Below are 144179 nucleotides of genomic sequence, written 5' to 3' on the forward strand. Positions count from 1 at the left end.
ATTGTGCGCTTTGTTTATCAAAAACGACTCAAATATTTCGCGCGCCACTACATTGCTGCCACGGCCAAGTATCTTAATCTCATTTAGTCGCGGCCGGCACTTGCAATCTCGACAATGTTCGGTTAAGTTTGTAGTACATTCCTTATCCCCTAACGTGCGCACATGCTCCCCAGCTCGATCATTAACGCATCTCCCTGTTTGGCCAATGTAGGCCTTTCCACATGTTAGTGGAATTTCATAAACAATGCCTTTAGCTCATTTTACATAGGGCTTACCATGCTTCTTAGTGCAAATTCCCGGCCTACTTCTCTCTTTCGCCGTGAGCGAGCAGAGTCGGCCTAGCTTAACAGGTGCAGAAAACACCGCAGGCACACCAAACCTGTTGGCCACCTTCTTCAAGTTGTGTGCCACTTTATGCACGTAAGGTACAACTAATGGTTTTGTACCCTCCTTTGGGGCCCTTTTGTGCACTTTTCCTTTCATTTTCTGCAGGAGAGTTTCACTCACTGCCGTCAAGATCGTGCAGGGGTAGCCCGCATTGTCCAAACGGGACACTTGTGCCAAGAAACTATCGCCCATTTTGTGCGGACATGACCTTATGAGGGCAGACTCAAGACACATAGCAGCAATACCTCTTTTGACCGTCTTCGACTGTGCAGACCCGTACGGCATAAGATCTTTTGCAACTCTGGATGATACATTCAACACAAATGCTTATCTGAAAGAATCATTTTCATGTCCCAAAACTGCACACTGTTATGATCTGGTGTCTCATGCGTAAAAGTTAGACCTCTACCGTGTAGCTTAAGAGCATCTAAAATCTCATTCGTCACATCAAGGTAGTCAATGTTATCTTGTTCTTTTAGAAGAATTAAAAAGTCATCCACATATCTAAAAACTTTTAAAACCATAGTGCTGTCAAGGACATTTTTCAGGGTACAGTCAATAAAAGACAGAAAAATGTTACACAGTACCGGGGCAACACACGAATCTATACAAATACCGCGACGTTGCAGGTAGAACCCATTGTCAAATGTAATGAACGTGCTATTAAGATAAAATTCAAGTAGAGTTATAAAATTATCTACAGTCATCCCTGTTGCGTTTTGAAAGGGAACATCCCCGTTCTCTTCCACACAAAATCTAACAGCTTCAAGTAGTTCAGCATGAGGTATGGAATAAAAGAGGTCCTGGACATCTACAGAAAACATGAATCCAACATTCTGGCTTTTCTCCAAATAGCCACTAACATCCTGTGAATTTCTAGTAGTAAATGGGTCAAACACATCTAGCTGCTGTAAATGTTTCTGCAGAAACAAACTGACCTGGTTCTGCCATGAGCCTTTCTCGCTCACAACTGTCCTAAAGGGCACATCCGCTTTATGTGTCTTTGCCAAGAAAAATACCTGCAACGAGTTGCCGACACATTTGTTTATACCTTTCGCTATCTGCACCAGACCTAAATCATTGCACAACTTCACAGCCTTACTCTTAACTCTAGTTACACTCCTTTTAAGTGACCTAAAGTTTTTTCTGATTGCCTGGTCTGCCTTTTCTTTAAACACACCTTCAGGTATAATGACAAATCCACCATCTTTATCAGCCTGCAATAAACGCAAGTCGTTATCTCTAAAAAAGTTCACCACTTCTTTCGTGGCCTGCTTCTTCCTTGTTGACGGTAGCTTGTGAATAGTCTTTGCTAAGCAGTCCACCCCTTCCAAAAGACACCGCTCTTGACTTTCGCTTTCAGCTTTCTTGGCAATTCTTCTATTCAGTGCCAGAAGTTCATGAGCTTGTACGGCAGGCTCTTCGCTATACTTGGGTCCTTTCTTGAGAACGCTCATTACAGACTCTGGAACTTGAACGTCTCCGAGCACAGTCACAGACCCTTTTCCTCGAACGTCACTCCGCATCTCCGTCAGCTTCAACAGTTGTTTAATTCTGACGTTCCACATGGCCTCCGTATGTTGCGAAGCATTTCGCCTGTGGACGCGCAGCACATGTTCTCCTAGCCTAGACGGGTGCTGAGCCAAGCACACAATGCGCAGCCAGTCTTGACACAGGCGAACCTGTCTCCACAACCTATATCTGAGTAATCTACACACTCGCTTACGGTGACCAACCGACGGTTTAATAACCCCAAAAAGGGCACTCGCTTCATGCGGGGTGATCCCTTTCCTGAGGCAGTAAGAGATGGATCTTGCACGAATAGAATTGGCGATGATCAAGCTGACCAAGGTATCCGCTTGAGGGTACGACGATGGTGGTGAAACACAGAAAGATGGGCCCGCTGTAGTAGAAATGAACCTCAACAAGAGTTGTTGTCGGGCTAGTGAAACTCTCCTGCAGAAAATGAAAGGAAAAGTGCACAAAAGGGCCCCAAAGGAGGGTACAAAACCATTAGTTGTACCTTACGTGCATAAAGTGGCACACAACTTGAAGAAGGTGGCCAACAGGTTTGGTGTGCCTGCGGTGTTTTCTGCACCTGTTAAGCTAGGCCGACTCTGCTCGCTCACGGCGAAAGAGAGAAGTAGGCCGGGCATTTGCACTAAGAAGCATGGTAAGCCCTATGTAAAATGCGCTAAAGGCATTGTTTATGAAATTCCACTAACATGTGGAAAGGCCTACACTGGCCAAACAGGGAGATGCGTTAATGATCGAGCTGGGGAGCCTGTGCGCACGTTAGGGGATAAGGAATGTACTACAAACTTAACCGAACATTGTCGAGATTGCAAGTGCCGGCCGCGACTAAATGAGATTAAGATACTTGGCCGTGGCAGCAACGTAATGGCGCGCGAAATATTTGTGTCGTTTTTGATAAACAAAGCGCACAATTGTGTCAATGATACGTCTATCGCCTTATATAAAAGCGAGTCTGCCTTGTTGAATTGTTTTGTAGGGTATGACGGTGGTTCGCGTTTATCAGGCATGTTGTGGTTTTTCCCGCTGCGCATGCGCTTATATGTTTTATATTTAGAGGTTAAACTTCTGAATAAACTAGTTGTTAATTTGCGCTCGTCCTGTCGTTGCCTGTTTTTTGTGTTGTCTTTTTTGCGCATAGCCTTAATGGCATTGCAGTCGTGCCCCGTTAATATGACCCCTGTTAATATGGACGACCCGAATTATGGACAGTTTTTCTGGGGACGAAACTTTTTCAATGTATTTATGCCTCGTTAATATGGAAACTCGCTGTCTGGAAAATGGTCAGGGGAAGAATGTACACAGCCCACTTGAGCCCATGTATGTTTGTCTCGTTAATATGGACAGTTCTTGAAAAAAAAAGCACAGGAGTCCAAGCACAAATGAAAGAAGGGCGCGCCGCCCGCGAACCTACGCGATAGCCGATACGGCCGGATGCTTGAACGAGTCCTGTGGGGTTGGAAAGAACAAAAGCGGGCGCGTCGCCGTTTTAGGGAGGGGGAGGGGGCATCGCAGGAGCAAACCGATGGCCAGCTAAGTAAGAAAGACCCCGACAGGAGGGAGCCGGGAGATTTCTGGGTGCAGCGGAAGCGCCGCAACGAGAGGCCGCAGTCGGGAAAACAGCAGCAGGTGGTTGCAATAAATTCTACTGGACGTGAACAGCTAGAGAGGCCAGTAAAGGCGTTGGAAAGAAATGACAGGAAGAAAGACAAGCGCCTAACGTGGCGGCAGGAGCTGAAGTTTTTCTTTCCCAAATCACAATGTGTGTTCCACGAAGCCGTTAACGCTTTTCGGTCAGAGTTAAGACACACTCACGACGTAGAGCGACAAAAAAAAAAAATGCGACGAGCACGCAACTGGGACCGGGACTGCCGTCCTGGACGCGCTTCCCTCTCATGCTCCTGGTTTTCGTCATTGTTTCGCTGCCGAACTGCCACATTTTGCGCCGTCGGCGTCGCATTGAGTCAACGACGCGGCTTTGACAACGTCTGAGCTCTTCGTAGTCGGCTAGCCGTCGTTCTAAACTGTACTTCAGCTTGCAGTGTTTGTTTCATAGCGACACATACAAACGGCGCGGGAAAGGGCTGTTCGATAGCACTCAGCAGCCTGCCAACTTGACTCCCTCGCTTCCTTACTTAAACAGTACAAGGCAGCAAAAAAGAATCAGAAAAACGGAAAGGCAGGGACGTTTACTAGGCGAAAAGGGTGCAAAGAATCAGGAGCCTGTAACCCTAAACTTTAATCTGACTTTTGGCATGGCGGGAGTTAAACGCAAAAGAATGGAGCTGAACGTAGGCGCGAAGCGGGGCATCTGTGAATACAAGCGGCAAAAGCCATCTCAGTCAGTCAATCCAAGCCGTGAGGGACTGGACCCAAGTTCAACTAGGCAACAGCCTCGGCAGGTCGACGGTAGCATCGATACTACAGGACTCCGATAAATGGCTCAACGTCGGCATCGCAGCGTCAGCCACAGTTTCAGCGCCTAGCACAGTTCGAAGAAATTGAGTCAGCCTTGTTAATGTGGTTCGGGTATGTGCGCGTGAATGGTGCTGTCGTGAGCGACGAAATGCTTCAAACGAAGGCTCGCTGCCTCGGCAACATTATGGGTACGTACCGTTCCTTCTCCTCCGTCTTGGTAGGCTTTAGCTGTGATGACTTACGGAATATTTTGTTCAGTAAAACAAGGTGATGTTTACTGAGAAAAAATATTCTGCGCTCTGTCTAGGCGTGACTGACTTCAGCTACTCAAGAGGATGGCTGACAAGGTTTAAGAACCGACATGGCATTTCGAGTCGACGGATTTATGGAGAAGGGGGCAGCATCGACAGCTCGGCTGTTTCCTTGTCTCAAGAAAATCTCAAGCATCTACTTGAGGCTATCTCCTGGATGATATCTACAACTTTGACGAAACCGGCTTCTTCTACAAGCTCGGTCCATCCGCAACTCTTGCTCGCGGCCCTGCAACAGGAAAAAAGCGCAGTAAGGAGCGAATTACGGTAGGCCTCATGTGCAATGCGAGTGGGACGGACAAAGTGAAGCCAATTGTAGTGGCAAAATCAAAAAGACCCCGATGCTTTGGAAAAACATTCTTCCCATCTATATACTGTACATTTAAGCAAATAGAAAATCATGGATGACTTCAAATATTAGAAGGTTTCTGCAAACATTTGACTAAAAACTAAAGCTAAGCGGTCGCAAAGTGGTTATTCTCGTTGATAATGCCGGCTGCCAAACTATCTCCCCTGAAGAGTTCAAAAATATCAACTTCATCTTTCTCCCACCAGACATGACTGCTAAGATTCAGCCACTTGATGCCGGCATAATTAGAGCAACAAAAACCCACTACCGAGCTGCCTTGGTCCGACACTACCTTCGTTGTGCCGAGAAACAGGAGCCGCCGACAGTAGATCTTTAAGCTCGCGCGGGATGCCGTAAGTGAAACGACCATCACTAACTGCTGGCGCCACACTGGTATTTTACCGCATCAGGAGTCGGACCCAGAAAGGTGTAGTTCGAATGATGACATTCCCCTGGCAAGGCTTCGAGAATCACTAAAAGAGGCAGGTGCAGCTGACCCAGAGAGCGCCGCAGAACAACTCCTCGCCGCGGATGACGAAGCGGACGTGGAGGAGCAGCTCAGTGACGAGGTCATTTTGGAAGTGGCGGCGAGTATAGAACCGGACACTGATTCATCAGCCAATGAAGAGTTGCTGCTCGAGAGTACGACCAACAGAAATCCTACCATTATGCGTGTCATAGTGCGTGAGTCGCTTCATGTCTTTACTGCAATTTTTTTAGGACAACGATGACAGGGATAATGCACTCAAAATTGCCGGTGTTCTGTCTAATTTTGAATCCAGTGCACACCGGTATGCACAAAAGCAGTCATTAATTACACATTTGTTTCTCAATAAAATCCTTTTAGTTTTTATTTATGACTCGTTATTATGGATGACTCGCTTTATGGACAGTTTTGGTCGGAAACCAAAGTGTCCATATTAACGAGGCACGACTGTACATGATTCAAGCCAACTAGCCCGACAACAACTCTTGTTGACACGCTAATTTGCATCTAATTTTGACCAGTAGCCGAAATATACGAGACTATGTTCAATAAAGTATATGCCGATGCATCTTATTTGGCGTGACATGGTAAGAGAGCTGACAGTATTGTCCAGCTAGCATATGCCATATATTGGCCAACGTTTGTAGTGTAATGGCTAACGCTTCTTGATATAGCCACCCTTATGAAATGGCAACGCCAATACCGGTGATAATTAAGGTATGCCAGTGTATATCTGACATAGGAGTGCCATTTTAATAGAGATGACAGTATAGCCCAACACGTCATATATTGACCAACGTTAGCTGACTGCCGGCTAAGGCTAAAGCTGTCCGTTATAACCCCCTTATGAAATGGCAACGCCTGCACCGGTGATACGCCGGATATCCAGGCCCATCATAGTCATCCTCATATAACACAACATAGATATTGTGAGAGCATCGAATATAGTGTTATAATAGATAGGAACGACCACTAATGCTTACTAACGGAATACTCAGGACCAGTGTTGGACGTGTTATAGAATGGTATAACCAATGCTATCGATAGGATAGCAGCACTGGGCTTACATTGGCCTGATCTTTGCCAGCTCAATGACAATATTGGCCCAGGCTCTTGTGCTGCCTGGGGCGTACCTGATGTCGTGACATCTGGTGGAGGTGCTGGATGCGGCCCGTGCACAATACGCCCTCGGAGAACCGTGATCACATCCCTCGCACATCATACCAGTGCATCGCGCCATTTGCCAGCTCCTCGGCCTCGATCCTGAGTTCTGTCTGCTACCGGACAACGCTTCAAGCTTACCGTGCAGGGAGTCCCAGTAGCGACTAAGGTTGTGCTGCACCTAAGTTAAGTTAAGATCCAGAAGACTGGATTGAGATCTATGAATCAGTCGCGTTTCTGAACACAAGGAATGACAGTGACAAGGTCCGCTACGTATACTTCGCTTTTGAGGGCGCTGCGCGGATATGGTTCGAAAACATGGAAGAGTCGCTAACCATCTGGGGCATGTTCAAGACCGGACTGCTCAACACCTTCACAACCTTGGCACGCAAGGAGAGTGCCTTCAAACGCGCCAGCAGCATCCAAATGAATGCGTCGCCGTCTTCGTGGAGGGAATGAAGCGGCGATGCCGACGCGCTGATACATGCATGTCCGAAGAAAAGAAGGTGGGCTTTTTGATGAGAGGTATCAAGGAACTTTTAATCAGCCTTGTGCGCAATAGCGCACAAGGCTGCAGCGGTGCAGCGGTGGCGTAGAGGTAGAACATCCGCCTCGCATGCAAGAAGACCGTGGTTCGTATCCCGGTGCAGCGCAATTCACCACCGGATTAAAAAAAAAATTCCGCGTGTCGATGGAATCACATAAATAGGTTGGGGTGCGACCTGATGCCGGTGAACACCTCCGGTAACTCATTCCATCACCAGAACAGGAATTGGCCATCCTGGTGTAGTAACTGGCCACAACCTTCCATGATTAGTCCTACAAAACACCGATCCCCAGTCACCAGCGGCTGCGGAGCAACTGACCACAGCGGCGGTCAGATCTGTGACGCAGCGGGGGGTGCTAAGAATCTCTGGATCTCTGGACAGGCCGCAGTTGGAAACTGACCCTGGCAACGTTTTATGCTAGAACACTCGCTAGTGAAGCTAGTTTAGCAGTGCTGTTAGAGGAACTAGAGGATTTGAAATTGGATATCATCGGGCTTAGTGAGGTTAGGAGGCCGAATGAGGCATATGCTGTACTGAAGGATGGGCATATACTATGTTATCGAGGTTTACTGGAGAAGCTAAGTATATAGCTGGTAATATATACGAATTCTATTGAATTAATAAGAGGATGGCAGGCCTCGTAATTAAGCTTAATAAGCGATATAAACTGAAGGTTGTAGAGGCCTCCGCCCTACATGTAGTCATGATGACTAGGCAGTTGAAAACTTCTATTAAGATGTAGAATTGGCAATGAGGAAAACAAAGACGCAGTATACAGAACTAATAGGCGACTTCAATGCCAAAGTAGGGAAAGATCAGGCAGGAGACAAGGCAGTGGGTAGTTATGGCAATGGTTCTAGGAATAGCAGGGGGAGTTACTAGTTGAGTATGCAGAGCGCAATACCTTAAGAATCATGAACACCTTCTTCAGCAAACGGAAGAACCGGAAGTGGACATGAAAAAGCCCTAACGGGGAGACTAAAAATAAAACTAACTTCGTAATGTGTGCAGGACGTAGAGGTAATCGGGAAGGTGCGATGCAGTGACCACACGATGCTAAGGTCTCATATTAGTCTAAATCAGAAAAGGAAATGAAACAGATTAGTAAGAAAGAAGTTCATCAATGAATTGGCAGTTAGGGGGAGGGCAGAAGAATTCAGGATCTCGCTACAGAATATATATTTAGCTCTAACCGAGGATGGCGACATTAGCCTAGGAGCAATGAACAATAATTTCAGAGATATCATTACTTAGTGCGCTGTGGAAATAGGCAGCTGGTGAGTTAGAGAGGATATCGGTAAGCTGTCTAAGGAGATGAATGATTTGATTAACAAACGCCAAAGTATGAAAGTTTGCAATCCAACAGACCAGATAGGATTGGCAGAGATATCAAAGCTAATCAATCAGCTTAAAATGACCGATATAAGAAAGTATAACATGGGAAACATTGAGCGTGCTGTAAAGAACGGGGCAAGCCTTAAAGCAATCAAGAAGGAACTGGGCATAAGCAAAATCAGATGTATGCGTTAAGGGGCAAGGCGGGCAATTTTATCGCGAATAATGACAAGATAGTCAAAATAGCCGAAGAGTTCTATGCTATACTCTACAACAGCCAAAGAAGTAACGAAAATAATGAGATTGGCGGTAAGGAAATGCAGTCAGACGTTCCGCCAGTGATGAAGGACAAAGTTAAGAAAGCATTAGAAACTATGAAAAAGTGGAAAACAGCTGGCGAGAATCAGGTAACAATAGATTTGTTGAAAGACGGGGGAATATCGTGCTAGAAAAACTGGCCACCATGTACATGCAGTGCCTGGTGTCATCGACGCTACCGGAACCATGGAAGAAGGCAAACATTATGTTAATTGATAAGAAAGGGGACGCTAAGGACTTGAAAATTTACAGACCAATCAGCTTATTGCATGTTACGTATTTACCAAAGTAATCGCTAATTGAATCAGGGCAACTTTAGACTGCAATAAAGCAAAACATCAAGCAGGTTTTCGGATAGGATACTCTACCATCGATCGTATCCATCCATAAACCAGTTGATAGAAAAATGCTCAGAATATAATTAGCCCTTATACACAGCATTCATTGATTAAGAAAAAGCATTTGACTCAGTAGACGCCTCGGCTGTCATGCAGGAATGGTGAAATCAGGGTATAGACGAGCAGTGCCTGAAAGTGCTGGACTATATATATAGAGGGTGCACAGCAACCATAGTTCTGCATAAAGAAAGTAACAAAATTCCTATAAAGAAAGGGGATAGCAAAGAGACACGATCTCCCCAGTACTATTCACAGCTTGCTTAGAGGAACTATTCAGACTTGGAATGGGAGCAGTTAGCGATAAGGGTACATGGAGAATACCTCAGCAATCTGCGATTTGCTGATGACATTGCATTGCTAACTCAGGGGATGAATTGCAAAGAATGATTGATGACCTAGACAGGAAAAGTTTAAAGGTAGGCTGGAAAATATATATATACACCGAAGCGGTGGCCTTGTGGTAGAGCATCCGCCTCGCAATCGGGAGGTACCGGGTTCAATCCCTGGTGCCGCCGGTTACCCACCGGTTTTTAAATGGGTACAAGCTTTCCCCCGGCCTGGTGCTCGGCTCTTCTGGGGTGAAATGCTTGGGAAAAGGGGTCACGGCCCGAATAGTTGCGCCGATGTGGCAGTGATTCGTTCCGCCATCGGACAACAATAAGTCCGCCTTGCGCGGCAACAGCCCATTATGTGGCCCTTTTTTTTTTCTTGAACCAACATTTTTGGTTCATGGCCCCTTTACCCAAGCATTTCACCCCAGAAGAGCCGAGCACCAGGCCGGGGGAAATCTTGTACCCATTGGAAACCGGTGGGTACCCGGCGGTACTGGGGATCGAACACCGTACCTCCCGAATGCGAGGCGGATGCTCTACCACAAGGCCACCGCTTCGGTTAGTATGTGGCCCTTTTTAACAACTGTTGTATACAACAGTTGCATCTTGCCTGTACTCACCTATGGGGCTGAAACGTGGAGGCTAACCAACAGAGTTCTACTTAAGTTGAGGACAACCCAGAGGGCTATGGAACGAAAAATGGTAGGGTTAACATTAAGAGATAGAAAGCGTGCAGAGTGGGTCAGAGAAATAACTCAAGTTAACGACATTCTAGTGGAAATTAAGAAGAAGAAATGGACATGGGCAGGACATGTAGTGCGAAGAGAGGATAACCGATGGTCGCTGAGGGTAACAAACTGGATTCCAAGGGAAGGAAAGCGTAGCAGGGGGCGGCAGAAAGTTAGGTGGGCGGATGAGATTAAGAAGTTCGCAGGGGTCAAGTGGATGCAGCTAGCACAGAACCGGGTTAAGTGGAGAGATATGGGAGAGGCCTTCGCCCTGCAGTGGGTATAATCAGGCTGATGATGATGATGATGATGATGATTGAAAATCAATATGCAGAAGACTAAGGAAATGTTCAAAGTTTAGGTAAAGAACAGCACTTTACGTTAGCTGGCGAAGCACTGAAAGTAGCAGGCGAATATGTCTACTTAGGACAGGTAGTAACCGCAGATCCGGACCATGAAAGGGAAATAACAAGGAGAATAAGACTGGGAGGGAGTGCATTTAGCAAGCACTCCCAAATTATGACTAGCAGCTTACCTGTATCGCTCAAGAGGAAAGTATACAACAGTTACATCTTACCTGCACTTACCTATGGGGCTGAAACGTGGAGGCTAGCAAAGAGGGTTCTACTTAAGTTGAGGACAACACAAAGGGTTATGGACAGCCAAATGGTGAGGATAACGTTAAGAGATAGGAAGCGTGCAGCATGGGTCAGAGAAATAATTATAGTCACTGAGATTCTAGTGGAAATCAAAAAGAAGAAATGTGCATGGGCAGGACATATAGTGCGAAGTAAGGATAATCGATCGTCGCTTAAAGGACCACTGTCCACCCTCCGGTCGAAAATATTTTCTTCCCCGGTGACTGTGAGACTTCGCCCCAGAACGCAAGGCCGCAAAATGTTTTTGAAAAGAGTAGCTAATAACGCAGTTACAGCGACCCCAATCACCAGATTCTGTCGTGTTCCTCTCCTTCCATTCCCTCGCAAAGGTTTTTCACTCTTCTACCCGGTCGTCTAGCCTCCGCAGGACAAATTCCCCTTCCTCCTCCGCGTGTGGCGGGAGGTGGGGTGTGGCACTCCGCCTGCGCGAAAAAAAAAAAAAGAAAACGAGCGAGGGAGCGCGCGCCTCTGGATTCAGTCGGGCCGTGGCGAGGGAAAAGCGCGCAGCGAGCCGCAGACACCCATCCTTCACCCTGAGACAGCGAGACGGACCAATAGACGTCGTTCGCGAGAAGTACGTCATTACTGTGGCTCGACGGGCCAGCACAGGAAACGGGGAAGCTGGCTTCCTGAAGGAGAGCATGAGAGCGCTTTGATTTGTATTTTCGTTGCTTTGCGGCGCGCGTGTCACTGTAGCATTTTGCACAGACTATCTCCGGTACCTGATTGAAACACTGGGCTCCTTCGCCTAAAAGGTCCTTCTCTGGACAGTGGCCCTTTAAGGCAACAAACTGGATTCCAAGGGAAGGAAAGCGTAGCAGGGGGCGGCAGAAAATTAGGAGGGCGGATGAGGTTAAGAAGTTCGCAGGCGTCAAGTGGATGCAGCTAGCACAGGACCGGGTTAATTGGAGGAATATGGGTGTCATGAAATCGGCGCGCATTTTTTTTTTAAGCCAGCGCTGCGCGAGGCCCGCGCGGCGTCGCATGGAAGGATCTACGTTGTTCCAGATAATAATAATAATAATAATAATAATAATAATAATAATAATAATAATAATAATAATAATAATAATAATAATAATACCTTTATTTACCTTTTAAAGCCTCCGCGCGCGTAGCTTTGTACGCGTCGCCGTCACCCTGTTTCTCATCACCCGGCGATGACGGTGATTCATCAGTCCGGAAAATGCCAGACGTCTCCAGAAAATTGTACGGGACCTAGGCAATGACGACGCGCGGCTCTCCGGAAGGAACAGGTGGCGCTCTAACCAGCTAAGGTAAGTGTGCGTGCGCGCTAGCCTTGGCGCGTCTTGACAGACGCGGCGCGCCCTATTTGTGGAGGCCGCTTGTGATTGCGGTGTGTTCTCAAGAGCTTCGGCTGGACTCCCGGGGATCACCGGCTGCTGGCAAGCCCACGAACCTGCGAGGGAGCTGCGCTCGTCTTGCATGGCGGCCACATCGTGAATCTTAAGGCGTCGGACTGCAACAGTGCCCGGTGAACAATTTGGTGTTGTTTATTTGACTCTCTTGTGTCTGATCTGTGTTGTAAATCCTTTGTATTATTGAATACCTGTGTAGTTGCATGCTTAGCGTTTGTTTCTGTGAACCTCTCGTCTGTGCATTTTTAGTGTTCGTGTGTATTCCTCTGTATCCTCTCTTGCTGTGTATAAAGTTTGTTTTGTTTGTTACTTGCTGATTGATCTTTAATATTTCAGGTCCTTAGCGTCCCCTGTGTTATGAATTAAGATAATGTTTGCGTATTCCAAGATTCCGGTACAGTCGATGACACCAGGCACTGCGTATACAGAGTGGTCAGTTTTACTAGCGCAATATCCCCTCCTGTCCTTCAACAAATCTACAGTTACCCGATCCTCTCCAGCTGTTTTCCCCCTTTTCAAAGTTCTTAACGCTTTGCTAACCTCGTCCTTCGTCAATCGCGGAACGTATGATTGCTTTTTCTCTACTGCCAATTTCATTATTGTCCTGGCTAGTTTGGCTACTGTAGAGATCAGTATAGAACTCCTCGGCTATTTTGACTATCTTTTCCATATTAGTGATGACGTTGCCCGCGTTGTCCCTTATCGCATACATCTGGTTTATGCCTATGCCCAGTTTCTTCTTTACCGCTTTAAGGCTTCTCCCGTTCTTTACAGCATGCTCAATTTTCTCCATGGTATACTTCCCTATATCGGCCACCTTGCGCATATTGATTAGCTTTGATATCTCGGCCAATTCAATCTGGTCTGTTGGATTGGAAGCTTTCATACTCTGGCGTTTTATCAAATCTTTCGTCCCTTTAGACAGCTTACAGGTATCTTCTCCCATCCTACCGCCTACTTCTGCAGCGCACTCAGCATATGATATCTCTGAAATTATTGTTCATTGCTTATAGGCAATGACGTCATCGTCGGTTAGAGAAAAATATCGATTCTGTAGCGAAATCCTGAACTCTTCTGCCCTCCTCCCCCCCACTAGCTCGTTGATGGAGTTCTTTCTTAATAATCTGTTTCGTCACCTCTTCAGATTTAGACAAATTCAGGACCTTGCACTTGCATAACACGTGCATCCTACCGGTACTTAACAGAAACATAGAGGTTAGTGAAAAGGGTTCTACGTAAGTTGATAACAACAAATAGGGCTATGGAACGGAAAATGATTGGGGTAACGTTAAGAAATAGAAAGCGTGCTGAATGAGTCAGAGAAATAACTCACGTTACTGACATTCTAGTCAAAATTAAGAAGGCAAAATGTACATAGGCAGTGTATGTAGCCCGAAAAGAGGATAACCGATGGCCTCTAAAAATAACGAATTGGATTCCAAGGGAAGGAAAGCATAGGGGGCGACAGAAAGTTAGATGGGTGGATAAGGTTAAGAAGTACACTGGGATCAGTCGATGCAGCTAGGACAGGACCAGATTAATGAGAGGAAAATGGAAGAGGCCTTCGCCCTGCAGTGGGTGTAGTCCTTCTGATTAAGATGATGATTTATAAAGAAAAAGTGCCCAATTATTCCGAGAGTCAAAGAAGCTTATCTGTAATAACGAGCCCAATTTATTCTACCCAGTTATATTACCTTTAGCGTATTGTCCTGACTTTGATATATTTGACTCTGAAAGTAACTGCAACATGAATCGAAGTATAAGTTTTAATTGGGCTTACGTACAGTTGCTTTACGAACTGTAAGCAAACACCAGCGTCTTTCCGCTTGTTTCTATGGGTGAGCATATGCGGAAAACTTAAGGATCATATATTCTTATGCCGAAGGCTTCATTGTTAGCGTGCAAGGTTCTGCTGTAGTTGTTTAGCCAAGGAAAATTGCGCTTGGACCAAAATAGGCGCATAATAAAAAATTACAGATATTTTAGGGAAACTTTCCTAAATGCTTTCACTGCAACCGGTGTAGTTACGTACTAAGCGCGTCTCGCTTGTTACACCTCATGCCAAGTAAATCAGCGAAGCCGTGGAACCTCCTTTCATGTTGCAAAATGTCGCTTATAATTGTGATTGTAAACTGTAGTTGCGATAAAAACAACTGGGGAAAATCTCTGTCCAGAAATTCAAGATAAAACACTTTGACGCTCATTGAACTTATTTGATGGGCAATAATAATACGTAAACATGATATTGTTTGGGCTGAGTAGCACAGCAGTACCACTAGCAACAGTTACAATATCTTAAAAACAACCGGCGAAAATCTCCCTCACAGTTTTCTTGAGCGTTCAAGAGGTCTGCGAAAAATATGGTTTAACAGAGCTTACTTTCGGTAAGATGCCTTCAAGCAGCGTTGGTGACATTTTAAAGGGGCAGCGGTCGTCATAGCAGCTGCCGCATACAGCATTTTTACTGTCGCACAGCAAAAGGTCGGTTAGTGTCGCCAAGAAATTAGCACATAACAAGCAAGCCTGAAAAACAAATGGCACTCCAGTTTTCAGCTTCTGCAAAGTAAACAGTTTCCAATTTTCGACGTGGCACAATCACATCGAGTTCTGCGTGGTAGCATCAACAGCAATAAGCGTCCGCAACTAAGTGAACAGCACGATTTAGGTAGCGAACTTACGTTTAGATATGGGCATTATCGTTTCAATGAAGCTAATTAGATTCGAGGTGCGCGTGTGCTACCATAAGGCGGTTGGGTAATTTCTGACACAAGCGCATATAGTTATAAGTAGGGGACGAATGAATCCTGGCTCATTAATAATTTTCATTTACTAATGAAAAATAATCAATCAGTCGATACACGGGGTCATTTAGGAGGCAGGATGATCAAACGGACATGAAATAAGAAAGACAAAGACCATTTAAAGTGTTCTTGGGTAAATCACTCCCCTTAGCACTTTGAAACAGCTATGCAAGTGTAGCGGGTAGGTGTGTGCGTTCGTACCGGCGCACGTGTGTGTGTGTGTGTGTGTGTGTGTGTGTGTGTGTGTGTGTGTGTGTGTGTGTGTGTGTGTGTGTGTGTGTGTGTGTGTGTGTGTGTGTGTGTGTGTGTGTGTGTGTGTGTGTGTGTGTGTGCGCGTGTGCGTGTGCGTGCGTGCGTGCGTGCGTGCGTGCGTGCGCGTGCGTGTGCCCTTCGTCATCAGCAATGCCACTTCAGCGTTTTCTCGCTGCTCCCTGTTGGCTATGGGCATTCGCTCAACTTCAAATATTCGGTTTGGTTTCCAATCAAATATTCAGATCCTGGGGAGAACGTTCTATGTCGGCGGATCTTTACTTGTCACAATAGAGCATCTTTTAGCGCATTTCTTGGAGCCGGATAACAATGAGTGCGACGTGCCATCGTTATCTTCGACTACAATTTGTGATCTTCAAACCTACATTCCTGTGTGCAACAGATTGCTCGATTGTAAACGGATACATAGGTGTGCATTCTGCGGCTCATTTCCCTGCTGTAAGTAGTCAAATTCGAAATTTTTCTGAACGCCTGTCCTTGACAGTGAAAGGTGCGCCTCTATGGAGTTTTACGTACTGCAACTAATTTATGCGAAAGCATTATTTCGCTTTGTTTACAAATTTCTGTCCGCAGAACGTGTCCGCCAAATCGTGTCCGCAGCATTTGTAAGTAATTGAGAATTGATAGAGGCAAATGAATGATGTCAATCGATAGAGGCTGACGTAATATTGCGTCCAGAGAAATAATTACGTTAAGAAGTCAATTAGGTAACAATTTATGTAACTGGTTCACAGGAAAGGGAAGTCGCAGTACTGTTCACACTTCTCCTGTGGACAGGAGAAGGGAAGAACGGAAGGTGGAAGCGAAAGCGGAAAGAGAGAAATGGGTTCCGTAGTGGAGACGCCAAGGATGTGACGTCACGCAACCGGAAGTAGAGCCAAAAAGAGCAGTGAAGGGTTTGGCGCGCAATTTAAATGTACCAAAGACTAAAATGTGTAAACAAGAAGAGAATTAAGCAACTAGAAGCAACCAGAAGCAACCAACAGCAGCATCCGTGCTTTCGCATTACTCCAATACAGATTCTGTTGTGCTCTTTTATTTTTGAGTATTGTCCCGTGCCAACTATACTGTGCGTGACAACGTTACCTCAAGACATAGGTTGCGATCCCCCCAAAAGGTAGACAGACTCTCTCTGCTGTGGCCTCAACCAACTGCACGTCTAAAATGACTCCATTCTATCATTATTAAAGGAGCGAAATCGCAACATTGGTATAGGTGTTTTGAAGCGAAAGCTTCACTACCCGTGTCAGACCGCAGCTTTCTGTGGCTTCACATAGCCTAGTTCTGCGCATGCGCATGACGTCACAGCCAATGTCAGCTGCGCAGCGCTCGCCATGTTCTGCCAGCGTTGCCTAGCAACGCTTAAGAGGTGTGCGACTCCTCCTCATTGAAAAAGATTAGTATCCACGGGGAACTGAACCTCATTACCTTGGATGCCCAGCCGAGCGCTTTACCACTGTGCCACGCCCCTGATCGTCACACGCTCTTCACAATTCCGCTTGTCCAACGCGAGCCGACGGCTTGGCGCCAGATTTAAATGTCATCATCATCATCAGCCTGACTATACTCACTCCAGGGTTAAGGCTTCTCCCATATTTCTCCAGTTAACTCGGTTCAGTGCTAGCTGCATCCACTTGACCCCTGCGAATTTCTTAACCTCATCCCCCCACCTAACTTTCTGCCGCCCCCTGGTACGATTTCCTTCTCTTGGAATCCAGTTTGTTACCCTAAGCGACCATCGGTTATCCTCTCTTCGCACTACATGTCCTGCCCATGCCCATTTCTTCTTCATTTCCACTAGAATGTGAGTAACTAGAGTTATTTCTCTGACCCACTCTGCACGCTTCCTATCTCCTAATGTTACCCCTACCATTTTTCGTTCCATAGCCCTCTGGGTTGTCCTCAACTTAAGTAGAACTCTCTTCGTTAGCCTCCACGTTTCAGCCACATAGGTGAGTACAGGTAAGATGCAACTGCTTTATACTTTCCTCTTGAGCGATACCGATAAGCTGCTAGTCATATTCTGCGAGTGTTTGCCAAATGCGCTCCATCCCAATCTTATCTTCTTGTAATGTCCTTTGCATGGTCCTGCTCTGCGGTTACTACTCGTCCTAAGTAGACATATTCGCTTGCTACTTCCAGTGCTTCGCTACCTAACTTAAACTGCTGTTCCTTCCCGAGTCCGTTGAACATTACCTTAGTCTTCTGCATATTGATTTTCAATCCTACGTCTCTACTTTTCCTGTCTAGGCCACCAATCATTCTTTGCAGTTCATCTCCCGAGTTACTTAGCAAGGCAATGTCATCAGCAAATCGCAGATTACTGAGGTATTCTCCATCTACCCTTATCCCAAACTGCTCCCATTCAAAGTCTCTGAATAATTCCTCTAAGGAAGCTGTGAATAGTACTGGGGAGATTGTGTCTCCTTGCCTAAAACCTTTCTTTATGGGAATTTTGCTACTGTATTTATGCAGAGCTATGGTTGCTGTGCAGCCACTATATATATCTTCCAGCACTTTCACGTACGGCTCGTCTACCCCCTGATTTCACAGTGCCTTCATCACCGCCGAGGTTCTACTGCGTCAAATGCTTTTTCATAACCAATTAATGCTATGTATAAGGGCTGGTTATATTTCTGGTATTTTTCTCTCACCTGGTTTATGGTGGATATGATTGGCAGTAGGATACTATTTCCGAAAACCTGCTTCATCGTTTGCTTGATTGCAGTCTAAGGTTGTCCTGATTCTATTAGCGATTACCGTAGTAAAAACTTCATACGTAAAAGACAGTACGCTGATTGATCTGTAATATTTCAGGTCCTTAGCGTTCCCTTTCTTATGAATGAGGATAAGACTTGAATGTATCAAATACTAAAATAGTGAAGTTAGTCAATTAGTATGACGTCGAGATGTATTAAATACTAAATAGTTTATTAAATCAATCAATTAAGCTGACGTCACGCAACCTGATGTGGAGCCAAAAAAGGCCATAGGAAGAGATTGGTGCGCAATTTGAGAGCACCAACTAAAATAGTTAATTAAATAAGTCGATTGGGGTGACTACAAGGATGTGATGACACGCAACCTGAAGTAGAGCCGGAAAAAAAAGGCACAGGAACTGATTGGCGCGCATTTTGAAAGTGCCAAAAACTAAAATGGGCAAACAAGAAGTGAAGTAATGTGGCGTAGAGAATGTGACGTCACGCTAGCGGAAGTAGAGCCGAAAAAGGACATAAGAAGAGATTGGCGCACAATTTGAATGTACCAAAGACTAGAAATGGCAAACAAGAACTGAATTAAGCAACTAGAAGCAACGACAAGCACCTAACAGCAGTATCCGCGCTTTAGCGTTACTCCATATTCTGCAGTGCTCTTTAATTGTTTTTTTTTTTTTTGGAATGGTGTGCAATACACTAATGTACATAGATCACGACACAGAAGCAACTTACAACAGGTAAATATTTAAAAATTAAATTCTTTTTCTCACCTAGTTACGGTTCAGCTTTCAGCACTTTGATCACACGAGCGGTAACTCAAACAGAAATAATCGCTTATTCATTTTGTTTGATTTCAGCTTTGCTCAGACTTGCACAAGCACTCGCGCGAACTAGAATACAAAATCGCGACACATGCTGCAGATTTTATGCCTCAGATGACCTCAACACATGGCGTCACAGCCGGTTTTCGACGGTTGAAACCGAAATCAAAACTGCACGTGAGAAAAAGTGAATTATATATTGTTGCGAAAGCGGAATGACTGAAGGATTGAAGAGAAGTCAGCACTTATTCATATCTTTTTGTGTACAGCTTCACTTTTTTCATTGACAAAGAGATTAAATATAAAAAATAAAAAGCCGCATTTAGACTTCTCCAGCTGCAGCTTTGAGGACTGGAAGCAAAACAATGTAAGCAGTAACGGATAGTGGTACAACGCCTATTTGGATCGTCCCGATACAATAGGAAAGAACACTGTTCCTGCGCTTGCAGACGGCACTCTAGACACTTCTCAATTTTAATTCAAGCCCTAACAAAGGTTATAGCAGGTGTGCAGATAGCGCGTTATATTGCGTCTGCACAGACCCGCTCCGCGTAAAACCCTGAACCTGGGCTGCACAGAAACGAACGCCCCCCGGGGAAGCTGTTTGTTGAAACAAAACTTTGAACTTTGGGCAAAAATCATCTCCTTTCTAAAGGTGACTGGCATCCGTGACAGGGTGGAAATTTATGCCAGCGCTGTGTGAAATTCGAAATAATCAGGCATCTGAAAGCAGCTGTACCGACAGAAAAAGTAAATGTTTTATTTCTGTCAGATAAGGACCTCTTATCAAATCACGTCCAAAGCCAGCGAACTGATCCAATCATTACGATTATTACGAGCAGTATGTTGCTGCGCTATAACGCCCTTTTATTCGCTTTACCATGCTAGCTGATCGCCTTTCAGATCATTGTTTTAAAGGACGCGGGTAAATGCTGAATTTTGCTCAGAGCATGACGACATCGAAGACATTTAATTATGAGTAGATATATAAGGTCTTGTCGCACTCTAGTTCAGTATCCTCTCCCACAAGTCAGAAGAGATGCGTGTTTCAATCTTTGCAGCTGCGATGAATTTACTTTTCCTAAAATATCTAAGTGTATGTGGTCAGTCAGTCATTACGTACAAAGTTAACGTCACAGACTCAGGTGAGCACTAAATCAAACTCTAATACGCCTCTAAATGCTCAGTCAGATTATACAGCAAGGATTCTGCTTAGAGCGTACTGTTATTTTTTTTTTTTTCAAAGCATATTTGTCGCAATGCTTTTGCATCGTGGCCAACACTATAAATTACCACTACAGATGAACATGTACCTTCTAAATACGTTATGGTTCGAAATTTGCTGTAAATAATAGTAAGACAGCATTGTTGGTCAAATATTTTTATGATTATAGGCATAAAATGTTTTAAATGGAAGTGTTTGCTACCGTTAAACCGTAATGGTAATGTAATTTCAGCTAACTTCGTTTCCTCCTTTCTTTTAAAACTCGCTAAAATACTATTGGAAGTGGTTTTTATACAAGTAAGCAAGGGAAGTGAACGAAAACAATTGAAATTCAGTGGCGTGTTTCGCATTATGAATAAAATTTATTTCTGATGTTATTAGAAAATGATCGACACCATAAGGAACCTGTTTGTATTGGGGACATTGAATTAGTGTGCCTTTTGCGCGGTATCGAACAGAATGCCTCAACAATTTATAATTTATAAGTCTTGTGAACCGAGTGATGTTAGGCAGATAATAAAAACTTATTATGAATCGCTTTGGTAGCAGGCTTACAAGTTCGAAATGCTTGAGAAAAGCACGTATTTGGACACAGCGCTTTCAGAACACTGTACGGGGTCAGTACGCCTGTCTAAAGGGGTTGATCGGTGTGCGCGGAACAAAGGAAGTGAAATTTTGGCCCAAATACTATAGAACCCGGCACAATGATGTCGTCAGGGAAAATAGCGTACCTATGTTCATTCGGTGTCGCACCAGCTTTGTCGCTATAGTCGAGTACCTACTTGAAACGTTTACTTTTTGTGTGAAAGGGTGGTGTTCAGGTATCTAGACAGGCGTGTTTATGGCTAAACAATCATTCGTTGTACTGTTTAGCGAAGCCTCCTTCGAGCGGAAATATCGTCTTGTCATTCTGGAAGAAACATTTCCTCTGGCCGTCGTAAGCGGCTTTGCTTACAATCGTAGCTTTATGAGCATGCCGTGAAGAACTGTCTGGACATCACTATTAGATTGATATTCAGAGATTATTATTCCATGCATGTTAAAAAAAAGGTCTCATTTTCGTAATAAAACTTTATGATGTAACTGCTGACTAAAGAGGGATGTCACAGTAAGAGATATTTATGATTTGACTTTACTGTCCTTCATTATATTCAACCAAATAAATGAGGAGATTATGCTCATTCAAGCATAAAACATTATATTAATTAAGGTAATGAAAAAGTCCTGGTGCCAACTGATATGAGCTAATGTGGACGAACGTCTCACAAATCAATTATTATTTATTCAGTGCACCTCATACATACTATAAGTTGACAGAAGCTAAAGAAATAAGTGGCTATCCTAAATAAGTTGTCCCTGTCGCATTGGAACATGCGCCGAAATGATCGCACGAGCATGTCGTGGATTTGTTCATTTTATTTCACATTAGAAATACTCTTGTAGAGTGTTTAGATCCATGCTTTAGAGCTGCAATCACTATCGCGATTGAAAATATCTCCACAAGTTGTTATCAGGAGGAACAAGCCAATTAGAAAATATTTGAAGCACTTGTAGGCTGCAGTTAATATATGCACTGTAAACGGCGTCGTAAGCCATAGGTTAGAAGCATTGTGCCGGAAATTATGAAAACATGTTGAAAAATAGTATTAATGCATATCCTCACTAATTCGTTTTTGCGGGGTCATGAAAATCGGATTTGGTAGTGTCAGCAGTGAGTGAGTAACGGATTTATGCATCCCATAGGGGAAACGGGCAAGGGGATAATGACGGAGTTCCTACGCTGGATAGGCCTCCGCTACATTGTGAACCCAATTCAGGATCTGGTCCCGAAGATTAGGCTCTGTGCCGCGCAGAATTGAAGCATGTATAGTCTCTCAGGCTTACGTTGTGTGGGCTACGCTCACGGCGCTGGACTTCACAGATACGGGAGTGATACAGGTGCACTAAACGTAAAACGGAGCATGCAAGTGGTGGTCGAATTGGTTAAAACTCCATGCCAGCGCGTTCCTTTAGTAGATGCGCTACAGAGGGCGACAGTGCGTCGGCGCATCCGATTCACCCATCTCGATCTTATGCTCTTCGCCAAATCATCCTCCACAGCGAAGGGTGAATTACGGCGACCAAGCAAGTTGAAACTGGTGACATTATTGACGAAGCAGAATGCACCATGCTGCCGAGTAGCGCCGCCGAGGCTCCTTAGTAGCGCGGCTTAGCACCGACCTCCGGTAAATCAAGCACCCTAACATAGATGTGGGTTAGACGGTCATGCCGACGCACCCTTGTTCGCTTCCACGCATCTGCTGATAAACTGCGCTGGCATGGAGTTGTGGCCACTTCGGCCTCCTCGCGCGTCCTCTGTTTTATGTTGTTGCACCTCCACGTGCACAGTCAACCTTAAGAGCACGTATTCCTGGCAATTAACTATGAGACGGAGTTGTTGGGTGGTGGTGGTGAAAACTTTTATTTGTCCGCAAGAGGCGACACCGGAGCTCCGGCACCACTCGCAGGCGTCCAGGGAGCCCGATGCCACCCCAAGAGGCAGGGGCTAGTAGACAAAGCGGTTCGCCGCTTCGGTTGCCAGTCGGACAATGTTGGCCTGTGTCGCCGGGTCTTCGCTATGAAGCGCGGTCTCCCATGCTTCTGCGTCCTTGAATAAATTGTAGCCCGGGGAGTGGCTGCACTCCCAGAGGATATGTTTTAAAGTTCCTATATCACTGCAGAATCTGCAGAATTGGTCCTCCGGATTTCCAGTTTGCGTGAGGTATCTCCATCTGGGAGACATGTGGTTCTTGGCTTGCAGGCGGCGCCAGGTGACTGCCTCTGTGGATGTGAGGGACCTATCTGGGGGTGGATATTTCCGCCGTCCTAACTTGTAGTGCTCAATGACTTCGTTGTAGGTCGCGAGCATCTCGACTTTAAAGTTAGGTTGAGGCCGGCGTCCACCCCCCCCCCCCCCCCCCCCCCCCCGGATAATGAGCGCTCGGGCAAGGGCGTTGGCCGCTTCGTTCCCTGGTATGTTGGTGTGAGCGGGGGCCCAAGTTAGGGTGATCCCTCTGTCTATGTTGTTTTTCGATAATATGTTCAACGCGTAGTGTGATATTTTGCGTTTGCAGAAATTCCTTATTGCTGATTTGCTGTCACTGATAATCACCTTCGCGTTCGTACTAACGCACGCTAGGGCGATCGCCGCTTCCACCGCTGCCGTGGCGTCTACTCCGCTTGTATATATCTTGCCTTGCTCTATTCCCGACCCGTCGACTAACACCGAGACAGAGTTCCCGTCATCGTCAAAAGCGGCGTCTGTGTAGGCAACCGTCTCGGGTGGCATTCTGCTTAGTTTTGTTACCAAGTGTTTGGCTCTGTGCTGGCGTCTTTCCTGATCGCGTTGTGGGTGCATGTTCTTGGGTATCGGTGAGATCGTGAGGGCTTTCCTAATTTTGGACTCAATGTGGAACGTCTGGTGTTTAGTGCCTCTGTTCCCTTGTAGTCCTACCCAGCTTAGAATTTGTTGCCCTGTCTCAGTTAAACTTAGGCGTTCGAGTTGCGCCGTTCTCGTTGCTTCCGCTAACTCTTCCCATGTGTTATGCACCCCCATTCCCTCTAGTGCCAGGGTTGAGGTCGAGATTGGGAGTCCCAGTGCTCGTTTCGTGCATTTCCTTGTTATGGCGTCCAACTTGTTTTTGTCTGCTTTTTTGATGTTAAAGAATGGAGTTGAGTAGCAGATCCGACTCAAGATAAAGGCCTGGACCAGCCTCAACTTGTTCTTCTCCTTTAGCCCTCTACCTCTGGCCGAGATTCTTCTAATGATGCCAACCACTTGGTTTGCATGCGCGTCTAGCTTAGCTATAGTCGTGGATTGTTTCCTGTTTTGCTTATGAGCATGCCCAGAATTCGGATCTCATCTACTTGCACAATTTCTTTCCCGTTCAATTCTATCGAGATTCTGGGAGGAGATGCGCTGGCTGTCCTCGTCCGAGGCCTGATGATTAGTAGTTCCGACTTCGTCGGGGAGCAGCTCAGCACCTTATTTTTGGCATGGCGGTCTATGATGTCGGCTGCCCGCTGGAGCCTTAAATCGATAGACGCATCGCTGCCCTCATTGAGCCAAACATTGACGTCGTCTGCGTAGACTCTCGTTTTTAGCCCTTCGATGGTTCCTAATTTGCGCGGGAGGTCTTTCATAACTAGATTAAATAGGAAGGGGGATAAGATGGCACTTTGTGGGGTGCCCCTGTTTCCTAATTTAATCTCTTCCGAGCCGAGGCTCTGCATATGCAGAGTTGCTGTTCTGTCTTTGAGAAATGATTTGACGTAATCAAAGGTCCTCTTCCATTCGCTAATATCTGACAGGCCGTCAAGGATTGCCGAGTGGCTGACATTATCAAACGCTTTGGTTAAGTCTATGCCCAATATTGCTCTTGTATCTTTGGTTTTTTGTTTGTCTATTATATCGTGTTTGAGCCTTAGCATGATATCTTGAGGGCTAAGGTGTGGTCTGAAACCTACCATCTCGTGGGGCCAGATGCTGTTTTCTTCCGCGAATCGAGTTAGTCGCGTCTGAATTACCTTCTCCATTAATTTGCCTAGACACGAGGTCAGTGAAATTGGCCTGAGATTTTCTATACCCGGGATTTTGCCCTTCTTATGGATTAAAATTATGTTGGCATGTTTCCAGGGTTTAGGAACGTCCCCGGATTCCCAAACTTTGTTAAAATATGCTGTAAGGTGAACTATAGAGTTGTCGTCTAAGTTCCTAAGCATGCCGTAGGTTATCTTGTCTGGCCCAGGTGCTGTGTTTCTTTTGAGGTCAAAGAGCGCGGCTCTGACCTCTGCTACTAGAATGGGTTCGTCCAGTAGCGGATTCTCCACCCCCTGATATTCTTTATCCACTGCCGGGAATGCGGGGCCTATATATATGTCTTTAAGTCGGTCGATGAGCTGTTCATCGGTTCCGTCAAATTTGTATCTGGCCTTGATTTGCTCAATGTTGGCGTGGGTTTTGGTGTTGGTAGGGTCTATGAGGTGACGCAGCATCCGCCACGTGTTGGGATGGCTCATATTCTTCTCTAGCTCGTCGCATTTTCGATCCCACCTTTTCTCTTCTAGTTTGAATGCGTAGCTCTCTATTTCTCTATTTTACTCGGCTATTTTCTTCCTGAGCTGCCTGTTCCATTTCTCGCGCTTTAGCTTATTCTCGAGAATTGTTTTTCGGTTCCACATATTTACAAGTTTGTTGTCTAATCGGAATGGGAGGTCATCTCCCTCTATTGTTTCGGTGGCCTGTTTTACGTGTGAGACAGCGGTTGACGTCCACTCTATTATGTTTCCGATTTCGCCTGTCTGCTGTTGATCTGATATCCCTGAATTTGTCCCAGTCAGTTGCGGTGGCCTGTTTTGAATTATGTATGGGCACCCCTAGTTTCCTATCAATTTGGATTTCGATTATAAAGTGATCGCTGCCAAGATTTTCGCCCGTGTTCTTCCACGACGTTTTGCCCGTCCTGTGTCCTAGTGTTAGGTCCGGTGATGTGTCACGCTAGCCTAGGCAAGGAATGAGTGACCGCGAGCCGTGAATCCCAAACCAAGACTCATCGTTATTTTTCCTGTTTGCCGCTAGGCGCGTCCGTGATGCACCTTCTGTTTCCTCGCGCGACACGCGCATCTATCGGCGCAGCGCGCGCATGTAAGTCGCTACAGTCTTTTGCGCAAAAGGCAAGTCGACTTCTATATTTCCCTTTCTTTCGTTTTAGATGTTCATTAGGCCTACAGTAGAAGAGCAAGTGTTGATTTTTGATGCCACACTACTAATCCTTATGTTGATAGCCTATAGCGGCAGCAGTGCCCTCTCGGTCTCGCCTGGCTAAGTAATCCGGCCTCTGCGAGCATCCTTTCCGACCGATATCTTCGAGGAAACACACAAGCAACGTGGCGGGTGCTTTCCGTCGTTATAACCGCGTTAAGGTATGGTTCATCCTCCGCCATGTTTTCAACACCAAGAACCACCATGCGGCTTTTCTGCTTCTCGACAGAAGTACTCGGGGGACAGTTATCCTTTAATTGCCTACAAAAATAACAAGCAATGTCCAAATTGAATATTTTTTGTTTTTCTTAAATGCAAGTCAGCAGTCTGCTACTGGCTGCGCTTACGATTCACGAAGGAAGTAGCTTGCGAGCCCGTGCATTGGGAGGCGTTTAGTAAGGGGCAGTCGCTTATATATAGCGGCCACTGTGGAGCTATTAAGGAACCTATTTTTTCTCAGTTCTGTATATGCCTTCATTCGCGTAACCTTATCATGCAACGTGTGTAGCAATGAGCCCTTGGATTCAAGCTAGGATACCTCATGTAAGGATTTGGATGTTATCAAGAGAAAAACATTATCGCTAACAGTTCATAGCCCAGACTTTTCATTGACCATCTGAATTAGCCATGCTTAAAAAAAACTGGTATTTGTGAACTTTGCTTGTGCCGTTATGGTTTCATGTTCAACAATATGACGGTACACCCAAGAGTAAAACACGATCACTATGAGTATAAGGAGACCAGCATGTTGCTTACGGCTCAGCAGTAGCTTGACTAGTTTTTTTTGGTACTGGGATTTACACCTTTTGAGCATATCAAGAGCACTAAGAGGAGACCTAAGAAACATACAAGGAATGAATACAGACGGATAACCTATGCGTCCACCTCCGTTTTTCAATTGAGGCGAAAAAAACTAGCTGTGGCTGAGCTCTGGTTAAGCCTGAGTGATTGCGAAAACAATACCTCCTTGGCTGCGCTTGGCTCTGCTGGTGGTTTGGCATGGCTTCGCCTTTATGCAACTAAAGGATTTACTCTGGACACAACATGGTTTTTACTGTTTGTTTATTCCAATGAACACGCTTTGGTGGTCCATAACGTAGTGACTCTTGGTCTGAACACTGGTAATTACATAGTCGTTCGAATGTCTATACATCACCAAGTCTAGACTGCTACCCCATTGGGCAGTACTCTCGCTCTGCACTACTCATAGACAATTCTTCGGCATTCAGAGAGTTCATGAAACTACTCTCGCTCACTGAACTTGTAGAACGCCGACGGGCTCGCCATTCTGCGGCATAGGCTTGCGCCTTTCTTCATCTGTCTCCTGGGCACGGTGCCGGCGTTTGCGCGCAGCACGTCGCTCCAACGACGCCTTGTACAACTCCTCAGACATGACTAAGCGGAGCGCGCCTGCGGCGCCCCGTTTATCCTCTCATAGCGAGAGCCCTCACGCGGCGGGCCGAGGAGGCCGCCACGTGGTAGCATGGCTGGTCTCGAGGGAGAGAGCGCGCACTCTTTCTTACGGCCTTCTCAATCGCCGCGGGAACAATGGGAACTTTTCTCCTTGAGTTACGCTCTCCGCCACCGCAAGGGGCGCGACCTGCTCACTGTTCGCTCCGCGTCTGCTTCAGCGGCGGCGGGTGGCTTTTGCCTGGTTTCGCGCTGTCGCTCGCTAGTTTCGTGGTGAGTGCAGCACCGAAATTAAAGAGCACAGAAGGTAGATGCTGCAGCGGCATGTCAACGTACCACACGTGAACGGATATAAAAAACACTGTCGTTCAGCAAACGTTCGACAAGCATGGTATACATTGCGGCATATGGTAGCTACTTTTGTCCATTTTAATCCGAATTTTCCCCAAGCCTGTACAAGAATAGGAACAAAAAGAAAACTGAATGAGCAGTGATCACATCGAAGTTTCTTCAAGGCTAACATGACAGCAACTCGTCTGCAACAGCAAAACCGTCTTTCAGCGCTAGATGCGAAACCATTCATGTAGCACCGAAGATGAAAATAATTTCATAAAAATGAAATGTATATTGCAAAATGCTTGCATGATATAAAGTATTAGTATAACAGTCAAAGTAAACGTTTTAGGGTTGAGTTTTAAACGTTATTACAATTCATATATTAGGCAATGTGTGGTATTATAAAACTTATTTTAATTTTGCAAATAAACATTGTTTTAATGAAATTTTTACATGATATTATGCTTAATATGAAAACAAAAATGGTTTGATATTCATGACATCACTTGTGCTCGACGTGGTAAAAAAGGCCAATAAATGATGAAGGTGATACTCGATGCAGTGACTTACAAATGAGTTCACCTGCTATATCGAAAGTATGCAAGAAACTTCTAAACCGTTAAAGAAGGACACTCTCACTGAAGACTCATTTCAAGCCTTATATAGCGACCCATTGAGGCTCTCTTCGGGAAAGTAAGGTTAATGTGCGGAAGGGAATGACATATGCTAGATGCGAGGGCCGTAACAGCTAGCGGCACATGACTACATTGTCAAGACGGACGTTTCATCTGAGAGCAAAATCAAGGCACTGAAGGAAGTGATGGCATCTCCTACCATTCCATTTCCCAGTGTCACGTATTCCGGTTCACCTTACGTCGCTGGATATATCGTTTAGTTAATCAACTTCGGGTGTGACGCTTACGCTATTTTTCTTGAAACTAGCGAAAGAAGCAGCCCCATGTAGTACGCTCTTGTACGAGGACAATGTTCTAGTGGACTGCATTATCCGAAACCAGAGCTTGTTGCCCTATTGGACAAGGTTTTTTTTTTTTCGAAAAAGCTGCCGTGCACCTACTACACACAAATGTTCTCGAAGTACTTAAGATCCTGATTCAGTCAGCATTTCAGAACTCAACACTGAGTTGCCCGAAAGGAATTGACAACAGCTATGTTATTAGGTCCGCTTCTTTGATATTTGAAAAATTTTTCAGAATCATTCTTCTCAATTAATTATACCAGGAAAGTGACAGAGAAGACCGAGAGGCCAACTCCTTATGTGTACAAGCCGTGCAGGAAGATTTTGAGCCTGAATTGTCCAGACGCAAGTCGCATTTTGATGAATTGATGAATATATAGTGCAATGTGTAACTTTGAAGGACAATTTGTTTATTTTTTGCCGCTCTTTTCGATTCTGCTTAACTGTTTATGCCCATTTCCTTGATTAAAAGTAGTCGCGAGACTACATATACATCTTCGGTCTTTCAACCGACTGATATGTTTTGAACGAAGCTAGAACAGCCCACTAGACAAGTGAAATTTTTGCTATATGAGTAAATTTTTGTTCTTTACTCTGAATCTGAGACGCGCCATGAATTTTTGCCTGTGCCTCTTCTGGTCTAAACGAAGACGGTAGCGATTGACAGAATCTCCGCAACAGTTCACCATGCACTCACGTCAGGTCGCGCTACACCTGCTTAAAACATTCAAAGGCAGATTGCATAGCCTGCTAAATTTATTTTTGTACAAAACTTAGGGGTAAAAAATGTTGAAGTGTACCCGAAGCTTCATTCGACCGTGCACGCCGCACTGACGAAGGAGCGCGCGCGGGAGCGGATTGTTGACTGTATTTTATTCGTCGTACACGATAAATCTTCGATGTTGATGACGGACTTTGTATAAACCATAAGGGGCGAAATGTCAGGACCTGCCGGTTGCAACTGACACGGGCGAAGCTGAAAGCGAGCACGCGTTTCCCTTGCGCGTGAACGGCTGTAGCGGAGGAGCAGCAGTGGGGCGGTGGCGACCCCACCGAGGCGCGGCGGGCGGTGGAAACAGACCCCATTGGAGAGGCCGTAAGAGAAGAGAAGCGCTCTCTCCCTCGAGACCGGCCGTGGTGGTAGCTGCCGCGCCGAGCGAAGGAACGACTACGGCCGAAGAGACGAGTTTTGGCCCCTGCTCTCCTCTGGTCGTGACGTCACGCTGTCACGTGGCGCGCCGGAGCGTAGAAACGACCTCCACCGACGGCAGAAAAGTGCTAGCAGTATTGCTTTCGCAATAAAACAAGGCGCCCTTGTACTGTGCGATATCAGTGCACGTTAAAGACCCCCAGGTGGTCGAAATTTCCCGAGTCCACCACTGCGGCGTCTCTTATAGCCTGCGATCGCTTTGGGATGTTAAACCCCACAAACCAAACCAAACTAATTCTTCAGCAACAAAGGGAACGCACACAAAGCAGGCAATGCCGCTAATGCAAAAGTAACGTACCAAAGCAGGAAAGTGCAGTTATTTATTGTAAAATTGAATGGTGACCTCAGCTACACTTTCGAACGAGTGTGGTGCACCCCAAAGACGCCACAGCTAGGCCACGGGGCTGCTAGCGAGAAGTAGCCAACCGTAGCTGACCGAAATCGACCGGCTACCGGAAAAGTGGCGGCTCATCCAAGCGTTCCGCCTCGTCTCGGCTTTTCTCGCGCATGCCAACAAGACTTATGTCCAGTTACCCGGAAGGCTTAAAATTCACATGACTCCGCTGTCCCGCCGCACTTATATCCCTTTTGGCCGAAAACCAGAGTGCTGGGCTTGATGTCATGTTTGGAGGACATAACGGTTATATTCCACATAAAGTGCTGCCGAACTCAAGTAATCATTCGTGATGCGCCATCCCGTGCGCCCATTGCACATCTAGCCACAGGGTCGAGGAAACTGACACGTGACAATAAACCTTTTTGGAATATCAGAGATGCTGTGCACATTAGGCATTACTTCTACCTTCCTCTGCTTGCATTTTAACCGTTTTTACAACACGCTAGCGTTTCAATTGTGGTCAAGGATATAAATAATAAATCAGCATTGGCCTTAAGAAGGGAGGGCGGCTAACCAATTTGGTGAAGGCTACCAATTTGAGCATTATATTTATCAGAATGTCCATAATATTTTACATAATACCCGAACAGCAGTGCGTTTTTTGAAATAGACACTAGGCCCAAGAGAAGTGATCAGGATCAACAAAAATAAATTTCAAGACTAAGGCTCAGAAATAAAAGTTGATAAAAAAGATGAACGGTATAATTTAAACAAGTAACGGTAGATGTGGAGGCGTAACAATTTGCTGACCATTTCTCCGAAGGTATTTTGACTGTTATTATTTAAAATTTTACAAATTGAGAGACGCTTCTAAACGCCCAAACAACGCGATTATTCATTAGTACTACGGGAAAGGGTATACTGAAGCTAAAACGACCTCTAAGAGAACTGGAGAGTTTTCCTCCTAAAGTGACATTGCACCAATTCCTAAAAGTAATATTGCCCGAAATAATAATATATCAAGCGGTACACAGGACGATGTAAATTTCTAAGATAGGGGTGCCAGCGAACGGACATTGGAACGCATCCAGAGATGTTTAAAAATCTGCCGTAGACTAACCAATTTGCTTCTGCCATACAATGCACCTCCCTCGCCGCAGGAATGGCGGTACATAGGATGTCCCTCCAACGTCAGAATGGCGCTTTGGAAAGTCTTATTCTGGAGATACTATAGTTGAAGCAGCCAGAGGACATAATCTAGAGGAATCTCCTTAACGATCCTCCGCTCGACGTAAGATGCTGGTTTTTTCTACGCGGATATTCTCAGAACACCCCGTGGTGCTATCTACGTGACTTCTCATAGCGTATAGGTAATTCCACGCTGCCTTAGAGAACTCGTGTGGTGCATTTTGCTTCTCAGTGTCACCTAGAATGAGCATTCTTGCTCGAAAGTACAATGTTTCCGTGCATAGAAAGCTGTATTTTATTCAAAGAATTGATACTTTGTTGTTCGTGGACAGGAGCATTTTGGAAAGTCAAGGATGGTTAATCGCTAATTTACCTGCAGTGTGCAGAAATAAAAATTAGCAATCAATGGTGTCATAACCATTATGATGAGCTTTGTTGCGCCCTTTTGGAAAAGGATTTAGGGCAGAGGGCTTTCATTGCACCCTTAACGACTATCGCTGATTACGCCTTGTACGACATGTTGCGCGGGCGCCTATATATTCTTGGTTAAATATCAAGAATGAATATTTAAGCCGCTTTCGGCCCTCCGGTGCCCTAGAATGATAGGGTTTTGAAAACAAAAACGAAGTTGATTCAATGTATTATGCAAACTAACGTCCTCTAAAAAATCAATTTTGTTAACGTCGTGCATGAGAAACCAGAACTCACCTACGCCATGGCAATACGCTACACGCTAGCTTGTAGTTTAAGATTATTTGAAAAATGCCACCACAATATTTGCAAGCATTTTGTTGAAGAGCGTTATCAATGGTTCCATGGGCTTGGTTTCTCTTTATACGAGCAAAGCATTCTTGTGGGACCTCCGTTGCTCTGGATCGTCGGAAGCTTCTCGGCGGTGGCGATATATCGTCGCCCTACACTGGCCGGGTCTCACTTCCTGGGCCATCGCCGGGTGTATGAGCACGCTCCTACAGGAGCCTAACTTTACGCGCCTGCGCTGGGGCTTGTTGGGGTGTCATATGCCAAAAGCACGTACGGCAAGATGGTGTGCCAGGTGCTGTGTTCAGCGTCGACGTACATGGCCGTCATGTCTGCGATCGGATTGTACACAGTTGTTCGTCGATGGCTTGCATGACTGTATTCCAGGATGGCTTGTTTCAACTCTGCCGTAAACGCCATTCCCCTGCCAGTGATGAGCACTTCTGCGGCGCCGTGTCAGAAGAAGAAAATTTGTTCCTCAAAACATTTGGCCATTTCTGCCGCGGTACCATTGGGTAATGCTTTTTCTACGGCGTAAGGGGTAAGGTAGTCGGTGGCCACGATGATGAACTTGTTACCCATATATGAGGATGGAAAGGGGCTGAGGAGATTCATCGCAAACTGTAGAAAGGGCAGGGTTGGGGGCAGAATGGGGTTCAGAAGTCCCACCGGTCTGATCGGCGGCGTCTTGCGTCGGTGGCACTCACGACACGTCTTCCCATAATGGGAAACTTCGGCAGGCAGTTACGGCCAGTAGTATTTCTGGATTCGATGCAACGTGTGCGCAAACCGAGACGGCCTGCTGTGGGCTCACCGAGCAACGCCTGCAGAATTTCCTGCCTGAGGCTTTTAGGTAGAAAAAGAAGCGGCGTGGACCTGTTCGGTGCGACGTTCGTCACGAGGAGGCCATTGCTTAACGCGAACGATGATAAAGGACGTATGAACACAGCAGGAGGGGAAGCGGTCTCTTCTTCTAAGTAATCGACTATCACTTTCAGCTCAGGGTCTGATCGCTGTTCTGTGAAACTGCTGGCCCTGACTGATCCTAAAAAGGCGTCTTCGTCGTCTTTTGTAGGTGGCGTATCAACTTAGGCTCGTGACAAGCAGTCTGCATTGGAATGCTTGCGGCCTGACTTAGACGACTGTGATGTCGAATTCTTGAAGACATAGGCTACATCGGTCAAGGCGCTGGAGGGATCTTTCAAATTTGCCACCCAGCAGAGCGCGTGGGGATAGCTTACCACCTTCAACGGTCGGCCGTACAAGTACGGATGGAACTTTGAAGTGGCCCAGATGATGGCGACGCACTCCTTCTCGGTCGTCGAGGAATTGGCTACGGCTTTCGAGAAGGACCTGCTAGTGTAAGCGATTATGTTCTCCTGTCGACAATTCTTCTTCTGAGTGAGAACGGAACCTAGGCCCAGAATGCTGGCGTTGGTATGTATATCAGTCTCAGCATTGTTATCAAAGTGGCCTAGCACAAGAGGGGACTGTAGGCGGCGCTTAATTTCCTCGATGGCTACCGCTTGCGGTGCACCCCATTGAAATGTCACATCTGCCTTTGTAAGCTGCGTCAAAGGGTTGGCGAGGCTCGAAATGGCCTTGAAGAATCATCAGTAATACGCACACTGTCCGAGGGATCAGCGCAATGCTTTCGTGTCATCGGTTTGTGGAAATTGTTAGATCGCAGCTGTTTTCTGTCGGTCGAGCCGAAATCTCTCCACGCTGAAGATATGACCCAGAAAGATCTCTTCGTAGGCGAAATGACACATCTCTACTTTCAACGTTAAACTCGAGGACTTGATTGCGTCAAGTACTATTCTAAGCCTTCTCAGATGGGCTTCAATGTTCGAAGAGAATACGACAACATCGTCTAAGTACCCTAGACGAATTTTCCACTTGGAGCCAGTCAGCATTGTATCCATTACTCGCTGCAAAGTCGCTGGTGCAGAGCAGAGACCGAATGGCATTACCTTGAACTCGAAGAGGCCATCTGGCGTGATAAACGTGGTCTTCTCGCGCTCCTTTCGTCGACCTCAATTTGCCAGTACCCGCTCTTCAAGTCTATCGACGAGAACTACTTAGCATTACAGAGCCGGCCCAGTGTGTCATCGATGCGGGAAAGCGGGTAGACACCCTTCTTCGTTATGCTATTCAAGCGGCGGTAATCAACGCAGAAGCGAAGTGTGCCGTCTTTCGTCTTCACCAAAACGACTGGTGCCGCCCAGGGTCTGTTTGATGGCTGGATCACGTCATCACGTAGCATTGGAGAAGTTGATCGCGTATGGCCTGGCGTTCTCGGGGCGATACACGGTAGGGGCTGACGTAGCGGTCAAGCGTGTTCGTCCGTGTGATGCGATGTTTTGTCAAATGAGATGGCCAGACCTTCGACCCCGAAGAAAAGTACTCGCTGTAGCTTTCAAGACGAGTGCGAATCCGGTCTTGTCTGTCTCGGGGAAGCGCTGGGTTGATGTCGAAATTGGGCTGCTTGAATCGGCTCACTGCATCTTCTTCAAGTTGATTGGGTAGGGCGAAGATTTCTCGGGTGTCCGCAACATCGCCAAAGAAATCAATCGTCATGTCCTTGTTTAGGTGCCGGTATTCTTCGGTGAAGTTCGTGACGAGCACTTCAGCTTGTCCATGACGGAAATGGGCGACGCCTCTTGCGACTCCTAGTCCACGCTCGAAAAAGAACTGGGTGTTTCTTTCGACGACACCTTCAGCAGTTTTGATGTTGATGGTAACCACGGAAACGGCAATGCTTTATCGGGGCGGTATAGTCAATACTTCGCCGAGGATGTATAGAGCGACGTGTTGAGTCGAAGTCATCGTGGAAGGTATGGCTTCTTCCATGGAGAGCTTGATGAGCTTTGAGTGGATCTCTATGATCGCCCGATGCTCATTCAGAAACTCTATACCCAAACTCACATTACCGGAGCACTGCTGCAAGACCACGAAGCCCGTAGGGTAAGTGCACCCATTCACTGTCACTCTTGCGGTCCGGACGGCGTAACAAGTTTATCAACAGCGGTGCGGATTAGCGGGCCATCCCAAGTGGTCGTCACTTTCTTGAGCTGGGCAGCGAAAGTTCCACTGATAACAAAATAGTTGGCTCTGGTGTCAACCAAGGCGGTTGTTAAATCTTTAGCGTAGCTCTTCTTACCGAGCCAGCGAGGAGGAAGAAGAGGAGAAGGAAGCGCGAGTTCGTGAGCGACGTAGAAACCTTCTAGGTACTATAGCGAGGACGTGGTCAGGCCGCCGTCTTGAGCTAAAGCGAACGCATTAATCTTTCTATAGACCTCCTTCACTCCGGCTACGTCACGAAAATGCGGTGGCGCTGTCGTCGTTAGTGACTTTCGCGTGGTAGGCAAAAACACGCTTCTGTCGCTTTGCCTACCGTGATTGTGCGATGGCTTGCTGCTGCCGGGGAATGCAGAGCACCATGCCGACTAATCGCGTCGCTATGACATGTGTTGAAAGACAAACAAGAGGAAGTTTAGTAAGCTTGTATAGGTTTCTTGCCGACAATGGTCGCCGTAAACAGTTGTGGGCCGCCGCGGTGAAGCGCCAAGGCTGGATACCGACGCCTGCTCATCGAATATGTGGCAAATACTTCGTCACGGCTAAGCTGAAACTTATTCACCTTTACGCCAGAGCGGTCTATCGGATCAAAGGTCGCGAATATCTCGAGTTTGGCCTTTTTACGACGCGTGATGGGATCTTCGCACTGTTTTAGTGCTGGTGCGGGCGCAGGTGCGCAGGTAACATATGTACCTGCGCGTTTCTTTGTTGGAGCATGCGTAGATGTTTTACCTTTGTAAACTGTTCCTCAAGCCCGTTTTTTCGCTTTGTATGTAAGCGCAGTGAGCTGCTACGCAAGTGATCTGTGTAGCACTCCTCGATCCGTGATGTACCATATTGCATGGCTAAACTTCGCCGCGTTCACTCCAAATTATTTTAATCTACTTCCTGATGAAGATTGCCACTTCACGTTGACAGCTACTGATTTGGATTGGAGCTGCATTTTGTATTTATGCCGAGCGCTTTTATTTGTATTCACAGCGGCTGATTGTGAATGCGAGTTGTGGGGTTTATCCTACATTGAAACGCGGTCACAGTGGCCGAGACCGAACTGGGCCGCCCTAACTACGGAATCACGGGTGAAGGTAAAAACGGCCCCAGAAAAGAGTTCCTCAGAAGATACAGTCCCGAAAAAAAGGTCCCTGAAATATATAGCCCCGGAATAATCGTCCAGAAAGGTCCTATCAGGAAGCGGCCCCTAGGAAAAAATGTCACCGAAGAAATTGGCTGAAAATCTGCCCAGAACTCACTCCGCGAAAAATTGAACATCTTATTGGACGCCTTTTTTTTTTTTTTTTTTTTTTTTTTAGAATAGATGCAACTATTGTTTGGGCAGTATGCCCTCTGGGTGCTTTACAGGTTTACAGGAACTGGAGAAGGCTTGGCGAGAAAGCATTGCAAATAAAAAAAAAACGAAAAAAAAAACAACCCCACCACTATAACATCCAGCGAGTATTATACAGTGCATAGTTCCCAGTTTCCAAACTGGGAAATATCGCTCTTTAATATAGGTCTAATCACCCGGCTAATATTACACATTCGAGAGACGTGTTCGCCCTCGACAGCACAAATTTCGGCGCCATAACGTTTTTTTTTTTTTTCTTTGCGAACACACGGCATCAGTGCCATGTTTTGCAAATTTCAAGTGGACGGGTAGAAAAAAGCACTGTAGCATACATTATGACCGCTAGACACAAGGAAACTCAGTCTACGTTTTTAGTAAACAGAACTACAGAACGTAAAAAAAAAAAATAAAACGGCGGGGTTCAAAATATACATAATGTTCGCTAAAACAATAAACACAATGTAAGATAAAAACAGTGAAAGTTGATTACAATGAGCGTAATTCATCGCTGATAAGCCAAGCACCAGGCAAGGGGAAAGCTCGACTTTGCAGTACGTTTCATTGCATCTGTTTGGAGAGGTTTTATCCGGGGCCATTTGTTCCTGGGACGTTTTTACCGGAACCCACGGAACCACAGTGGCCGCTGCAGCTCGTAATTGTAATGCAAGCTAACAGCGCGACTACCCGTAATAAAATTGCTACCTTTATCGACGACAGCCGCCCACGAACAAAGCAAATATAACAGATGCGCAGCGTTCTGATCTCAACCAATAACGCAATGATAAGCAAACCGTGCGGTGTCAAGGCTACCGTTGCCACGCTGACCTAAATCATCTTAACCGTACAGCCGCTCGACGCTAGCGAGGTGCTTCGTGCTTACCAAGAACGCTCATTTGCCGCTCGGTGTGAAGAATCCTCCAATTATGCTATGATGCTTCGAGCGGACTATTCGTACGCGGTACGAGCGCTACTTATGAGCGAGAAAAATCGCCGTCAGCTTACTCGACTCAAAGTAGTTGTAAGCATCCGAAGCTTTGTAATTCTCGATGCGTTCCATGCATAATTTTCTGGGAGAAAACAGAAAATAGATGCCAACGTCGCTCATTTTCCTCGGCTGGCAGCAACGCTTCTCTTGTGCGCCTTGAACCCAATCCCCATCGGTACGGCGTGCGGGTCCGTACGCTGCATGCCGTGTACGTAGAGTTTTTCAGTGTATCGCTTCAGTTCTCATCGCTGAGGCTCACGAAATACTAGCACATGGTCACTTCGTCTGCCTAGAAGGCGCCTGCAAATCACAATAACACTGCCTTGACAAGCTCGGCCACAGTGCCCCGGCTAGCCACTGTACACCGGCCGCGGTCGTGCCTTTTGCCTACCGTGGGATCGCTGACGAGATCAGCGCCACCTCGATCGCCTTGTTTGTTTACAAACATGAAGGAGGTCTATACAACATCCCAAACCTCTGTCTTTGCGTGCGCGCTCGTGGCCCATTTTTAAACATTTTGGTGCCCAAACCTGGGTGGGGGGGGGGGGGGGGCCTTGCCAGGACCTCACTAGGAGCATCGAGTGCTGCTTCCGCATGGATAGGCTGACATCTAGACCTTGACCTACACAGCGACATTGAATATACCTTCATAAAGTTGCTACCACAACACCGTAACAGCAAGGGCACCTATATACTCAATATATATAGTCGCCCCAAACAGCGCCGCGCAGCCTTTGACGCTATCTTTATCAAAGCACTAAGAGAAGCTCACACAGCTCCCCTAGCTATAGTCGGCGACTTTAACGCTTCTAGCCCATTATGGGGATATCCAAAGGAAGACACTAAAGGCAGGAAACTAGCTTCCGCCATCGCTGACATGGCACTCACCTTACTTACTGACCCGCAGCATCCGACTCGAGTCGGTACCAGCATAACTCGGGATACCTCCCCCGACCTGACGCTCGTCCGCAACGCCCGCAACTATGAGTGGCTCAATACGGGAGAGACCTTAGGCAGCGATCACTACATGCTGCAGACCATCTTTGAAAGCAACAAGCACAGCAAACCTCGTGGGCAAGCCAGAATGACAGACTGGGAGAAATTCAGGAAGGATACTAAACTAGTTACATCGGAACAAATAACTAGTTACGAAGAGTGGGCGGCATCTATTCTCGACCTTAAAGAAAACCTCACAAAAACCCTTGCCACCACGGAGGACCACCCAGCTGTTGACAACCATCTTCTACACCTTTGGGAAGCTAGGCGTAGTCTCATAAAACGGTGGAAGAAACAAAGGCACAATCGAAAACTCAGAATTCGAATAGCGAAGCTAACTACTCAAGCAGACCAATACGCATGGGACCTCGCTCGCACCAATTGGCTAAAAAGGTGCGAATCCCTCAAAGGTCGCCTAGACAGCAAGACTACGTGGAACCTTCTCCGATGCCTAATTGATCCACCGAAATCGAAGAGTGAACAACGTAGAAATTTGCATCGAGCCTTACACAACTTTCAAGGCACGGATGATGAACTCATGGATGAACTCACGCGTCGCTATATCTGCACTTCGAGAGACGCAGAACCCTCAAATCCAGAATACCGGGGGGAACCGAACGAAGACCTAGATAAAGACTTCACTTTAGAAGAAATCATAGCAGCACTAGCAGATATGCGCCGAGGTACAGCCCCGGGACAAGACAAAATTACGGTCGGACTTCTAACCAACCTCGGCACGGAGGCACTGCAGCAACTTACGGATTACGTTAACGAATGCTGGCGCATCGGCACCATTCCACAGGCATGGAAAACAGCCAATGTACACTTTATCCCCAAACCCGGCAAGAAAATCAGCATTGAAAACCTACGCCCCATATCCCTCACGTCGTGCGCAGGCAAACTCATGGAAAAGGCAGTCCACGCACGTCTCTCCAACTATCTAGAGAACAACGAGCTACTGCCACACACGATGTTTGGATTCAGAGCACATCTGTCCACCCATGATGTGCTTCTGCAACTCAAACGCGAAGTCATTGATCCAGCACGCAGAAACAGTGACCGAGCACTTCTATCCCTCGACCTCAAAGGAGCGTTTGACAATGTCAAACATTCCACAATCCTCCAAAATCTCCAGACCACCAACTGTGGCCAGCGAGTCTACTCATACATCTATGATTTCCTTAAAGACAGAACAGTCAACATCAGCATCGGCACTAAACAAACAAAGCAAGTGAAGATGGGCACGAGAGGCACTCCGCAAGGGGCAGTATTATCCCCACTTCTGTTCAATATTGCACTCCGCAATCTTCCACCTCTTCTAAATCAGATACAGGGCATACGACACGCCCTGTACGCTGACGATATAACCATCTGGACAACTAGGGGTAGTATGGGAATGATGGAAGAAACACTACAAACAGCGGCAACAACAGTTCAGAATTATGCACGAGCGTGTGGACTAACCTGCTCTCCCGAAAAATGTGAACTCCTAGTCTTCCGCCAGCACAAAAATCAGGCCACGATCGACATCCACGTTGACAACTCACCCATAAAGGAAGTTCAGACCGTTAAGATACTGGGTCTATGCATCAATAACAAGGGCAACAACCACCTCGCCATCCAGAAACTCCGCCTCGTGAGCGAGCAAGTCGGCAGGATGATCGCCAGAATAACGACGCGGAAATCAGGGATGCGCGAAGAAGATACTCTCCGACTGGTGCAGGCCTTCGTCGTGAGCCGCATCGTCTATGCGGCACCCTACCTTCGTCTCAAGAAGTTTGACATCAAGAACCTCGACGTCATAATCAGAACAGCCTACAAGAAGGCCCTGGGCCTCCCTCTTACGACATCGACGGACCGGCTTTTACGACTGGGCGTCCACAACACGGTAGACGAGCTGATTGAGGCACACCTCACGGCGCAGGTGGTACGACTCTCCACGACTCTGACTGGCCGACAAGTCTTGAACGATTTGAACATCAATTGCCCCGAACAGCTAGACCCTAAAAGCGACATCCCAGCCTCATGGAGAGGACAATTCAAGGGAACTCCATTACCGAGGAATATGCACCCCGACTTTCACCAGCCAAGAAGACAAGCACGAGCGGAAGCTATAAAAAGGCACTACGGCGGGCGCGAGGGCGTGTTCTATGTCGATGCTGCGGGTCCTGAACAGGGAATGGCGGCCGTTGCGGTAGTACACCAAGATAAAACAGTGGATGGACTAATATTACACAGCCATGACACACTGGCCGCGGAGGAAGTGGCAATTGCCCTAGCTGCGACACACACTACCTCAGAATACATTCTTACAGATTCACAGACAGCATATCGCAATTACCTCAGGGGCAGGATTGCACCGCTAGCAGCTAAAATCCTGCAAGATAGTTACACCCGTGGCTACCAACCCATGGATAAACACTTAGTATGGGTACCAGGTCACCAGGGCATCCCAGGGAACGAGAGCGCACACGCCTCAGCCCGAGCATTTCTCCCCCGGGCACCCAATACGGATCTCGTGGAACCTCCTATCCCATTGCTAACTTACACCGAAATACTTCAGCACTTAAGATTATCTCGCCGGGTCTACCCTCCACCGGCAAAGACACTAGACAAAGGGGAGGAGATACACCTCCGCAAGCTACAGACCAACACTTTTAACAATCCACGCAGACTACACGCAATAGATCCAGAGTCATTTGACTCACAATGCAAATTCTGCGGGGAGAAGGCGGACCTATACCATATGGTGTGGGCATGCCAGCGAAATCAGACTGTCACTATTAATAACCAGCCAACGCAGGAGGGGTGGGAGGCAGCTCTGACCAGCTCGGACGCAAGGGTTCAAAAAGAACTCATCGGAAGAGCGCGGACAGCAGCCTACGCCAATGGGGTTCCGGACTGAGGACTCCAACCGCCGCTACAACCTCCTAATCATTTTCATTAAAATATTTTTACCACCACTAAGCGGGTGGCTGGACGGGCTGAGAACACCCGACTTATCTGTAGCGGGATGTGCTTTTGTAGCACAGACGCGAAATGAGAAGCACCGCCGCTCAGCGTACCAAAAACCACCAGGCTTTATTGAACTTAAATATATAGCCGGGGAAGCAGTTTTGTCACCTAGCGGAACTCGCATACACTACATCCCCCATTGTTTAAGAAGGAACAGTATGCACAACACAAGACCTCACAAGTCTAGTCGTTTCGGCCTCCGGATCAGTCTTCCAAACCGCGACACACGAATGGCTGAAGTAGGTTGTGACTTGGGTGAAGCAGACAACGTCGAGGTGGTGGGCCCTGCAGTAGTAGACTCGCTACCGGATGGCTTCGTTTCGGGCAGCTCTCCTCTGGCGCCAGGTTCGGCAAGGCCGTCGGACCCTGAGGAGTTGATCACTGAGACGAGGTGCAGATTATTACGTTGTAGGACACCCTTCGGTGTCTCCACGACGTACAACCGTGGACGCTGGGTTGGTTCCAGAAGCATCGCAGGGCTATTTACATCCCGCACTCAGACTTGCTCAGCAGTCTAATAATAATAATAATAATAATAATAATAATAATAATAATAATAATAATAATAATAATAATAATAATTGGTTCACAGGAAGGGAAACGCGCAGTATCTGTCACACGTGTCTGTGGACACCTGAACCGCGCCGTGAGGGAATGGATGAAGGTGAGAGGGGCAGTGGAAAGAGAGAAAGAGGAGCCATAGGGGAGGGCAACGGAGTAATTTCGACCACCTGGGGTAGGGTGCCTCGATGCGCGCCCGCTCTCCGCTGAGGGTGGCGCCACTCTTAGAAGGGGTCGTCGCCGCCAAAACCGGTTATCGGGAGGCGCCGCCGCCCACGCTAGACATGGAAAGCGACATCCTTCACAGTCTCTGCAGAATTGCTGGGTGCTGCGTTCCCCAGTGCACTAACAGTACTAAACATGACCGGAGAATGTTTCTTTTCCGAGCCCAAAAACGGCCTCTTTTATGGACTGTGAAAATGAAGCGGGACAACTGGCAGCCGACGAACTACCCTTGTATATGCAGCGTAAGTACCAGACTTCTCTGCAGTGCTAAATTAATTTTCGGGCTTATGTAAGCTTGTCTATGCGACTGTTTCTGATTACCAGACATACCATTTTGTGTACCTTTCGGAGGCGCCATATCATGCTTTTGCAGCCTTTTGATATTTGATCGCTGTAAACAGACGTAATCTTTTAGAGCTCGAGAGCGATATGGATCCTGCAACGCATTTACACCTTCATTAATACACTTAGTATTACAAATTAAGGCTCAGGCTGGTAAAAATATTACGATCTTTCTCAGCCAAGAAGCTTGAACAGGAGTTCATCGCGCCTAGTTCACAAAAAGCCTCGCAGCCCGCTTAATTTTGAAAGGCGCATCTGGCAGCGAGAAAATTATGTGACCCTCGGAGCGGAGAATATAGCATGCGATGCATTAGGCTTTGTTTCTCTACGTTGCGTCGCACTGATATATTTTGTACTTTTGTTCTTCGCGAAAACTATGCTATACAAGACATTTATTATCCTATCCTATGTCACGCAAGTAGCGCACTGAAATGAAAAAATAAATTAATGTGAAGTACATCTTTATTTTCTGCTTGCGTGCGGAGGTCAACCTATATGCATGTCAGTGTGCGTTTGTGTAATTTTCTTGATTTATCGTAATTTAATCTTATTTTTCAGGGAATAATGCATTTATAATAGCAACAAAAATTTTTCGCACAGGCTCACTTTGATGAATCCTGTTTTGGACAAAATAAGGCAGACTGATGAAAGAAACTGAAGCAAAATGCTTTACCAACGAATTTCCCATTCAGGGGAAGGTATTTCCCATTTGATTCACTGCCTAATTACATACATTCGTTACCAAAAATGTGGGGGTCGCCCGGGAACATTTCAGTGGCATTTGAGCCACAGGCCCGGCATGGGTCACTTATTTCGTCTTTAACAGGTTATGTGTACATGTGTATGTATCAATGCTGCTCCTCACGCTCTTATCAGAAGCATTCCTCTTATTCAATTCTACTGTCGATCGGCTAACACAACAACCTTCATCTCAAACACTCACTTAACCCATTACCACTTGAAAGGCAGAATCGGTCACCTTCTTTAATTAATACAAATGAAATTACCCAGGCGACATTGTAGTTAATAAAGAGAGCGGGGAACAAGTCAAGTATTTATGTGCATCTTTTGGCCTCTACGCTTAGATTATTTTGCGGGAAAAAAAATATTGCCAAGACACTGGTGATGCCTTCTTTTCGCTCTGTTCTTTGCCTTGATTTTGCATATTACATGATTCCTGTTTTTCCTTTGCTTTGTGCTCAATTTGATCATTGGTTTGTACATCTTTCTGCTTCCAGTTGATCCAAAGAAGCGAAAGCCACCTAGAGACAGAACGCAGCATATTTGTGCATGAAGGCAATAAATAATTGTCCTTGCGTGCGCCTGAATCTTTATTTTGACTTCATAGTGTATGCATGACACAATTTGCCATCATTGCAAAATAGTGAATATGCAGCTTGAATATGCAGCTGTTCATTTCGCGGACTTCACTTTCCGCTATATCCACACACAAGCGCTATGATAGAAAGTTGACGGCGCTGGTATGACAACGACGCCGCCGTGATCACATATCGCAAAACAAAGATAACCGCCACATTTTCGTCTCGAAATAGCGAGTACATCACCGAATTTTTACTCTTACTTTTCATCTAGACTCTAAAGGGAATGATCATCAAAGGCAAAGTTCAATTCAAGGTACCACTGATAAAGGGGCTTCCTCCATCTAGGCGCATCATGCAGCAAACGCGCGCCTCGTGACCAGCGGATGCCAGCAAATGGTGGTCGCGCTAGCAGACGACGCGGTTGTCCTCGCCCTAAATGGAGAGCCGGCGCGCATCGAGGCACCCTAACCTGGGGATCTTTAACGTGCGCTGACATCGCACAGCACGCGGACGCCACTTCGTTTCGCCTAACGCAGCTGCCGTGGCCGGGTTCGAACCCGGGTACTCCGGCACAGTAGTCGGGCGTCTTACCACTGCACCACCCCGGCGGGGCTCAGCAGTCTGAAGATGTTGTACTTGGGCTGCATGTCTCCGGTTAAAGTCTTGTACCTGCATCATCCGATTAACTCGATCTCGCAGGTTAAAATAATTCGACGAGGACCAGCCTGGCTCAAGTTGCTGTGCTATCTTGGGAACTCTCGCCTGTAGGCGCCTGCCCATGAGAAGCTATGCAGAGCTCACACCATGGATACGAGAAGTGTCCTTTGGACTGCTGAAAACGTTGGCTGCTGGTGACATGCCTGAAGCCATAAGCCTGTGCAAAGGCAGACAAGTCATTGGATTCAAACTGTGGACCGTTGTCGCTGCGGGCAACGTTTGGAATGCCGTGGTGTGTAAAGACGCTCCTAATGGATGTTGTAGAACGCAGAGTGATGAGTTCTGGGAAGCGTGACCTGTAGTCGACCAGCAGCACAATCTTGACCATTCAAATGGAAAAGGTCTATTCCTACCTCCTGCCAGGGAAGATGGAGTCGGCGAAAGCAACATCGGTTCTGCGCGTTGAACGCGTGTTTCAGCGCACTTGGCGCAGTTAGAGATGAGCGTTTTGATAAATCTGTTTATTCCAGGCCACCATACTGACTCTTGAGCTTTAGCTTTGCAGTGGTTAATACCTTGATGCCTGTCATGAATGAGGCCAAGCATGGAACGCTAAGAGTCAAAGGTACAACAATTAGGGCTCCCTTCACAAAAAGCCCTTCACAAACATTTAGGTCCCCCTGATGCTGCCAGTACTTCTTAAGTGAAGAGGCAGCCTTGACTGTCTGAGCAAGCCTTTAGTGAAGTTTCAAGCAGAAGCTTAGTTGCACTCACCATCAGAAGTTCTCGACGTGTAGAGACGAGGTCTGGGAGTGAGCGAAGAATCCCTTCCACAAAGAGCTCAATGTGATCAGCTTGCCTTAGCAGTGAGCCATCCACTGGTGGCCGTGACAGCGCGTCAGCAGTGGCTAACAACTTGCCGGGTACAAAGAGTACTTGGTACTGGAAGCGCATCAGCTTCAGTCGAAAACGCTGTATCCGTGGCGTCATTAAGTCAATATCCATGGACCCCATGAGTACCAGAAGTGGCTGGTGATCAGTCTAAAGGAAGAAATTTAGTCCACGGATGTATTCCTCAAAACGAAGCACTTGCTCCCAAAGCTTCCTTTTCAGTCTGGCTGTAGCGGTGCTCCGTTGATTTGAGTGAACTCGACGCGAAGGCAACTGGAAGACGCTCAGCTGAAGGCTGCTCTTGTAGTAATGCGGCACCAAGACCAAAGAAGGTAGCATCAGCTGATACTGTGGTCTTGTACGCATTGTTGTATCGAGCAATGCGAAGGTCCGAGCAGAGCAGTTCCTTGAGCTTGGTAAAGGCGGACTGTTGACTATGGGTTCAAGTCCACTCAGACTCCTTCAGCAGCAAACCTCGGATCGGTGCTGTCGTTTCCGATGCGTGAGGCAAAAAGCGTCCGACGTGGTTAATACCCAGAAGTCTACGGACACCTGTGACGTCTTGCGGTGCCGGCATATCTTTTATTGCAGCGACTTTGTTTGCATCAGCAGAGATTTCATCAGCGCTAACAATGCACCCAGGTACTTGACGCTGCTGGCTGCGAAAGTGCACTTCTTGTGACCCCCGCTTTTGTTAACAAAATGAGAACTTCCTGCAGTAGACGGTCGTGCTCTGCACGCGTCTTGCCAAATACAAGAATATCGTCGATGATGTTCACAACTCCCGACTGGCCTTCCAGGATACAGGACATCTGTCGCTGGAAGTACTCCGCTGCAGTCGCGATCCCAAACTGGCGCCGGAGAAAACAGTAACACCCGAATGGAGTTATGAACGTTGTGTACTCTTGGGACTCGGGAGACAGCTTGACCTGGTGGAAGCTCGATGTGGTATCCAACTTTGAGAAACAGTGGCATCCCCAGCAGACCAAGGCATTTTCCGACCGTGGGGAACTAATGGCGTTCCCACAAAATGACTGTTGAGGCGGGCTAGATCCATGCAAAGCCTGAGGCCGCTGGCAGCCTTCGGAACCACAACCAGTCTAGCGCAACAGTCCGTAGGTGTGTTGATGCGACGAATAACGCCATCCCCTTCCATCTTGTCCGGCTCCTGCCTGACCGCGCCCCGAAAACGTAGCGGTAGGCGCCTGAGAACGCTTAATGAGAACGGCGTAGCATCTGGTTTCAGTCGGATAGTGTAGGCCCTGGAAGCGTTCCAAGTCCTTCAAAAAGACTAACTTCGAGACGAAACAGCCCGGACGCTACTGGGACTTCTGAAACGTGGTCTAGATACTTGCAGACAACCAGGGCTTGTATCGCCGAAAACCCTAGCAGAGGAGCTGTGTGTGCTGCCAAAACGTAAAGACGCTGTTTGACAGACTTGCCGTGCCACGTCAAAGTAGCATTACAAGTTCCGAGAACTGGCCGCACATTGTTACTGGGTCCCTTTAGCTCGCCCTTTGGGTCCTGAAGCTTGGCAGGAATGCCAGGAAAGATGTTCGGAACTACTGACAATTTGACGCCGGTGTCCACCTTTAACGACAGCCGCGTCCTTCGACGAGCACCTCAATGAACTTCGCGTTCTGGCGGCTGTCTTCGGCAACGGCGGATAGCTCCACTCAACTAGCCGAAGGTTTCCGCATCTGTTTCCCGCCTTTCTTTTTCTTTATGCAGATGACTTCAAAGTGACCACTCTTGCCGCAGAAATTGCAGGAAGCACAGCAAGCTGGGCAGTTCGAACGCGGATGCGACACACGGGCCATTCAGAGTTGCTTTGTAACTGCTCTGAAAAATAAATGAATTGAATTGAATAATAGGCAAGGATGGGTATTCTTATCAACCGAGGATAGCTTCCCTTTTCGCATGTGCGTTGCGTCGACTGCTCGCAAAGGCAGTTCTACTGTGTCATGAATTCTGCGTTGGTTATCTGCGTCTTCGTGCTGACGTGATTGAGTTAATGCGTCTTGCAAACTTCGGGCTTCGACAAAGTAGGTCTGAAAGCTTGCTGTCCAATGACCCGACGACGAAATGGTCGCGCACAAGCGTATCTTCAGTAGCTCATGACGAGTAGTTGCAGCGCATTACCATGGTACGAAGTGCGGTAAAAAATGAATTAATGGTCTCAACCAGTTGCAGCGTCCGGCGATGAAAACGGGCAGACTCGTACAAGTCGTTGAGCGGGTGGACGAAATGGTCTGTGAATGCAGTCTTGACAGCTGCTACATCATTGGTGTCGGCCTCTGCCAGCGTTGGTGATTCAAGAACCGTTCTTGCTTACGGCTCCATGTATCATACATGGAATGAACCTGAACTTCCTGTGCAGCCGTAGACAGTCCCGTCGCACTACAGAAGTCCTCGAACTGCAGTAGCCATGTCGGCCAAGTACCTGGACTGTCAAAGTCGAACGGCGGCTGTGGGCGAAGCACTGCCTCTAGTGAGGCGGCAGCGTCGTTCATGATGAAGAGCCGAAGAGCGCCGTGTCAATGGTTTCGAGATCCTACTTCTGACACCATGCAGCGGGATGTACTTCTGTAAGAACGAATGTCAAACGAGACGCACCGCCGCTCAGCAGGCCAAAGACCATCAGGCTTTATTGAACACAAATATATAGCTGGTGAATCAGCGGTGCCATCTAGCGGAGCTCACAAACACCACATTATCAACGAGCATGGCTTCTGAGATCACCTCCGCGCGCACGTTTGATCTCGGAGGCCATGTTGACGAGGCAAGTGCTCTTCTGTCATCCTATTTGACGACGCTTAGCCAACTGACTTGCCTCTACGAACGACTGAAGGCCAACAATGAAGAGTTGAAGATCAGCGACAAGCTCGAAGAGCACATCGGTGATGACGCTTGCTTTGAAGCAGAGTACGCGACGGTCATCGAGTATGAAGACAGCGTGACGCGCACGCTGACAGACCTTCTGAGTCGTCGCAGTAATTTGACGTACACCATACCTCGCATTCCGACGCAGCGGCTCGAGTCACAGCTCCCTCTTCCGAAACACCCCGTGTCAAGCTGCCGAGGCTCACTACAACACTTTTCTCTAGGGACCTGAGCCGCTGTTTTGAGAGCAGTTTGACCACGTTATTCATCGTAACGATAGTCTCACTGTGACAGACACATTTCATGCAACTTTTCATGAGAGGTGACGCGGCTTCAGCCGTCGCGAGCCTTCCGACAACCGCGGCGTGCTACATGGGCGCCATTTCTATGCTTAGGAACGTTTCAGCGATAAGCACGCTTGGAGCAAGAGTACTTCTCCAGACCTAGAAAGATGCTACTCATATGTTCTCCAACCGACACCATGGTCTCCGAAAGCTCTACGAGGAAGTACTTAGCAACGTCAGAGGGTTGGAGTTCTTGGTCGTGAGCAGGACATCGTTTTCCGCGATGCTTTGCAGCATCCTCCTAAGGACGCTCCCGCGTGCTCTCGTCATCCCGTACCACCGTTTACTTGCTACTGATGTGGCAGCCGAAGTCTACGATACCGCAGCAAATGGATCGGAGCTCGATCGCTTGCTGGCGGTTCTGGCAATTAAAGTCGAGAGCTTGGAGAAGACCGACTACAAAGCCCGTGGGGACCCGGTAATACAGTCAGAGACCTGGACGCAATACCATGACACAAAATGGAAGATAGCGCCTGCGCAAAGACCGACGTCATCCGTTATTCATGCTCAATCTTCAAAGATTGACGAGGCCTGTGTTTATGCCATTCAATCGACCATTTGACTTCGTCATACCGTGCTGACCTGCTGCTTCCAGACAAGAAGCTCCCCTCAGAGCGTGCGATACTTTTGTTGCACGACCAAAGGGAACCGTGCACGAGACTGCCGTCGCAGGATTACACGTTCCAACTGTGGGGGTCGACACGCCACTAGCATGTGCAATGCGAGCGCGATGGGGAGGCTCCGTAAAGGAGAGAATAGAATGATCACAGACGCAACCGTATCCCTTGGATCGTCCTCGCGTATTTGTCTGCATACGCTCCGTGCCTGGGCAGTGAGTTCCGCCACCTGCTGCTATGTTCGAGGCATCTTCGATGGAGGCAGTCAGCGCACGCTTATTACAGAGTCGTTGGCAACGCAGCTGCAAGCGAAGTACGTGGAATCCGTAAAGATGGCCCTAATACATTTGCAAACATTTCTGACTAAGCGGCAAAGAAAAGACGCATTGTAGAGCTGAATTCAAAGAGCCAGTTTGCGAATGATGAGATTACTCTGCGTGCTTCCTCACATATGCAAGGACATCGAGGAGACGCCCACGGATTCTTCTTTTGTGGCGTCACTTAAGCAGCGTGGCCGACATATTGCAGACGAATTGTCATGCTATGACGTTGGCAACCGCAGTGGGATCAGCGTCGGAATTGGGTCAGACAATATGTGGACTGTCTTGACGGGGCAGGTCCGTAGATACGACACGGTGGTGTCACTCAACGCTTTGGAGGCCAACCTACGGTGGACCTTTCAAGGTGTGACATCACAAGTCACTTGCCTGCCTACACTACTGAGAACATCTACCAACCAAGGGAGCGTTAGAATCAAACATTTGAACTACAGAAGGCATTATGTGCCTAGGCCTTAGGTAGCAGGAAAGTCCCCAAAAATCACCTGATAACAGAAGACTTGATGTTGCCGGCCGAACTTGTACACATCATCGCGGAGCTCTACACTGCCGGCGTCCGCATTGAGCACCAGCTGGAAGCTGAGATGATAGAACTCATTCGCCACTTCACGCGGATGGCATGCCACTGGTGAGTCAGTCAAGATTTTAAGCATTTCTCGCGATGTGGCAGTCTAGCAGCGAGCTGTATTGGATGTCCATCGAGGGGCAGCCGGAGCTGGGCACAAGAGTGAATGTGAGCAGCCTGGTGCCTGGATACATGTGCCAGGAGTATAATGAAAGCTTTTGGATAAATCCTACTACCGAAGGACTATAGGCAACGGGTGTTCGCTAGGAGCCGCCGCCATCGTCTAGCAAGCCAGCGTCACCCTGCGAGCAGCGATGAGAATATTGCAGGCTCGCTCCTCCAAATACATTATAACCGACTCGCCAGGGGCTTGTCGGAACGTCCAGGAAGGGTAAACTGCTCCCCTAGCTTACCGCATATACCAAAATTGTTGTCGAGATTCGGATCCCACGTACCGATCTCTCGTTTGTGCTCCAGCTCGCCAAGGTCTCCAAGGGAATGAGGCAACCGACGCCGCCGCCGGCGCTCTCTCTCTCCGGGCATTTCCCACGGGACCCGACGCGGACCAGGATTTTGATTTCAGCCCAGTTTACAAATTTAAAGAAATATCTGAATATTACAAATCTACTCAGAAAACTCTTCCCACCCCGTGCAAAGGGCTGGGGAAGGCTAGCGAGCGGGTGCTCCTGCGCCTGCTCACCAATACAATATTGTGCCCGGCTACTCTAAAACATTTTGATCCGCAATTCTACGGGCTCTGCTTGCACTGTGGGGAGGTATTCGACACCTACCACATGGTGTGGGCCTACCAGAAAAAAACCCATCTTGCCCCCTATCCCCAACCCCACCCGAGAGAACTGGGAGGCGACCCTGTCCGGCTGCTGCACCCTAGAGGCCCAGAAGGTCTTAACACAGCGCGCCAGGGCTGCGGCAAACGCCAATGGAGTGCCTGTCTAGGCATCCCACCTAGTGTATATACCTCTATGTAATATAATAAACGTTTTCACCACCGTCACCGGCGCAGCGGGTGTAGGAGGCTGGGCAGCGTAGCGCGAAACCGAAGGCATCGCAAAATGAGGCGGGCGGCGAAATGGCTTTTCCAGCGGAGATTATGCCTTAGGTTTTGTAATTATCACTTCTTTTATTTTGCAGAGGAAATTTAAATGTGAGGCGCGCTGATTTGAACCAGACGCGTTTAAAACGCGAATGAAGTGATGTTTGGCTCCTCTGGAAATTAACACAGCAAATTGCACGCCTCCGACGATCAGCGCATAGCCGCACTTCCTCTTAAAAACACCTGTATTAAATTTGTTCGCAGTTCTTGCTGCATTTAAAGGGTTTTCGCATGGATATCGGCCAGCGCCGCAACGTTTACGTTGGTCATCGTTTGACGATGCGGCATAATTTCGATGTCTCAACGTTGCGATACCCGAGTTCCCTATGCAGGTCCAAGTAGCACGGCAGCATGGGTCATCACTGCTGCTTCTTGCACTGGAGCCATTGCAGCCGCTCCTTCAGGAACGCCCAGTGCCTGTCGGACTTCCTCAAGGATGACATCCGTGAGCGGCCTTACTTGCGGCTGTGTTGGCGATAGGAGGAGTCGGAGCAGCTCTTCTCGAACGACCTCAAGAATTATCTCGAGGAGATGATTACCGCATGCAGCTTCGGTGTCGCGGTTTGCAGAGAAGGCTTGAAGAGGCCGGTTGTACTGTCGAGTTCGGGCATCAAGGGAATTTGCTCTATTGAGGATGCTTGTTCGAATTCAGCCACGGTTTAGGGTGGGTTTCCCACGATGCACGCGAAAAGGGATTCTTTAACTGTGCACATTAAACAGTGAACTTTCTTTTCTACGGTCATTTCCGGGCCTGCGCGTTGAAATAGGCGCTTTATTTCCTCTAAATAAGCGAGGAATTACTCATTCAGGAGCTGAATTCTTGATTGGAGGAGGGCATAAGCTCTTTCTTTTCGGACAGAACTGGCAAATGCATCAAAAACTCCGCTTTGAATGTCTTTCAATCCTTTAAAGTCCTTTAAAGAAGTCTCGGGACTTACGAACAAAAGAGAGAGGCCTTCGCCCTGCAGTGTGTATAGTCAGGCTGATGATGATGAGAATGATTGCCTTCGAATTCTCGTTTTGAAGCAGCCGGAAGGAAGCGCTAGAAAATTAGCCGAATTAAAAGCGTAGACGACTGAGTTCTTGTGGCAGCGAGTGCGCGGTAGCCCATGTGACAAGGCATAGAAATTGAGAGATGTCACAGTTCAGGGTGACGCTGTCATTTCTCCTGAAATAAGTAGTATTTGAGAAAAAGGAGCGAAATTTGCGTACCAGCCCCACGGGCAAAGGGAAACATTGATCTCGTTTGTGCGTCAAATGGCAGCAAGAACCACGAATAAATAACAGCAATTATTGAAGATGGCATGGCCTGCCTGTCACCTCGTCAATAGAAAACCGCCGTCTGGTAATGTAACTAGTTATCTACACCGACGGAACCTAGTTGCTGTGTAATGCGGTAAAGGCGGCATTGCCATCTTACCTGTTGGCATGTGCGACGAAAATGTACTTTCCGTCTTTTATAAGAACTTTTGTCAAAGTCAAGTTTGAGCTGAAGCGGTGTCGACGTGCTGCAATTCTTCTACTGGAAAAACTAGGCCATGAAACCTTGAAACAAGCAATGCACAAGACAAAAAACGAATGTCTAGAAGTATTTTGTACCTCTAGAACACATAAACCTGAATGCCCTTTCTGAGGCATAGTTTCCGTGAACGGCACATGGTAAAAGCTCGTGAACTCTTGCCTGCAACGAAACTTTAAGGCCTTGAAGATAGAAAATCCCCTCATCCAATATTCGAAGTACCAATAAAATAGTCGACAATTTCAAACAAAATTTCTGCCATGAAAAGGGAGGCTTTTCCGCTGACATAGAAAACCTTTTTATTCAGTCCCTCATTAAGATCTGATCATGGGTCTCCGCTAATCGGTCTGAATGCGGAGAAGTAGCCTTCCAAAACAGCGCGGAAAGCAGGAGCGATTCTTTCTTTCTTTTTGGCAATAGTATTGCGTCAACAGCTCAGAAGACAGAGAGAAGGGGCATTTGCATAGGTATTTTCCTGTTGCACCCGTGCTGTGTGACATATTATTATCTAAGGTTGACAGACGCATTCAAGCCAATATTCCAGTTGTTAAATTGCTCAGATACGTTGATGAGTTATTCATACTTTTCAGCATGCCATGCAAGAGAAGGTGATATTGTCAACGAAGTGCTGAGAATTTTTTTCAAGCATGGTGAAGGTTTAAAGTCCACATGGGAATCATCTACAGGTGGTCTCATTAAGGGTTTAGGTATTCACCTGGATTTTCCCGGCGTTAATGTGTGCTGCATGTACTATCCACGAATCAGAACGAGTCTAGTGATTTTACACCGCGCACTGCAAGGTTGCTATGCGAATTATCGTGTCTGCCTGTCTTCACGGAGCCGCAACAAATTACTGTAGCCACCGCATGGCTGTCAGCATAAAAGAGCAATTCAGGCGTCTATAACGGGCAGGTTTCTCGCCAGAAGCAATAGTAGCAGTGTGTTAAATCAACTTGCAAAAGCAATACGTCTAATCCGACGTGTCAGCCGCTGCCCTCAAATTTGCCAAGACATCCACCAGCTTGTGGCGCGCATCCCACAATCAATACGCATTGAGTGGGTCCCACGGGATCTGCTGCCTTCCCAAAGTGAAGCTGATTTAGCAACCCGCCTCGTGATCCAAGACGCATCAATCCCACGGCTCCTCGAAGTGGACGACGCTAACCTCCTTTTGTCAAGAAAGGAAAACCTCCGGCGCCGCACACGTGCACGTATCCCTCCGTGTGCGATATCCCTTCTCGCGGTCTCACCCGTGCAGAGGAGGTTGCGCTTAGGAGGATCCGGGTCGGTGTTGCCCTTACACCAGCTGTCACTAGGACGTGGGCATACTTCCAACACTTATATCCCCGCCCAGGGTGCCCGATCTGTAAAAACGAAGATGTTGAGGCCGACATCCACCACTTGCTGTGGGACTGCCCAGCACTCAAACCAACACGAATCCGGCACCTGAGCTAAGCTGGCTTTTCAGCAACCAATCCTGCCTCATATGTCACTTGGACGCACAGACCTCATGATCGCTCACTTCTGGACTTCATAAAATCAGCCAAACTTTTTCCATTCATTTAATCATTTATTCACCCTCTATCTAATACTCCACTGATTTCCTGAGGCAATAAATATCGACTTAAAAAAATTGCAAAAGCTAAAAGCTTTAAAGAATCAATCCACAAAGCAGGAAAGCGGAAAAACAGAGCGAAAGCAAGACTCCTGTACCGGTGATACCTATACTTCCATAGCTTTTCGCATAAAGATATAAACAGGTACCACGTTATGTCGTCAAGATGGTTTTCTCTGCCCCGTGCAAACTTTCAAAAGTCTTTACTAAAAAGGAGAAAAAGCAAGAGGAATGCACGAATTAAATCAAAATTATTTGGCGGAATGCAAGCCGATCATTGTGTAGAGGATCCCTATAAGTTGCAGGCTTCATTACATCGGGCAGACTGGAAAATGCTTCAATCAGAAGGCCAAAACACAAACAATGCACACATTGCAAGAAATGTTGCCGACCTTTGCAAAGCATGTAAAACCGAAAAAATAACAGATTCTCATAGATAGCACAGGTTTCGTAGGATCGGCATGGAGGCGTACTTTATAAGAAAGGCCGGGCAGGAGTGCGCCAGCACACCTTCTATCAATTTAATTGAGAGCGCTTGATTTTCTGGATTGCCGTCTGTCATCATCATCATCAGCTTGACTATACCCACTGCAGAACGAAGGCCTCTCCCATATTTCTCCACTTTACCCGGGTTTGTGCTAGCTGCATCCACTTGACCCAAGCGAATTTCTTAACCTCATCCGCCCACCTAACTTTCTGCCACTCACTGCTACACTTTCCTTCCCTTGGAATCCAGTTTATCACCCTAAGCGACCATCGGTTATCCTCTCTTTGCACCCTCTCTTTGCACTACATGTCCTGCCCATGCCCATTTCGTCTTCTTAGTTTCCACTAGAATGTCGGTAACCTGACTTATTTCTCTAACCCACTCTGCACGCTTCCTATCTCTTAATGTTACCCCTACTATTTTTCGTTCCATAGCCCTCTGGGTTGTCCTCAACGTAAGTAGAACTCTCTTGGTTAGCCTCCACGTTTCAGCTTCATAGGTGAGGACAGGTAAGATGCAACTCTTATATACTTTCCTCTTTAGCGATACCGGTAAGCTACTAGTCATGATCTGTGAGTGCTTGCCAAATGCGCTCCATCCCAATCTTATTCTTCTTGTTATTTCTTTTTCATGGTCCGGATCTGCGGTTACTACCTGTCCTAAGTAGACATATTCGCCTAATACTTCCAGTACTTCGCTGCGTAATGTAAACTGCTGTTCCTTTACGAGGCTGTTGAACATTACCGTAGTCTTCTGCATATTGATTTTCAAGCCTACCTTTCTACATTTCCTGTCTAGGTCACCAATAATTATTTGCAGTTCATCCCATGAGTTGCTTAGCAAGGCAATGTCATCAGCAAATCGCAGATTACTGAGGTATTCTCCATCTACCCTTATCCCTAACTGCTCCCATTCCAAGTCTCTGACTACTTCCTCTAAGCAAGCTGTGAATAGTACTGGGGAGATTGTGTCTCCTTGCCTAACACCTTTCTCTATGGGAATTTTGTTACTTTCTTTATGCAGAACTATGGTTGCTGTGCAGTCACTATATATATCTTCCAGCACTTTCACGTATGGCTCGTCTACCCCCTGATTTCGCAATGCCTGCATCACCGCCGAGGTTTAAACTAAGTCAAATGCTTTTTCGTAATCAATGAATGCTATGTATAAGGGCTGGTGATATTCCGAGCATTTTTCTCTCACCTGAGTGATGGTATGGATATGATCGATAGTGGAGTACCGTTTCCGAAAACCTGCTTCATCCTTTGCTTGATTGCAGTCTAAGGTTGTCCTGATTCTATTAGCGATTACCTTAGTAAATGCCTTATACGTAACAGGCAGTAAGCTGATTGGTCTGTAATTTTTAAGGTCCTTTGAGTCCCCTTTCTTATGAATGAGGATAATGTTTGCATTTTTCCATGGTTGCGGTACCGTCGATGACACCAGGCACTGTGTATACAGGGTGGCCAGGTTTTCTAACACGACATCCCCCGCGTCCTTCAGCAAATCTGCAGTTATCTGTTCCTCTCCAGCTGATTTCCCCCTTTTAATAGTTTCTAATGCTTTCTTGTCCTCGTCCTTTGTAACTGGTGGAACGTCTGACTGTTTTTCCCTACCGCCAATCTCCTTACGGTCCTGACTATCTTATCTGTATAGAACTCCTCGGCTACTTTGACTGTCTTATCCATATTCGTGATGACGTTGCCCTCCTTGTCCCTTATCGCATACATATGGTTTTCGCCTTTGCCCAATGTCTTCTTTACCGCTTTAAGGCTTCCCCCGTTCTTTACAGCATGCTCAATTTTCTCCATGTTGTATTTCCTTATATCGGCCACCTTGCGCTTATTGATTAGCTTTATCTCGGCCAATTCAATCTGGTCTGTTGGATTGGAAGGTTTCATACTCTCGCGTTTCTTAATCAAATCTTTCGTCTCCTTAGACAGCTTACCGGTATCCTTTCTAACTATCCTACCGCCTAATTCTACCGCACTCTCCGTAACGATATCTCTGAAATTATTGTTCATTGCTTCCAGGGTAATGCCGCCATCTTCGGTTAGAGCTGAATATCTATTCTGTAGCGAGATCCTGAACTCTTCTGCCCTCCCCCTCACCGCTAATTCGTTGATGAGTTTCTTTTTTACTAATTTGTAGCGTTCCTTCTTCAGATTTAGGCTAAGTCGAGACCTCACCATCCTGTGGTCACTGCATCGCACTTTCCCGATTACCTCTACATCTTGCATAATGGCGGGAGTTGAACACATTATGAAGTCAATTTCATTTTTAGTCTCCCCGTTAGGACTTTTCCATGTCCATTTCCGGTTCTTCCGTTTGCTGAAGAAGGTATTCGTGATTCTCAAGTTCTTGCGCTCTGTAAACTCAACTAGTAAGTCTCCCCTGCTATTACTAGAACCACTGCCTGGTCTCCTGCCTGCTTTTTTCCTACCTTGGCATTGAGGTCGCCCATTAGGACAGTATACTGCGTCTTTACTTTTCGCATTGCCGATTCTACATCTTCGTAGAAGCTTTCAACTGCCTGGTCATCATAACTATATGCAAGTGCATAGGCCTGTACAACGTTCAGTTTATATCGCTTATTAGGCCTAATAACGATGCTTGCCACCCTCTCATTATTACTATAGAATTGAGCTATATTATCCACTATATACTTATTGATAAGGAAATCTACTCCTAGTTGTCGCCTCTCTGGTAAATCTCGATAACACAGCACATGCCCATCATTCGGTACAGTATATGCCTCATTCGGCCTCCTAACCTCACTAAGGCCTATGACATCCCATTTCATGCCCTCTAGTTCCTCTAACAGCACTGCTAAACTAGCTTCACTAGCTAGGGTGCTAGCGTTAAACGTTGCCAGGGTCAGTTTCCAATGGCGGCCTGTCCAGCGGAGCTAGAAGCTCTTAGCGTCACAGGTCTGACCGCCGCCGTGGTCAGTCGTTCCGCAGCCACTGGTGACTGAGGGCCGGGGTTTTATGGAGCTTATCATAGGAGTTTGCGGCCAATTACCCCACCAGGGTGGCCAACTCCTGTTCTGGTGAGGGAGTGCGTTGCCGTAGGTGTTCACCGGCATCAGGTCGCGCCCCAAACCGGTTTATGCAATTCCATCGACACGCGGATTTGTTTTTTCTTTTTTTAATTCTGGTGGAGAATTGCGCAGCACCGGGATTTGAACCCCGGTCCTCTTGCATGCGAGGCGGATGTTCTACCGCTACGCCACCGCTGCCTTCTGTAGTTAATCTCTTAACTTGCTTTCCACAAGCACTTGTTTCTTGTAAGTAATCCGGAACGAGATAACGTCTACTATATATGCTTTTATTCCTTTGCGTTTTCTTGTAGCTTTTACGCTTCTTGACATTCTTACTCTTCATGATTCTTTTTCCATACGCGCATTCTTATTTTACCTGTTTCATCTGACACGGTTGGTTTTTGTATAGAGAGTAGTACACATCAGTTTTTAGATTTTTTTGTTTCTTTTTTATTTTCTTATCCCTTTTTAAATATTTCGTTTTTTCTTGTTTTTATTTTTTTCCAGTCTCTTTTATGTTTTTACTTCTTGAATTCTTTCTAATCTTTTAATTGGTTTCCTATTCTTTCCTTAAGATGCATATATATTTATATCGTCTTCTTTGACACGGTATAATCTTATACCTCTTGTTTTTAATACAGTTGGCTCTCAATAATGTTGTCTTGCTTTCTTCGCATGGTTCGCAACAGATTTTGTCAACTTGTGCTCTTCACCCCATTTTCTCAAATCATGGAGCCTTGTACACTTCTGTTATATTTCCTTATATATCTTACCTGTTTCTTTTTTTTTCTCGGCATAGCTTACATCTTATGATTGTTTTAGCGTAAGAACCTTGCACACTCCTTTCATCTTTCTTCTTTTTATTTCATATTTTTTTCGGTTTGTTTGCTTGCATTTACCCGTGCTAATTGCTGAGTTTTGTTATTGCTTTGACAACATTTAGGACTAAGGCCTTTTAAAAGGGATTTATTTAACAGGGGTTGGTCTCCTTTTTGTTTCTTACACCCGACACTGTGGATTCAGATTCTATTTCCTTTTTCTTGATTGTAATCTTCTGTGAGCGTGCTCATCGACGGATAGTTTCAACGGCTCCTTTATATTCGACGTGATGTTTTTCCAAAATAAAGTTGCAAGTTAGCGCCTGTCTCGTCCACATATGTGTCATCCTTGTCTATATTTGCGCTATGTTTTCAACGAATGGGTGCTCAGGTAAGGGAAGAAAAATGGGCGCCAAATTATGCCAACACATTCATGACCTAACGTTTTAAAAACGTTGTTTCGATTACGTATTCATAATGCGGGCCTAAACAGAGAACGAACTCATTCAGTTTATCAGCTCATTTAAAAAGCTACATCTAATTATTCTTTCACTCACAATTCCTCAACTGAACACATACACTTACCATATATTTTAATTCGAGTTGAAGGATAGACATTCTACACTAACGCTTATGAAAAAGAAGACAGTGAAAGACACGGTTGGCAGCCACGCCAATGCAAGCTTCAGTCCCTAATGACAGGCCATCAGATTGAAACGAATTTGTGCACGATCGTCCGATATTTATGAAAATACTAATCGCAAGCGAGAAATTCTAGACAATCAGTGCTACCCGTCTCTATCATTAATGATGCCATTAAAACGGCGGAACTACCTATTCAGAATCACGTCCTTGAGGAATCCCAGCCAGAAGCATATCATTGGAATCTCATACTAACCTTCACATGCAACCTCCAGACTATTATCAAAATCTTAACAGAACACATCAAGTAGGAGGAGAAGGAGGAAGAGGAATGGCAGGGATAATAACCAGCAGAACAAATCGGTTTGGTATCATGTACTAGGGAAAGGGGGTAAGTGGATATAAAAGTGATGAGTAAGAAAGGGATGGGTGAATATCGTAGAAGAAATCGGGCGGCTCTCCACAATTTTCTCATCGGTGCTCCAGGCAAGATGCATCAAACCAAAACGTTTACAAACCGATTTAGAACCGTCAACAAACCGAAATCTGTGGAACGTGCACCACGCGGAAAAAGTGATCCCAGATTCTCAATCACATATAAGCCACAGCACTCGTCAAAAGCACCCATTCAGATTCCGAACATATCTCAGAAAATTGGAATTGCAATTCATTCCAGCTACGTTGTTTACATGCTCGAGGATGGCGACACCCTAATACAATTCATAGGCCAGACAGTCAATTCCTTCCGACTGAGATATAATAAGCACGACTTAAATGTACAATCCCTCCCGAACCAGCCAGGGTCAAGACACCTGCACGAGAACGACCACTGGTCAGATAATCGTAAGGAAACAATATAGCAGAGCGGCTTCAAAAACAATCGTGAATGCGACAAGAGATCATAATGTATTTATAAGTTTAACAGTGTAAAAAGAAGCATAAACTGAAGCCGCAGAATTCTGTCTGTTCTGCCAAGATCAGAGACCTGTTAAAGTTCCAACTCTATCACAGAAATCAGCACTGAATATAGCCGTGTTTACATGAATGTGGCAACTAGCACGTCGCATCGCATCGCACCCGATTCGTGGCGCATCATGTAAACAGGCGTAATGCGCTAGGAAAGCGCATCGCATCAATGAGTCATGCAGGACTGGACTGAGAGGTGGAAGGGGACTTTTTCCATGCATGCAAACCTGGTCGCATTGCTTTAAGAGCAAGATGGCGGTTTCCGGCAAAGCGGCGGCCGCTCGCCTCAGCACCAATTCGTCGTTGCCGCTCCACTGTATCTCGCAGTCTCTGTAAACGAACTTTGAGCGAAGTTTTTTCTTTGTCTGAAGATGCCCGCACACTTCTGGAAACAAAATGCCTCAAATATACAGATACCTTCTGGAATCGGACTAAGCTTAGCGACTAAGCTTTGTTTGGGCGCCAGAGTCAGAGAGCGCTGGATATTCCAAATAGATTCGCAGGTTACATAAACAAAGGTGACGAAGCATTTAATTTTTCTTGATACGCTAATTATATTATTTATTACAACTTTCCTCTTACTCTGGTGTAAATGAAATAATTTCTATTTGGAGACTTTACTACCTGGTGCCACTGTTGCTTTCAGTATGTGACATCGCTCACCGAGCTAGAGATGGTGTGCTACATGTAAACGCTGTCGCATCGCTTTACCGTGAGGCATTACGAAATGCGATGCGCTACTGTTGCCTTCATGTAAACACTTCGTATGTAACCGGAGCTACTACTGGACTTTGCATGCCATTCTTGGCAGTTATCTCCATCTCCTATTCAATTCGTCTTCTGGCCTCGCGAAGCGTGCATACATGCCTTTTTTACGATTTTTCCTTTCTGGCTACTCCTAAATCTGAGGTCTCTTAGGCGTAACGCCATTGTGTACTTCTGTCCCTTCTTCCTTTGTCCCCCCTGCGCCTCCGGGACCGGTGAGAAGTGACAACGCATTCTTCCACTAAGGTAGCAGAGTGACCGCGCATGCTGCCGACCACTTGAGCTCAGCACGACAGGCCTGTTAATCAGCGGCCACCCGTCCATAGTAAAAGATGGATCGCAGCTGGACATTGCACTTTCCTGCTGCTTACACGGTCTGCGCAATCTGTATTTCCCTTACAGCTCCCATTCTTTTTCTTAACCATGGTTACTTATTTTTCCTTATTTCGTTTTTTTTCCTCTTAATTTACTACACTCCTTTCTCTTTTCGCTCGCCCAACCCCTACATACGCGGAAGCAGCAGAGGAAACAAACATTCCTGAACAAGATAAGTCTTCGGTGTAAATTTCCATTGAAATAATTTCTTATAAGGTCGCTGCCGAAATAATTATTGTCTAAGAAGTAGAAAGCATCTCTAAAATTGCTATGACTAGTAAGGTAAAAATATGCTTATATTTATTTTCAGGGACATGTCATTTCAACGGAACAGAGTATCCTGAAGGCGAGAATACCACGGAAAAGCCATGCATGCTAACATATTGCGATCCGAGCGGAGGGGATCTAACAGTTGTGAAGTAAGTTTGCATCGAACGACACAACTTCAAAACATTATAGATGTAAATTATGTTTGGTTTGTTTTGCGAGTTTTACGTCCCAAAGCGACTCAGCCTATGAGACACTCGTAGTGGAGGGCACCGGAAATTTTTACCTCCTGGTGTTCTTTAATGAGCACAGACATCGCACAGCACACGAGTGCCTCGGTTTTCGCCTCCATCATAAAGTGTCCAATGAGGCCGTGATTCGAACCCGCATCCTTGAACGCAGTAGTCGAGCGCCCTAACCACTGCGCTACCACGGCAGGGAAGATGATAATTATACTCTGCATTTCGTTTCATCTACGGTCCTTCAGGCTGTCTGCAGTGTAAATTAAAAAAGGACGAATTCCCCTTTCTTGAGCATTATGGGCTGTGCTGAACGTCTGTCGAGAAACGTAATGAAATTGTTGCGTACGGCGAATGTAATTTAAACTTATCACATTTTATTCCACATTTCGCCAAAATTCGCCCCGCTTTCACGCACCTATGGTCGTAGCAGAATAATACAGCACCAAACCCTGCTTTTACTCATCCTGGAACACACGTTCTGAACAAAGGGATTAATCCAGTTTTGAGGTTCCTTTCTCACCGAAAAGAGAGCTGTTGAGAGAACAACGTTATAATCATACGGCTTTCTAAGTTTAAAATAATTTTTCAGAGCGAATAAAATTCTGATTTCTTTTTTTCATTGACCACCGAGCTAAATATTGAAACATGAACCTTGTAGTTGTTGACAGTCGCGGCCTTAATGTCTTTCTATCTTAATATTATTCCCAAACCAGGCAAGAAACTAGATACAGCCAATTTGCGCTCAATATCGCTCACTTCCTGCGCAGGCAAGCTCATGGAGCATGTGATCCTAAACAGACTGCAGGAGTACGCAGAGGACAAAGAGATCTTGCCAACAACTATGCTAGGCTTCAGAGCTAATTTACCTACACAGGATGTCATGATTCAGCTCCAAGTCGACGTCGTAGACACTGGGAAATGCACGGGCACCAAAGCAGTGCTAGGGCTAGACCTTGCCAAGGTCTTCGATAACGTGGCACACGACGCCATTCTCGAGAACCTCTCAGACATTAACTCAGGAGAAAAAACCTTCCGATACATTCGCTCATTTCTCAGCCATAGGTCCGCGATAATTAAAATAGGTGAAATAGAGTCATTACCTTTTCGGCTAGGGGGTGGAGGGACACCGCAAGGATCAGTACTGTCACCATTTCTCTTCAATCTCTCCCTCATAAAGCTTCCACCCCGACTGGAAGCCATTCCCGGGCTGAGACATACATTCTACGCAGATGACATCACACTCTGGACCACCAACGGGAATGACGGTCAGATAGAGGAAACGTTGCAACGCGCGGTAGACACTATCGCAGAGCTCGCAGGTCATTCAGGCCTATTATGCGCACGCCCAAAATCAGAGCTACTGGTCATCATACCCAAATCCAGGGGTAACGGATCCAGGAGCCAAGCGCCCCCAACTCCGCTTAACGTGTGCGTGGGGGGGACTTCCAATCAAGGAGGTGCAGTCAATAAGGATCTTAGGGCTGTATCTACAAGCTAACAGGAAAAACAAAGAAACCCTGCAAAAGCTGAAAACATCAGTTAATATGTCAATTAGGCTAATCAGAAGAACTGCCAACCGTAGGAGAGGAGTCAACGAAAAAGACCTCTTTAGGATAGCGCAAGCATTTGTCCTGAACAGGATGGTGTATGCGCTACCATACCTAAAACTAGGTGCGGCGGAGAAAGGCAAAGCCGAGACAATAATTAGGCAAGCACACAAAGTAGCCCTGGGGCTGACCTAAACATCGACAGAAAGACTCATGGGACTGGGAATACATAAAACACTAGAGGAGCTCAAGGAGGCTCACCTCTCAATGCAAAAAGAACGGCTTTAGCGCACAAAGGCAGGCAGAGCCATACTAGAGCGCCTAGGTATAGGCGTGGAACTTCCACCCGAGGACCCGAAAACACAGCTACCCAAACTCCTTCGCAAGCGACTGACGATCAAACCACTACCAAAGAATATGCACCCTTCTTACCACGAAGGAAGGAGGAAAGCTAGGGCAATAGCTCTACACGAAAAATACGCAACGAGCGAAGGAGCTGTCTATGTTGACGCGGCAGAATACGCAACAAGAGGAGCGTTCGCACTGGCGGTGGAGGACGTGCACGGGCGGCTGCAGGCATCAAGGTCGGTAGTGACAAAATCTTCGGAAACCGCGGAAGGGGCAGCTGTGGCACTAGCCATAGCTATAGCACCGAAGCGGATACAATCTTCTCCGATTCTAAATTTGCGGTCCGTAGCTTTGCGGGGGGCAGAATCTCAACTGCAGCACAGAAAATACTGAAACTGACCAGGCAACCATACAGAGAAATTGAGGTGATATGGGTGCCGGCTCACTCGGGGCATCCGGGAAATGAGGCGGCCCACAACATGGCTCGAGGTTTCGTCAACCGAGTCGGTGGGTCCTTCGTATCCATGGGTTACTCCAAGGAGGGGCTGGCATCTTTTCACGATATCACAGGTCATTACAGATTGGAACGGCACAAATTTCCACCACCTGACAAAACGTTGGATACGGCACAGGAGACCGCTTGGAGGAGACTCCAGACGAGATCCTTTCTTAGCCCTTACCTATTAGCGAATATGTACCCGGATGACTAACCCCGTGTGCAGGATCTGTGGTGAAACAGCCACGTATGATCACATACTATGGCAATGTAAAAAGAACCTCCACCGGACGATCTAGCACAAATTCCTTCTCTTGAATGATGGGAGGCCGTTTTGGTCAGCTCGGACCCGGGCATTCAAGCCTTGGCCACCGAGTGGGCCACTAAGGTCGCCGCCAGCCATGGACTGGAGGCCATCTAGAGCGGACCGTCTGCATCTGCAATCTGACGAAATAAATGTTTTCCAATCCAAAAATAATATTTTTTATATGCACATTTTTATGTACTTACGATTACTAGCAAGTACGTCTTACTAAACAGCTATTTCATAGAGCGTTTGGTCCAGTAGAATATGATATAGTAATTAGATGTGACAATTCTTGTCATGTGAAGAGTACGGCGATGAAAACGCTATTGCACAGAGGTTTGCGTGACTAGATCTAGTGAAAACAATTACAAGGGTTCAACGCTGCTGAACCACTCATTGAGCGAAAGCATTAGCTGCGGGTGACCGAGCGTTCTTCTTCTTCTCTTTTTCTTCTTCTCCAGCCCATATAAAGGCCCGCTTTAACTAACCCATATGAACGTGCCTTAGTTGCCTATAGGGGTAACGTGAATGCCATGGTCCTATGAGGCTGGTTCTGACATAACCGTCCCATGTGAAACGAGAGACCCAAGTTGGCAGCTTCTGCCATCCCGTGTGTCACGTGGGGCGTGATGTCACAGCGTCACGTGGATAAGACATAACTGCGGCCGGGGCACGCGCTAGCACCTTGGTGCACCTCCTTGTGAGCTAGCACCATGCCTGAATCACGCGAAGGCTTGAAAGTGCGAGTAGTATTGCTTTAGAAATAAAAAACATCGTCAGCAGTCTGGAGATTACAGTGCAGAAAGTCGAAAGCTTGAGTGTCACTGCTGCACACGGTGCATTGCGTTTTCTCTCAGTTTCTTAGAATAAAAGGTAGTGCATAAGGACGAGGACGGAGGAAGGGACACAAACACGAAGTCTACTATCAACTGGTTTTATCTTCCGCAGTAGTTAACAATATATAGGCTTACAAATCGCATGCGCACATGACCGTTGGGAAACGGCAGCCTTCTCAACAGAAACGGAAATCTACTGACATATCTAATAATCACTGAAAGGCCGGTAACAAGATAATCAGCCGAGAAAGGGCCTAAAAACCACCACCGAAGAAGCCTAAAGAAAAAACGAGCACGCGTGAGCATTTCTTACGGATAGCTCTCCAGTACGGCGCGCTCGGAGGAGTATAAATTAATTGAAGCTTCGCTAATACAGTGATTCGCTTTTTTGTGAGTGTGAAAAGCCTCCTGCAAAACTATGGCGCTTTTTGTGCATGAGCTTCTGCCCAGAAGCTTTGCCTCATTAAGGCGAGGCTCGCACTTGCACGTAAGAACGTGCGAAACCAAATTCGCGAAACCATCTTTTTGTTCTATGTTTAGGGCATGCTCTCTTCAACAGTCATTAAGGCATCGCCCCGTCTGCCCTATGTAACATCTTCCACAGGACACGGGAATTGAGTAAACCACTCCCAATACACATTTTACGAAGGCTTCTTTACGTCGCTTCTTGCAACCGCGCTCACAATCCCCGCTTTGCGGGGGCACAGCTTGGCCAAATTATTTGGAGCGGAGAAAATAAGCGGCACATTTGCCTGCTGGCCACTTTCTTGAGGTTATGAGATCCTTGTGAACGTAAGACATCACCTCCCTAGCGCGTTGAGTGGAGCGCTATCCGTAAGAAATGCTCGCGCGTGCTCGTTTTTTCTTTACTCTTCTTCGGTGGTGGTTTTGAGGCCCTTTCTCGGCTGATTATCTTGTTACCGGCCTTTCAGCGATTATTAGATATGTCAGTAGATTTCCTTTTGCTGCGGTTGCCCAATTGTCATGTGCGCATGCGATGTGTAGGCCTATATATTGTTAACTACTGCGAAAAATAAAACCAGTTGATAGTAGACTTCGTGCTTGTGTCCCTTCCTGAGTCCTCGTCCTTATGCGCTACCTTTTATTCTAAGAAATGGATCACCAACTAGCCCAGCAACAAGTTTTACTGAATTATTATCATCACTACTGTTATCATTTCATTATCACTGATTGCAGCATCATTGTCATCGCTACTGTCTTCCTTACAATGCAAATATACTTGGATTGCAAAACATATATTTCGTCAAGAAAAGGTAGAATGTAGATAGATGATCCGTGGTAGATGGCTATCAGTCTTTTACTAAGAGCGACCTGAGTAGCCCATTCAATGACTTGCGTTTGAACTCCCAGGTCCAACCTCACGAACACAGCCTACCATTGCTCGATCCTTGGAAAAGGCAGCAAAGAGCATATGTTGTCAAGCCAAACACTTAGACAGAATTATTGAATTAATAAGGGTCCCAGACTGATGATAGACACGAAGTATTATGATGTGCTTGGCAGGATCGCGGGTGTGGAGAAAGACAAAGACATTATTCCAAGTTGTTGCGTTCCTAGATGTGTCCCTTATTTTTTCGGTGTTTCATATTTCACCTTCCTTCTCATTTTCCTAGCAATCATTCTATTTTTATTTTTAGATTTAATTATACATATAACAAAATATCTCTGTGCCCTATTTTTGGCCATTCCCCCGTGTGGGTATGAGCCATCAATTTAGATGAGTATATCAACAACAACGTTGTCGCATTAAGGCTTCAATCGGCCTCTGGCCGAGGTACTTTCTCAGGCTCCTACCAGCAATAATGACTACCGTATTGTTTTGCGCCGTCTCCCAACTAATAAGCTGGTCGCTGACTCCGTGTTTCTATCCGTGCGGACCTTGCCGAGCGCCCGTGACCTTGCCGAGACTTCAGAGACTCCCTTCGGAATGTTGCGGAACTCAAGGAAATTAGTTCAATCAGCCAATTTCTAATGCCCCATGTATGAGTGGTCACTTGCAAATCAGCACAGTCGAAAGAGAAGCTGGTTGCATGCGATGATTTCATGGTGAAGGGCCTTCGCTATGTTGTCGTAGGCCCAGAAACAAAAGTGATGAAATTGAAGCATCTCTGGCTTCCCGAGCGCTTTAGAGACGCCTTCATACGTGAGGCACTTCAAGCCCAGGGAAAGGTGACTTTTAGTTCGATATAAAACTTTAAAGTGGTGGAAATATAAGAGTTAAGAATGCTGAATCGAGATGTTGTGTCTGGCTGAAGAAGTCGGCGTTGGCGACGTCTCACGTTTTATTACTGGGAAGACCGCTGCTGTACTTTCGATAGAACCATGCGGGTCGCATTCGTAGGCGCTGCAGTACGCCGCGCTGTGAGGACTGACGGCGCTTCGGTCACACAGCAGAAGAATGCGTCGACACTCACGCGAGCAAGCTGCGGTATCTTGTGCGTCCCTCCGACGACGCTCTGCAAGAGAATACAATGAACTCCACGAAAGTTTCTGACGCGACTGATGTCCTCTCAGCCACTATTGTGGACACCCCTTCCACAGCTAACACATCGGTTGTTTCCTAGGGTTGCTCCAAGGAGAGTGCGGATCAAGTTGAAGAATGTGAAACGCTGCCTCGATACGAAACCCTGAATTCGGTGGACGTCGTGGAAACTACAACCAGCTCTATCCTCCCAAAGATGCTCCTCCGGTACTCCAGCGCCTGAGGTTACTCTACCTAAACGGAAACCGTCGCTCCTGTTGTCTGTTCAAAAGCATCTTCAAAAGGGCCGGGCGCATTGCGCATCTGACTCAAGTGACGATTGTGATCCGCTAAGCGTGAAGCATCGCCGCCGCTTGTGCACGTCAAAATGCAAGGGCAAGTGCCAAGCTTGCGTTCCCGCAGTCGTGGCGGAGGTCTGAAGCGACATTGCTGGACAGTAAAATGAAGGTCTTGTCAATAATTGTGTGGTCACATTGACGGCCTCTGAAGAGCTAGTGTTAGAAACGCTGAATCTACTGGGCCTTAGGTCTCTCCAGAAGCAGGTGCAACTTCGCTGACTTTTCAGCAGCACACGGATTGATTTTGTTGCCATCAAGAAAATGAAAATTAGAAGTGAGGAGACAAAGAGAGTACCAGGGCTCTTTTTGTCTGATTACAAAGTTATTGTCGGCGGATCGCTTCTGGGTTTTCGGAAAGGCTCTCCCTTATTTTGCGTTATCTTACTATACCGACTCTGAAGGGCGGCTAGTAAGGTCTGATTCTTTTTGCTCATAGACGTCGTGAAGACAGATCAATATTTATTCGTTGAATAGTGCAGCCGATCATGTCGATGTATTTGAAGGCACGGCTGCTCTCCTGGAGTGTGATAGGAATGTTGTGCTAATGGGAGGCTTGTGTACGCCACCTGAATGATCGTACCGTGCTTAGTGCACACATAGGCAGAAGTGGTGAAGTATTGTATGATATAGATGACGCAGCACTCATTGGTACAGGGGCTTTATGTCCTGCAACATTACTATTCATGCCTATTCAGGGGAGATACCACGCGCGCCTACACAAGATTTATGCTTCTTTCTCGTTGGTTTCTTTTGTTCTGTTGTGTGAAACTGTATCCATTTCATTTTAAGATCTTTGTATGGAGGTTGCTCCTCTCGGGAGAACCTACTGTTTAAAATATAGACCAGTGCGATAGATTTTACAGCTAAATGTTTCGCTTATAGATGACCAGGAGTTTACAGTTCGAATACGCCCGCAAATGCAATCATGTTTGACAGGTGGTATACCTTTTGTTGCTTGGTTAGAGTTGGTTAGAGCGCTCGCATGAGGTCCGAGATATGGTAGTGCGATTCCCAGTGGAAAGAGGACTTTTCTTTTTCTGATGACTTCATCAGGGTGATTGACTGCAGTTTTAAAAAGTTTTAACGACTGAAGGACAAGGATAAGCGATTAAAGGCCTTAAAAAGAAACGTTCCCCTGAAGCAAAAATCTAAGCCCGCATACCGCTGTAGTATACAATTTTGAAATACTTGAACATGACGCACTGCACAAGAATGCGAAATATACTAATTAAATGACGTCCGCTGCCACTGAAGAAGCATAATAATAATATTAATAATAATATATATCACGTTAGTAACGAAACCATCCCGTAATATTTCTTTAAGGCGGGACAGTGCTCAAAGACCTCTCTAATAAAACATTTGAGGAATACACTACGTGAACATAATGGTATCATGTGTCTAAGATAAGGATAAATACAAAATGCGGGCTAAGCATCTTTTTTGCATTCGTTTGCAGTGATAAGGATTAGAATATAATTGCCATGTTAAATATTTGAATTATTTGAAATATTTGAAGTGAATTTGAATTTGAACTTGAAATTGATTGAAATATTATTACGGGGATGTACTTAATGTAACAGCACTGCGATGGGCTGAACTCGACGCTAACACTTCAGTAGCCGTGCAGTGTCCACTCTGTCAGCGTCGTCCTCTTTCTCAACGCTTTGTCGTGCCCGTGTTCCTCGGTCGTCGTCTTCGTCAGTGAGCACATCACTTTGGTCCCGCGTTTCCCAGTAACACTACCCCCCCCCCCCCCCCCGGCAAAAGGCAACGTCCCGGTGCGTATTAGGCGTGCGATGTGGAGGGGGAGTAATATGGCTTTAGGCGGGCGACATGTACGATTGCGGAAGCGGGTGTAGCAGTCGGTGACTTTGGGTGGAGCGGTGAAATCTCATAGGTCACGTCGGTCACTGGGCGTAGTACACGGTAAGGACCTGTGTAGTGGGGCAGAAGTTTTTCACACAACCCCACACGACGGCACGGAAGCCAGAGCAACACCAGAGATCCGGGAGGATAGTGTACATCACTGTGGTGAGCGTCGTAGCGGCGTTTTTGAGTTTCTTGAGAGATGGTGAGATTGTGACGAGCAATCTGGCGAGCAGCGTCGGCTCGGGCGATGGTATCGCGGGCATAGGTTGTGACGGGGCCAGCGGCGGGAAGCAAAGTGTCGAAAGGCAGTAAGGGGTCTCTTCCAAAGAGAAGATAGAATGGAGAGTACCCAGCAGTGTCATGACGCGAAGAGTTATATGCAAAGGTGACAAATGGCAGACTAATATCCCAGTCGCGATGACTGTCGGATACGTACATTGCGAGCATGTCGGTGAGTGTGCGGTTAAGACGCTCCGTAAGGCCGTTCGTCTGAGGGTGATGCGCAGTGGTGAACTTGTGCCGAACGGAGCAAGAACGAAGTATTTCCTCAACAACTAGGGAAAGGAAACAGCGGCCACGGTCGGTAAGTAGTTGACGGGGAGCACCATGGTGTAGTACGACGTCGTACAAAAGGAAGTCAGCAACGTCTGTGGCGCAGCTGGTTGGAATGGCGCGAGTGATCACATACCGTGCGCCATAATCGGTGGCCACAGCGATCCATTTGTTTCCTGACAAGGATTCGGGGAAGGGCCCTCGGTGGTCAAGGCCAACACGAGAAAATGGCTCAGTTGGGATAGCAATCGGCTGCAGGTGTCCAGGTGGTACCACAGGGGGTTTCTTCCGGCGTTGACAGAGGTCGCAAGCGGCTACATAACGTTGGACAGAGCGGTAGAGTCCAGGCCAGAAGAAACGCCGGCGCACGCGGTCGTATGTGCGTGAGAGGCCAAGGTAACCTGCAGTAGGGACGTCGTGCATTTGTTCGAGAACGGCAGAGCGTAGGTGTTGGGGAATGACCAGCAAGTGCTCAGCGCCATCAGGTCGCATGTTGCGGCGGTATAGCGTATTCCCACGAAGGAAGAACAGGGCGAGGGAAGAGTCACGGCTGTGTGTGCGGAGGCGGTCGATAAGAGAACTGAGGGTTGTGTCCAACCGCTGTTCGTTGGCTATGTGGGAAAAGTCCGATATAGAGAAGACACAGGGGTCCGACTCATGGTCAGTAGAGGAAGGGGGATCGACGGGATAACTGGACACAGTCAGCATCCTGGTGAAGTCGACCGGATTTGTATACAACGGAAAAGGTATACTCCTGCAAGCGCAGTGCCCAGCGGCCGAGGCGGCCAGCAGGATCCTGGAGGGAAGAGAGCCAACATAAGGCGTGGTGATCGGTAATTACAGTGAAGGGTCGGCCAAACAAGTAGGGTCTCAATTTTCCAACGGCCCAAATGAGAGCCAGGCACTCCCGTTCCGTAATAGAATAGTTCTGTTCCGCTGATGACAGGAGACGACTGGCGTAGGCAATAACGCAATGTTGGCCGCGTTGTCGCTGTGCAAGAATGGCACCAATCCCGTGGTCCCTGGCTTCGGTGCGAAGTTCCGTCGGGGCAGACGGGTTGAAGTGGGCCAACACAGGAGGATTGGTGAGAATAGCGATGAGGGTGGATAATGCGTTAGCCTGCTGTGGTCCCCATGAGAAAGGAACGCCTTTCTTCAGCAGATTGGTGAGAGGACGAGCAACAGCGGCAAAGTTCGGGACGAACCGGCGAAAATAAGAACACAACGTCCTATAAAGCTGCGGACATCACGGGGTGAAGGGGGATATGGAAAAGCACTGACAGCGTGAACTTTGTCGGGATCGGGTTGCACGGCGGTGGCATTCACCAAATGGCCAAGCACTTTAAGTTCGCGGCGACCAAAACTGCACTTCTTTGAGTTCAGTTGAAGTCCGGCACGGCGGAAAAGTGCCAAGATGGAAGAAAGGCGACGAAGATGGCTTTCGAACGAGGGCGAGAAGACAATCACGTCATCCAAGTAACATAGACAAGTCGTCCATTTGAAGCCGCGGAGTAAGGAGTCCATCATTCGTTCAAACGTAGCAGGGGCGTTGCAAAGTCCAAAAGGCATAACCTTAAATTGGTAAAGTCCATCGGGTGTGACAAAAGCTGTCTTCTCGCGGTCTTGTTCGTCAGCAGAGATCTGCCAGGAGCCGCTACGAAGGTCGATGGAGAAAAAGTAGCGGGCTCCATGTAAACAGCCCAAGGCATCGTCTATTCGCGGCAGCGGGTAAACATCTTTCCTTGTAATCTTGTTCAGATGTCGATAGTCGACACAAAAGCGCCAACTGTTGTCTTTCTTTCTAACGAGCACGTCAGGAGATGCCCAGGGGCTGTTCGAAGGTTCGATGATATCGTTGCCCAACATCTTGTCGACCTCCTGCTGGATGCCTTGGCGCTCAGAAAGGGACACACGATAAGGCCTCCGATGTACAGGCTTTGCATCGCCGGTGTCAATGCGATGAGTCACAACTGATGTTTGGCCCAGAGAACCGGCAGCAAAGTCAAAAATGTCGGAGAAGGATAACAAAAGGCTGTGCAGGTCCTGAGCGTGTTCGGGGCTGAGGTCAGAGGCAATCATTGCGGAAATAGGGTCGGTAATTGTGGTGGAGAGTACGGATGTTGGAAGGACGCTTGAATGTGGGCCAGGAGTGAGTGCACGAATGGTGCAGTCTGTGAGAGGGGACAAGGTAGCAAGGGATATTCATTCGGGGAGAACTTGGGGTGACAGACTGAAGTTCAGGATAGGAAGGTAGGTGCTGTTCTCTGTAACGCGTACGATGAGATGAGGAAGAACGACGTTGCGGTCAAGAAAGACCTCGGTGATAGGGCAAGCAAGATAGTCACCGTCAGGCACAGACGGGAAAGGTGACAGAGGTAGGTAAACAGCAGAGTCAGGGGGCAGGCGAGCGAACTCAGTGGAGCGAAGGCGGGGTGCAGATGGAGGATGTTTTGAGTAGACAGGTAGGTCTAAACGAAGAAGGCCGCTGGAGCAGTCGATAAGGGCACAGTGGGCCGTTAGAAAGTCAAGGCCCGAGGATCACACTGTGAGGGCACTGGTTGAGGACGGTGAACAAAACAGGGATGTAATGACCGGCAAGGGTGACTCGGGTAGTACACAGCCCAGTGACGGCAGCAGTACTGCCATCGGCAACACGAACGGTGGGCGAAGCGGCGGGGGTCTGTACTTTCTTGAGGCGGCGGCAAAACGATGAGCTCATGATCGAGACTTGGGCACCAGTGTCAATGAGGGCAGAGACGAGAACACCATCCACGAACAGGGAGAGGAGGTTACAGGGCGAAGAAATGGACAGTAGAGGATTTCCAGGTCGGGGCACCAATGCAGCGTCACCTCCGGGAGCTGCATTGGCTAGTTTCCCGTGAAGCGGCCGGCAGAGGACGGCGAGGAACTGCGGCTAGGAAGAGGTGAACGGGAACGGCGGGCTGGCGGGGAACGAGCGATTGGACACAGGAGGAGGCGGAGTAGTATCGGTGCGGGGCGGCTCATAACGAGGCGTGAAACGGGGGTGACCGTAATTGGAGTAGCGATCAACGTAAGGAAAACGTCGAGGTGGTGATGTCCAGCGGCTGCGGCAGTGGCGAGCGATGTGGCCAATACACGAGCACGTGAAACAGATCGGCCTGTCATCAGGGGTGCGCCACTCATCAGGATTGCGGTATCGGTAGCGTGGCGTATAGGTGTTGCGGGGTGTAGCGGTGGCGACCGGGGCTCGAACTGTGGTGTTCCACGGTGTGGCTATAGGGGACGCCCAAGTTGGCAACCTCTTGACGGACGACGCTGACAGAGTGGACACTGCACGGCTACTGAAGTGTTAACGTCGAGTTCAGCCCATCGCAGTGCTGTTACATTAAGTACATTCCCGTAACAATATATTTAAACTTGGTTCTGGTCACTTGTACCATATTTACCACGCCTTGAAGGTGTCCTTGCACTGTGATATACCGGATTTCAAAATGTGCTTCAAGGAATGATTACAACGGCAGCTCCCACTTTGCCATGAAGGAATGCCAGACATAGCTAAAGACAAGAACAATTGATATCGATAAACGTGCCATCTGAGGCTGCAGCGATTGTTCATTCGTCTGTAGCAGGCAGCTCACATCTAGAAGAGCGACACAAAGGTTTGACAGTCAGAGCACTATCATGGCAACGATAAGACGCGAATATTTCGTGCGCTCTTTAAAGCTTCCTGAGATAGCCGTCAGCACAAACGCAATTCAGACCTAGTGTTCCAGTAAGCGTGCAGTCAGATATGTGCTAAGCTTGGACAGTCTAACTGCAAAATATTCTATACTAAGCGCCGTCTATAATGTCAATTTCGTAAACATTCAAAACTTTAGAGGATGCTAAATTTAAGATGTTTTTCAGGAGGCGATAGCATTAACCCTATGTTACATGATAAAAGATTACATGTGCAAAAGTGTGAATTTGGGGGGTTTTTTGTCTTTGAGGATCCAGAAAACATGTAGAAAATTTTTTTGCTCCTTTCTGAGTGTTTCATCCATAAGATATAAATGTCCACTACAGTGGACATCATGCACTCGAGCTCCGGGGGCGGAAATTCCGAGTAATGTTCTTTTTTTCATTTTTTTATTCAGCAGTCAAGGTTTGCTACTGCACACATAGGAGCTTGACTACAATAGGTTAGATGCGGTGTTAGTCTGCCTAATAAAACAAGCCTTTGCCACTAACGCACAAGTACACCTTGCACCTTCCGCAGCGATGCGCGGTTTTGCACTTGCAGTCGCTCATCTGACATCATTAAGCAGTATATACCAGTTTGACAGAGAAAATGACACAGACAACATGCACATCGTTGCAAACAGTGCTTGATTTCACAGGTGTCCTTAGGTTCGCTGCGGCTGAGGCTGCTTGTAGGTCCACAGGAAGATCGGCTTCATCAGTTGTGGCCATTGAGTCGGCTTTCATCCGCCCTGTCCCCATCGACAGCTTAAAATAACAAATTTGGATGGTGCCCTGTGCTGTGAGACGGGGGTAAAAGAGCTGTGCGTTGATAACCGCCAAGTCTTTCAGAAAAGAACGTCAAAGATTTCGTTGACTTCGGTATCAGATAGCGATTTCTTCTTGCAGCTCGCAGACTTCTATAAAGAACCGAGTAGTACTGAATAACACGAAACAAAACAAAACAAAAAAAAAACATTAGAAACCATGCGTAGGATGTTATAAGCGACAGAGCACTGAAAATGCTTATATGGGATCGTATTCCGTTTCTGCGTCGTTATAGAAAGTGTCGCTATCTTCCTACCTTTTAGTTCCGTTGTTTCCGCCAATAAGATGATTGGAGGTCATGAAGATAACGACACTTTGGATAACGACGCCAACTCAGAATACGGGCCATGTTCAGTAAGGGCAGTTTATCCCGATATGCATGGTGTCCACTGTAGTGGACATTTTCCGAAAGTTGTTCTGAAAAAGTATCCCCAATTTACTCAGCCACATTATATACACTTGTCTCTGAATGCCTCTTATATCGCTTTTATATAATTACAAGCTTATATAATAAGAAGGTAAGGGCTAGTTATAAGAAATTATAAGATATGGACGTCACTTATCCATTCTACCAGGACGCACTCATTATTGCAATTACGTTTTCAAAAATTGGCGGTATCGCGGCGCATCTAGAGCGGTAGAAACGAAACTTTTTTGTCCAGTGTTGTTACCAGTATGCACACAGGTATCTGTAAAGCGCTGAACTTGCTCTAAAGATTATAAAAGTTTGTTCACTGACAGCAAGCAATATACGGCTAATCGAGAAGTCTACTCGGCATGGCTCATCTTTCTCACTGTGACTCAGTATTGTTTGTTTGTGGGGTTTAACGTTCCAAAGCGACTCAGGCTATGAGAGACGCTGTAGTGGAGGACTCCGGAAATTTTGACCACCTGGGGTTCTTTAATGTGCACTGACACTGTGACTCATTATATACGCTGAGTTTTGGCAGCCGCTCCTAGCACGTATTCATCATCGCACTTACGGCGTATTCCTCTCTGCTTGGTCACGCCCTACGGAATACGCACGTGATATTCATGCCAAACCAAGTCTTACTTAAGATGTGTAATGGTGTATAAAAATCTGCATAATTCAACTGCAGCGAAGCACGGACCACCCTTGTGCGAGGTCATTTTCAGAGGACCAGCGTACTTTGATGTTGCCAAGGTGCATCCAAACAAAGCTATGTTCAGCGGTCTCTTATAATCACAGAATTATATTGAGCAGTCTTGAACCTGTAATGTCCTCACTGTAGTCAACAATACCTAATTAAATTTTTAAATTATGTCATGAATTTCATTGCCGCAATCCGTTTTTTGTTGCGAGGAATATACAAATTCAATCACATTGTATCCACGAGGAGAGCTGGAAAATGAGGCGATTTGAAATGTTTTATACTCCTTGGTTATAAATAAGCTGTCACCATCGCGGAAAGCTTCGTTAGGCTTCTTCTTGACTGCCCTGTTTTAAGCGAAATCACTCAGCCCCTGAAAACAATGTGTATCCCGAGTTTATTAGGGCGCAAGTTCTTTATCGTCAGCATCAGTATGGATATGCCTACTGAATTCTCTCATATCTCTCCACTTACCCTATTGTGTGCTATTTGCGACATTGTACCTTCAAAGCCTCCCGAGCTCATCCCTATCCAGCTATCTGCCTCTCCCTCTACAACTGCCACGGCCGCTCGATGGAAGCGCACTAGGTGCGGCCTGCTACATCGCCCGAAACCGGCGGGAGGCGCCTACTTCCAGTCGCCGCCGCCGCGGCGCCACCGTTCGGGGACAGCCGCGCGCGGAGAGCTGCGCCTGGCTGCGCTTTGAGGGAGGCGTCGGCGTGGTAGAAGCCTTTTATTTTAAGGTTATAAGAGCTCCGCTACACACAATTTGGCAACAAGAATTAGTATATACTGTCATGTCTAGTGGGACCATGTCAGCACTTAGCGCTTGCTCGGCAAGGATGTATACTGGAGTGTGCCCCGAAACACTTATAGTGACGGTGGTTCAAGGCCACTCGGTTGGAGAGCTCGCATTAACGTGATGTTGCATTCGGATTCAGTTGTTTGTCACATGAAAATGTGACCCGGTTGTGAACAGCTCGAAGTTGTTCAGCTGCCATGGTAGCCTAATGCATAACCACCTAATTAACTATGTCGCGAATTCCATGTGTCATTTTCATACCATTTACTCATTTTGCATACAGCTTTTATACACAAATTGATGTCAACCTGTTCTAAGCTGCCAGTGCTATCCAATAAAAAAATGTCCTACTGTGAGCAGCCTCTGTGAAAATGCGACATGTAACCAACCTTTCTATCTCATTCTGACAAATGCTAGGCTGGAAATATGAAGATGTTTATTAGGTTAAATCTAGAGGATAACCTGGGATCTTCGACTCAGTTGGAGACCTTAAACTTTGTACGCCGGAACGCTATCCGTCATGGCTTCCCGCATTTTGCATGACCGAACAAAGTAAGCGCGCTTGATAGAGCCGGTCTGCCTCAAGGTGCTACGTATATGAGCCGAAAGTTTTTATTACTATTTTATTGGCTGATCGCAAACCCATACATTATTTCTGGTTCGTGATTTTCAATAGAAGAACGCGCATCGAATATTCCTGTTGTGAAACTCTTAGCTGCGATCACAAGAATGTTCACGCTTCAGAGCGCAACTGCAGCCGAGATTCAGCGAGCAGCCAAGTACGCTTATTTCATTTCATTTTATTACCCTAAAGGCCCAAGTGGGCATTACATAGTTGCATCACATGTTAACAAGAAAAAAATGAGAGAAAAGTGATATACAGAACTAACAAACAATTACAAACAATATTATATACGTAATTAATGGCAACACGATTACAAATCAGAGAAAAAAAGTAAACGAGAGTAAAAACTTAAAACAGACGCACTTCTCAGTTTATTAGGCATTTTCGACTAAGCAGGGAACATCGTTTCCAAGGCTTTTCTAAATTTTTCATGGTTCGTGAGGCAAACAATATTTTTATTTAGATCGTTCCATTCACTAATTGAGAGATGAAGGAATGAAAACTGTAACAAATTTGTTCGCGCAAAAGAAGGTTCCACTTTGTGATCATGGTCGTAGCGAGGAAAGATCTGAGTAGCCGGTTTTATTTTCTCGGTGCTGTAATTAGAAGGGTTATAGTAAAGCTTGTGGAAAAAATATTAGGCGATTAATTTTTCACCTAATCTCTAAAAGCCGGAGACCTAACGCTCGCTTGATTAAAGAAATGCTAGAATACAAGGAATAATTGCATGCAATAAAACGCGCAGCTTTGTTTTGCAGAGATTCAAGTTTAGCTATTAGGTATGGTTGATGAGGATTCCAGGTAATCGAGGCATATTCAAGTTTCGGCCGCATGATTGTGTTATAAACAAGAAGTTTAGTGTATTTGTTGCAATGACGTAATGACCGCCGCATGAAACCCAGGGTTTTGTAAGAGTTCCCTAATATGTAGTGAATGTGCGTGTTCCAAGACAGGTTGGATGACAGGTATACTCCTAAGTACTTGTGACTGGATGTGTTCTCAATGGCTAGGTTATCAGTCCTATATGTGTAGTAGATTGCATGATTACGTGTTGTGAAACAAACAAGTTTAGTTTTTTTAAATATTAATAGTCATCTGCCCTTCAGAGCACCATTTGGTTAGGTGTTTTAGGTCATTTTCTAGTTGTAAACATTCGGTGAGGTTAGTCACAGAGCGATAAATAACGCAATCATCTGCAAACAATCTGAGCGAAGGAGTAATGTTAGGAGAGATATCATTTATGTATATCAGGAGTAATGTGGGCCCCAAGACGGAACCCTGGGGTACACCGGATTTTATTACCTGAAATGAAGATAGGGTATGCTCTACTTTAACGGCCTGTCGCCTGTTGCTTAAATATTCCTCGACCCAATTAACCACTGTGCTATTAATGTTAATGTGCCTCATTTTAAGTAACAATCGTTTATGTGCCACGCGATCAAAGGCTTTTTCGAGATCAATAAATATGGCATCTCTCTTCTAAATTGTGCACCCTGTAGTGGATGTCTGTGGTTAGCTCAAAGAGCTGGGTTTCACACGACCGCCCACGCTGAAAACCATGCTGGTTAGCAAAACGTATGTCCTCACTGATGAGAAAATTTATAATTTGGGAAGATAAAATATGCTCAAGTAATTTGCACGCTATAGATGTAAGAGATATGGGCCTATATTTAGTTTTATTATTCCTATCACCTGTCTTATACACGGGAATTACGTAGGCAATTTTCCAGTCATCTGGAACGTGTGCTTCATCAAGATATTTGTCATTTCGTAGTCATTAACAGTATTGATGAGTCATGCCTAGCTATTATACTCATTACCACACATCTCTAAGCACTTTTACTCATTTCTAACCAGTTGCGGTCATTACATGTCAAGTTTGATATACTGGTCATTACAAATAATTTTAGTCATTATTAACCGTTATTAGTTATTACCTCTATCAATGTCTATTTATAACTTTTATTGATTACCTGTCACCATCAATCATTTTCATTCTTAATCTCCCTCCTTGCACGTCTGCTTTTTCGACTGACACACCAGCGCATAGAGGTGACGCACAGATTACAGGCACAGCTTTCGCGCACATATTTTCGCTCCATGAGCCTAGAACGGCTTTCGCCTTAAAAAACAAACGCATCCCGTCTCAACGTTAACGTGCTTGCACACGCGCACACAAAAAGTTTGCGTTTACCACGCAGACGCGAGGCGAACGCGCCCAGAAAGGAAGCAAACCGCGCGCTCAGAGCCGGCGACCCCGGCGGCGACGTGTCCCCGAACAGTGGCGCCCTCAGCAGAAATAGCGGGCGCAACTGTAAACTCCCCAAGGACGCACTTGCCCATTGACGGCGGCGCGACGCAACAGGCCGCACCCAGTGCGCTTCCATCGAGCGGCCGTGCAACTGCCTAATCGTAGAATGCACTTCATTACTCTGTAATCCCCACCTCCCAGATAACGCTACCACGAGTAATAATTTGGCCCGGCCACTCACAACTCCACAGTTCTTATAAAAGCATCGGTTTATTCCTGTTCAGTAAAAAAAATGCCCACGATTACGTTACTTCCTAATGCGAAATTTCAGCTGTTTCACCTTTTCGATAGGTTGAGGCGCAAAGATTTCGAGCAAGACACGTATGTACAATTACAGACGTTTTTAATTTTTCACACGTATTCCTTCAAGGAACACTCCACTAACAGTTCTTGGCTGTCATGAAAGAAGCTTTATGGTCAGAGAAATGAAGAGAGCAATTGAGTTATCGGGAGGTTGCGTGAAGCAGTGCGTGGACCCATAGGAACGTCACGCAACGAACAGATAGCAGCGACTGACTAATGCCACTGAGCTGACGCCGCTAGCGAGTGAAGCGAGTTAGAAAGGGATGCAGGAAGAGGGGGACCTCCTCCTCTTTCTGTATGGCGGCGATGGTGTTCCGCAGTCACGTTATCTTGACTCGCTAGCGGCGGCAGCAGCATCAGTCAGTCGCTGCTAGTGCTGCCTCAGGTGACCCCCCCCCCCCCCCCCTTTTCTTTCCTCTTGTTCTCAGGTAGCTGCGCGCGCTCCTGCCCCCGATCGTTTGGGGCTGAGTGTACCCCCCACCCCCTCTTCCTACGAGGATCCAGTTGCCGAAGCGCCGGCTCGACCTGGGGGGGGGGGGGGGAAGAAAGGGGGGCGGAGCTGATTACGAGGCCGACGACGCCGACGCCAAAGAGCTGCGCTCTCAAAGCACTGTGCAACGATGCAACGTCGGACGCCGCTGCGATGCGAAGCATGCGTTCGGGACTCGCGACTGGGTAATGCTTTGATTTGTTACAAAATAAAGGGGGTCACGGCTTCTAACTGGTAAGACAAAACAACGGGCTGCGAATAGGTGACGCGACATAGCAAAAGGGCTGCGAGCATTACAAAAGACATTGCTTCCCGCGATGCCGCAACTCACACAAAAACCTAGATCATGAGTCACCACTTCCGTCTTCATCGTGATAGGCTCCGCAACGCCATCCGGTTTAAACAGAATGACCACGCCCCAGTAAGGCTCTCGCCGGAATCCCTAAGGTTATTTGCTTTCGGTACCCTAATCGAGACTCACTGCTGCGTCAACCGCGAGTCAGGTGCCGCTGTAAGCTTTGCACATGCGCATTTGCACAGCTTTCAAGCGCGCCGGAAGAAGGGTGAAAATTGTGCGCAGTTTAAAAGGCTGAAAGGGGCGGGGCGTAGGAGCCATAAATCTTTTATTGAACTTATGATATCTTCGCTTCGAGAAACGCGCCTTTTCTTCCAGCCTATTTCTTCATTTTGACAGGAATGCAAATACTTCACGTCGGTTCCAGATATACGGCGTGTTCGTTTTGTCCCCAAGTGCTAAGCCTGCTATTTGTTTCATATCTCGTGGCGCCGTCCTTAATTTCTATGACTTAGCTCTGGGTATCTGCGGCATAGATAGGCTTGGAAAAACATAGCTGCAGTATACTATACTCGCACATGCCTTCCACACCCTCCTAATCGCATGATTTCTTTCTCGTGATCCGGATTTTCAGTCACTGCCTGCACTCATACTCATCGTTGTCTTATTGCCACTATAGCACAGCAGGTGAAATGCTGTCCCGTAGCCCTGAAATTCAACTGGATCCTGTGCCAATCGAATCGACTTTACAGTCATTTATCACTATCATCCTGATTATACTCCCTGCTGGGCACAGGCAGTTTTCATATTACTCAAACTAATCCGGACCTGTGATAGCGGCCTCCACTTGACTCCTGCGAACTTCTTAACCTCATCTACCCACCTAACTTTCTGTCGCCCTCTGCGATCCCTTTCTTCCCTTGTTATACAGTTTGTTATCCTGTGCTACCATCGGTTATCGTCCCTTCGCACTACATATCTTGGCCATTACTTCTTGATTTCCACTAGAATCGCATTAACTCGAGTTATATCAGTGAACAACTCGGCATGCTTCTAACCCCTTAATGTTACCCCTACAATTTTCCTTTCCATAACTCTCTGCATTGTTCCTAGCTTAAGTAAAGCCCTTTTCGTAAGATTCCATGTTTCAGTACGATATGTGAGTACAGGTAAGATGCAAGTATTATATATTCCTCTTAAAGGATACCGCCAAGCCGCTAGTATAATGTGCGAGTACTTGCTAAATGAGCTCCAATATAATGTGATGGTCCTGCTTATTTACCTTTCATGGCTCAGATCTGTGGTTACTACCTGTTCTGAGTATACATTTTCGCGTACCAAATGCAGTATTCCGCTGTCTATTTTAAACTGCTGTTCTGTTGCATATCACCTTGGTTTTTTGCATAAATATTTGTAGGCCGACCTTTCCGCTCTTTTTCTTTAGATCAGAATAATTATTTTCATCCACTAGAGTTACTTAGCAAGGCGACGCCATCAGTGAATCACACATTAAGGAGGTATTCGCCGTCAACCAATATCCCTAACTGCTCCCATTACATGTCCCAATTGCTGAATTGCTATAGCGATAGAGCGATAGAGCCTACGCCCTAGCCATCAGCATGTGCGAAGTGCTCCAAAGCGACACTGCTCTCGCTGAACGCACACCCTTTGATGTCGTCGACCTGTGTACATTGCTGCGATTTCGCCTAAGCAACAGGTATTCCACATAACAGTCGAAGTTCTACAAGCAGACAGAGGGTACGTAATACAGAGGGTAATAGGTGCTTCAAAATATGTCATCATCGATAGCCTTGCTATGGAGGCTGTCGAAGAACAAGTTCTGGCCAGCTTTGCGCCAGCCCCGAAAGAATTCTATCGTTGTGGGGATGACTGTTTTTGCATCGTGCAAAGAAAAGACACCGTTCGATTTTTAAAGGCACTAAATCCAGTAGAATCGAATCTGCAGTTTACTGTCGAATTCGTAAAGCAAACCCCCCTACCATTACTCAACGTGCTTGTGAACCGAATGAAATATGACCTTTTCTTCACCGCGTACCACAAGTCTACACATACTGGATGATATCTGAATTTTAACTAGAATCCTCCAATGGCTTACAAGAATTCGGTCGCATCTTCATTTGTGATTCGTGCCAAAATGATCTGCAACGACCAAACCAAGGAGGCCGAGCATAAGAAGGTACCGCACGAGCTTTGCAAGAAGGATATCGCGCCAATTTTCTTTCTAGGATTGAGAAAGAAGTTTCGCAATCTAGGATAGCTACTCCCAACACTTTTGCGGCTAGCACAGGCATCTCTTATATGCGTGGTGTTAGCAAAGCTCTCTTCCGCGTATTTTCAAAATATGACTTGCTCATTGATCATGTGCCGACCTGCAGGCTTCGCAATATGATTGTTAATGTTATAGACCCCTGCCTTCTGTTTAATTCCCTGGTGCGGTCTATAAGAACACTCATGGCTATTGGAGTGAAGTTTATATTGGTGAAACTGGGAAGTTCACACGACGATTGAAAGTACAGCAGCGTGAAGTTCGAAACTATAATATTGCTTCAAGTGCACTGGCAGAGCACGCGCACAGGACGGCGTACCAAATTGCCTGGGACGATGATACTTTCAAACAGACGGGAAAAAATCATATTTCGTGCCTCGGTCACTTCGCCTGAAGACGCCTGTACGCACATCTTGGGGACACAAGATCGTGCGGCAAGCGAAAAAAATGTTCGTGCAAGCTTGTGAGTTGGAATGCCGCCAGAAGATCAAGAACTTCGAAACGGAAGTGCTTTTTGCTCGCCGACAACTAAAGTATATTGTTGAAGGCCGCTTTCCAGATGTACAGCTACACGCCAACTTTATTGCGATTGTAAGAGAGCGTCAGTGCAGAACGAAACGATACTGTAGGCTCTGTGACCGCAACTATCATCAGATGGTAAGCTTGACGTTGAGAACTTTTCTTCCTACCAGCCCACAATAAGTGAGGTCAGCGTTCTTTCCCAGGGTCTGAATTTCAACGTTCATTGAGCAGCTCACAAGCGGATGGTGATCTGTTCCGTGGAGCTTGCAGTAAATCAACTTCCCCCGGGCTTACGAAAGGAAGCACGTACACGAGCAGTCTTGGTGATATCGAAATGGTCGAAGGAAGCCGGTATACTGGCAGCCGAAATACAAGCCATTAGGAGTTTGCGCGAAAACGCGAACATTGGGATCTTTCCCACCGACAAAGGTAACTCAGTAGTGCTGCTAGGCTGAAACGACTATAAAGAAAGAAGGTGGGGCTTACTGGAAGACACAAAGACCTACATTCTTCTGTCTCGCGACACAACAAGCAGGATGCAAGGACAGCTCTAAGACTTCTTACCTGCCTTTTCCGGTCCGTGCTCCCTGACAACAAGAGGCTATACTACCATCTGTTTTGCATCAATGGCTCTGCTTCGGGAATTTCCGGACTAACCAAGGTCAATAAACCTAGCGTTCCCTTGCGACCCATAGTAGACTTCAGCAGGTCACCGCGGCATAAACTATCAGGGCTCCTGCATAAACTACTGAATACCTTAGCTGAAAAATCCGGGACTCGCGTAGTGAATTCTTCGGATTTTGTTGAAAAGCTTCGTAGCTTTAAGTTGGACGCAGCTAACGTGATGGTGTCATTCGACGTGGTGTCCCTGTTCACCAGTGTGCCTACCGCGGTAGCCTTCAGCACGTGCGAAGTGCTCCGAAGGGACACTGCTCTTGCTGAACGCACACCATTTGAGGTCGCCGACGTGTGTACATTTCTGCGATTCTGCCTAAGCAACACTTATTTCACCTACGTCTCGAAGTTCTACAAGCAGACAGAGGGCACGGCAATAGGCGCTTCAATATCTGTCACTCCCGTTAACCGTCTTATGAAGGCTCTAGAGGAATAAGTTCTCGACAGTTATATGCCAGTCCCAAAAGTGTTCTATTATGTGGATGACTGTTTTTCCATCTTGCGCAGAGAAGAGACCTGTCAGTTTTAAAATGCTCTAAATTCAGTATAGTCAAATCTGCAGTGTACTGTTAAATTCAGAATGCAAAACTGTCTGTCATTTCTCGACGCGCTTGTGAATCGAAAGAACTAATACCTTTCATTCACCGTTTACCGCAAGACACATCGGACGATATTTGGATTTTAACTCGAATCATCCAATGGCTGTTTGGTCGTTTCTACATTTGTGACTCATGCCAAAATGATCTGCAACGACGCAAACAGGGAATGAGAGCTTAAGAAGGTACGGCACGAGCTTTGCAAGAATGGATATCCCATCCAGTTTATTTCGAGGATTGAGGAAGAAGTTTTGCAGCCTAGGATAGCCCCTCCCAAGAACTGTTCGGCTAGTGCAAGGATCTCTTATAAGACTTCAAAATATGACTTGCGCATTAGGCATATGCCGACCTGCAGGCTTCGCAATATGCATGTTATTGTTAAAGAACCCTTGCCCTCTGTTCAATTCCTTGGTGGGGTTTATAAGATACCTTGTGACGATTGCAGTGAAGTTTATATCGGTGAAACTGGGAAGTTCACACGAAGATTCAAAGTACAGCAGCGTGACGTCCTAAACAATAATACTGCTGCAAGGGCATTGGCAGAGCACGCGCACAAGATGGGGCACCAAATTTCCTGAGACGATGCTACAATCTTAGCCAAAGACAAGAATCTGACAACGCGGCTGCTGTTTGAGTCGTCATTCATTCAAACGACAACCGAAGTCATGAATCGCACTACAGGAAATATGCCATTATTCTATTCACAATCTATTCTATTCACCAGATTCGCCTTTAAATTCCTGTTCCCTCGCCTTATCCGCTTCATTGTGATCAAGTAACCCGTACGGGTTCCGAAACATCTTTTTTCATGCTGACTTGTTCAGTGACTGCAATTCGTTTACTCGACTACCATGCCTGACGAGACGAACTTTCGTCGAACCCTTGACTTCTTATACTTCCTCTAACTAAGCTGTGAATAGTATTGCGCAGATCGTGTCTTATTGCCGACCATCTTTCTTTGCGGGAATTTTATTACTTTCTTTATGCAGAGCTTCTTTAGAACGATATTCCCCCGTTCTTCACAAAATTTTTAGTTATCTGAATCTCGCTAGCTGATTTCCCCCTTGTCCTAGGTCCCAAAGCTTTCATAACCTCCTCCTATGTGACTGTTCTTCACTAGTGCAGATCTCATTATTTGTCCTGACTACTGCGGCTACTGTGTAAGCAAGTATAGAACTCCTATTCCATATTAGTGATGACATAGCCCATCCTGTACCTTAGCGCGTACATGTGATTTTTTTGCCTATGTCTAATTTCCTACTCATCGCATTAAGTCTGTCCCTATTATTTGGAGCATTCTTCATTTTCTACATGTTAATTTCATTTTGTCGGGCACTTTGCACTTATTGATTAGCTCTGATAGCTCGGCCAGTTCTATCTTGTCTGTTGGGTTGGCGGCTTTTATGCTTTAGCGTTTCTTAATCGAATCTTTGGTATGCTTAGATAATTTAACGGTATCCTCTCGAACTATCCTACATCATCATTCTGTCGCGCACTAGCGTTGCCTTCCTTGGCTTAAGCTAAATACATATTTTGTAGCCAAATCCTTAATTCGTCGGCCTTCCCTCTCACCACTAATCCATTGATGAACTTCTCCGTCAGTAACCTGTTCAGTACTTCACTAAATGTAGTCTAATTTCTGACCTTACCATCCTTGGCCACTGCATCACAACCTTTCCGATTACCTTTAGGTCCTGTATAACAGAACGTCAATTTCATTTTGGTCTCCTCGCTAGGGCTCTTTCATGTCCACGTCGGGTTATTCCGTTTGCTAAAGAAAGTATTCGTGATTCTTAAGATATTTCGCTGGGCAAATTCAACTAATCCTTCCTTTCTGGTATGCCTAGAGCCAATGCCATAATCACCAACTGCCTTGTCTTCAGCCTGCTTTTGCCCATTCTACATCTTCTTCAGGGACTCCGGAACTGGGGGGCCAGGGACGCGGTCGCCCCCCCTCCCAACTTTTATTCCGAGGGGGTGGCGCCCCCCCCCCCCCCCACCTTCCCACTGCTCACACTAAAATCCCTTTTATGAGCGCTCAAATTCTAGGACGTTAAAATGTAGACTGTGTTGTAAATGAGCTAGCATGGACTGTCACCGTCTTGAAAACTTTTTGTTTGCGTGAACCAAATTAGTACTCTAAAAAAACAACAACTATTGAATGACTGACCACAGACGATGAGCAAGAACCAGGGGATTGAAACAGGCCGTGTGCGAACTTCCTTAACTCAAGTGTATATTGTTTGCGCGTATACGTCTTTGAACTAAGGTTTTTTTTTTTATATATCTCATATCAAATTAAGCCATTTTTCATTTTTTTGCCCAAGTTTCGTTCGCTGGCGTAAAATTGACAGATTGCAAGAACAGGGCACCCTTGAGCCAACATAACAATTTCTTCTCGCAAGGAATCTGAAGGCAAGTTGTTGGGACCCTTAAACAATCTTTTGTTGGCTCCCTAAATTTATGTATTCTCTTAAACCAGCTTTTGGATTACTTGAACTTGAATCATGTTGGTAATCTTGAGTGAGTATAGTAAAGAGTATATTGAAGTGCGGTAGTGTTTTAGAAGGCTGTATTTCCGAACGATTCATGGCTTCATTCTTCTTTAGGGGTAAACATACTTTCAAATTGCGTAAAACTAAATTTACAAAGTACAAATTTGGGGCTAATTTAATTACAAAATTTAGCTAAAATGATAAAATAACAATAAAACAAAATAAAATAAAAAACAAAGTAAAAATTACCAGAAAAATAACAATTATGACATGAAAAAATTTGCTCCATCACTCAAAAAAAAAATTTCCGGAGTCCCTGATCTTCGTAGAAGCTTTCGACTGCCTAGTCATCATGACTACATGTAGGCGCGTAGGCTTCTAGAACGTTGAATTTATACCGCTTATTAAGTTTAACTAAAAAGTCTGGCACCCTCGGATTATCATCTCTGTTGTCAGCTATATGCTTATTGACAAGAAACCCTACTGCTAGTTTGCGGCTGTGCGCTAACCTTCGATAACACTGTACGTCTCCGCTTTCATATGCCTTATTTGTCCGCCTGCCCTCACTAAGCCTCAATGCACCCCATTTTAAGCCCACTAGGTCCTTGAAGTAGACTGCTAAACTAGCCTCGCTAGCTAAGATGCTAACTTCAAATCTTACCAGGGTTAGTTTCCAAAGGCGGCCTGTCCGGATTCAGACCTTCTTTGCACCCTCCGCAGCTTTACTGGTCTGACCACCACCATGTTCAGTTGCTCTGCAGGGGCTGTGGACTGAGGGACGGGGTTTTTTCAGAGTATGATTAGAGTATCACCTTGATCCCCCCCCTTCCCCCCCCCCCCCCGAACTTCTTTAATTTCATTCGTCCTACTAACCTTCTGCCGGTCCCTGCTACAGTTTTGTTCTATTATAGTTTTTTTGGTTATGATTACCGCACATTAGTTACCTTGCCTGTGAGTTACGCGACTTGCCACGGCCTGTTCCGTTTTCTCTATTTCGGTTAGAAATCCAATAAATAACATTTCTTGCCAGGCTTACTCTGCAGGCTTCATGTCTCGTAACGTCCCATGTAATATTTCCTTCATTAAGTCGATGCAGACTCCCCCTCTAGCCTCTCAGTAACTGCAGTAATCTGAAGTTCTGATTTGAAACCGATGAGATTTAGTTATCAAATTTTTGCAGATCAGTTTTCATGAGCATCATTCTGCTATGAAAATAATTAGGATTTATAATGACTTCTAATTTGTCACTTGAGTTGCACACCAGGGCGATCTTATCAGCGAATTACCGAACCTCAAGTACACCTCACTGATTTTATCTCTTCTTGTTCCTGATATGCGCATATGAACACGTGATGTAAGCACGGGGTGAGAAGAACTGGAAAGAGCAATTATTTCTGATACCTTCCTTATGGTGAACATGCTACTTCGTATGCAGGGTGTCTAAGCCAACTTTAGCCAATGGTTAAAAAATAAATGAAGCACTTGAGGTAGGCCACGCGAACCACTTGCATATAGCTGCCAGCCGTCTGGCGGACCACATTCATTTTTTTTATTTAGAAAGTAACTAATAACAATTCAGTTAATTTTTCCAGTTGACTATAATACTGATTTTTCACTATGACATTTGTACACTGTAAATCACACACTGAAACCCCCACTCCATTTATTTCCTATAACGAAAGCCTTACGTGTATATCTTTCCCGAACTCCAAAGAAAGCCCGCGATACAAAAACTATCACCGCCAGCGCGCGCGCGCGTCATGTTCATTAGGTAGGCTAATATGTCGGCGGTGCTTGCAGTAAGAGCGGCGAGCTCGCCATAGAGAAAGGATTGGGTAAATAATGGACACTCAGATAGCACCCAGCCGCCCAATTGATTGTACTGCACACAGCGGCCAGGGATTGAAGCAACAACCGCTGTCTAGCCGAGGAGTTTGTATGTTAGCAAACGGTGCCAAGCTGCCACGCCCTGTCTGCGACCTTAAGCAAGGTTCTTAAGCATTATTTGCGATTCGTCCACTGAGTTCCACAGCAATGGAACGTCATCAGCGAATAGAAGATTACTGAGTTATTCCCTATTGGCAAATATTCCTAACAGCTCCCATTGCAGGTCTGATGGCTTACTCTAAGCAAGCGATGGATATTACTGAGGAGACCGCGGATGCTTGTCTAACACCTTTTTATGGCAATTCTATAACATTTACGTCGAAAGCCTTTCTATGCTCTTGAAAAGAAATTCCGCGTGACAGTTGTGCGCGGGATCTGTGTGTCGAATCTGTGCGCTGATGTGCCACTTACTCATAACTGATGTATAAGGAGGGAAATTAGGATTATAAGCGATCGATGGTGATTGGTAATGAAAACTAGTTATACGACAGATATCGATGGATATAGCAAATATTAATAATGACTAATAAAATGATCATAGCAAGTCTAGCGATGACGTGTAATGCCCGCAACTAAGTGGAAAACGTACATATGCTTAGCTCTGAATGGTAATGACTAGGCATGATTCAGCATGACTACGGAGCAACGAAGATGCCATACGAAGAATTGTAATGACCGTAACTGACTCCAAATGACTAAATTTGCTTAGCTATTCAGTGAGAATGACTACAATGAATAGGCATTACTCAGCATGACTGCGGAAGGACCAATGTATAAAAGGCGGCTTTTAATGGCCGAAACTGAGGACCAACTGTATTGGAGATCTAAAGCTCGGGTAACACACCGAAGCGAATCACACTCTGCGATGACGATGGGTATCTGCAAGAGAGAAGGATGAAGACGAAGCAGCACATGCAACAGTGTGAAAGATGAAGCGCCACACAGTGCTCACACTATTTCCCCCGCGCTGGCCGCAATTAGTCCGCAGAATTGCACCGAATTAAAGGCTTCATGTTTGAAACGTGTACAACTTCAGTTCCATGCTAACGGCTGTCCGGAGGGTGATAAACAGGGGAGACGCGGTAGTTGATAGTGCAGATTTGTCTACGAACTGAGTTCGGGTCGACGAAACGACGCTGGAACTTGTCACAAAGGCCAGGGGTGCGTATGCTACACAAAGCAACACCTCTTCCCTGGGACAGAACTAAACTTGGCAGTGAGGCGCATCGTAGCGACACTTGCGGCCTTCCTGGTTAGCTTCAGTGTTGAGACAAGGGCCGGCTACATGTAAGACGATGAAGAGATGATGAGGAGCTGGGAGGTGTAGAAAGGAAAGAGACAGAAAGAAAGGTAGCGAGAGAGCGGTCGCAAAAGAGGAAAAACGGGGTTTAACCTGTGTTCCGCTGCAAAGCCGTGTTGTAGGCGAACGAAACAAAAGGAAGAGTTACGACCAAATTTAGGTGGTTCTGGTCGACTTAAATAGACAGCATGTCAGAAAACATGCGTTGGAATCGGTCAGTCAACCCAATGGCTAGAGGTTGTGTTGTGAATTGTGGTTGAGGCTCCAAGAACTTCAGCTACAACCGCCGACAGATGCATCCGACCGCGGTCACTGAGAAGCGCTTGAGGGGCCCCATGGCGAGGTACGAGGGCTTGTAAAAATATGCCGCGACCTCAGGCACTGAGCCATTAGGCAGAGCAGCGGTCTCAGCGTAGCGTGGTTGATGGTCGGCAGCGGTGACAATTCAGTGATTGCCTCGTGTGAAGAATGGAGAAACGAGGGGAAGGTGGCTTACACGGTATGAAGGAGCACTGAACAAGGGTAGAGGGGGGAAGCTTCAGTTCGCAGGTCGAGCCAACGTTTCGACAAGTGGACTTGTCTTCGTCTGGGAAAAGCGATCATCACTGGTAGGGGTTTAAATACGCATTTCCTTCCTATGAAGAAAAGCTGGACAGGGGGAAATGGGTGAGAAGAAAGTAGGTGATGGGGGGGGGGGGGGGGGGAATATGAAATTGTAAAAAAAAAATGTTTCCTCAGTATGTATTTTGCGGGTTGGAACCAGGGATCCGCGGCCTGCATAAGAAATCAAAGCGGCGGTACCAGGAAAAACTACAATGCAGGGTGGATGATAGTCACTACGTAAGCAGGTTTGGTGCAGATACACCTTTCTTAAAAAGAGACAGGCTGTGCAAAAGGGCCCGATAAGGAATATATCTACAGGGGAACAATTCTTAAAACTTTACGCAAAGGGTGATGGGGGGAAGGCAAATAAACAGAATAATACCGCACGGTGAACCACAAGTGACACGCCAAAAAAAGTTTTAGGGCAAAGTAAATTAGCAAGTGATAAGGAGGAAACATGTTTAAAGAAACACGCACAGCTTATGTTATTGCAGAGGAGAATAGTGTGTATGTGCTGCAAATAAACTGTACAATTAACGCTATGTTGGATTGTTTTCCCAAACAGTTATGGTGCAGAGGGAATATAATTAAGGGATTCTAACATTCCTTTAAAGATATGGTCGCGTAGTGGTGACAAGGCCGTAGACACCAAAAGAGGCCACAGGCGTAATGGTGCTGAAATTAACTCTATATTGGGCTGACTTGCGCCCTCAAAAGCACTAAGCAACTCGGCGGCAGCGATAGCAACAAACGTGCTCGTCGATCGTCGAACTAAGAATGCCCATCGCACTCGTCAACGCTCAATTTAAAGGCTGCTCAGAACCGTCTAGATAACGTCGCGAACTTACTAGCACAACCTGGAACATTGTAGAAACATACGCGAGCGGTCGGGATCTTCGATACAGATCTCAGCGTATCTTGCGCGGCAAAGAAACTGATAAAGGTGTGACTCGCGACATCGAGCATTAACAAAAAAGAATACAGAATTAATACGCTTGCCAGAATCACAGTGATAATGCCGCATACCGGCGGCTGCTAAAAAAACAATAAATGCAGTTTTACCAAGATACTTTGTTGTGCGAGTTGGTACATATTCACTATTAATTTAAACAGTGCGAACACGAAGACAAAGGACAAGATAAAAGAAAGCCACAGTACAAGCGCTGACTCACAACTATGCCTAAGCCTTTACTCCAAGGCCCAGATAAAAACAAATATGACGAAAACAAAACAATCACGTGAAACAACCCCTGGGTTCACCTGCTGCAGAAAAAGTCACTCAAAAAAGACACCTCTTTTCTTGAAAGAGCTACAGAAATCTTGTTGACACACTTACTGTCCGTTGAAATAAAGTATGATTCAACTATCCCTCTCTTCATCTTTTCTTTGTGGCGATACAAAATCCTAACCTGGTCAAACATAGGAGTGCACTTCTTCTTCTCTTTCTTCATTGTTTCACATGAATGGCAATGTGAGCCGAGTCTTCTCCTTCTTCATTGTTTCACATGAATGGCAATGTGAGACCAGATATGTTTTGTCCTTGCCACTTTCCAAGTTGTTGTGGTGTTCCAGTAGTCTCTTGTTAATACATCGTCCTGTTTGTCCTATATAACAGTCTCCACAAGAGAGTGGAAGCCTGTATACAACACCTGTCTTTCATCCAACAAATTGGTCTCTATGTTTAACCCCACATTCTTGCTTCTTCGATTCTCTTTCCCTTTGAATAGCCCGACAAATCCTCTTCATCTTGAGCGGGTCGGTCAATGCGACGTCAACGGCATACCTCTTGCCTATCTTTTTGAGGCCATGTGAAATTCTGTTCACATACGGTACCACCGCAACCTTCCTCTTCTTCTCACCCATGCTGGGCAGGGATTTCTGTATGTGCCTTCTTTTAAGGCTTTTCAGTACCCGGCAACTGCCTCATTAATAATCGACTCCCGATAACCGGCCATTGCAATTCTCGTCAACTGTCTTTCAAAACTCTTGCCCACGCCGTGGTAGCAAGATTTCTTCAACGCATTTAGCAAGCATGTGTTGATCATCCCATTCTTCACCAATTTGGAATGCCTCGAATTGGAGCTCAGCAAGGGCTTCACCGATCTCGTGTTGTATTCCCATCAAAATGATCCTCACCGAATTGAATCAATAAATCTAAATACTGTAACCGATCGTCAACTGGTTCTTCAACAGTAAATTCCAGCTCGGATCCACACTCAGTAACAACATCCATAATGTCCCTCATTCGTTGATTGAATCCTTCACGGTCTGTGAATACTAAAAAGTCGTCCACATACCTGAAGGTGGAATGATGTAGGCCCTCCAAGTTATCCTTCAGGTGTCTGTCCGCGTACAATAACAAGATGTCACTCAAGACCGGTGCAACACACGACCCAATGCATACTCCAGCCTTCTGCGTATACAGCTTGTCCTTCCAGCCTATGAAGGTGGACTCCAGGCAGAACCTCAAACGTTCAACGAAACTTTCAACACTTACACCTAAGGCGTCAATGAAGTCACATTCATTATTGTCTTCAGCAATGCACATTTGAACACGCTTAAGGAGGCAGTCATAGGGAGGGTATAATACAAATCCTTGACATCCATGCTGAAGCCAACACATTTTCTTGGGTTGCGTTCTTTGACGAATTCAACAAGGGCTTCACATTCGGGTAGCCTTAGGGGGTCTGATAAAGTCAACGAGGAAAGGTGGTTCTGCAAATATTTGGAGACCAGGTGCTGCCACGTGCTCTTTTCAGATAAGATTGCTTTGAACGGTACATCTCGTTTATGGGTTTTTGCCGAGAAGAATACTTCCGAATATAATATCTTGCACTGTTTCACCTGCTCACATATCTGTTCGAGCCCAAGATTACCTAGCAGAGCCATATCCCTCTCTTTTACCATGGTCGCTTTCATAGGAATCCTTTTGAAATTCTTCTCAACAGCAGCCTTCACGTTTTCTTGAAACTGAGTCTCAGAAAAATAGTAAAATACTCTTCTTTATCTGATAGTACAACTCTGAGGTTTCTCGAGGCCATCCATTTGCCAACATAGTAAATAGGGCTCTGTTTCCCTTTTAATCTTTCTTTTGTGTGCTCTAACACTTCAAAGCACTCATGGATGCGCCGCGGCCTGTCAGAATCTTGAACTCTATTTGCATATAAATATTGATAAGATGCTGAAGCTGGGTGCTAAGCATGCTTTTTGAGCCTAGAGTTGATGAGGCTGAACAGGTGACCATGTCACGCTGTATTGCAAATAGACTTCAAGATTCAGATAGGTCGCGGTGCATCCATGAGTGCTTGGAAGTGTTAAAGCACACAAAAGAATGATTAACGGGGAAACAGTGCCCTATTAACTATATTGCCAAATGGATGGCCTCGAGAGACCTCAGAGTTATACTATCAGATAAAGAAGGGTATTTTACTATTTTTTCTGAGAATCAGTTTCAAGAAAAAGCGGAGGCTGCTGTTGAGAAGAATTTCAAAAGGTTTCCTATGAAAGCGACCATGCTTAAAGAGAGGGCTATGGCTCTACTAGGTAATCTTGGGCTTGAACGGATAAACGAGATGTTCCGTTCAGAGCCATCGCATCTGAGAAGACCACGTGACAGCACTTGGTCTCCAAATATTGGCAGAAATACCTTTCCTCGTTGGCTTTATCATACCCCCTAAGGCTACCCGACTCTGAAGCCCTTGTTGAATTCCTCAAAGAACACAACCCAAGAAAATGTGTTGGCGTGTTGGCTTCAGTATGGATGTCAAGGATTTGTGTTATAGCCTCCCCCATGACTGCCTCCTTAAGCGTGTTCAAATGTGCATTACTGAAGACCATAATAAATGTGACTTCATTGACGCCTCAGGTGTAAGTGTTGAAAGTTTCGTTGAACTTTTGAGGTTCTACCTGGAGTCCACCTTCATAGGCTGGAAGGACAAGCTGTATATGCAGAAGGCCGGAGTATGCATTGTTTGAGTGTTGCACCTGTCTTGAGTGACATCTTAATCTACGTGGACAGAGACCTCGAGGATAACTTGAAGGGCCTACATCATTCCACCTTCAGGTATGTGGACGACGTTTAAGTATTCACCTACCGTGATGGATTCAATCAACGAATGAGGGACAATATAGATGATTGTACTGAGTGTAGATCCGAGCTGGAATTTACTGTTAAAGAAGCAGTTGACGATCGGTTACAGTATTTAGATTTATTGATTCAATTCGGTGAGGTTCATGTTTGTTGGGAATACAACCTGAGATCGGTGAAGCCCTTGCTAAGCTCCAATTCGGGGCATTTAAAATTAGTGAAAAATGGGATGATTAACATATGCTTGTTAAATGCGTGAAAACATCTTGCTACCACGGCATGGGCAAGAGTTTTGAAAGACAGTTGACAAGAATTGCAAAGACCGGTTATCGGGAGTCGGTTACTAATGAGGCCAGTTGCCGAGTACTGAAGAGCCTTGAAAAGAACGCACATACAGAAATCCCTGCCCAGCATGGGTGAGAAGAAGAGGAAAGTTGCGGGGGTCCCGTATGTGCAAAGAATTTCAGATGACTTCAAAAATGTAGGCAAGAGGTATGGTGTTGACGTCGCATTGACCGCCCCGCTCAAGATGAAGAGGATGTGCCCGGCTATTCAAAGGGAAAGAGAATCGAAGAAGCAAGAATGTGAGGTGAAACATAGAGACCCATATGTTGGATGCAAGACAGGTGTTGTGTACAGGCTTCCACTCTCTTGTGGAGCCTGTTATATAGGACAAACAGGATGATGTATTAACAAGAGACTACTGGAACACCACAACAACTTGGAAAGTGGCAAGGACAAAACATATCTGGTCTCACATTGCCATTCATGTGAAACAATGAAGAAGAAGAAGAAATGGACTCCTAAGTTGTACCAGGTTAGGATTTTGTATCGCCACAAAAAAAAAAAAAAAATGGTTGACGAGAGAGATAGCTCACATTTTATTTCAACGGACAATAAATGCGTTAGCAAGACTTCTCTTGCTCTTTCAAGAAAAGGGGTGTCTTTTTTTGAGTGAATTTTTGTGCAGCAGGTGAACCCAGGGGCTGTTTCACTTGATTGTTTCGTTTTCATCATATTTGTTTTTATCTGGGCCTTGGAGTAAAGGCTTAGGCATAGTTGTGAGTTTGCGCTTCTACTGTGGCTTTCTTTTATCTTGTCCTTTATTTTTGTGTTCCCGCTGTTTAAATTAATAATGAACATACAGTTTTGAAGGTTTTCGGCATTGCTCCCCCCTTAAAAAAACATCGCCTAGATGGGTAGATACTTGGGCTTGTTGGTACATGATCGAAGGGAACAAAATGTAGCGCACCAAGACAAGGACAGAGAAAGAAGACACACACAGCGCTGTGTGTGTCTTCTTTCTCTGTCCTTGTCTTGGTGCGCTATATTTTGATCGCCTAGATGTTCGAAAGAAAAGCAACTTAAACATGAACAGTACAAAGTTTAAACAGCACAGATTCTTTAACGTACGTAATATGGCTTCAGTCGTACCTCATGTACTATTTCCGGCGTGCGCGTCGCCGTGCTTCGCCGATGTGATGCTGTCGTTCCGTTGGGAATGACTTTATAGTCTAGTTGTTCGACGCGGCGAATGATTTTGTACAGCCCGAAGTATCGACGCAACAACTTTTCTTTACTCAGTCAGCGACAGCGAATTGGTGTCCATGTCCATGCATGGTCTCCGGTACTCTGCGTGGCGGCATCGCGAGTTGTATAGTCGACCATCTATGCGTTGTTGGTCTTTAATGCGTAGCTGTGCAAGTCGTCGAGCTTCCTCTGCACGCTGAACGTATTCGGCGACGACAAGGTTCTCCTTGTCTGTTACGTGCGGCAGCATTGCATCTACCGTGGGCATTCGATTCCTACCATACACAAGCTGGAACGGGGTCGCCTTGGTCGTATTCTGAATAGCCATGTTATACGCGAAGATCACGTAAGGCAAGATGGCGTCCCAGGTCTTGTGTTCGGCGTCGACGTACATAGCAAGCATGTACGCGATATTTTGGTTGATACGTTTTGTAAGGCCGTTTGTCTGCGGGTGGTAGGCGGTCATCCAGCGGTGACTTGTCTAGCTGTTTCGCGGCAATATTTATTCCTGCTAGTTCCAATGCTCTAATTTTATAAATTAGATATGCCTCTCTATATTTTCAGTCCCTTGCAGATTTAAAGCCTGACTGGAGAATATATAATTTATATTTTTCGAACTTATGATCTTTCTGAATAAATGCTGGCAAACTGCTTTCGGGATGATTTTGCCTGTGTCTACCCAATGACCATTAGGCCTTATGTTCATTGGTTGCCCTGTCTCTCCGATGTACTGTTTAAGAGAGAAGGAGCATTCAGAAGGTAGGCAGCTTTTCAAGATGTGCAGTTAAAGCCTGATTTTATTTTAAAAATAAAATCGCTTGCTTTACTATTAACCGTGCGGTCTTTTTGTACATGATTCCACGTCTTACATCTATTTCGAGCGCAAGGATGTGGCTGTATTGGATGCTTGTTGTCGAGTTTAGAATGTACTAGAATATCTCTGAGGTTTGGGTTACATTTGTATGTTACTCCTGGTGCCTCGGGGAATATTTGCTCCAGGCGTTCATTACACATTAGCATGGAATAGTATTTCCGCAGAATATTGTTTATATTTGGAAGGGCATTGGAGTATTTAGTTACAAAAGATGTCTAGCGTTCAGTGTGGGCTTTTGGTCGTTTCGTGAGCACATCATTGCTGTTTAAAGTGCTTGTTTTTTCGAGGGAATATTAAGATAGTTACCTGTATAGTTCCTCTGGAATAACTTCGCTTTTAATGTATGTAGCTCGTTTAGGTAGTGATTATCATCGCTACATATTCTTCTAAGCCGGGTCGCCTGTCCTACAAATATTCCTTGCTGACTCGCAAAAATCGAGGTATTTTTGCTTATCCGTTGGCTTTCTGTACCAGAAGTTTTAAGCTTTCCGCTTTCCACTGATACCGTGGTGTCGACAAAGTCAACTTTTAATTGCGACAACTGACAAGTGAATTTAATGCTATTGTGATGGTTATTAAGATGCGAGACGAACGACTGGAGTGATTCTGATCCATGCTGCTATATCATGAAAATATTGTCAGTATAGCGAAGGTATATAAGTGCATTTTCAGAAATGAATTTAGTATATTGGATTCTAGAACTCCTATGAATATACTCGCGTACGTCGGCGCGAATGAAGTACCCATGCTGGTTCTAAATATCGGCAAATAATAGAATGAATCGAACTCGAAATAATTTAAAGTTAAGACTAGTTTAAGGAGCGATAGATCAACTTCAGAAGAATACGGATGGGGGTTGTTGATTAATACTTGAGGGAGGGCGCCGATACCTTCACCGATAGTAATATTAGTGTTGAGTGCCGTGACGTCAAGTGTGATGAGTATACAATCATCTGCAAGATAGGTGGTGTTATTATTACGCTTAATAATTCGGAGAACGTGAGGTGTGTCCTGCACAAACGAAGAAAGCTGGGTGGGGAGGTCTGCTAAGTGGTTATTTAGGAATATTGAGAGGTTGTTTGTGGGCGTGTTATTATTAGAAACAATTGGTCTTCCTGGTATGTCTGCGGTAAACAATGCTTCTGCGGAAACCTTGTGGATCGTGGGCAGTAAGTAAAATCGACCTGCTTGTTTGTTTAATTGCTTAAGAAATAGATAGTCAATCTAGTAATTAGGTTCCTGGTGAATATATCTCCTGTTTTATTCAGGATGACTTCACTGAAATGTTCGGCCAGATCGGTATTTACCTTTTCATAGCGGCCAGAGTTGTTAAGCTGCCTATATATCTCTTTTTTGTAATTTTCAACTGGGAGAATCACTATGCTACCATATTTGTCTGCAGGCTTGATAACTGAGTCAGTTCTAGAAGCTAGGTTGTCAGGACTTGCTTTTTCAGTTATCGAGAAGTTTTTGGGCTTTCGAGCTGGATTTGTTTTCAATAATTTCTTTTAAAGCAGATATAATATATAGGTACAGTTCGGGGCTGCGCTCTGCACCAGGAAGCCATGTGCTGTGGGCTCTGAGTGGGTTAGAGGCTACCGGTGTATTATTTGAATTTTCGGCGTCGATTCCTTAATGCACATTCTTCTCGCGAATGCAGTTATATATTGAAGAAGTTCATAATCATTAAAGCTGTTATTCGTTGGGCAGAAGGTTAGGTCTCACCTTAGAATCTGTTTCACACAATCGCTTAGAGATTTAGAAATGTTCTATCATCTATTGCTATCATCTATGTCCTGTCTCGTAGGGGATACCCGTCATTGTTGTGAAACTGCAGTAGGTATTCTTGACAGCCAAGGTGTGCCACTATCTACCGGCTGCTTATCCCTCATGAATTTACGCTGTTTTTACCCTGAGGTGTTTATGTCTCCTTTTTACGAATTCTTTTAGTGCTTGATGCTCATCCGCGGTTAGTGTTAGTTTGTCCATTTGATCGTTAAGTTCATCTACTTTCTCTTGACAGCGCTGTTTTAAAATGGCCACGAGAGCTAATGACGCATCTTCTGAAATTTTTTTCTAGGGAATAAATATTTGTAGGTATTGTAGTTTTGTAGTTGTAATTGTAGTTAAAATGTAGTTTTTTCTGCTACTGCCACTTTTATTCTTTTTTGCAGGTCATAGTACCCCTGGTTCCAGGCAGAGAAATAAACACTAAAGATTTTTTTTTCATGTTTGTACTTTTTTTTCACTCAATGACCTACTTTCTTCTCACCCATCTTCCCTCTCCACACTCCTTGACCTACTTTCTTCTCACCAACTTTCCCCCTCCCTAGCTTTTCTTGTTCAGAAGCAAAAGTTTATTGAAACCCCTGCCATTCATGATCACTTTGCCCAGACGAAGACAAGTACACGTGTCGAAACATTGACTCCACCTGAGAACTGAGGCTTCCCCCCTCTACACTTGTTCAGTGCTTCCTCATACCCTTTCATGTCAGGCCTACTAGCTTGTAGTCGCAAGCTACTGCATTGTGAGAGAGATCATGCGACACCATTATAAAGCTTTTCTTACCCAAACCGCTCGAATGTCCTAGCATGGCTTCAAGGCTACATGTTTTATTCGAGATCTATGGGACCCGGGTTCGATTCTCATATCAATGTTACCTCAATGACCGCAATTTATGAAACCTGATAAATCTTGCAAATCCGATGCATGCTTGTGATATTTCGCTCACATTGACTACCACGCCGCCGATGTGGCGGCTACGGGTTTACCCTTCTCATTTGCTTCCCACTTAGACTTGCGCCTTCTCCTTTTCCGCCGGCACCTGCCTTTTTCCGATCGCACAACAGTGCTTCAGCTTCCGCTTTAGATTTAGTACGCGATAAGTTAAGAAACCTTCACTATTCAAACGCTGCTATTTATAAAGCTCTCCGTAACCCCTGTGCTACGGATGACAGTGACAAATTCCGGAAAGCTGAGCTGAATTTGGCACTCTAGATTGGCCTTGGGCCACCGTAAAGCCACGGTTATGCCTAATCAGAGGATGACGCCGGTAAATCTAGAGACAGTTGTCAAGAGATGGGCTCTAAAATTACAGCTATTTAATGGGATTACACCATGGCTCAACTGGAAGCACGGTCCATTAGGCCGTTTATGTTGGTCAATTTTTAGGTGATCGGTCAAAAGTTTAGGATTGACCCGAGCCAATTGGGTGCATCTGTCGGAATTGGCTCTGTTCATTATACGTCGATATTCATTTAGGTACGATTAGCAGTCATATTTTTTAGTGACGGATCAAATTTCTAATATTGCCAGATCAGTGTTTAAAGATTCTTTGTAGAGTGACATTTGGACTGAACTTTAAGCAGTGGAGACTATGTTTTCTCACTAGCGGGCATGGTACACCATTCTGCACTTTCGTTTACCTAACAGATATGGTGTATCTATGCCAGACTCGCAAGGTGAGTTGAAGAGCTGCACATCGCAACCGGCTTTTTCAGCTTTGGTTTTGAAGTAGAGGGTTCTTCTTAAGGCCATATGGTAGTTTGAGCTGCATGATATTGATTTCGTAGCATTGAATAGCTGTGGGAGCGTCATTAGCGTAGTATAAGTAATGAAAATCCTAGATAGACTTGCCTAATTTGACACTACCTTACCTGAGACTTCATATAAGATCACCGCACTCAGGCTGAGCATTAGAATTGATCTGATCTTTTGAAGGTACCTTCGCCCACAAGTTTGAGACATTTTCTTATATACCACTACAATAGCATTCATCTCTAAAATTTCCCAGGTTGATTGTGATTGATAAACTGAGAAATTTACTGTACCCTGATATTGTGTCCGCACGTCTTTTGCGGCCATTGCAGAAACGGTAATGTCCTTATGGCGTGCTTTGTTGTGCTTATAGCCATTTTGCAGTCCGTAAATTTTGTTCTACATTTGTTCGATGCGGGAAGGTTTGAATGCATTCTAAAAATGCAGATAAAGAACAGCGCTGTTGCTGTCTACCATTCGCCTTCGGCTTTTATTAGTAGAAGAACTATTTAATGAATGGACATTTTATTATTTCAGGTGCAGTGAGACCACGCCTCCTCCGTCTTGCGTCATGCTGCCTCCTGGACGTGGGGAATATCCGTCGTGTTGTTCGGACTATTTATGCTGAGTGTAAAGATGAAATTGTCAATCGCAACGTACACCACATTGTGTACAAAAAGCTTTATGTGATCAGAATAAAGCCTTATATTTGGAACTGAATATAGTTTCTAGATAAGGTGTTACCTGCACATAATGAAAAGGAGATATATAACCATACATCGCATTGGTAACGGACCGACAATCACTAATTTAGAAACAAAAACATTGCTTTTATCTACCTCGAGGGCCTGCATGTTATCACTTGAAGATGTATGTATGCTTATCGAATATTAACCGAAATGCTTTTATCCCCAAACAGCAAAGAAAATTCATGGCAGCATAGGTGAAAATATGCCCCGAAATTCTCAGATGAAGTAACCAGGAAAGCGAAACCTATCAGGCAGATTGTTCAGCAAGAGGCATTAAAATTAATAACGTCTCTCGGACCAGACTGTGTTGCACCACACGTTGGTGAATTACATTGAATTACGGTGAACTAAGACTAGAGTAATTAGAATTAAGATGAGGTGAGCAGACTGTGCCGTGTTAGGCTGGATCGCTGGTTGACAACTTTCGGTTAGAGTTGAATCAGCTGGAATTAAGGGCAATATTGAGCATAAAGGCTGAAACGTGAAGCCGTAGGTTTATTAGGATGGATAAAAGATTCTACAGCACTATGCAAAACAGACAGAATCGGCATCTTATAATATCAACCAGGTCACCTTTGACTTAAAACAGACTTCGTCTGCTTGTCACGTCATTGCCACTTTATCAATGAAGCATTTGAATTATGCACATCCTGCCTTTCGACAGCTTCAACAGGCAAGTTATTCAAAATCTGAATGATGTCTTGGATAAAAAAAATGAAGAAAAACAAATTCCCTTGTATATAGACATGAATGATCTCCCTATGGGTTGTTCTTGATGCTATGTTTCGAGGAAGTAACGTGTGCATCGTTTCAAATCGTAAAATGCCTTGTATCTTAAACTGTCTTGTAGTAAAAATATTGATAGATTACCTTAACTGCTTGGTGGGTTTAGAATGTTTATGGGCTTTTACCTTCACTGCACGTAGATTCTTATGTGCCCCTCGTAACATATGGGCAACACAAGTAGAGCTCTTCAATAGACAAGTGGTATTTGGTGGCGGTAACTAACATGATAGGCGGTAACTAAAGCCGCAAAACTGCGCTATCGGTACGTGTTTGTTTGCAAATGACATTAGATAACAAAGCTCTGCATAAAGAGTCGGCATCAGACAGGCCGCGTAACTGGGAAAGCAACAAAAAAAATCGTTGATGTTATCATCATCAGCCTGACTATATCCACTGCAGGGTGAAGACCTCTCGCATACTCCTCGTTTAACATTGTCCTGTGCTAACTGCATTAAATTGACCCCTGCGAACGTCTTAGTCTGATCAGCCCACCTAACTTTCTGCCGCCCACTAGTACGGTTTTCTTCCCTTGGAATCCAGTTTGATACTCTAACTGACCATCTGTGATTTTGTCTTCGCACTGCATATCCTGCCCATTCCCATTTCTTCTTCCTCATTTCCACTGAAATGTCATTAACTTGATTTATTTTTTAACACACTCTGCACGTTTCCTATCTCAAAGTTGCCCCTACTATTTTTCCCTCCATAGCCCTCTGCGTTGTCCTCAACTTAGGAAGAACCTTTTTTGTTAGCCTGCACGTTTCAGCCCCATAGCGGAGTACAGGTAAGATGAAACTTGTATTCCGCCCACCTAACTTTCTGCCGCCCCCTGCTACGCTTTCCTTCCCTTGGAATCCAGTTTGTTACCCTAAGCGACCATCGGTTATCCTCTCTTCGCACTACATGCCCTGCCCATGCCCGTATCTTTTGCTTGATTTCCATTATGATGTCAGTACCCTTACGGAAATCCCATATCTGCTCCAGATATGGAACATATGCTGCCAGATACAAATATATAAGGCAGCAAATAAGACCTTATCTGGGCCAGATAAGGTCATCATCATCATCATCATCAGCCTGATTATACCCACTGCAGGGCGAAGGCCTCTCCCATATTTCTCCACTTAACCCGGTTCTGTGCTAGCTGCATCCACTTGACCCCTGCGAACTTCTTAATCTCATCCGCCCACCTAACTTTCTGCCGCCCCCTGCTACGCTATGCGCAAAATGTTGCCCTTATATGGCTCAGATTTGGCCATATCATGCAACATATAATCCATATCTGAACGGGTGACGGGACCTTATATGGCTTGATCAGGGGCATATATGGTATCCTCGCGACCTTATGTGGCCTGATAAAGGGCATATATGGCATCGTCATGACCTTATATAGACAGACCAGGGCCATATGCCTGGCATCAACAGGACTTTATATAACCTCATCGGGGCCTTAATTATGTACGCGCCATAGTGACTGTATATTAGCAATATATGGCTTTCGTCTACCTTCTGCAAATATTCAATATTGGCATCATGTGGTCGAGCTTCAATTTTTCTACTCAGCATGGCCTGCATGCTATAGTGTTAATATTATCCAATTCAGAAAATAGCTACGACTCCTAATATTTCAAATATTCTGCAGATTTCGCTGCACTATAATTATTACACCATGTGTTCCTTAATCCAGGAGGGCGCTGGGTTATGGCTACATGCTCCTCTTTCCGTCTACTAACTCGCATTTTCATTTAAAATGCGGCGGCAGTCCGGTGCACAAGCGCATGGTCGGTTAAGTTGAGCGATTCAAAATATCAAGAAAATGATGGCTGTTCAGTATACGGCCCCCTCCGAGCTGTCTAGACGGTGACTCACCCTCAGAGACAGCTGGCGGTTGCTATGTGGAGGGCCGCACTGGCTAGACAGTGACTCCTCCTCTCCCGCGTTCCCCTCTTCCCTCTCAAACAGCGGCGGCCCCTGCGTCGTGGGCTCGCATTTCATCTCTCCTCTTCGCTGCCACGCTCTATACCGCGTAGGCCGCGAACTCTCCGTTTTGTGTGTGCTTGCTTCTTTCCCCTCCCCCTTTCAACTCTGTGCGCCTAAGCACTTGTCTCGTTCCTTTCGCGGTGGCAAACATCGGAGTTCGGTGCGGCTGGCGGGCGCGCTGCATTTTGTGTATGCTGGTGTGTGGGTGCCAGCGCCTGTTCGCTATTAGCTGTGTGCATGTAACAGAAATGCGACAGCAAACCTACAACAGCTTCAGTCTGACTGTCGGCACAGAGGAAACTAGTGTCCCACTGCGGGTGGAAGCTGCCTCCTCAGCCTTGAGAGCGAACCTGATGGTCGATTGAGCTTTTCGAAGCTTCTGCCCTGGGTGGCCCGGCCAAATCTTCACCATTGCGTCGGATCGCACGCTCATCGTGCCGCCTCATCTTCACGCCCGATCATCAAAACCGTGAGCGTGAGACTTCTTGTCGGGAAGTAGCACTTGCCAGCCTCAGGATATTGTTCACTTTATTATTTTGATGGAAAAATATTTCAATCAGTAAATTGGATGGTAAATGCGAGTATGTGATATTTCTCCGTACATTTCGTTGCTAATTTGTCTTTCGCTCCAGCAATTTTAACAAATTTCAGTGGGTGGATAGGGTCCTTCGTTGTTTATTATTATTATTATTATTATTATTTGCACTACCTAAGTAGCTTCATGCTTGATTTGGTTTAGGGGCAGAGCTGTCGCTGTCATGACAAATGCCATCGGACATGCTTTTTTCTTTGTTTTCTCTCTTAATTTCAAAAGCAACCACGAGTTAGGCGCGTTCGCTCATTTTGCACTGCAGTCTCTGCTTAAGGTAACACCAGTACTTCCTGACAGCCTATATGTACTTTGCTAAGGTTTAGGTATTATCAGCAGTCCCAGCAGTGTGTGTTTTATCGCCCTGCGGTTTAGCGGTACCTTTTCCGGTTATCGACAAACCTTTAAATTCCCTTTCAATAGTCTAGTTAAATTATTAGCATTTTATTTTATTTAGCTTCGCAAGTAAACCAGCTCAAACTAAAAGCATTTACTGGTTAAAGCTCTGTGTGTAAAAGAGTAGAATAAAAATGTAATATCTAATTTAATAGGTTAATGTCTTTCACTTTAGCTTCTCGTGTAGACATTATTCTGTTCAGATATCCCATTAGTTTGTTATTGTATCGCGCCTAAATGAGTAGAATCTCAATATTTACTAACGGATGCGCATGTCTTTGACCCTCGGTATACACACGTAATTCAGATCCGTCTTTGAGCGATTCCATATAGGCAGGGAAAAAAGAAAACCTGTGGTTTCAAAACTATTTTCCTGTAAGGTTTGAAATAAAAGAGGAAATTCAAGTTTACCTTGGCAAACTTGATTGAGCGTGCGTTTAGCTGGAATACTGAAATGGTCTTGTGTATGTTGTAATGAAGTGTTATGTTGATATGCAGATATATAGACGTATAGTTCAAAACCGACATGCCATGCGGGCTAGATCTTTAAATCAGGAATTGGGTTGATAAGGCATATCTGATCAGATATGCCTTATCTGGTACTCGAAATCAGGAATTGGGCAGATCAGGCATATACAACCAGTTATGCCTTATCTGGTACTCAAAATCAGGAATTGGGCAGATATGCCTTACCTGGCACAGATCTGTCCTAATATACCATATCTGCCCAATTCCTGATATACCTGATCTGGATTTTTTTTATAAGTCCAGATATGGCATTTCCGTGAGGGTAACTTGAGTTATTTCTCTGACTCACTCTGCACGGTTCTTATCAACGTCACCCCCATCATTTTTCGTACGATAGCACTCTGCGTTATATTCAACTTAAATAGAAACCTCTTCGCTAGCCTCCACGTTTCAGCCAAGAACAGGTAAAATGCAAATGCTGTATACGTTCCTCTTGAGCGATACCGGTAAGCTGCTAGTCATAACCTGCGAGTGCTTGCCAAATGCGCTGCATTCCAATCTTATTCTCCTTGTTATTTCCCTTTCATAGTCCGGACTTGCGATTACTACTTGTCCTAAGCAGACGTATTCGCCTGCTACTTCCAGTGATTTGCTACCTAACTTAAACTGCTGTTCCTTCCCGATGTTGCGAACATTACCTTAGTCTTCCGCATATCGATTTTCAATCTTACCTTTCTATTCTTCCTGTCTAGGTCACCAATCATTCTTTGCAGTTCATCACCAGAGTTACTCAGCAAGGCAATGTTATCAGCAAATCGCAAATTACTTAGGTATTATCCATCTACTCTTATCCCTAACTGCTCCCATCACAAGTTTCTGAACACTTCTAAGTAAGCTGTGAATAGTACTGGGGAGATTGTGTCTCCTTGCCTAACACCTTTCTTTATAGACATTTTCTTACTTTCTTTATGCAGAACTATGGTTGCTGTGCAGCCACTATATACATCTTCCAGGACTTTCACCTACGGTTCGTCTACACCCTTATTTCACATTGCTTGCATGACCGCCGAGGTTTCTACGGAGTGAAATGCGTTTTCATAAATAATGAATGCTATGTATAAGGGCTGGTAATATTCTCAGCATTTTTCTATCGCCTGGTTGATGGTATGGGTATGATCGATAGTGAGTACCGTTTCCGAAAACCTGCTTGATCCTTTGCTTGGTAGTAAAATTTTTCTTTAAGAGTGGAATGGGACAGCTTTCTCTACAGTACTCATATGCGAATTACCATAGACGACATAGCATTTCTTTGCAGTTCTTATGCAGATGCTACTACGAAACATACCACAACGCATTCACTAGGTCCGTCTCAAACACGTTCTGGAAGTAAGCTTATGTGCAGTGCATGTGTCTGGAACGCAGAGGGCCTGGGATTGATCGTCAAAACCAAGTATTGAACGAGTTTATTTATTATAATTTGTTTTTTGTTCTATATGTATTTTAATGACACCAGAGCCGGTTAGTTCAGCTTTTCTGTCAGCGATCTTATTAATCCTATAACCTAAACTAGCTCCACAAAAGAATATGACCGAAGTCTTAGGGCTGTTTCATGATGATTAGCCTTGAACTGAATGCAGAGGTACCCATCGTGACTATGCGACTACTTTGAGCAGTATACCTTGCGGTAAAAAGCAACACATGTTGGCGTTCTTCGAACTGATCGCTACTTCAAGTCACGTCAGGCCCAGTGGAACACTCTTGGATAGTGACAAATAGCGCTACTTCTAAGTATTGTATCTTAATAGAAAAAACGCCAATTTGGCACTCGATAATATGGCTTGAACAAATATATTGCCGCAATGTTATCGTACTGGCGCCGCCATGTGGCGAGCTCGGGAGACTGGCACGCGCTCGTCTTCTTCGCTCTCGGTGCTCACCCGCCAGTCGGTTCCGTGTCTGATCTTGCCGGTGCTTTTACTTAGTCCTAGTAAACCTGCTGAACCAGTTTCACTGGCTTCTGTGACAATATAACAGCGCAAAGAGACAAGGACGAGGCGAGACGACAAGGACGGCGCTGAACTTCCAACTTTTTAACGCGGTAGCGTTAAGGAGCTCGTGTCGCAGAAAAACCGGTGTCGTCGGCGGCGTTGGCGTGAGCGATAAATCCCGGCATGCACTTCATAAATAAAAAGCAACTTCCAAGATGGGCTGTGTGGGAATCGAACCAGGGTCTCCGGAGTGTGAGACGGAGACGCTACCACTCAGCCACGAGTTTTTTTTTTCTTTATTTCTGAAGTATACATGAACAACAAATGGTCACACTTAATAAAACACTTCAGCTGCCCTTGAGCTGACGCGTTTGAGGTTAAAATTTCTTCAATTTTACCAGGTCATCCAGAACTTCTGCCCACTGTGGTGGGTCAGGGAGCGCGCAGATACATTCCCGTAGATAAACAGCACTTTCAACAAAATTTTCACGTACACTGCGAATGTTAATATCTTCATGCCTTACTTGCATTCGTGTTTTCCACAAGCTGTGGAGGCTCAGAAGCATTAATAAATCATAGGGTACGTCTTCGCTCTCCACCGGTAAAAACCAGATGGCATAAGGGTTTAGTGGCAGCTCTTTTTTAATTGTTCTTTGTAGCACGTCCCAATAAAATACTGCATCCCAGCAGTCTAAGAATATGTGTTCGATTGTCTCTGGCTTCTTGCAAAGCTGGCAGTTTGTCGTCCAAGGGACATAGATTCCTTTTTCGTGAAGCCAGGTTTTGACGGGTAGAGTGTTCGAGTGCAACTTAAAAAAGAACGTTTTGGCAGCCGGTCGAACTGGCATTCTCTTCACTCGTTTTAAAATATCCTGCCCTGGGCCTCCACGGTAAGGCTCCCGATACAAAGGTGCCGGCAGCATGATTTCCACTAGGTCCTTTACAGCTTTTTTTTTGCCAACACTGTACAAATATTCAAGGGAAAAACGCACTTCTAACAACTTGTAAGAGAGAACTACCTCGCGCAAATATCCTGTGACAGCACCACGCATGTTTTCACTTGAGGAGACAACAAATCCGGGTCCACTCAGCCACGAGTTTGATGCTTGAAAGCACGAGTTCGATGCTTGAAAGCGGTACAATGACGCTTTTAGTGAATGCGGCGTTGCCTTAGAAATGTGCCGTAGAACATTATACTGCGGTGTATATCAGTAATTATGAGCATGTTACTTACAGAAGTCGCAGTTACACGAGTAGCGAAGTACGTTTCCGCTACATTTCTTGTGCGCTCTGCGCACATGCAGAGCCATCTTGCGGCAAACACAGAAGAACCCCTCCTCGCAATGTGCGGCGCTACCCCGACACGTGGCGCGCCACTCGCCCCTGACGTTTCGCCGTGCACCCTCACGGGTTGTAGAATCAAGCGTCTTTCCTTTCTTTAGATCACTATCTTCGCTCACCCGCTTCTCCCCTTCGGGCAGCGCGGGTACCGGTGCGAGGAGGCCCCAATACCTTTGCGTTTAATAAGTTTTCTCGACGAGGTGCAATAACGCTATCGCGTTCCACTCTTGAAGGCGAAGCTTAAGCGTCCTTTACATTTTATTGCGAACGAATCGCGTGAACATATATACTCTGAAATAATTATGCGTCACTGTCAATGCATGCGCAAATAAGAGCGTTCTTCAGAAAGAATGATAGAGGCAGAACTGATACATAATTCTCCCCGATTACATATCAGTTGAGATTCTAGGAGTTCTCGTGTTACACGTTGTTTGCTTATTGCTTACACGTTGTTTGCGTGGTTGATCCGGAGATGACCAAGCAAATTAACTGTGGCAAAAAGCATCGGCGGCCCTTCGTTGAATGCGCAGAAGGCGTAGTATACGAAATTCCGTTAAACTGTGGAAAAACATATGTAGGCCAAACTGGGAGATGTCTGAATGATAGGTTGAGAGAACACGCCAACAATGTAAAAAACGCCCGTGACGGCAACGATTTTGAAGGTTTTCTGGCCACCCACTGCCTTACTTGTAAGGACTATTCTCCTGAGCTTGCTGGCACTGTTCTTAGAAAAATAAGCAAAAAACGTGTAACACGAGAACTCCTAGAATCTCAACTGATATGTAATCGGGGATAAGCATGTGTTAGTTCTGCCTCTATCATTCTTTCTTACAAAGAACGCTCTTATTTGCGCATGCATTGACAGTCACGACTGATTGTTTCAGAGTACATATGTTCACGCGATTCGTTCGCAATAAAAGGTGGAAGTTCAGCGCTGTCCTTGTCGTCTCGCCTCGTCCTTGTCTCTTTGCGCTGTTTTATGTTTGTTCAAAATGTGTACCAACACGCCCAATTTAACACTTATTCGATAATAAGGATCAAAAAATATTCGTAAACTGTTTTTTTTTCTTTTGCGAAATCTGTAGTATGCGGAGTTTTCTGCTTCAGCTGCAGTTTGCAGGGCCCGTTGTGTGTTCACCTAGCGCATCTGAGTGGGCAGGGAATGTACACGCTGAAAGCGCGGCCTCCATTCGAAACGTTGACAAAAGTGGGCCTCTACAAAGCCTATATCACCTTAAAATAAAAGAGTTGCAGTTGAAAATAATAGGCCGTGATACACGCGCCTGTCGCTGATGCCTTTGAGATGAGCATGACAGCTTCAGACACGTCCTACGTGAGGACTCTCCCCGCCAATCTTATGACGACAATGACGTAAGTCACTCCTCTTTTTATTCGATTTTTCCTGACCGATCTAGGAACGCACAGCCATCGCGTTGTCACTCTGCACACCCTTTAACCGGACTTCGTCGCCCTTTCGCCCGACTTCTTCGAACTCTGGCCGGCGCACGGAAAACTGTCTTGGCACTTTCCGGGGTTTAAACTGCGCCACAACTCCTGCAATTCCTTCTTAGTTCGACAGTCTTCCACTACGTGCAGCCATTGCAGAGCGCATCAAGGCTTCTGGATAGCGTATACCCTGAAACGCTAGTTACTGTGACATCTTGCACTATATTCCGTTCACTGTTCCATCCTCCTGTGTCTGTCAACTCATTCCCGGCTGGGAATTCCTCAGCAGCACATCAGCAGTCATTAAGTGTTCCCGTCCTATTCTTCAAGTGAAAGAATGCGACATTTCTGGAGATTCAGAGTTCCCTTAATCCCGCATGCGTACGGTCGACGACCACGTTCTATATCGTGGCTGCGAAAGTATTCTTTCTGTGACAGCTGACGACGTGATCAGGGCTTCTTGATTACACCCAGCTCCCGCTTTATGCTAAGAGAGAGAGAGAGAGTCAGACCCTTTATTGAAGAACAGATTTTAGCCGGCGTTTAAATTTCGCTGCATGCTACTCTGTGCAGGAAGGGGAATTGGAGAGGACAAGATTGAAAAAGAATCGTTAGGAGATTACATGAAATGGGGAGATAAATGCTACCATTAAATGCGTTGTAAGGTGCATCATGGAGAATAGTATAAATTGAAATGATGAAATGCATACTTCGAGAAATGTGCTCGTAGAGTTCAAAGCGTGAAAAATGCCTGTGGGTAATAGTCAAAGTGAATTTACAGTTTGTCAGAGTCCAATGTCTTTGAAATAAGTAAATAAAACGTTCACTGCGAATCTATGTTGCCTATGGCAGGCTAAGGGACCTAGAACAATGTCCATTGCTAAAGGCACTGGGGAGAGCTTTTCCATGCTATGTTGGTAGTACGCACGCTCGTCAATGTACGCGGGACACTCAAGCAGGATATGTTGCACAGTTTGAACCGAACCATAGTTGCAACGAAGTGGACTGTTCGTTTGACCAATACGGTATCGCAAGCTATTTGTATATGTACAGTTCAGGCGAAGTCGGTGGTAAAGAGTTTCTAGTTGGCGAGGAAACTTTGGAGGGAGTCTTGATCTTAGATGTGGGCCAGTCGAATAAAGAAATTGATAGTGATTTGTCGGCAAGCTCCAAAGTCGATACTTAGCTTCGGCAGCGAGCTGTTAAGCCAGTTCGGATGCATTAAATTTTGGGATGAAGGTCCGAATGTATCTTTGATGTTGGTGGCGTTTACGAGGAACTTCATCGGATTTTTCATTGGCTTTAATGGCACAGTGGGCTGGTATCCACTAAAATATTATGCAGTAATCTGCGAAAATAGCCAAATGATGTAGATACTCGATGTCAAGGCAAACAGGCTTATGATTGGTTTTCTTCAGCAGGTTATACAGGATTTAAAGAGAAGATCTAGAATCGGTGAAGATAACCCATCGGCCGGGAGTCTGGCGCCTGATACAGAAACAGCTTCTTTGATGCCATGGAGCTCAGCTGTCGCAGAGAATGTATCCTGCTGCAGCCGGTAAGACAGGACATGGTTTGTGGAGGCATGGCCGGTCTCGGGGGAGAGCGCGCGCTCTTTCTTACGGCCTTCTCAATCGCCGCGGGAACAATGCATGGGAACGTTTCTCCTTGAGTTGCGCTCTCCGCCACCGCAAGGGGTGCGACCTGCTCACTGTTCGTTCCGCGTCTACTTCAGCGGCGGCGGGTGGCTTTTGCCTGGTTTCGCGCTGGCGCTCGCGAGTTTCGTGGTTAGTGCAGCCCCGAAATTAAAGAACACAGAAGGTAGATGTTGCAACGGCATGTCGTCAACGTACTACACACGTGAATGGATATAAAAAACACTGTCGTTCAGCAAACGTTCGACAAGCGTGGCATACATTGCGGCATGGTAGCTACTTTTGTCCATTTTAATCCGAATTTTTCCCAAGCCTGTACAAGAACAAGAACAAAAAAAAAAAAAAGAAGTGATCACATCGAAGCTTCTTCAAAGCTAACATGATAGCAACTCGTCTGCTACATCAAAACCGTCTTTAGCGATACATGCGAAACCATTCATGTAACACCGAAGATGAAAATAATTTCATAAAAATGTAATGTAAATTGCAAAATGCTTGCATGATATAAAGTATTAGTATAGCAGTAAAAGTAAACGTTGTAGGGTTGAGTTTTAAATGTTATTACAATTCATATATTAGCCAATCTGTGGATTATAAACATTATTTTAATTTTGCAGATAAACATTGTTTTAATGAAATTTTTACACAATATTAAGCTTGTTATGAAAGCAATAAAAAATGGTTTGATATTCATGACACCACTTGTGCTCGAAGTGGTAAAAAGAGGCCAATAAATTAAGGTGATACTCGAAGGTGATACTCGGATTCAGTGACTTACAAATGAGTTCACCTGCTATATCGAAAGTATGCAAGAAACTTCTAAAGCGTTAAAGAAGGACACTCTCACTGAAGGCTCATTTCAAGCCCTATATGGCGACCAATTGAGGCTCTATTCGGGTAAGTAAGGGAAATGTGTGGTAGGGAATGACATATGCTAGATGCGAGGGCCGTAACAGCTAGCGGCACATGACTACATTGTCAAGACGGACGTTTCATCTGAGAGCAAAATCAAGGCACTGAAGGAAGTGATGGCATCTCCTACCACCCCATTTCCCACTATCACATATTCCGGTTTACCTTACGACGCTGGATATATCGTTTAGTTAATCAACTTCGGGTGTGACGCTTGCGTTATTCTTGAAACTAACGAAAGAAGCAGCCCCATGTAGTACGCTCTTCTACGAGGACAATATTCTAGTGGACTGCATTATCCGAAAACAGAGCTTGTTGCCCTATTGCACTTCAGCCCCATCACCAGGGCTGAAGTCCGAGCTGAGATTATTGGATTAAAGACAAGATCAGCCCCAGGACCTGACGGTATCACGAACACTATTATCAGAAATCTAGACGACGATTCAATCACAGCCCTGACATGATACATGAATAAGGTATGGGAGACTGGACAACTACCGCAGCCATAGAAAAATGCCAGTATAGTCCTCATCTCGAAACCGGGGAAGCCGCCAAAACTAGAAAACCTAAGACCCATATCACTGACCTCGTGCGTGGGAAAGCTAATGAAACGCGTTATTCAGACGAGACTTACCAAATACATGGAGCAAGAGAACCTCTGGCCACACGAAATGGTGGGCTTCAAGCCGGGGCTAAGCACACAGGACGTGATGCTCAGACTTAGATACGATATCATAACACATGAATCTTCAGATACAAAGACTATTCTCGGACTTGACCTAACCAGAGCCTTCGACAATGTCAAGCATAAGGCAGTGCTCGAAGGTCTCCAAGAAGTTGGGGTTGGAATCAGAACCTATAACTATATCAAAGATTTTCTCACTAACAGAGAGGTCACCATGATCAGATAGGTTTTATGCGCACAAAAAGACGACACAAAAAGACAAGGGAGACAGGACGGAGCGCTCCGTCCTGTCTCCCTTGTCTTTTTGTGTCGTCTTTTTGTGCGCATAAAACCTATCTGAGTATGAACCAACTAGCCCCACAACGCATATTACAGGTCACCATGAGCTTTCAAAGCGCCAAATCACACACAATCACCTTGGGTAGCAAGGGAACGCCACAAGGCTCTGTCTTGTCTCCCTTTCTATTTAACATTGCTATGAGGGGGCTACCAGCACAACTAAAGCAAATACCGGACTTAAAATTTAGCATCTACGCAGATGACATAAATCTCTGGATAAATAAAGGTAGCGACGCAGAAATAGAGAACAAACTCCAGGCTGCCGCAAATAAGGTGGTTGAGTACGCTGCGGAACGCGGTCTATCCTGCTCGCCGCAAAAGTCAGAACTATTCATCTACAACCCCAAATATAAGAAGAATAAAGCAGACATAAAGATCAATGTTGAAAACTACCCGGTTCCACAAGTAGAGGAAATTAGAATCCTAGGAATGATCCTCCAAGCAAGAGGGCAGAACACAAACACCATCAAAAAATTGGAGAACTACGCAGCCCAAGTGACGGGCATATTCAGAAGAGTAGCGCTTAGAGGACACGGTCTCAAGGAACGTAGTCTACTCAAAATGACACAGGCCTACATCATCAGTCGCATATGTTATGCCACACCTTTTCTCAATCTCAAAAAGACAGAACGTGAAAAAATCGACGTCATAATTCGAAAATGCGTCAAACGCGCACTAGGCCTCCCTGTCTCCACATCAACAGAGAAGCTGGAGAAAATGGGGATTCATAATACATGGCAAGAGCTCACTGAAGCTGTCAGAATCTATCAACTGGAAAGACTAAGTCAGACGGACATGCAGAGCCATCCTAGACTGGGTCGGACTCCAATCAGACAGAGCCCCACAGACGAAAACATCTATCCCACCCAACATAAGGGAACACATACTGGTACCACCCTTACCTCGAAACATGCACCCAGACTACAACAAAGAACGCAGAGAACACAGAGCCAAAGCCATCGCTAAAAGAATGAAACGCAAAGCAGTCGATGAAGTTGCTTATGTAGACGCATCATGCAGACGACATGGAGCAGCTGTCTCGGCAGTAGTAAATGCAGAAGGTGCACCTAAAATTGCGGCCTCAACACGCACCCGTGACATTAGTACAGCTGAAGAGGTCACAATAGCGCTCCCATGCACTGGTACACAGGCCAAAACTATAATCAGCGACAGCAAAACGGCTGTCTGGAATTTTGCAAAAGGACGGATCTCAGAGGAGGTCAAAAAGATTCTTCTCACAAATCCCATTACTAGAACCATATCCATCATATGGATACCAGCACACGAATCTGTCCCTGGCAACGAAGCTGCGCACCTGCTGGCCCGAGATCTCTACCACCGGGCAGCGGTAGAACAGCCCTAATGCAAGGGAATTAAAGATTGCGCTATCACATACAATGAGATCACAGAATCTTACAAATTAGATCGAAAAGTATACCCTCCCCCAGACTGGTCTCTCACTAACAATGAAGCACGCATCTGGAGGCGATTACAAGCCGATAACTACATCTGCCCTGTCTGGGTTTTTTTAACACAGACCGGGAAGGAAGCAGATTCTAAATGTAAAAATTGCGGACAAAAAGGCACGCTAGATCATATAATATGGCAATGCGCCGATTCCCCAGGCGCCGGCATTAACATTGATAGTAGAGAAGCCTGGGAGGTTTGACTGCGGAGCGGAGATCCCACCGTTCAGCGGCACGCGACCCGCCTGGCGGCTGAGGCCGTGAAGAGTGCTTGTAACCTCACCTGACCTCAGCCTGCGGGGCCCTCATGACCCGCTCGCCGGCCTGCGTGCCGGGGGCGGGAGATGAAGGGCTCCTTTTCGGTGGAAATAAAGTTTTCATTCATTCATTCATTGCAGACGCGTTTTACATGAGCAGCAGAAGGCATAACGTGGGCGAAGAGAGTGATGAGTTCCGTCGGCACCAGTCTCCTCTCCAGGCAGTAGCCTAAAATCTTGCACGACAGGTCACAGAAACTATAGCGCTGATGACAGTCGAAACATGCCTACATGCCATGCCTACCTTTGCTGAAGAAAACAAAAATTTTAAAGAGGAGCAGAGACCAGGTCGCACGTGAACTTGCCGAGGCGTTTTTCATTGCTAAGCGTGGGGATAATTGTGTGTGACCGTTCAATCAACCTTTATGAAAAAGAGGGCAGATTTCGGAACTGCGCATGGGCCTAGATATGACGCTTGAAGGCATATAAGATATGTTTCCTTCCATATGTAATTCAGTCACGAGTCTGCGCTTGTCGTGTACCTTTATCGTCCTTGTTTTGTGTGTGCGCAGTATACCTTGAAGATATGTCTGACCGACTCGCCCAACAACGCACTGTTTTAAAGTATATGTACGACTGCTGGGCGCGCGCGTCGCCGTTAGGTGGTTGTCGTTCGGTCAGGAATGACTTCATAGTCCAGTTTTCCGACGTCGCTTTGCGGCGGCGTCTGCCTGAACTCTGGTTTTATTGTCGTCGATGTTTTCATCGTACGTAGCGGAGGTGTCTTTTTGGAGCCAGTACGCACGATCGTCGAGTAGACTTCATAAGGTGCGTCGTCGTAAAAGCGGCGACGCCGTCTCTCATCGTTGTCGCAGGTGGATCTTCGGTTTCTCGCCATTGAGCAACCTCAAGTCCAATGTTTGCTGCCTTTAGTTACCATTACAGAGCTAGGACACCTTGGATGTAACTGCGGCCTGGGGATGCCAATCGGCAACGGAGAGCGCGATGGGCGGTTTGACAAGCCCTCTTCCCTGCGGTAGTAGTCGTCAATTTCGTAGGGTCGTTCACATGAAAGGGGTTGTGGGGCGTTGATTGCAAAACCGTTCAGGACAATGCATCTGTATGAGCAGGAGAATAGGATGTGGTCGCCCTCACCGCAGTGGAAGCATAGCGGGCGGTTGTTCGCGCTGCTCCGGGCGTCGCACTTCATGGGGCTTGCAAGCAGTCCGTAAATTTGGCGGATGGGGAACGAAAACTACTGGAAGATTTGTGGCTTAAAAGCAGAGAAGTGATATTATGTTAGTAGTGGTAGAAACAAAAATTTAATAAATAGAACGATGGCCTAGTTAACCAATCTAAAACAATAATTAAGATATAGGAAGACAAATGATCATGATAGCTACTGCTACCACCCCGTTTCAAAGGTGACGCTCCTATCAAGATACTTTGTTGGGCGAGTTGGTACTTATTCATTATTAATATAAACAGCGCGAACACGAAGACAAGGGACACTTCCTATATTCCATCCATCCATCCATCCATCCATCCATCCATCCATCCATCCATCCATCCATCCATCCATCCATCCATCCATCCATCCATCCATCCATCCATCCACCCACCCACCCACCTACCCGTCCGTCCGTCCGACCGTCCGTCGTCCGTCCGTCCGTCCGTCCGTCCGTCCGTCCGTCCGTCCGTCCGTCCGTCCGTCCGTCCGTCCGTCCGTCCGTCCGTCCATCCATCCATCCATCCATCCATCCATCCATCCATCCATCCATCCATCCATCCATCCATCCATCCATCCATCCATCCATCCATCCAGCCATCCATCCGGAGCAAGTTCGCGTTGATGGGGGTTTTGTTGGGTCGCGTCTGGATGCAGGATGCGTGCGGTAGTGGCGTAGTTCAATGCTTGGGGTTGCTGCATTGTATCCGTCAAGATAGCATTCCCAAGCACCTGCTGCACTTTTGCACTGGCGACGTCCGCAGTGCCTCTACTGATCCGTTTCACTACCACATTAGGCCTGTCATAGTGAGCTAAGTGGTGTTAACGTAGGCCGCGGCGCCGAAGTGGATGCCACAGCGTCATGGTTAAGGTATTGATGCCACTCAGCTGCAATGCCATCAATTCCGCTAGCTTTGCTCTTAGCAAGGCTGGCTAGGGCCCATTCAACTTCACTCTTCAGGATGTCCGGCTCAAGATCAGTAATCACAACCGTCTTATGTTGGGTTTTCACATCCGGGTCATTCTTGTACAGTTTTTCTGTGTATTCCTGCCACCTCTTCTTTATCTCTGAGGCTTCAGTGAGGTCCTTGCCTCGTTTTTCCTTTATCACGCCCAGCTTAGCACAGAAGCTTTCTTTGATATCTTTGATTGTCTTATACAGAGCTCTTGTGTTCCTTAATTGGCTGTTGTCCTCAACTGCTTGGCACTGTATGTTCAGGAAGGCATTCTTATCTCTCCTTGCTATTTTCTGAAAATCCGCATTGAGAACCTTTTCTCTTTCCCCCTTAACTTTTGCCATCCTCCTTTCCTCAGCTATTTGCAAAGTCTCTTCAGATAACCAGTTTGCTTTCTTGCATTTATTTTGCTTTGGAGCTACCTTAGTCGCAACTTTTGTATTATATCATGAACATCAGTCCACATCTTCTCAGACTTTCTGTCTTCTAGATCTAATTCTTGAAATTAATTCCTAACTTCCACAGCTTATTGTGATAGAATTTGATCCAGATCATACCTGAAAGGCCTTCTAGTTTTCTGCGTTTTCCTCCATCGAACCTTAAATTTGGCAACAAAAGGAAGAGAAGGAACAGTGTACAGCAGACCTAAATCATCATATATGGCCATGATCACCCCTTAAAAATATTGTTTTACAATGTTCTCAAATTCACGAACATCGCCCGCATATGCATGCGCTAACTTCACGGGGCAAATGTGCCCATAGCGCACATGTTTAACATAAGTGTCCCGAATTTAAATAATTTCAAACACATAACACACTGACATGCCGCTTATAAACAGGACATTTTAACTCCGGATACATTCAACGTATGCGGCTATTTGGCGACGCACTCTTAACATAATGCACTTGCAGGACTTTATAGCCAGACGCACAAAAAACACAGGCACCCTGTGGCAGCGCACACTCTATGGCTTTTCAAATAACCGTTATAATAATTCTAGAGTTCCCAGGGTCTAGTCCGAAACCTAAATACCATTATCTTTGTTTTACCAACCTATTTACGCTGTCTGTGCGTGAAACACTTGAGACTCTCGGAGATTCTGTCTTAGGTCGGCGCTCTGACATTCGGGGTTCATCCACGCTCCTAGTTCGGGATACTGAACTTTCCATTAGGCATGACTGACAGTCACTTTCCAAATAACTCAACCAATGGGAGCCTTGAGATGCACCCACAGACAGGAGCGCCGACGGATATATGGGCACCAGTGTTAACGCGCAAACAAATTGGCTGTGATTCAGCTCAGGTTTAACCTGGTTGTGTTGAGGAAGCAACGGCTGCTTGAAAACGCTTATGATCGGCTTTGTGGTAGCTTGGTTTTGTTTAAATCTATCGACCTAGACAGAAACAGTATAGCTTATGTAGCTTGTTTAATAATCCCAATGAATACGCTACTGTGATAGATAAAGTTGTGTGACTTGGTCTCTACTTTGTTGATTTCGTATGTTGTCTATGGTGTAAATCTTTAAACCACCAATTCCAAGCCAAGATTCTTGTTTGGTAGGCCTACGCCCTGCAGACGAGGGCTCACACTGGGAGCTTGAGCAGCTAGCATTGGAGTTGTCACACTCAGAAGTAGAAGCGGAACGCTTAGCTGCATACCTCTCACGACGTTTCTGCAATCGGGCGGCACGTCCTTCGTCGGTTTCATGTGCACATTGCTCCTTCCTAGTGCGAAGTTATATTGGGCGCGAGCGCCACCACTGGAGCGAATAGCGCTAGCGTCGGCCTAGCGGAGCAAGTGGGATCACGTGACTTTTTTTACTGCTGCTGGAGCAGAGGCTCGATTTAATTCGTGCGTTTTAAAAGCTTATAGTCGCGTTTATTTCTGTAGTTTGGGTTGACATAGAGTGCCAGCCTTGCACTTTTTGATCTGGCATCGTTACTGAGGCTGCTGAAGTTTATCAAATCGGTTGCTACGGTCCGTTACTGCTCCGCACCCGGACGTAAGCGAGGGTACCCGGCGAAAGCTCTCATTGCTACCTGAAGCATAAGCTCACAGAACCTTCCTTAATAAGGAGAAACAGTGAGTGATCATTCTCATGATCTGCGCGGCAGACATTTCAGCGAGCGAGATTTCGTACATAGAGTTGGCGTAAAAGTTCGGTGAGCGGCAGAAGAAAAGGGGCGCGCGTTTTAATTTGCGCTTATCACTTGTGAAGCTAACAATAATATTGTCACGTAGTGGTGACAAGACCGTAGACACCAAAAGAAGACACAGGCTTGATGGTACTGAAATTAACTCTTTCTTGGGCTGAATTGCGCCCGCACAAGAACTAAGCATCTCGGCGGCGGCGATATCAACAATCGTGCTAGTCGATCGCCGAACAAAGAATGCCCATCACACTCATCAACGCTCAATTTAAAGGCTGCTCAGAACAATCTCGATAACGTCGTAAACTGCTACCAGCACAAACTGGAAAATTGTAGAAACATACGCAAGTGATCGGAATCAACGATATAGATCTCGGCGCATCCTTCGCGGCAAGGAAAATGATAACGCGTCGTATCGCGACAACGAGCATGAAAAAACACGGGATACAGAATCGATACGCGTGCCAGAATCACAGTCATAAGGCAGCATGCCGGCGGCTGTTAAAACACTACAAATATAGTTTTCAAGGTTTCGCGGTTTCCCCGCTTAAAAAAATATCGTCTCGATGTTCCAAAATAAACAAAGCATCTTAAATAGAAACATTACAAAGTTTAGGCACCACGGATTCATTAACGCGCGTAATATAAGGCTTCACACGAACAACATGTACGATTTTTCGGCGTGCGCGTCGCCGTTGTGATGCTGACGTTCCGTCGGTAATGACTTTCCAGTGGTCCGACGCGGCGAATGTTTTTGTACGGCCCAAAGTATCGACGCAACTTTTCACTTAGTCCGCGACGGCGAATTGGTGTCGAAACCCACACTTGGTCTCCTGGATTGTACTCTGCGTGGCGTCGTCGTAAGTTGTATCGTCGGCTGTCGGTGCGTTGTTGGTCTTTAATACGCAGCCGTGCGAGTCGTCGGGCTTGCTTTGCACGCTGCAGGTAGACGGCGACGTCAAGGTTGTCCTCGTTGGTTACGTACGGCAGCATTGCGTCGAGCGTTGTCATGGACTCCCTGCCGTACACAAGCTTGAACGGGGTCGCTCTGGTCGTCTCCTGGACTGCCGTGTTATACGCGGAGATCACGTGCGGCAAGATGGCGTCCCAGGTCTTGTGTTCAGCGTCGGCGTACATGGCGATCATGTCCGCGATCGTTTTGTTCAGGCGCTCCGTAAGGTTATTGGTCTGGGGATGGCACGCAGTTGTTCGTCAATGGCTTGTATGACTATTCCAGGATTGCTTGCGTCAACTCTGCCGTAAACGCGCTTGCCCTGTCCGTGATGAGCACCTCTGGGGCACCGCGTCGCAAGAGAATTTGTTCGACAAAAAATTTGGCAACTTCTGCCGCGGTACCATTGGACAGTGCTTTTGCTTCGGCGTAACGGGTAAGGTAGTCAGTGGCCACGATGATCCACCTGTTACCCATAGACGAAGCTGGAAAGGGGCCGAGCAGATCCATCCCAATTTGTTGAAATGGCATGTCTGGGGCCGGAATCGAGTTTAGTTGTCCTGCTGGTCTGATAGGCGGCGTCTTGCGTCGTTGGCACTCGCGACATGTCTTCACGTAATGGCCAACTGCGGCAGGCAGTCGCGGCCAGTAGTACTTCTCATGACTTCGACGCAACGTGCGTGCAAATCCGAGATGGCCTGCTTAGGGCTCATCATGCAACGCCTGCAGAATTTCCTGCCGGAGGTTTTTAGGCACTACAAGAAGTTGTGCGGTCCTGTTTGGTGCGAAGTTCTTCACAAGGAGGCCATTGCTTAACGCGAACGATGATAAATGTCGCCTGAACACACCAGGAGTGGAAGCGGTCTTTCATTCTAACTAATCAGCTAGCGCTTTCAGCTCAGGGTCTGATGGCTGTTGTTCTGCGAAACTGCTGGCGCTTACCGGTCCCAAAAGGCTTCGTCGTTATTGTCCTTGGGGGGAGCATCGACGGGAGCGCGTGATAAGAATTCTGTGTCGAAATGCTTCCGTCCAGACGTATAGACTACAGTCAAGTCAAATTCTTGAAGTCATAGGCTCCACCTGGCAAGGCGGCCGGAGGGATCTTTCGAATTAGCCAGCCAGCAGAGCGCATGATGGTCGCTTACCCCCTTGAATGGTCGGCCGTATAGGTATGGACGAAACTTAGAAGTGGCCCAGATGATCGCGAGGCACTCCTTCTCGGTCGTCGAGTAATTGACTTCGGCTTTTGTGAGGAACCTGCTGGCGTAGGCGATTACTTTCTCCAGTCCGGCACTCTTCTGGACGAGAACGGCTCCTATGCCCACACTGCTCGCGTCGGTATTAGTTTCGGTCTTGGCGTTGTCATCAAAGTGGCCAAATACAGGAGGGCACTGCATGCGGTGATTTAGTTGGTCAAAGGCTTCTCCTTGCTACGCTTCCCATTTAAAAGGTACGCAAGCCTTTGTAAGCTTCGTCAACGGTTCAGCGATGCGCGAAAAGTTTGTGACAAATCATTGATAATAAGCGCACAGCCCAAGTAATCGGTGCACAGCTTTCTTGTCGACAGGCGTTGAGAATTGTGTGATTGCAGTTGTTTTCTCCGGGTCTGGGTAAACACCATCCTTACTAACGATGTGACCTAGGAACCGCAGTTCCTCGTAGGCAATGTGGCACTTCTCTGCTTTCAGCGTTAGTCCATATGACTTTATGGCTTCCAGCCCTGTCTGCAGTCGTTTTGGGTGGTTTTTAAAGTTTGACGTGAAGACAACAACGTCGTACAAATTTACCAAACAAATTTGCCACTTCTGCCTGCCAGGACTGTGCCCATTACTCGTTTAAACGTGCTTGGTGCGGAGCATAGGCCAAATGGCATCACCTTCAACTCAAAATGCCGTCCGGTGTGATGAATGCGGTCTTCTCGCGATCTCTTTCGTCGACATCAATTTGCCAATATCCGCTCTTCAGGTCCATCGAAGACAAGTACCATGCACTGCAGAGCTGGTCGAGAGTGTCGTCGATGCGGGGAAGCGGGTAGACAATCGTCTTAGTAATGCTATTCAAGTGGCGGTAATCAACGCAGAAGTGCCGTCTTTCTTCTTCACCAAAACGACTGGTGCCGCCCAGGGGCTGTTCGATGTCTAGATTACGTCATCACGCTCCATTTCCTCAACTTGATCGCGTATGGCCTGGCGTTCTCGCGGCGATACACGATAGGGGTTTTGGCGCAGAGGTCGGTCGTGTTCGTCCGTTATAATGCGGTGCTTGGCCACTGGTGTTTGTCATACCTTCGATGATGTCTCTTGCTGTGGGTCAATGCCGGGTTGATGTCGAATGTGGGCTGCCGGAACTGGTCCGGTGCGTCTTCCAGTGGTCGGGCGTGGAGGGTGAATACGTCTTTGAGGTCCGCTAATTCGTCGAGAAAAGCGATCGTCGTGCCCTTGTTGAGATGCCGGTATTCCTCGGTGAAGTTTGTTACCAGCACCTGAGCTTGTCCTCTCTGGAATTTCGCGATGCTTGATGCCGACACCCCGTTCCAAGAGCAATTGGATATTTCCTTCGACGATGCCTTCAGCGGTTTCGATGTCTGCGCTACCTACGCTGACTACGACGCTTGATCGGGCGGCAGGGGCAATTCTCCGTCGAGGACGTTTATAGCGACGTGTTGCGTCGAAGTCGTCGTAGCAGGTATGGTTTTGTCTGCAGAGAGCGTGATGAGCTTCGGTCGGAGGTCGATGATAGCCCTATGTTCATTTAGGAAGTCCATGCCTAAAATCACGTCTCGGGAGCACTGTTGCAAGACCACAAAGCTGGTGGGGTAAGTACGCCCATTTACTGTTATTCTTGCAGTGCATCGCCCCGATCGAATAATCAGGTTTCCACCTACGGTGCAAATCAGCGGGTCATCCCAAGCCGTGGTAACTTGCGCGAGCTGAGAGGCTAACGGTCCGCTGATGACTGAAAAGTCAGCTTCGGTGCCTACTAGAGCAGTGACTCTGTGACCGTCGACATCAACTTCAAGGTCGTTTATTCGCGTCCTCGCATGGTACGTGGGCCTTGGTGTCCGATCTCGGCTCGGTCGTTTCTTCAGGTCATGGCCGGGGCATACCGTTGTTACATCGCTGGGCGGCGGTGTCGGCTTGCACTCTGGTCGGGTTGTCATCGATGTCGTCGTGTGGAGCGGCAATGGAATGGCTGCGTTGTCGTTAGTGGTCGTCGGCGGCGGGCGATCTTCGTCTTTTCGCCGTTGAGCAACCTCACCCCCAAAGTTTGCTGCCTTTAGTTCCCCTAAGGGGGCTAGGAGACCGTCCGTGCAAGTAACCGCGGCCCGGCGACGCAAGTCGGGCATTGTACGGAGATGGGAGCGTGACAGACGCCTTGGCGACGAGTGCTCCCCGGTGCGCAGGAAGTAGTTGATTTCCTGTGGTCGCTCGCCAGGGCGGGGTCGTGGGGCGTCAACAGCGAAACCATGGAGGCCGATCCGCCTGTACGGGCAGTGACGGAGGATGTGTCCTGTCTCACCACAATGGAAGCAGAGCGGTCGGTTGTTAGATGTCCTCCAGGCGTCGCATTTCCTGCAGCTTGGAGATTGTTGGTAGACTTGGCGGGCGGGGGCCAAGGGGCGGCTTTTGGGGGCAAGATGGTAGTGACGAGGGCTTGGTAGGTCGCGTCGGAGTGCTGGACGACGTAGTGCAGCAGCATAGTTCATCGCTGCTGATTCATGGACGGGATCCGTCGGAGCCATTGCTTGAGGGACGCCCAGTGTCTGCTGGACGTTTTGACGTACGACGTCCGCGAGCGTCGCCACCTGCGGTTGCTGTGACGATGGCAGCAATCGGCGGAGCTCCTCTCGCACGATCTCCCGGATGAGGTCCCGAAGGTTCTCTGTACTTGCAGATGTGCTGGGGTAGTGGCTTGAGTAGTCTGGTTGAAGTGGTCGCTCGTAGTGGCGCATCCGGGTGTCCAACGTCTTCTCGATGGTCGATGCTTCACTTTGAAATTCTTCCACAGTTTTCGATGGGTTCCGGACAAGCCCTGCAACAAGCGACTCTTTAACGCCTCGCATTAAGAATGTCACACTCTCACCTTCGGTCATGTTAGGGTCGGCGCGGCAAAAAAGGTGCCTCATCTACTCTACGTAGACCAGGACGGGCTCGGTTGGTAGTTGAATTCTTGATTGGAGGAGCACCTGAGCTCTTTCTTTTCGGACAGAACTTGCAAAGGCCATCAAAAATTGTGCTTTGAATATCTCCCAATCCTTGAAAGAAGTCTCGTGATTTTCGAACCAAACTCGGGCATGTCCTTGAAGAACAAAGTAGACTTGCCTGAGTTTGGCAGCGTCGTTCCAGCCCTTGAATTCTGCCACACGGTCGAAAAGGTCCATCCAGTCTCCCGCATCTTCATCCGGTCGTCCATGGAAGCAGGGGGGCTCACTGTGTTGGACGAAAACAACCGGTGCTGTAGGCTGGGCCATTGTCAGCGTCGATGCCTTCCGAGATCCAATGGGGTCCGGCAGCCGACTGTGTTCAGGTTGGAGCCCTTGAAGCTGGCGACTGGTTTGGTAGCCTGTTGGCTGGTCCTTTGTACCATGGAGCACTGCCTCTGGCAGGAAAGCTGTGAAATGTGAAGCAGAAGTGACGAAAATATATTGAACCTTTTGTATTGTTGCAATACACTCAAGTTCTATTTTGTGCCATGTTTGCAGGTTACCAGCCTACTGCTTTTCCTACTGACTGCATTCTGCAGCAACAAAAACAGCTGAATCTGGCACTGAAAAAAGTTTTGATTTGTTCTCCAGGAATTACGAAAAAACTGGTTGCCGCTTCCAAAACATCTGGTTGCACAGATGTAGAGAAATGGAAGTAACCAATTGTCAATCATTTATACTGGTGTGCCTGTGCTTGTGGTGGTGATGGCTAGCTACTGCAGGCGGTATGGCAGAGTATGCTAAACCACATAAGAAACATCCATGAAGGGCACAAACAGCCCTATCCGAGGTGCCTACATTGGCCTCTGACCAGCTGTGCATGGATTTCTGCTGGTAAGTACCACTGTATGGGCCCTTAAAGGGCCCATGAAAAGCTTGAAGCCGTGCTTAAGAAAGGCGCACGAGCGGTCGGCGTGCCTTCACTAGTCAGCAAAGCGCAAAAAAATTTTAGGCTAACATCTTTAATAGCGCAGATATTCCATATTAAAAATCACGCTCCTCCTCTCCCGTCACTGTAGCCCTCAACTCATACACGCCGATGCGCCGGCCAAAAAAAAAAGAAAATGTCCGGGCCGACGCCCCGCCCATAATGCGTCACGAAGTGACGCCACCGACTATCGGTTTGTTTATTTCCGGTAGTGCTCCGATTTCTTCCCCTTCGTGTTTGCGGCGGTTCGCGTGTCGGTCGCCATGGATCGCATGGATCCCGAGCTCGAAGCGAGGCTGGGTGAAGCCGCTGCCGAGCTGGACTTTGATCCATATGATTATACTACGTTTCGTGATCCGCTAGACAGCGACAACAGCAGCACGCCATCGACTGGCCCTTCTGAACCACCCGCTGGCAACGGAGACGACGGCCTACCATGGTGCGTTCCGTGGCGCACGCGCCACTGCACATAAGTTATTACAACTTTCTTATTTCACGAAATGCCGTTTCGTGTTTGCTTCGCGGCCTTTTCACATTTTAGTTATGCGCAGGTGCCGCTGCGGCCGCTGCGAAAGCATGCCCACACCTGAAGAAGATGTGTGCTGCCGCAGCATGCCGGAGGTGCTGGTGGTGTGCCAGCAGGACGGCGGCTGCATTACGATCCACTCAGCGTTCCAAAGCGTGTGCCTAACGCCCGAAGGCCTTTGGGCTGTGCACATTGCACTAGAGGAGGAGGGAGCGAACGTCGATGAAGACGAAGATGTAAACAAGTAGGTAGTGCTGAAGCGTCAGGTGACAGATTCGCATTATTATTTTTTTTGTGTGTGTATGATCCGTTTACTGTAAAGCGTGGTATTTTCAGGCAGCACCGCTTCATAGCCTACCGCTTGTTTACCATGTGGATTTGGGGCAGGCTGGGCGAAGGCAACAGGGTGGTCCTGCCAGCCTGCGTCGTTTGCCGGGTTCGGCGTGAATTTCCGTCGGCGAGCTACGTGGGATTCAGGCACCCTCCCCTTTAATCTCAGGTGATTGTCGCTTCACTGCATGCTGTATTCTAAACTTTATCACGTGTGCTAGGCGCACTGCTTCGAGTGGTGCATGGAAGTGCGTTGGTTTTTAAGGTGGAAAAATAGAGAATGCTATTTTATGAACGCCAAGTTATGCACTGCGTCAAGTGTCTGTTTTGTGGCACTGTTTAAGAACAGACATCTCATTCCTCTAAAGTGCCAGAACTTGTAGATATCTAAGCAAGAAAGGTGTAGAACTGTTAGTTAGTGAAAAATAAAGCCTGGGAAGAAAATTCAAATCCTAGTAAAAAAAAAAAGATACACATCCAAAAACAATCCAGAATGAAGGACAATGCTGAGCATCGCCAAATCTGCTTGAGCACATGCTTCCAAGCATCTACCATAAACATTCATTTATTTGGAATGAAATTTTATAGAAAAAAAAATTAAAATCGAAACACAGAATGTTTGTGCCGAGGCAGCACAAGCATTCTGTGTTTTGATTGATACCGAGTGTGTGAGTGCTCAATACTGACACAATGAAATGAGTGCTTGAAGGTTTGTTTATTGATATTCCTAGCCGTGAATACATGACAACAGATCGCAGAATACATCCATTCCAGCAGTGGAGTAATACAGGTGAAGCACAGATAAAACCACAACTCTTGTTCCTGCATTTGCTGATCTGAATTATTAATTTGAATTTATTTACAGTCTAATACGCTTGCAGAGTGTTACATTTCTTATCTCCAAGCTGCAGTAATAGCTGGTCCCTTTCAGGTGTGTTTGCCAAAGTGTAGGGGCAGCACTGCATATTTTCAAAACGTTGTGCAGGTTCAACCGTCTTTGAACCAAATTTCATGAGCGTTAGCCATTGGCCGCAGTCACAGTTGCTGCTGCCACTTCGATCTTGGCTCGCTTGCACTCTTGCTCAGCTTTTTGGCAATGGGCTAGTCTGGCTTCTCTTTGTTCAATGGTCTCGGCAGGCTGTCTGGCACGGTTGCAACCTCCGTCTATAGTGAGGTGGCGTATGTGCATGGTGTATTGCCGTAAGTTTAATGAAGAAGGAGTAGATGAAACATTAAGACGATGATCATTGTAGCGAACGAAAATGTCTTGCAATTAGAAATTGATTTAGGCGATGTTTACTGTACCGTGCGAGAGTGTGTTGTAGTTTTACTACGAGGTGTGATAGGTTGTGGCAATAGCATAGTGCTCTCATGTCTAAGCTATAAAGATGACATTGTTTGCTGCACAGCGTGAGAGTTCAAAGTCAACATTGCATTCACTTTGAGGTTTGTGCACGGGAGAAGTAGAACGAATGCTCTAAAAGCCTTATTTTAGCTGTCTCGGCTATCACCAGCTGTCTTGTCTGGACATAATCCCCTATTTCTTGATTATTAGCTGTATCTAACTGTGCATTACATCGCTCTCCTTTCACAGTGAATATATGTACACAAATTCTGCCAGCTAAGGTAGCCACTGATTCTCATTTTGTGGCCTGTACCGCAGGAATCACTTAGTTGGGCTGGGAGACCTTGTCATTGCCTGTTCTAATATTTATCCCTCTGGCATTTTATAGAGCGAGGAGCTTCTTTAATAATTCATTCATTTGGCACTGTTGATAAGGATGTTTTTAACTTGTTCTCTTGCAATTTCTGGGGCCTGAACTTTGTCGACAGCTTGGCTTGTTATCTTGCTTCCTTGAGATCTGCGAATATGTTTCTAGTTTTTACTGTCGCTTTTCTATCCGCATATCTCCTCTTCTGCGGCTTCTTTTCATGGTCGCTTTTTCCAGTGTTGGCGTTTACATTTTATTCATCTGTGCAGGATAGTCAAAAGAAAACGAAAGGCAGTATAGCACAGAGCACCAGATAGAAGGAACAGAACTGAAGAATTTACAGCTTTGCAGAAAAAGACCACGATGAAATTTGCAAGGAGAGAAGAAGGGAGCACTTATCCAAGGGGAAGAGGTCACCTGCCTTGGGGCAGAGCATTCCGACCAGTTACGTGGGTGTGTGATGGTGGGCTGTCGGCTTTGACGGTTCCAAGCGGCCTCCACTGGCTTCTGCTTTGGTTATGTGGGCTGAGTCATTCCCCGTCTACGGTACGAGCAATGCACTTTGCAACACACTCTCATGCTGTGCAGTAAGCATCATTCTCTTCATCAAGTTCAAACTACAACATACTGTTCAGCTGTGCGGCAAACATTGTGATCTTCATGAAGTACCATCTGCACCACTCCTTCATTTAACCTGGGTAAATATGGCATACACGTAAGCCATCTGGACGAGTGCGGCCGAGGTTTGCTAGCGTAATGTCGGACCAATTTAAGCAGTGTGACATAATTCGCAGTGCTTTCACATTACTGCACCTAAGCAGAATTGAGTGCACTCGTGCAATTTCTTTTGAAGGGGGAGGGGGGAGGGAGCAGTTCTTTTCACTGCACTAGAGTATGCAGGTTGTGCCACAACTTTTTCTAAAAGTTGGCAAATCCCGTGAATCCTTGCAGCTCATTGACCTTTTTGTAATTTTTGTAATTTTTTAGCATATGTAATACCTTTCCTGCAGTTTTGGTCTGTTCTATATTGTCACAAACCCCGCCTTAACGAATAACAGAGGCGCGGGATCCCCTTTACGGTTACCCGTCGTCCCTCTATGAGGTTTGAGAACACAGTTAAAAGTTAGGCCGGTCAACCAGTGAAGTGCGTGTGTTGGTGTGTGATCAAGGAATAAATTTATGCGTCACTTTTTTAACACACAATGGGAACATATATAGGTAGTAGTCCAAATTACACTGCATAAAAAAAATTAACAAAACACCAGGACATGATAGTAATAAAAAACGACTCAATAAATGACAAGAGAAAAAACCGACAATGAACAAACGCTGCGATAAAGAGACTATAAAATAACAAAGCAAGTATTCCAGAGATAGTAAGTAAGGGCGAGAGTTACACAAAAACACAGCGTAAAATACTAAGCCAGGTCAAGGTTTAAACAAAGGCAAAAAGAATATTCAATTAACCGACAGTCTGTAGCAAAACGGATTCTCACAGCCGTCTTATCTAATGAGGTATCGTAATCGCAGAGTTGGTCGGTAGCGGCGGCCGTACAGGGAGTGGGGACGACAAGTTGGTCGTGGGCTCGGTGAAAAAAAACAAGACACTTTCCTGGAGCAAGCAGCCACGAGAGTAAACTTTTTGTATAGCAGGCCATCACATAGGCAAAACTAGCTGTTCGAGGTTGGGTCTTGAGCAGCAGCTAAGAATGACTCCAGATGCTGATCGGTGTGTTCCTCGGTTAAAAAGGTATGAGTATTTGGAAATCTCTGAGATAAAGCAGTGACGTAATGATCAAAGTTGTCCGCGTCGCATTCCGTCGTGGCAGGTGGCAACCAGGAGAGGCAGACTCCATCTGCGTGCCGTCGGCCACTTTTGTATGCAATGCTGTAGTCGTATTCTTGCAAGCGAAGTGCCCAGCGGGCTAGGCGACTAGACTGATCACAGAGATTGAGTAGCCAGCATAGGGAATGGTGATCGGTTACTACTACGAAAGGCTCTCCGTACAGGTAGCAGCGAAACCGCTGCACGGCGAAAACAACCGCGAGACATTCCTGCTCGGTGATGGTGTAGTTGTGCTAAGTCTTGCTTAGAGTCCGACTGGCGTAAGCAATCACATGTTCACAGTCGTCATAGCGCTAAACGAGGACAGCACTGAGGCCTATGTCACTTGCGTCCGTGAGCACTGAAGTTGGAGCAGAAGGGTTGAAATGCCGTAAGATAGGATGTGATGTTAGGAGGAACCTCAGTTGTCGGAAAGGATGAGTCGCATTACCTCACCGACTTGAACTTGTTCAGTGTGCAAAATGGCTCCATTCTGCACAGCTAGTACACTGCAAGTCATGTACTTTGCACTGTAGCCTGGCGAGTCACAGCGATCATCCCCTGCCAGGTCTGTTGTTGTCCCTACAAGCTCACTAGCAAGTTCTGCTTGCCTTTGCTGAAAAAGCTGCAAAGAAGGAGATGTTCAATTTAGAGGCTACAAACTTGCAGTCATGTGGTTGCCTTAATGCATATTAGGATGAGGGGGGCAGGTTTCAAATGCTGCATTGCTTTTCACTTTTCTCACAGCACATTTACTAAAAAAAAATATTGCAAAAATTATGCCTTCAGTACTAGAGCATGCAGCTGGTCTATTAAACATGTAGCCAAAGGCAACAGAGATGTGCAGTAGCAGGTGCATCGCACTGCAATGCCTCCGCTGTTGCATATATGCTGCATTTTATAAGTTTTATATGTTGCATTGTAGCTTCAAGTTGTTGTCATGAAAGGATGCGACATCTAGTTATCGAGTTAATGACATATACTTTGACTTGAATGTTGTATGAGAGATATCCTTATTGTCAAACCTCATTTCTGGCAGGTAGCAAGTATGCCCGTTGGTAGTTGTAGCAGGTCCTCTCTGTGATGCCTTGCACCCTAATGGATTGCAGGAACCGAAGAACTGAAGCTATACCACAGTCAGAGAACAAGATGCCTGCAGCCAGGAGGACATTTCTTGCTGCCTTTCCTTCAACCAGTGGTTGGCTTTTCCAGAGGAAAGAATGCTGCAGTGAGCATGTCCCCTTCACAGTCACAAGGCTTCCCGCTATGCTAAAGTAAAGGGTTCTTGTTTGCTCGCACACTGTTCAGGTCTCAAGAAGCTGCCGCAGGCAACCCTCGAACACAAGGAATTTTCGCTCTTTGTAGAGGGGTTCCTCAATCGCTGACTGGGCCGTTTCTTCCTGATGGTCACTGAAAAAGAAGTGCAGTGATGTCAGCGATTGGTGCCATGTGATTGTTAATATTATGAACTAATACAGCCGTGGATGTTCATCTCGGAATGTCTTAGCTGTAAAATGTGCTAACTAAAGCTGCTGTCAAAGTTTATAGTAGGTATGCATTTTTTTTTTTCATTCTATCAACAGGGAACAGAAAAATGCCATGGCAAATTAGGTACACTTTAGGGCTACGCAACTTATATTTTTTCACAACAGAATCAAATATCCTTGGGCATCTTAGTGACTTGTTCAAAAATTTGTGCAAAATTAAACTTCGAAGTGCATGCGATGGCTCCGTAATATAAAGACAGCACTAATGTACACTAGGCAGACACAGCATGACCATATTATGTAAGGAAAAATTGCCCTTTTGCTACCTGACGCAACTGTGAATATCCTAACACCACGTCCGAGATTAGTGGTGTGCAAGGTATGTAGGAGGCATGGTCTCTATAGACTCATCAAAGCAATATTTGTTGACTCATTGTGAGTATTACCACATCCTTAATCATGTCAAGCCATGCATGAGAGTTATGAACGCTATCATTCGAATGGACTGTGTCACAGGGAGGGTATATTTGCAGGTTTGAATGAGTGAATATGTGACACATAGGTGACGTATTTCGTCAAGTTTTCTTTTTTTTTGCCTAATAAACAGTGCTTAAATGACAAATTTTCTTGCCTGCCATAGCCAGCAAATGCACAAAAGTGGATGAAAGAAGTTCTGTTCTAACGAGCGGCCAGTGATATCAGTAACTGGCTAGTGATAGCAGCCTGCCACCGACTTCTCTGGTGGCAGGCTTCTCTGTTTGAACCTTGGTGCTGACTAGAGATTTAAGTCCAATAGACACCTGTGTGCCTGGAAAAATTTCATATATTTAAAATTATTCGCAAGCACCCCATCTATGTTTAATGTAATCAATCATATAGCTCTTTAATACATTTTCACAACACTACAACATCTTTATCAATAATGACTTACCAACAGAATGGCACTCCCACATTGTGTTGCCACAGTATGCGTGCGAGTAGTTGAAGGCCCCGCTGGTGATGCTTCCTGCAGAGAGATATTCATAATTATAATGATGGTTGCAGATTTGAAATTTTTCATGCTTTCATTTTCAGGTGCTGTATCGAGTGAACTGCCCGTAACAAAATGCAAACATTGTCAACTTGCTACACATACACAAATATTCTGAAAGTGGAGAACTGATATGATTAAAAAATTTGCACAGACAAGCTGTAGTTTGTGGAGTTTCAAGAGCCCTGAAAAATTTGGAGGCATGTTAGCAGCACAAACAAAAGACACAGTGCAGGACAGTCGACTAATACACTGTTCCATGAACCAATCCAGCAGCTCATTATTTTTGAACGTCGGGTCTCCCATGTTAATCCAGTTAATATATGTGCTCCGAGTTTCTTTTTTTTTGGTGCACCAGTGCACACCAAAGCCTTGCATCATCCACTAAACAAAATTAACTATTTGAACTCCAAAATAATCTCATCTATACAGGAAGAGCTACATTTTAATTGCTTCCAGAAGGCGCCTCAAGCGATGATCGAGCTGTGCATGGAAGCAGACATAACATTTACACTAATTTGCATAGCTTACTTACTCGGGCTATAGAGCCATCATATGCAATATAATACAAAGCTGTTCAGTACAGTTGAAAATTAAGCATGTACGTATGTCAAAAGACTTGCATCATCCACTGGACACAATGAACTATCCAAAATATTCTCACCTCTACAGGAAAAGCTGTGGTATTTGGATCACCTCCGGTAGGTGCCTGAAGCAATGGTTGAACACGTAACTGCATGAAAGCATAATGACATAGCAACAGTTGTGCTAGTTTATATAGCTTCTAGCAATAGAGCCATCATATATGTGTGCAACACATTCCAAAGTTATATATGTGGCCTAAATATACATAAATATAAAAGTATATATACATTGTTATTAATACCATGATAACAGTACTAACCTGTCCAGAGGAAACCTGTGTAGTGCCGAGGTCTTTCGGGCTTCCTGGCGATGATGGTTTGCCATGCTAGGAAAAGAAAGGAAATTTGTGCGTAATCAACACTGTGTTAATGGCAGTTTTATTATTCTGCACATGAATGAGAATGAAAGGAGACAACAGTCTGCAAGTGCAAGGTCATAGGGGATACCTTCTTTTTTTTTTATCTATATACCACATGTTATTTTTCCTTCCACTTGGTATTTAATTATCTTTCTGCCTAAAATCGTTAGATGACTAATTCTGATCAATATCAACCACAAAAGTATTTTAAAAAAAACCTACATTTACCTTGGACTCGACTCTTGGCTCCTTTCATTAATTGTATCATAACGAGCCAATTTCCCCTTCAATTTTCCGCTTCATGAATGAGAAAGACATGCATATACAGGTGTTAAAAGGCAAAGATCAAGAGTAGACTAAACGCACTGTAAAATAAGCATATCTTTAGGTGGATGGGGGGTGGGGGTGGAGATGCAGTTGGTCTGTATTGTTATTAGTTTGCTGGTATTTTTTATTACAGGTCAGGCTTGGTTTATGGGGTTCAACGTCCCAAATTCGACTCAAACGAGGCGCCGCACAGCACTGAGTGACATCGCACAGCACATGTACAGGTGCGGACAGTGAAAAATGAAGAAAAAGCGTGCTCCGTTTACTTTTGTCCGCACCGGTACGCGGGCACCTTGCTTGCGCTTCCGTTGAAAAGCGGCCGCTGTGCTTTGGGCACAGCAGTCGACCACCCTAACCCACTGCACCACCCAGGCAAATTATACTACGATTGTTGTGATCACGTACACGTTAGTGTATGTTAATTCATGGTTTCATGTGCGCAGGTCGCTTTATCTTTTTTTTCCTTATCCGCGCGCCGCAGGGCGAGAGCTCCCTTTCATACATTTTCAGCGCCTTAACTTGTTGTGGCCCTCTCGCAAGAGCGGTTTGCGCGCAAGGAATCTGCGCCTGCAAAACTTGCGCTAGGCTTCATGCATTTCCATGCGAGACTCCGAGCCATGCTACGCGTGTTTCCACAATAACTCGCAACCCAGAAAACTTACCATTCCAGGGAGAGACTGCGTCGGCAAAGCGTCGGACTTGAGGCGTTGACGTCTCACGTTGAGGCCAGTTTGCTGCGCCAAACTGGGATTGTACTGGTATGCGTCACGGGAAAAGTGGCGGCCACAAACTCTGAGCTCCTGGCGCTTGTCCGACGATGGCAGCCCGACGCGTTGGAGCCAGCTTTCCCGCGTGACACCTTGCTTTGTAGGGACACGATGTCGCATTATAACATCTTTCCTGTCCTCAGCTTTACAGCCAGCTACGCAGCAATGGTGGTCCATTGCAGACCAGAAAAAAAGCAGCAGCAGTTGGGATCGCGAGATTTCAAGACTGACAACTGGGCAACACGTGCTTTTGCGAGCAGACGGATCTCTCTCGGCCGGAAGTGTTCCGCTTCTATCAAGATGCGCGCAGAATTCTTACCTTTCTTTAATGTACAATAATAACTAACGAATAAAATACTACTTTCAGGAAGAATAGGGCTAATTTTAAAATCTATAATTGCAAAAATTACACGTGACGTCATATGGCCATGGCCAATGATAACGCTAACCCCAATGACGTCGCATGGGCTGGGCGGCTGAAAACGCACGGTGGTGAGTCGCTCAAATCGGCTGCGAGCGGCAAATTTCCAAAATTATTTGTAAATTACAGCTAACACGCAGAGCTTTTTGAATGTGATCTCGATGCTCACTAAGACCACCTCTAAACACATGCAGCATCAAAATACGGCCGTAAATGGCGTTTCAGGGGCCCTTTAATGCCGAAACTATTCTGCCAGCAGAGATCTACTGCACATATCGAAACTGTTCAAAGAAAATGTCACTGTTAGCTTTCATCGCTCGACTGGGCATGAATGTTGACTATATTCAGAATCCCCTGCATACAAGCAAGTGGAGGCCGTGGTACATTTACCACTGCTGGTAAAATACATTCAGAAGCTGTCACCACGAGCCTAGACGTACGGCCTGGAGTCCTTTCATAGTGAATGGATCCGCCCCCAAATATACGGCATTCACATACGAAGGCATGAAGGCTCGTTAAGACTACATATAATCAGATGCAGAAAATTATCAGTCATTTTTCAGGTGTACAACAACTGAAGCAAAATAAATTTGTTGCATCACTGTGATAGTGTGCGAAGCGTCTCAATGCATGTTTCTTTACTTTTGTAGTACGCGTCTGGCAGCTCTCCATTTCAATAAAAATGGTGACAGAGACCAGGCCGTAACTGCTGATATAGCACCGATGTGGCACATAAAAATTCCAAGGCCAGACACGGTGCCACATTTGTCACCCCACAGAAAACGGCAACATTTGGCAAGTTTATTGTGATTTGCGTGATCTATTTTTGTGTGGTTTGTATGGTAGCTATAAACTTCATAGGAAGCAAGGCTCGCAGGTTCAAAGATTTTAATATATAGAAAATATAACTTGTCAGTACATCTTGCAAAAAATACACAATACAGTAAAAGCTCGTTAATTCGAACTGCACGGGACCGGGAGAAAACAGTTCGATTGTTAGAATTATTCGATGTCTCAATCATCAAATGGCCTCGAAAAAACTCACAAGAACCATTTGCATTATGGTAAGTGGGCCGCATTTAGTCGCGTAACAACCCACTCGCATAATGAATCCACCCACCCCCGATTTTCGCCTAAGAATATGGAAAACAAAAAAAGGGGCGTCTGTTAGCGCGTTCCTTCGTTTTGCGCCGTCGTGGTTCACAACGCAACGCATTTCTTGGCAGAGCGCCAAGATTCTGCGCAGCGATAACATCATGGCGTGTTTACCTTTTGACATCAGATCTAAAATAGAAGGGGAGGGGGGGGGGGAACTTGGCGGGCAGAGTGCCAGCACTTGACCGGTTGTGCAAGCCTCATTTTCAGTACGTTCGCCTTATCATGCTATGAGTGATTTAGGCGGGCGCCGTCCACTGCCACTAAACTCATTGGAACACGTGACAGCAGGAAACGCCTTTTGATGGATGACTTTCGCAAAAAAACTTACAAGGGTTGAGCGCTGCTGAACCGAATATTGAGCGAAAGCATTAGCTGCGGGTGACCGAGCGGTCTTCTTTTTCTTCTTCCTGAGCCCCCATATAAAGCCCTACTTTAACCAAGCCACATGAACGTGCCTTAGTGGCCTATAGGTAACGTGAATGCCAGAGTCCTAGCAGGCTGATTCTGACATTGCCGTCCCATGTGAAACGAGAGACCCAATTAGTAGCTCCTGCCAACTGGGGCAGCTCCTGCCAACAAACACATTAGACTAGACAAAAAAGCAATAAATAAAAAAATGACAAGCTTAACAGACAAGACGAACACAAATACGAACTAATAACAGTCACCGGACGTTAATGATGTCTATGCGGACGCTCCTGGTTCCACGGGCTCGCAGTGCCTCCCTGGAACACCCGGTGTCCTCGGCGCTTGGCCGGACCAAGTAGAGTAGGTCGAACTATCCGAAAATCTGAATTACCGAGGTTTCAATTATTGAGCTTTAACTATCATTGTTTTCATATGTAGCAAAGTTGAGCATTTGTTGAAAAGAATCATTTTATCTCGATACTCATTGCAAAGCAAGACTGAATTCCTGGCTTCAGACCCGGAAAGGAGTCTTCTGTTCTGTTCAGCTTCATGTGGCAGAGATAGGTCCCAGTTTGCAGAAACTGTGGAAAAAAATGTGAGTCAGTCACTAAAAGATTACCGCCTGTCAATTGCAGGGTATGGACAGGACCTGCACAGGAAGGTCATGGAGCCGTGTTCCCTGTTTCCTAGCTTCAAAGAAGCCATGAAACACACTCAACCAAGAGTTGGAACTGCATATTCAAAATGTGTGCCGGACAGGCCAACCAAGGCAGAACTGGAGGAAGCCCGCAAAAGGTGCAGGGTATGCACAGGACCTGCACAGGAAGGTCATGGAGCCGTGTTCCCTGTTTCCTAGCTTCAAAGAAGCCATGAAACACACTCAACCAAGAGTTGGAACTGCATATTCAAAATGTGTGCCGGACAGGCCAACCAAGGCAGAACTGGAGGAAGCCCACAAAAGGCGTTTTGCAAAGACATGAAGTGACTGCTGTGCTTCAAGTAGCTGTGGGATAAGGGTCAGACATGGACCACAACATCTCAAGGCCATCATCGCTTTCAACTTGACTGTGATCACTGGAGGAAAAAGTCCTCTATTGTTGACCTGAGAATGAAGGCATTTTGATTAATGGCTATGCACAATGGCACCTCAAGTACACAGGGGCTGAAGTATGAAACGATCTGCACTCAAAGGTGCGCTCCTTTCAGAACCAACACAAAGTGGCACCAAAAAGGTAATTTTTGGTGCCACATCACTATCGAAACCGTAAATAACATATAGAGTTATGTGCTTTATATAATTACTCAGATAATGATGCACATTCGTTTGTGTCGTTTTACTGCACATTTTTTGCTACTGCTGTTTGAACTCGACGGTGCCTTCTCCAGTGTTTTTGTCGGGACAAATAATTCAACATTGTTTATTGTTATGAAAAAGCATAAGAAATTGCTTTCTTTTAACCTTATAGTAATACAAACTATCCATTGTAAGTGTAGTAATAGGCTGGTTAACCTTACTGATTTGATTGCGTCAGACCCCAATTTGGAATCACTTAATACAGTGCTTGAGGTGGGAAATGATGCTTGGAAGAATGTGGGCTAGCCACAAGAATGTAGTTTCCACAACACTGAGTGACAATGGCAAAACTGACTGTATATCACTACAAATTAGGACTTCTGGCTGAAGCTCCTTGTCGTGCAATATCCGTCTCTAAGTAGGTCTGGTCATAGTGCGTGAAGTCCTCTGGTAATCCAGTTTTTTCATGTTTTTGTAAGGCTCACTAGCTTGGACGTTAATCTATGGGCCATGTGTGAGCTACACATCATAGTGAGTGTTCCATAGGATGTCTCATCTCCTCCCATGTTCCTTAGGTTCAGTATGCTTGAGTGTGGCGTGCCGCTGATGCCCGAGTGCAACTCTTTACTCAGGTGACACATCGTATATATGACGTTTTCTGCAAAACGATTAATCTCGGGTAGCAACGAAGATGGCTTGTAGAGGAAGGCCAGTCACGGAAGCTTTTATTAATTTTCAAGAATGGCTTTTTGTTTGTTGCTCCATGGCAACCTATTCTTGTTAGTATTGCAAAATGATGTACAGGGTCGCTCAATGTGAAAAGGAACCAAGTTTATTTATTACAATAAATGACTAAGCACACTGTCCCCAGCATGCAAAACAGAAATCCTCTTAATGTGCAATAAGCTAGAGCCAATATAATAACAAATAAGTGATGAATAAACGCATACTTTTGTGCAAACAGGCAACTCTCTTTCATACTGTGCTATTATGTACCTTTCTTACAGTGCATATTTTTATTTCCCCTGCAAGTTATTGCAATTTTGTGTGTATTATTAGCGTGCAATTCCCTTACTGTATACCCTACCCGGCCTGCAAGGTGTACTGAATGCGGAAAGCCTATTTTTGTTTTCTGAATCCTCTCGTTTTATCACCACATACACAAAGAAATACCATAAAAGAAATGCAAAGTAAGATCATATGCACAATTATTGAAGTACTGGTCATTGTGTTTTTATGGGCCAGCACACTTTAGAATTTCTAAATGAGCCTTTGCATTTTATGACACTTAACCACTGTGTATTATATTCATTTTTTATACTGTTCTCATTATCAAATTTACAGCGATGGAAAATAAGATAACTTGAATCACTGAAATGTGTATTGCTTGCGATATCATTATTGTGCACATTAGTCCACTTGCTACTCATTTTCTAACTAAAGTCAAATACTAACTGATGGGTCAGCTATGAAACCATGAGATAAATACCGCATCTCTGCCAGGCATTAAAACAGTGAACAATGGGCATGCACAAGAGATTTTGAAGCTGGTTCATTTTATATACAATGTCGTGTAACCAACGCGGTGCCTGTGTTTAGGTTGCCATGGCACAGCCCCACGAGGCTGTGCCATAGTGTATTCCTTATTTAACAACATGCTTATAGCAACAAGCAAATAGCCTTTAGTCCCTTTTCGAACAATTCAAGCAGGCAATTAAGCATTTTTATTGAAATTATATTTCCCTAATAACCATGTAAGAGAATACTCATGAAAATGGACTTACATTGCCATAGCCTCTCGAATGCAAGCAGCGCAACCTAAGGCTCATTTTCTCTCTTTTATCAGCCCCAACTCCTAATGATAACTGCTGTTCAAAGCCTTTTTGCTTTTATATATTATATATTATTTTACCAAAGCTATTGGCTTCCAAGGAGGGCTGGCCGCCCTAAATATGTAAAACAAATGCTAGGTGCGAGGTGAATTCGGTTGTCGCCGTTTAAAAAAAGTAATTTCATGCATGCAGAACGTTGTTTTATATTTTTCTGGTTTTTCAAAGGAATGTACTAAAACAATTTTATTTTCGTTGTCTCTTTGTTACACATATTGCAAGTGCATTATAGCAGTACTGCAAAAAGTCCTGTGGTCAGGAGTATCAGGATCAACCTCCTCTTAGCATGTCAGCGAAAATTTGAAAATGAGGCAGCAAAATAAAGAGTACACAGTGATACCATTCGAGCAATTGTGATTCCTGAGGCTTCAAGATCAGTGTATGGGCTCTATGCGGAGGGAGCATTCGAAACCAAAACAAAGCAATGTTCCATTGAATCATGTAGGAGGGGTCAGACAAACAGTTCGGAGAGATGCTTTCTACAAGGGAGTGAAAGAGCCCATAACTAGTACATATCGCAGGCAGATAGGTCAGTGCTTGCTAAAAGTGTGGGCTTATTAGGTGTCCCTTTAAAGCAGCAGGAAACATAAGTCTGCAAGGGTGACCATGAACTTGAACAAGCTGAGTAAGCTCAATGACTTATAGCTGATATGAGAGAGGTTTACTGTCGTCTTGGTAATCAATTGAAGGGAGCTACGTCAAATTCTGGCACTAACGGATTGCAGTGTAGACGACGAGGTTTCAAATTGTAGGATCTCATTCAGGATAGTCTAAATGAAAAAAAGAAAACATATGAAGGAGGAGCAAGAGCATCTAAAACTCGGAACAGGCGAAAGAGATGAGCAAGAACACGTCGAACATGAAAAAGTTGAGAAAAATGAATGTCTAATGAGCAGAAAAAGCAGAGGAAATGGAGAATCACAGATGTAAAAACGACGTCGAGGATCTCGTATATATGAGGACAATGAAAAGATGGTGGCTTTTTATACTGATAAGAAAGGCAGACACAAGAATCCAGGTAGTCACCAATGAAGAATGTGATTAAAGCGAGATTTTGTAGGAGTGCTGCAAAAAGGAGTAACAAGTGCCAAAACAGAATAGCAGGGGTGGAAGCAGGCTTCAGCATTTTGGAGCAGCTCAGGTAGTAGTAATAAAGCAATTTTAGAGCTGTTTTGGAGCAATAAAATGAGTTTTGGAGCATGTTTCGTCAGTTATCTCTAACTGCAATTTTTTCTTCCTGACATACAAAGAAATTCAATGCTATTTCTTTTTATTTAATGTTCAATGCTTTGTTGACTATGCATACATATCTGATGGCACAGGGCAAACAGATGTCGTAGAGCCTCCAGAAGACTTTTTCCCTATACCCACAGCATTGTGTATGCGATTGAAATAAACTTCTGATTCTGATTCTGAAATGAGCAAAATTTGAAACAGACTGTCATGAACGGAGTGCTTGCTTTTATACTTTTGATTATTTTGACTTGACAGATTCGATTGTGGGGCCTCCCACATTGTGAGAGAGGCCCCACATCCGCCAATGTGGGCCCAATGTGAGGGAAAAGCTTTCGGCTATACTTGAAGCAAAACATCAAGGCAGCCAGATTGGAGCAGTTTTGGAGCACCATTCTGTTCTGCAGCAAGATGGAGCAGTGAAAGAATGTTGTAGAAGAATTAAGCAAATGAAGCAGCACTTTCCCCTCTGCAATTAATTCAAACTAACATAAGCTCCACTTGGCTGGTATACGTGATGAAGGCCCTGCAAACATAGAGGAATGGGACGCAAGCCCTAAAACATGATGTCAGCCAGATGGCTGGGCCAAGAACAGTCGAGGTAGGCACTATAAGGACTGACACGCAGCCACAAATAAACATACCTGAGAAAAAAGACAGCTTTATTCAACCTAGATGCTGCATGCTTATAGGTGTATGCACAGTGGAGGCCGGGTGGGGGGGCGCCAAGTCTGTCCCATGCCTTTACACTGCCGGAGTGTCAGCTATAAAGTGTAAGTTTATGCTCATGCAGGATTTTGTTTTATGATATTGGTGGCTGAGGACCCATGACGTTGCATTATAAGAACTGCTCACTTGCCACCTTTACTTGCAGAAAACCGATCGACGACTCGAGGAACCATTGCGAGAGTACGTCGTCGTGTACGTTTCAATTCTTTGTCCATGACGAAGCTTGTTTTAACTTTAAGCGCACGCTATTCTTTTTATGGTTCAATTACATCCCGTCCAAATAAATGGTTAGTAACAAATCCTCATCTTTGCAATGCATCATGGCCATAGGCACTTTGTAGGTAATGAGGTCGGGGTGGGGAGCTTCCAGCGAAACGTTGCTCCCCCTGATGCAGAACCCTGCGCATGCCTATGCGGATGCTCCAAGTTAAGCAGCAGCATCAATGTAACTCGAATCACGTAGATGGAAGTTGCTGCATTGATAATAGGTCAGCAAAGGGAGCTGTGGTGTGATGACTTATTCGGTACCCATTCATGGTAAAGTCACCGCAGTAAAAGTGGGCGCAAGTTCTAGAGCATTCGAAGCAGTAGCACCATTATGAGAAGTTCGCAGAATTCAGAGTGCAAAAATGAGTGCCCTTCCACGTCACCAGTACGAATAAAGTTGACACGAAAGCAGCCCGTGCA

At 46.0% G+C, this 144179-nt stretch overlaps 1 long non-coding RNA gene and 1 pseudogene across 1 annotated transcript; both read left to right on the forward strand.

The window, feature by feature from the left end:
• Positions 1 to 19944: 19944 nt before the first annotated feature.
• LOC146177670 (uncharacterized) lies at positions 19945 to 102594 on the forward strand. The gene is made up of 3 exons (XR_014701337.1): positions 19945 to 20097; positions 62015 to 62123; positions 102412 to 102594. It is a non-coding gene; the product is annotated as an uncharacterized LOC146177670 (long non-coding RNA).
• On the forward strand, positions 63094 to 65034 carry LOC146177671 (uncharacterized; annotated as a pseudogene).
• Positions 102595 to 144179: the final 41585 nt, after the last annotated feature.

This window comes from Amblyomma maculatum, chromosome 10 (genome assembly GCF_055883805.1).
Source record: "Amblyomma maculatum isolate TAMU_Amacu chromosome 10, ASM5588380v1, whole genome shotgun sequence".
In the NCBI taxonomy this organism is placed as follows: domain Eukaryota; kingdom Metazoa; phylum Arthropoda; class Arachnida; order Ixodida; family Ixodidae; genus Amblyomma; species Amblyomma maculatum.